Raw genomic sequence first — 143,746 nt, forward strand, 5'->3', positions numbered from 1 at the left:
TACAAATGTGAATTTCTTTTCTTCTCTGAATTCTCCGTAATTCAAACAGGATCAGAAGAGAATCGTTGCTTTTTGTTAAGTTTACGGACATGACTTATGAATTACATCTATATGAGCCTTTACACCAAGGTCCTGTTTTACCAAAATAGTGCCGTACAGCTTGTCACATTGTTGCTTCGCCAGTCAAAAGGGAAATGTCAACACAAGAGTCACATTTGTACACGTCATCACACGTCTTCATTAAATGCATTTCCTATACTTCAGACCAAAAACGTGAAATCAGTCAGTAGGGTAGCAAAACAGTTAAAATCTTTTTCCTTTATAAGCATCAGCAGTTAAGACATCTTAACACAAATCAATGCTGAAAGGTTGATATCTCAAATGCCTTGTAAGACACACAGAAATTCAGTTTTCACATATTTTTCTGTATGAAACAGTGCTGACATTCACGCTGTCCATGTGTTGTGTTGAGTTCAGGCTTGTGTTGATTTTTTAGCTTAGCAGAAGCTCCTGTGGTTCACGAGGACTTGGATCTATGACACGCTGTCAGAATCAAAGCAACAGCTTACTGGCTTAACTCACAGCTGTAGCAATGTCCAGCTGCTCCTTCCTGCTCTTTCACTTGTTGAATGTTGCCTCTCCAGGACACCATCCTCACCTGGGACCGAAAAGTCTTACTGAGGAAAAAGTAAACAACAGGGTCCAGACAGATATTGAAAACTGCCACCATCGTGGTCATCTCCATTATATAGTTCAAGACTGAAACAACAGAGCGATTGCTTGTCAAAAACGTTGAGGGAAGCCGAACTAGGTGATAGGGCACAAAACAAACACAGAAGATGCTGACCAGCACCAACATGTTCCTGCGAGACTTCACCAGCTTCTCAGAGCCAGAGGAGGCCAGCTGCCTCTGCTGTGCCTGCAACACCCTGCGGGAGGTGCTGTAGTAGAAGAAGACCATGAATATGAAGACCACGAGGAAGATGATGGTGGATAAAGTGTGGATGATTGTGAAGAACAGGCTAATTGATGCACTAATGAATGGATCACAGCAGCTGGGGATAGAGTTCAGAGGCTTCTGGGTGATGAAAAACAAGATGGTGTAAATAACTGCTGGAGCCAGGAGACAAACCCAGGTGATCATGGAGATGATGTGGGCAGCTCGCACTGACTGCAGAATGTGAGTTCCTGAAGGGTGAACAATCTTCAGATACCTGAAGAGAGAAAAGAGGCAGTATGCAATTTCACTGATCAGTCACAGTGGAAGAGAATCTGCAGAAGACATAACTGAGTTACAAAGATGGTTAAAATGCCTGCAATCGTCCAGGTAAGTAAATCTCCAAAAGTTGATTCTGTTCATCTGGACGTAGCGTTTTGTGGGAGAAACGTTTGTGACTCATCCAAGCGACTTCTTCAGTCTCCAGAGACAAAACGCTACGTCCAGACGAACAGGATCAACTTTTGGAAAGTTACAAAGAGATGTCTATGCTTGGATCAGGGAAACAGGGATTGTACTTACCTGTTAACAGCAATGTGTCCCATGAACAGGATGCTGGCATACATGTTGAGGAGCAGGGCAGAAGCTCCAAAACTACAGTAGAGCTGCTGAACAATAGTAGACTTGCTGGCATAGAAAGTGATTCGCAGTGGCAGGGAGAGGCAAAGCAGGAAGTCAGCAGCTGTCAGGTTCTTCATGTAGACCATCAAGCTGCTCAATGTCTGCTGCTGACGACAAAAGTAAAATTTCATGATGAAGCCATTGAGGGGTAAACCCACCTGAAAGGACAGAGATGAAGAAGGCAGGAGTTTAGTGCATGCACAGCGATCTTTAATAAAATTTCTGACAGAACATAATCTGAAGATTTGAAACATACCAGAAACACCAGACTGTAGACCAGCATAAAGAAAGAGTTGACTGATGTGGCGACAACATCACACGTCTGGCTCAAAGTTGAAGTCATATTTTTTAAGTCACTCATTTTTCCCAAAGCTGAAAAATAAATCTGCCTTCAGAGATCCCTCTTTCATAGTCTCTTAGTGTTAATCAAGGTCCAGTTTTAAATGTTGCCTTTAAGATTCAGTAAAGCTCTCTTTATGCATGCTACTTTCTGGAGGAGTTTACTGAAAGTTTAATTCTATTCAGTGTACAGTTGTCTCAGGTTGCTTTCCCCTACAGTCTTGCAGCTTTGAAGACAAAGTTGAAAGCTTAACATGCAAGTACAGAAACCACTGTTAGATGTCATCTCTCATCTTTAGCCTACATATGCAATCCAACACTGACTCTTAACTGACCCATTACTCTGAACATTATAAGCTGTTTTCTATACCAGCATTTAACTGGATATAATCCTTATCAAGAACTTGTGACATGGGATTGGTGCACAATTTATGAAGAAATATCCACGTGCAGAGAAGAAATTCCTGAATATATTACATTATTGAATATACAACGCTACGTACAATGGTGTGTTCATAATGAATGCTAAAAATGAGTGTAAGGTTGATTTTCAGGTCAGTTAGCATTACTTGGGCCTTTGTCAATGACAAATTTGTTATAGTGTTACAGGTTTCCCATTTGGAACACAGTCAGAAGCCAACGTTGGCATTGAGATGGCAGTACAGAAGAATTATACACTGCTTCTCTTCTCATGAGTCAGGAGCTGGTTAAATCATATTTTTAGTTAAGCATGAAATCACTAAAAGTACAAAAAAACTTGAGGTTGAACAACAAGCAAGACTCACCTTTATTTCTGCAGTTTTCAGTGTGCAGGAATAACTGCTTGAGCTGTTAGGGGTTCTTTTATAGTACTGCTTTAGATCAGGAAACAAGCAGTGATCACACTTCTACACTGCCCGCTAACTTATTTCCTGTTTGCCTTCACTGCAAAATAGTGCAACATATTTAAAACACAGAAAAAAAACACAGTGTCATGCCCTTTGCAGCCAAGAAGAAAAAAAAACATGTAGGCCATGCACTGACTACTGTAACCTGAAGAGTAAGTATCCTTTGCCACTCGATAGATCTGCTCTGGAGCCTCTCCAGTGTTTGACCTCTGAAACATTTTACACTTGGTCCATATCAGGGAGGAGGATGAATGTAAGGCTGTGTTTAACACATGCTTAGGACATTTTGAAGATCTTGTGATGGCTTTTTGGATCACAATTGCACCTGCAGTCTTCCAGGACTTATTTAATGATGTGTTAAGGGGTGGCTGTAGCTCAGGTGGCAGAGCAGGTCAGCCACTAATCAGAAAGTCGGTGGTTCGATCCCAGGCTGCCTCCTGGCTGCATGCCAAATATCCTTGGGCAAGATACTAACCCCATGTTTGCCTACTGGTGGTGGTCAGAGGGCCTGGTGGCGCCAGTGTCCGGCAGCCTCGCCTCTGTCAGTGCACCCCAGGGCAGCTGTGGCTACAATGTAGCTTGATGTAGCTTGCCATCGCCAATGTGTGTGGGTGAATGCCTGAATGTAGTGTGAAGCGCTTTGGGGTCCTTAGGGAGTAGAAAAGCGTATACAAATGCAGGCCATTTACTTCTTGAACATTTTGATTTTAGTTCACTTGAATTATATTCTGATTTTTTTTTTTTGAGTCTCTAAACACTGGGTAGGCTGCAACCTTGTGCATTATCCTCCTATCAGTTAACCCCCAAAGAACAAAATTTGAATGTGGGGTGATTGTGAACTACTCAAGGTTAGGCTGGAGCTGGACAAATGGTGACGCTGGTTGGAGGGAGCTGAACCGCCTTTTCTCATAGAACAATAAAAGCAGTACCAAATGACACTTCCTAGCCCTAGAAAAACTGCCCACAGTGTCACACACCTCTAAATTATTTATTGACCGTGTTTTCAAACTACATCAAATTCTAATAGAAGTTGTGCCTGACAGAGGACTGTATAGACAGATCTCACCATGCATTCACACATCACTTCCAGCAGAACTGGTGGATCTGGACACAGACCAGAGAGGTGAAAATTGGATACCCCAAAGGTGGAGAATGATAAGGCTGAGATCATGTGGGACTTCAAGATGCAGATGGATGACCTGGAGCACTCAGGGCAGAGACCCCCAAATGGGTAGATGGCTCCAGTACATGAAAGGAATGACATCCAAGATCTCTGTCTAGTTTAGTGCAGTCTTAACCCTTTAAGACCTACCATAGAACCAAGTCCGCCAGAGCTTATATTATATTTTTACATGGTGTGGTGCCATTTTTGGGAGCATTTCAAGTTGCTATACATCAATACAGCTGTTATAGCCCAGATTTTAATAATATGTATTCATTAAGTGCATAGTAATTACATAAATTGCAAAAAAGTGCAATAAACTACAAAAAAATTGAAAATCGTTTTTGCTTTTTTAACATATATTTCTAGTTAGAGAAATTTAAGAGGCTTATCCCTCAAAACTGTAAATACAAAAAAGTTGCACAAAATAGTTTCCTACCACAGGAAATTTATTTTGAGTGTCTTCATAGTTCTATTTTTGAAATACACCAATTTTTATATACTGCAGGAAAAACAAAAATAAATATTATACCGCTCCGAAGGTCGGACGGTCCTGATCCCCAAGGACCCCAAGAAGGGACCGGTCTCCTCCAACTACCGACCAATAACCTGCCTCAGTACTACATGGAAGCTCCTGTCAGGCATCATATCGGCTAAGATGAACAGGCACATGGGTCAATACATGAGCGGGGCACAGAAAGGGATTGGCAAGAATACCAGAGACGCAAAACACCAGCTACTGGTAGACAGAACAGTCAGCCGAGACTGCAAGACCAGACTGACCAACCTGTGCACTGCCTGGATTGCTTACAAGAAGGCCTATGACTCAATGCCCCACAGCTGGATACTGGAATGCCTAGAATTGTACAAGATCAATGGGACCCTAAGAGCCTTCATCAGGAACTCAATGGGGATGTGGCGTACAACACTAGAGGCCAACTCCAAGCCCATAGCACAAGTCACCATCAAGTGCGGGATCTACCAAGGAGATGCTCTGTCCCCACTGCTGTTCTGCATAGGCCTGAACCCCCTCAGTGAGATCATTAACAAGACTGGCTACGGATACAGACTACGGAACGGAGCAGTTGTCAGCCACCTCCTGTACATGGATGGGAGAAGTGTAGTTGGATGGTAACAAAGAGAGGGAAGGTAGTCAGAACTGAGGGGATTGAACTACCAGAAGCCAACATTGCAGACATAGAGGACAGTTACAAGTACCTGGGGATCCCGCAGGTGAATGGGAACCATGAAGAGGTCGCTAGAAAAGCTGCAACCACCAAGTACCTGCAGAGGGTCAGGCAAGTCCTGAGGAGTCAGCTGAATGGTAACAACAAGATCCGGGCCATCAACACGTACGCCCTGCCTGTGATCAGGTACCCTGCTGGGGTAATAGGCTGGCCAAAAGAAGGAGATAGAAGCCACTGACATAAAGACAAGAAAGCTCCTTAACATGCATGGAGGGTTTCACCCCAAGTCCAGCACCCTGAGGCTGTACGCTAAGCGGAAGGAAGGGGGCTGGGGACTGGTGAGTGTCAGCACCACAGTCCAGGATGAGACAACGTACATCCAAGAATACATTGGGAAGATGGCCCCAACTGACCGAGTGCTCAGTGAATACCTCAGGCAGCAGAAACCCAAGAAAGAGGAGGGAGACGAGGAACCATCATGGAAGGACAGGCCCCTGCACGGTATGTACCACCGGCAGATAGAGGAGGTGGCTGATATCCAGAAATCCTACCAGTGGCTGGACAAAGCTGGACTGAAAGACAGCACAGAGGCACTAATCATGGCAGCACAAGAACAAGCTCTGAGCACAAGATCCATAGAGGCTGGGGTCTATCACACCAGGCAAGACCCCAGGTGCAGGCTGTGTAAAGATGCCCCAGAGACAATCCAGCACATAACAGCAGGGTGCAAGATGCTAGCAGGCAAGGCATACATGGAACGCCATAACCAAGTGGCCGGCATAGTGTACAGGAACATCTGTGCCGAGTATAACCTGGAAGTCCCGAGGTCAAAATGGGAGATGCCCCCAAGGGTGGTGGAGAATGACCGAGCTAAGATCCTGTGGGACTTCCAGATACAGTCGGACAAAATGGTGGTGGCTAACCAACCGGACATAGTGGTGGTAGACAAACAGAAGAAGACGGCCGTAGTGATCGATGTAGCGGTTCCGAATGACAGCAACATCAGGAAGAAGGAACACGAGAAGCTGGAGAAATACCAAGGGCTCAGAGAAGAGCTCGAGAGGATGTGGAGGGTGAAGGTAACGGTGGTCCCCGTGGTAATCGGAGCACTAGGTGCGGTGACTCCCAAGCTAGGCGAGTGGCTCCAGCAGATCCCGGGAATAACATCGGAGATCTCTGTCCAGAAGAGCGCAGTCCTGGGAACAGCTAAGATACTGCGCAGGACCCTCAAGCTCCCAGGCCTCTGGTAGAGGACCCGAGCTTGAAGGATAAACCGCCCGCAGGGGCGTGCTGGGTGTTGTTATATATATATATATATATATATATATATATATATATATATATATATATTAAAACCAAGTCAACACTGAAAGTACAAACATCACTAATGTCACATAGCTTTGCCGACATGTGGCCAACAGCAATGTTTTAATGTTCTTCATTATTAAACATTCGCACATAAATAAGTGACGTCATATTCAGTACTTACTTTTGACAGTTCACTCTTCAGCCGCTCCCTTCTGCCGTATTTTGCGGCAAAATTATCCACACCCTCCGCCGCGCTATGAATTGTGGGATATATGGGACCACGAAGTGTGCACCGGACCACGCTTGATATTTGGGGAAATTGATGGAGCATTTCGAGTATGCATTTGAAGTACACTTTGAATTGGGACAGCCGTCGTGGCGTGGCGGTGACGTAACCGCACTTAAAATGCGTACTTCAAACGTGCAGACCCTGAATTGGGACACAGCCACTGACAGCAGCAGCAGACCCATCCTTGGCCTCCAAACCCTTTGACATTTTGTGTGTGTTTTCTGAGGAATGTCTCTATTTGTATATAGTGTACAGTTAGATTCATGTGTAAGTAGTCACTGAAGCAGAAGGGAGGAGCTGCCTTGTTATTTTCTGTCTTGTTTTCTCCTGTTTATCCAGTTAGGGAGCTAGGTGTAGCATTTGCATTTTATCCCTTTGTTGTTTCAGCAACATTAAATTTAAAAACTGCACGTTTGAGTTAAAATATATATTTATAATTTTAATAAATGACAAATTAAAAAAGCATGAACATTTTTTTGTATCGAAAAAATATCGAACCGTGACACCAAAGTATCGAACCGAACCGTGAATTTTGTGTATCGTTGCACCCCTAATATATATATATATATATATAATCTATATATATATCATAATAATCTGACAATACTATAATATTGGCCATATTATATTTACATTACCACAGTGAGATGATTTTAGTCTCATGAACAACATTAACTAATTGTTCTTTACTAACTAATCTTGAAATGACTGTTCAGTACAAAAATGAAGCCCAACAATCATGTTTTACAGTCCCGTGGTCTCAGCCTCAGATATTCAACTAATCAAAGTGATGTCATGACAAAAACGAATGACCAACAAAACATTTTTTCTCCTTCATTTCTGTCACACAATGCTGTATGTAACGTTTCTCGCGGTTAGTATCATGGTTGCTAGGCAACCTGAACAGCGCGACGAAGGCTAGACCATCCCATTTCACAAGCCTCTCACTTCCGCACTTCTCGTACTTATAGTACGCACTGTACGTAGTGCGCGTACTTCAAGCATGCAGACCCTGAATTGGGACACAACCAGTGGCTGCCACAGGTCAACTGCTGCTGAGGGATTTTCAAAGCAGTCACAAGATCAGGGGACCAATCAGCAGCCGCCAGCTCTCCAATGAGGAAGGACCTGTGGACTCTTAAAGACACAGACAGAAACAAGAGACCCCTAGGACTCCAGTTTCGGCCAGGGCTGTAACAAACCTAAAAGGGTTGGCATAGTAAAAAAAACAAAACAATTTGCCATGTCTTACAGACATGCTTTGTTGTCTGGCTCAACTGTATAGCAAGAGACAGAGAGAGGCGTTGAAAGCTCCAACTGAACTTATTGTTTCAGAGGAAAACATGAACACGGTGTACAGTCGAGTCTTAATAGCTTACTTACAACTGGGCTCGTCAGGCACTCTTCTTGGCTGCAGTGGTTATTATTATATTTACATGCTTCCAGCTCCCGTTTCTGCTCGATGACAACTCGTACTTTTCTACTCTCCTTTTTCTCCCTCCCTCGCGCTCACAGACACATAACGGATATGGCAGTCCATTCTCCCTGCGGCACAGACTACACTGCCAATGAGTAGGGATGTGTACCGGTCTGACATAAACGGTAGTTGCCTTTTTTCCTGAGATGTGATACACTTTGGATTCTAGCCAATAATTTTACCTTTGCAAGGATAGTAAGCGGGCCAAGGTACGTACGTTCTTTTAGAGAAGAGCTCCAGATTAAAAATGCCCAAGGCGAAGCGGTCAAAAGTCTGGCTGTACTTCACAGCAAAAGATGCAAACTCAGCAGCCTGCAACAAGTGCTTTAAGCTGATACTGTGATACTGTCAAAGGAGGTAACACCTTGAATCTGACGACAAACCTTGAGACATATAGCGTTTTGTTAAAAGCCGAGAAATGCACCGTATTTGATAGCTTGCTGCGAGACCTCACACTGTGCACATCTACTGCGGGTGTGGTGCCTGTTATCGGGCCCGGAGTTTGCAACATCCCCCAAAAACCCAAAGAGTAGAGTCCTGGCCCCTAGCCCTGCCAGTGTAGCAGAAATGATGACGGATGATGATGGCAGCAGCAGCCGTTCTTCTCTGGGCGAGTAGCTTAATGTTGTTCGTGTGTAATTTACGTTGAGTAGGCTAACCACGTTATTACATTAATGCACGTAAGGTGAACTAGCAAACACCGTTGTAGTTACATGCGGCTGTCTTCTTGTTTGATGGCAGATACTCTCTTCACCCTGGCCAAAAAGGCTAAAATGACCAAAGAAAAAGTGGAAAACAGCTAAATATGAGAGGTTTTTGGATTTTTTCCCACTGTTTAAGCATTGCTTCCAGCCAAGAGTGATACCATATATGCCCTATAGCTGCAGAAAAGGCTAACATTGTTATCTTTTTACAAAAAAAAACAGCTAAACGTGAGAGGTTTTTGGACAAAGTTTGTGTTCTTCATTCTTTAAGCACCAGTTTAAGCACCGTTTAAGCACCGGCACCATTTCAAAAGTACTGTTTTAGCACCGGTATCAGATAAAACCTAAACGATACCATCCCTACCCACGAGGCTACATTCTTTAGGGCTATACCTGTAACACTCCGCTTTGCCTTCATATTAAATTATTCTTAAAAATATTTCCTCACGCCATTATGAGACTCGAGATTGAGACACAGGCATTAGAGCCTCTTAATGCGTGTTTTGTTTAGGTTTCCACCACCGTGGAATTACCTAAAATAGAGAGGGCATAGCCTAACATACGAAACAGGAACAGACTTCTGTGTAAGCAACTGTACTCTGAATACTACCTTTTTAAACAGTACCACTAACGGAAAACCGTTACTCATATTTTGGATTTTAAATATGTAACGGTGGTACATGTATTCCATTACTCTCCAACACTGTTTGTAGAAAACAACAGATTTTGTCTTGTTTTAAGCTTATTTGTTTTGCAAGGAACTGAACTCTGATTGAAACCGAACTGCTCCTCTCTCTCTTCAATCCACTGTACAACAACAGTCTCCTGCTTGTCTGTGAAGGTTCTCAGTCATCCAGCTCATCGTAGTCTAAGGACCTTGGAAAGAAAAGAGTCTGGACTTCTTTAAGTTGTTTGAAGACGTTTCACCTCTCATACAAGAAGCTTCTTCAGTTCTAAGGTCAAATGGTGGGGAGTCCCAGATTTGGGGATTATTCCCCCGAGAGGGACAATCGACCCCCTAATGATCCTCTACCTAATCACATTATTGATATATGTAATACACATATATACAGGAGAAGATGGATGAATGGATTAAAGATATTCTTAAATTCATTGCTAGTTACAGTTAAGCAAGATGTTCTAAGAGCAATTGGAGGAGAGTCACAGATTTTAAGCCCTATGCGAGTGTCCCCAAGAGGGTTAGGGACCCCTTAGGGATCTTCTACGTAATCACATGAGCCAAGGTGTGAAAACGGGTTTAGGTCACAATCAGCCAGGGTTTCGGGTGAGCTCATTGTGAAACCTGGCCCCACCCCATCATGTGATTTCCTGAGGCCAGATGGCCCAGGATGTGAGTGGGCGTTAAGGCGTCTGGCAAGGGATCTCAAAACTGGATTATAGATGGCAGACAGCTGGTGTCTTTGCTCAAAGATGGTCGCTCACAGTGGACAAAAATGGCGTCTTTCACTCCTCTTTCTAACCATCTGTCCTCTCTGTCCAAAATGTGAACATTGGCATCCTTAAGATGCAGATGGACTGCTGAGTCTTGTCCTGTGGAGGTGGCTCTTCTATGTTGTGTCATGCGCTTGTGAAGTGGCTGTTTGGTCTCTCCGATGTAGAGGTCTGGGCATTCCTTGCTACACTGTACAGCATACACCACATTGTTAAGTCTGTGTTTAGGAGTTTTGTGTTTGGGATGAACCAGTTTCTGTCTGATTGTGTTGCTGGGTCTGAAGTACACTGGGATGTCTTTTGCTTTCCTTTCCAAAAACTCTTACAGATTCATTCATAACCAAGTTATTTGTTATGGACTTCTCATGGGCCAAGATCAGAAAATTCCTCTTTCTTTAACGTAACAAAAGTAAATAATCTTTACTAAAATCACTGAGATTATATCAGTATATGAAACGTAGAGAACTGTTGAGGGCAGAGTTGAAAGCTGCTTGATGCCTGCTTCTGTGCTCACAGTGTTGTGTCTGTCTCCTGCAGACTGTTAATGTCCAGATGCTCCTTGCTGAGCTCACTCTCTTCAGTTGCTTGTCGGATATTGGTCACAATGGCCACCTTCCTCATCTTTGCCCGGAAAGACTTACAGAGGAAAAAGTAAACAACAGGGTCCAGGCAGACATTGAAAACTGCCACCATGGTGGTCACCTCCATTACATAGTTCAAGACTGAGCCTACAGAGTCATTGCTCCACAGAAGACTATAGGGAAGACGAGCCAGGTGATAGGGGACAAAACAAACACAGAAGATGCTGACCAGCACTAACATGTTCCTGCGAGACTTCACAAGCTTCTCGGAGCCAGAGGAGGCCAGCTGACTCTGCTGTGCCTGCAACACCCTGCGGGAGGTGCTGTAGTAGAAGAAGACCATACATATGGAGACCAACAAGAAGATAATGGGAGACAAAGTGTGGATGATTGTGAAGAACAGCTTGATTGATTCACTAAAGAAGGGATCACAGCAGCTGGGGTTAGAGGTCACAGGGGTCTGGGTGATGAAAAACAGGATGGTGTATGTCACAGTCGGAACCAGGAGAAACACCCAGGTAATGATGGAAATGATGTGGGCAGTTTTTGCTGTCTGCAGGATGTGAGTTCCTGAAGGCTGGATGATCTTTAGATACCTGAAGAGAAAAGAAACGGGGGTTGAGTAGATGAATCAGTCACTATTCATTAATCAGTCACAGTGGTTTCAGATCAGTAGAAATTAATAAAGTCAAAAGTGATGTCAGTGATTTAGTCAGGCTGTCAGAATTTGTAGTAAAAACATTGTCATGAAATGCAGTCTGAATTCAGTAAAAGGTTCCTCTAATCTTCATCATGAAGTTTACCTGTTGGCAGCAATGTAGCCCATGAATGTGATGCTAGCGTACATGTTGAGGAAGATGGTACAAGCTCCAAAACTACAGTAGAGCTGCCGAATGATGACAGAGCTGCTAGCATAGTGGGTGATGCGGAGTGGCAAAGAGAGGCAGAGCAGGAAGTCAGCAGCTGTCAGGTTTTTCAGGTAGATCTTCAAGCTGCTCGATGCCCGCTGCTGTGCTCCACAAAAGTGGAACTTCATGATGAAGCCATTGAGGATTAACCCCACCTAAAGAAACACAGAAAGTATGGAGAGGACAGGACTTCAGCACATATACTGAGAACCTTTGTGCACTGTTAAAAATGTGTTAATCTGATTATTTGAAACTTACCAGGAACACTAGACTGTAGACCAGCATAAAGAAAGGATAGGCTGAAGTGTTAATAGCATCGCAGGTCTGGTTGGAAGATGAAGTCACATTTATTGCGTCAGCCATGTTTCTAGAGTTGAAAAATAAATCCAATTTATTTAGTTCAAGAAGGAGCAGTCATAGAAATCCACTGCTCAGTCTTAATAACCAATTATTCTAACACTTTATCATTAGTATTGTTTTTTAATTCATTCTTCTTTTTTTTCAGATCTAAATCACTATACTCGGTGTCTCAAGACCAGTGTTGGGCAAGGTACTTTGAAAAAGTAATTACTAGGAAAAGTAACCATTGTGTTACTTTAAACTTTTATTGACCCTCTGGGGACCAGGGTTTAATTGGCCGTTTTTGACTACTTTGCCTACTTGCCTTTCTTTTCAGCACGATCTCACATGTCTGATCTTCCTTTTTTTTTCATTTTGACATACTGCATTAACCCTTTAAAGCCAGTCAGAGCGGGCACACTCTATTTTGCATAACTATTTTTAAATCCCGGTAGCACTGCAACCACGTAAGCTAGCGCAATAATTTTTTTTGCATATGAAACCGGAGGAGTTGTACTTACATCTTATGCCATCAGCTTGTCCTAGGTCACAGTTTCCTTCCACATATAGCTTTGCAAAAACTGCATAAAAAGCACTTGCAGCAACAAAAACATAATATTCCAGAAACACGCTTTGCCGATCTCATCAGCTGTTCGTAACACTTCCTATGTCCATCAGCGTGAACTATTGCATGTCCTCCATGTCCTGCCCGAAACCGGAAGTGACGTCATTTTGCGGAAATGTAATTTTTTTACTATCAGGGCCTTGTAAGGCTAAACTGATGCTTTTAAAAGTTATGTTTGACTTTATGACTTTCTGTGTCTTTTCTCGGATGCTTATGACTCATATGCTGGAAATAGTTTATTTTGATGCATATGCTGTTTTGTTTTTTTTTGCAAATTTGCAGTATAATATTTATTTTTGTTTTTCCTGCAGTATATAAAAATCGGTGTATTTCAAAAAGAAAACTATGAAGACACTATTTTGTGCAACTTTTTACAGTTTTGAGGGATAAGCCTCTTAAATTTCTCTAACTAGAAATATATGTTAAAAACAGAAAAACGATTTTAAATTTTTTTGTAGTTTATTGCACTTTTTTGCAATTTATGTAATTACTATGCACTTAATGAATACATATTATTAAAATTTGGGCTATAACAGTTGTATTAATTTATATCAACTTGAAATGCTCCCAAAAATGGCACTGCAGCATGTAAAAATATAATATAAGCTCTGGCGGACTTGGTTCTATGGTAGGTCTTAAAGGGTTAACACAATTGATCTGAATTCAGACAAAAAACATAAATTCAGAATCAAAGTCAATTTTTACTGTAACAACCAAAATCATATTTAAAAAAATCATTTTCATGGCTTGATGTCAGGAGTGTCGTGTGTGGAGGCAAGGAAGAGACGACCCAAACACAGAACTCACGGTGAAAAATGATGCGGATTTATTGGATTGAGAGAACTGACAAAGCAGGAACGGCAGGACTGACTAACTGACTGAGAGACTGGTTGAACATAGGCAAGAACGACAACAATGACGATATCAATACACAGGCTGAATGATGACAATGATTGGAAACAGGTGAGTACAGGGTTGAACATAATCTGACTAATGACATGCAGTGGAACTAGAACATGCACAGAGACAGAAGGGTGACACAGATAAACACTAGCACGTAGAAAATAAACTGAACACGAACAAACTGAAATCACTGAGTCAACGACCCAGGAACCCTGACACTTGACATCCAAATATAAATTGGAAATTCTAAAAACCTACGCACAAGTTTTACAAAGAACAAAGTTTGCAGCTATTTGCCTCAAGATGCAGCCACATGCCTGATACCTGCAGGCCTTACGGTAGGAGGTGTATCACTCATTTTTTTCACCTGGAGACAGCGTTTACATTGCAATCTGCCTTTGGGGGCTTTTTGACAGTAACTGGGAGATTCAGCAGTCGCCTCTTGTTCTGACACACAACACAAAACTATCAACTACACAACACACTAATTACACTCTCTAAACACACTAAATGCCACAAATCTCTCACATCTTAAAACGCTCACACAACCATCCCTCTTAAAACCTCCCCCTCTTCCTAAACATTGTACATTTTTCCACCAATAGGAAAGGTGTTTTTTGTTTTCTAAACTTTCGGGGGGTCATCAGCAGAGACTGCATTCTAGCGCTGTCCTTAGACAGTAAATTTGACGACAGTATTCAGAAAAAACACAGCGTTGTTTTTTATTTTTATCATGACTCTGGTTTTACCTGGCCTATCAACACAATTTAAAAATGGGTACATAGCATCTTATTACTATGCTACCTTAAATTGGTCATATGACTGGTTTACCACAACTACTTTATTCTTGCTCAGCAGTGCTCATGCCCCCTCCCCCTATCATAACTCGCACATTAAAGTATCAACTGTTTAACTTCCTTCTCTAATCTGATCAATGTTTCTACATTTGTTACTTTCCTTACTATCTGGCTTTTCTAAAAGCAAATTGAAAAGCCGAAATTGGGTCACCATATGCCTCAGTACGTAGATTAAAGCTGTCATCTGCAATAGCAACTGGATAAAATCGTTAACAAGGGCCACAGTATGTGTGTCGTGTATAAATACAGAGAAGAAATCCCTGTATGCAGATGGAAAATGACCAAATATATTGCATTACTGAATATACAACACTTTTAAATATAATGTTGTGTTACTCACAGATTGTTCGTAATAAATGCAAAAAATGAGTGTAAGGTTGATTTGCAGGCTAGTTAGCAGCTCTTAGTTAATAAAAAAGTGTTATAGAGCTGTAGGTTGTGCATCTTGAACACTGCCAGAAACCAGCTGTGATGCTGCGATCGCTGTATCGAAGGAACATAGTGTTTCTCTTCTAGCGTGTCAGAGCTGGTAAAGTATATTTTATATATGCATATTTTAAGGTAAACATGAAATCAGTAGAAGAAAAAAGTGGAGGATGAAAAACAAGCAGGACTCACCTATGTTTCTGCAGTTGTCAATGAGTAGGAAAAGCTGCTTGAGCTTTTATGTGCTCTTTTATCGTACTGCTTTAAATCTGGAAACACCGCGATCACACTTCTACCCTGCACTCTCACTTACTTCCTGTTTGTCTTCACTGCAATAAAAGTGCAACAGATTTAGAAACACACAAAAAACATGTCACTGTCTATAGAGAGGGAGAGAGAGAGAGCAAAGGGGAGAGACAAGAAAACTCCTTATCTGCATTTTAAGAATGTATGTGATACCCCATAATGTGTGGTAGCGTTATTATGTGATTTACCTTTTGTGTATTGTATAAGTTTCCAGGTGTATTTTTGTTAAAGGAGGCCTTTAATTTGGCGATTTTGTGTGGAGAGTCAACATGTTGTGTGATCCCAAGTTGCGCCACAAGGGGGCACCTCCACCTTAGTGAGACGGTTTAGTGTGAGCTACTGCTCGTCTTCAGATCTGGCAGAAGCAGGAAAACACACTACCTGTAGTCCACCTGTTTTTTTCAGGTTAGTAAATAATAAGGCAACACATGTGGTCCACATGATTAAGATGCCAAATAAGGGTAAAACCCGACCAACAGTTTGTCTTGGTGGGATCTGTATTTGTCTGTTTTTTCTCTTTGAAACGTTTTATGGTTAAGAGAGCAGAGCTAGCTTAGCTCACCGCAGTAGCCTTTGTCTTTGGCTTCTTCTAAACTGAAGGCAGTCTCTTGTAACAACAGTACACCACAGCTCCTCTATATTAGTGAGTTCACAGAGACAGTTTGATGTTCTAGCACTGTAATTGTCTAAAGTTAGTGTAATAACAACTCTGGTCACTCTGAAATGTTGATGTGGAGATTTCCAATACAAGTTTGTATCTGAACAAGTACGAATGTTTGTTCTATTAAACTATGTGTGGGGAAAAAGAGTGTGATGTGTAACTTTGAGTAACAAACAACAGATATGACTGTTTAGATTTTTTTTTATATTATTTTAGTTTACTCAGATTTTAGTAATGTGACACAAAGAGATTAAGAAGTTTTTGTAACCTATTGTGAACATGTGAATGTGTATAAATAAAGCTTTAGCAGATGCGGGAGAGGAAAACACACTACCTTTCATCCATCTCATCATTTACTCTTTTTTTTCAGGACCATATATAAGCTGTTTGTTGCCCTCTTACTAGGGGAGTGTTACATACACTAAGCAGAAGGAAGGCACCCGGAGACTAGATAGTGTCTGAACCCCTTTCCAGGACGAAACAACAAAGATTCATGAATACATCAGGAAGATAGTTACGACTTATTATTTGCTTAGTAACTATCTCAGACAGCCGAAGCCAGAGAAAAAAGAGGAGCAAGAGGAACCATCATTGAAAACATGAAAACATGGTATTTAGCACAAACAGATAGAAGAAGTGGCTGATATTAATCTAATATTAGAAATCTGGACCAGTGGATGGACAAAGCTGGGCTGAAAGATGGCACAGTGGCACTAATCATAGCAACACAGGAACAAACTCTAAAAACAAGATCAATAGTGTCATGGTCCATGCTGAGTGTCAAGGGTGTTGCTGTATGTTTCCATTCTGGCCCATGAGTGCAGGTTCTGCCTGTCTGGGCTAAGTTCCTGTTTCTGGGTGTATATTTGCAAACACTAAATGACTAGATGAAAGACCCATGGCCTCACGATACAGATTCCACAGTCAGGTAATTTTGGGGATACAGATGGTGGGCTCCACAATACTGTCTGTAATCTTTTTATTTTTACCAGTCATCATATTATTTACTTGGATTATATTCTGATTTTTTTTTTATTTTAGTCTCTGAAGGATAAATGGGTCCAATGCAATGTGCTACAAGATAGAAGAGTAAAGATAGTAAAGATAGAAAAATGTGAATTTCACTTTTCATCTGTCTTTTGGTCACTGGACGTGTTGCTTTGGCCCTGGCAGAGGCGGACACATTGTTCACCATCTCCTTCCTTATCATTCCTGATTGCCTTATTAGGTCCTTGTCTAATCTCGTCTAACTCGAACCTGCATAAAGTCTCACAGTCTTGTTCTCTAAAACCTAAAGAATTATGTATTATTATGGTACCTGGGATAGTGTCCAGTTCTGATCTGACCCTGATAAGGAGGGATGGATGGATAGATAATTCATAAATTAATTGCTAGTTACAGTTAAGGGACTACTCAGTGAACTGAACTCTGGGTCTTTGGCTACAGTGTTGGAAAGATGAGTGGGGCTGTTCCAATTGTCCTAACTTTGCCGAGAGCTTTTTTTATAGAATAACAAACAGTTTTAACAGAACAAACTTTTCTTTTAAATGACTGCAACATCATTTTCTTTCTATCTTATGAAAATTTATGCTTAAACTTATTTATTGTTCCAGTAACCCATCTGAACAGTTCACTACACACATGGATGGTGGTATTTTAATAAAGCTCTGTCTTTAATATCAAATGGTTTCCTACTGTAGCTCCACGGTCTCCTCTCAGATATGGACAGCCTTAACAGAAACAGAAAGCAGCCAGCTGCCCATCTCAATAAATGGTTCTACAAATTCTGTGTATATAAGTCATGTCCAAATTCATGGGCTGCATCCTCCTGAGGACCCAGCCTTTACAGTCTACGTGGGCCGGGTCCTCAAAACGTCGGGTAGGCTGAAAGTAAACCCCTGTGAAATTGGACGGTGTAGCCTTTGGATTTGTGTCACTGCTGTCTCGGGGGAGTTGAATAAACTCGGCCGTGTGCTCTTTGCGGTGAACTGAAAATGATGTGCCGGGAGTTTCCTGTTCTCTGCTCCTCAAGCTCTTGGATAGCTATCGAGCTGGTGGATAACAGACATCTCTGAAAACGTCAGAGCACTTTTGCAAATATGTGATATCTTGATAAACCGAGCAGATATTTAATGTTTACACAGCTACATCCCCACCTGCAAATATGTTAAAAGTTTATTTTTTGACCCAGAAAGAATTGACCCAGTTTCCATTGTTGGAAACTGGAATTGGAACCGAGCTATGAATTCTGGGATAGGTTGGGCAACTAATGACAGACCCGACCCATCCTTCAAATTCAGGGAAAATTTGAATTTGGACAGCCTTCGTTGCGTCGCTTTGACGTAATCGGCCTACAAATCCATCCTCAGGAGGATGCAGCCCATGGATTTGGACATCCTCACAGCCACAACTCATTAGACTAGGAACCCATTTTACATCGTGGGCCACATAAAGCCCATATTGATTTGAAGTGGGATGAACCAGTGAAACAATGAAAAATGAACATCCATCCATTTACTTCCGCTAATACTTTTCAGGGTCACAGGGGGCACTGGAGCCTATCCCAGCTGTCATAGGGCGAGAGGCGGGGTACACCCTGGACAGGTCGCCAGTCTGTCGCAGGGCTAACACACAGCAACAGACAACCATTCACACTCATATTCACTCCTGTGGTAATTTAGATTAATAAATCAACCTATCCCCACAAGCCGCATGTCTTTGGATGGTGGGTGGAAGCCGGAGTACCCAGAGGGAACCCACGCAAACATGGGGAGAACATGCGAACTGTCACGATTAGTGGAGCGGACTCAGGCGCAGACCACAAGCTTCTTCAAATCAAAAGTGAATTCATTTACAGTGTTCCCCACGGTGAAATATATATACACACACAACGGTGTCTGGGGAAAAGGGGTTCCAGGGTCCGGGAGTGAAAGGGGCAGGAGTCCAGGGAGGGGAGATTTCCATACAGCCCTCGCAACCACACACAGCTCCTCTTCTTTCCTCTATCACTCTTGCTCACGCTCAGTCACCGTGCACAGGGAAAACAGGTCCAGGGGAAATCTATACACAGACAGAGAAACAGTTAGCCTCCTGGTTCAGACGTAATCACGAACAAACTTTGCAGAGTGCAGGACGACTGACGCTAATGGCTCAACGATCCAGCGACGAGTAGAGCAGACTCGCCATCTTAAGTAGGACTCCAATTCTCATAATCAGCGGCAGGTGTGCTGATCATCTCCAGGTGCGTGGGCCAGGAGCAGGAGCCCACACTGAGCTCCGCCCCGGCAGGAGAAAGAGAGAGTGGAAGAGGACGAGAGAGAAAGGGAGAGCAGAGGTGAGAGAGGAGAATAAACAAAACAAAGCGCCTGACTGCTGTCAGCTGGCGAGGTGCGGGGACCATGACACGAACTCCACACAGAAAGACCCCGGCCTGATGGAGGACCTTCTTGCTGTGCGGCAACAGTGCTAACCACCGTGCCGTGAAATATGAATATGAATATGTCAAATTTACATTCATGTATTCATTGATTGGCCTGCATTTTTTTTAAAGAATATCTTTGTCAATTTACAAGAAATGTCTTATTTTATTTTTTATACTAGATATTGAAAAACATTTCTTGGTTATTTAATTTTTTATGTAGTATTGTACTTCATTATCATGGTGTAGTATGAATGACCTTTAGTAGGAAAAGCTGTAATACATGGTAAATGGCCTGTATTTATATAGCGCTTTACTAGTCCCTAAGGACCCCAAAGCGCTTTACATATCCAGTCATCCACCCATTCACGCACACATTCACACACTGGTGATGGCAAGCTACATTGTAGCCACAGCCACCCTGGGGCACACTGACAGAGGCGAGGCTGCCGGACACTGGCGCCACCGGGCCCTCTGACCACCACCAGTAGGCAACGGGTGAAGTGTCTTGCCCAAGGACACAACGACCGAGACTGTCCAAGCCGGGGCTCGAACCGGCAACCTTCCGATTACAAGGCGAACTCCCAACTCTTGAGCCACGATCGCCACAATACATATAAAAATACAATTAAAAATCAAAATTTTGTGCCTTCCAGTGGACCAGATTTATGTTTCACACCGCTGCAATTGAGGGATAAGACGACTTTTTAGTGTAACAGAGAATCTGAAAATGAAAACCTACATGTTATCCTGCAATGCCAACTTTAATACTAATAAACTTGAAAAAAAAAATATCTTTATCAATAGGCAAACTGAAAAACACAAACAAACCGGAACAAAAGCAAAGCCATGAACTGAAACCTGAAATTATTGTGTTAGAAAAAAACAAAGACATCAGGAAACAACATATGGCAGTTCCAGAAATGATGCTCAGTAGTGACGTCAGCTATGTCACACAGTTTTTCCTCATCTTTCTGGGTGAGTGGCTTCATTGTCCTGGAAACACATGAGTTCCTCTCTGTTAGTTGTACAGTAAATAATTGTCTCAAATTAAATATAAATAAAAGAAAATTGAGTCATCAAGTCCTGGAGCAGAGCACAAAGCGAACATATCAAATGTTAAAATTCAGTAATTGTCCTTTTGAACAATATATTTTCATTTTGAACTAATGACAGTGAACATAATATTTCTGTTTTTAATGCCTGTGTGTGACAGTAATGAGACACGTTGTTGAAGTTTGTAAAATAATAGAGTCACAGTTATAGTTAAAATAATGAAAACATGACTTCAGCTGCACCACAGTTACTTAAGCATAGAAACCAGTTGGTGATCCCCTGGCAACATCATGTTGCCATGGATAAAAACATGGCAACATGAAACTTGCTGGTTGTTCTTTGGCTAATGCTGGTTAAAGTCACTTGTACTGAAGGTGTTTCACCAAAATCCTCCTTGTTTTTTCTTTGGTCACTTTTGTAGATGTTAACTTTTCTAAATCACTCATTATTTAGTCCGTGAGGTGTCACCACAAAGTTTAGACTATGATGCAAAATGGAAACTGTCAAGGTCTGATGATCTTCACCGGTCGACTTGCGTTGGTGTGGTGTTCTCACTTCCTCTCCCTCTCATTTCCCTCTGTATGTGTTGTTTATGTTTATCAAGGTCATGCGCTCTTGGGAGCGTTCCCGTGCTGGAGACGTCAAACCTGCCACTAATCTTCTTGCCTTGACTATTTAACAGAGGGCCTCAGTCAGCCCTGGAGTATTAAGTATTAAGTGGAACTTGGAACTGAGAGGAGAGAGGAGGAGAGTTATGAGAGCTGAATCATCACTGAGAAAAGGGTTTGGAAGTCACTGTGTTTTTGCACATCACTACCATGGACCATGCTAGAGCACTATATATTGTACACAGACAGTGTTGGGGAGTAACAGAGTGCATGTACCAGCATTACATATTTAAAACAAAATTTTAGTAACTGTAGTCCATTACAGTTACCGTTTAAAAAGGTGATATTCAGAATAAAGTTACTTTGTTGAAATAAATGAATTACATAGCGGTCTGTTCCTGTTTTATATGTTAGGCTATGCCCTTTCATATGGGCAGAAATCTGTGCCATCAGAAACTGAATTTGAATAAGTTCAATTTGAATTTGAATTGCTCGGATTGAATCTGAATTGTAACTTAAATAAATGCTTTTAAAAACAGAATATGAATTAGCCTAATTTGAAATTCAATTTATTGGTTTGAAAATGATCATCACTAAACTGAAATTGAATTTTATAGTTTGAAAATGAATTCATTTGCTTTGAAACCATATTTTACCCTTTAAAAATTTAGCTCTTGAATAATTTCAGTTTCACTTCTCACCATTCAGTTTCAGTTCTACAATTCAGTTTCAGTTCCAAAATTCTGTTTTTTTGGGACTTACATCCGGTTCCGGTTCAAAAGTAATCAAGCGCAGATTAATAGAACTACGTTTTACTAGCGGACCGAAAGTGTTACTGACGGGAATCTACAGCGTCTTGAGCTGAATTAAGACTTCAGAAGTCATTCGTCATGTCGAATGACCAGCGGATAAACTCTCAGGTTGTTAATAAATGTATTACATGTAAAAGAACAAGCGTCATGTTGACAAATGATAGCCGTACAGTAACTTTTATGCTTATTGTAGTTGTTAGCTAAAAATGCTAATTTAGCGTAGTTTGCCCTGGATTCAGCTTTGACAAACAAATATGATCGACTGTTTCTTGTAGAATTCCAAAGTTGTCATCTTGTACCCTCTCAGAGCCCTGAACAGACCCCTACAGTAGGGAAACATAGAATAGAATAGAATAGAATAGAATAGAATAGCCTTTATTGTCATTGTACAGAGTACAACGAAATTGGAGTGCCACTCCCTTGGTGCAAGATAAATAATAAATATAAATGTAAAATATAAAAAGTACAATAAAATAATCGCAAGTACTCAAACAATAGTAAGTACGATATATACAGGATAGCAGCATTAATATAATGACAGTATGAATAGCAGCATAATATAATGGCAGTGACGGTATGGTATAGCTAAGCAGGTTCAATTGTTTTTGTGCTTATTTACTACGGTGATAGCTCTGGGAAAGAAGCTATCCCTGAATCTGTTTGTCCTGGTTTTATGTGACCTGTACCGTCGGCCTGACGGTAATAGTTCAAACAGTTGGTTGCTGGGGTGAGAGTGGTCCTTGATGATATTGCCAGCTCTGCTGAGGTACCGAGAGTATGCAATGACCTCCAGGCTGGGCAGAGAGCAGCCAGTGATCTTCTGGGCTGTGTTGATGACCCTCTGCAGTACTTTCCTGTCCGCAGCTGAGCACCCTGCATACCATGATGTTATGCCGTACGTTAGGATGCTCTCTATGGTGGCTCTGTAAAATGTCACCAGCAGCCTCTCCTCCAGGTTGTTCCTCTTGAGCACTCTCAGAAAGTGGAGACGCTGCTGGGCCTTTTAAACCACCGCCGTGGTATTTGCAGTCCAGGAGAGGTCATCAGAGATCTGCACGCCCAGAAACCTCATGGAGTGTACCCTCTCCACACAGTTCCCGTGGATGTAGAGTGGGGCCGGGTCTGCTCTGCCCTTCCTGAAGTCCAAGATAAGTTCTTTAGTTTTCGTAGTGTTCAGGTGGAGGTTGCTAACTGAACACCACTCAGTCAGTCTGTTGACCTCATCTCTGTAGTCCGACTCATCCCCCCTTGAGATGAGTCCAACCACTGTGGTGTCATCCGCGAACTTTATGATGGTGTTTGAGAGATGGGTAGGGGAGCAGTCGGATGTGTAGAGCGTAAACAGGAGGGGACTCAAAACACATCCTTGTGGAGACCCGGTGCTGAGTGTGATGGTGCTGGACCGGTGGGGGCCGAGTCTGACAGACTGTGGTCTATTTGTCAGGAAGTCCTTGATCCAGAGGCAGATGGGGGTGGAGAGTCCCAGGTGAGACAGTTTCTGGACCAGGATCTCCGGGATGATATGATTGAATGCTGAGCTAAAGTCCAGGAAGAGCATTCTCACATAGCATTCTTGTTCCTCTCACACGCTCCTGCACACCAAATCTGGAACTACTGTCCATCATGTGTCGTCCTTTTTATCTACCTCGGGAATTTACATCGGTCATTGTAAGTGCCGTTTATATTCCACCACAAGCGGACACGGTCACCGCCTTATGCGAGCTGCATGAGGCACTCACACAGCACCAGACACAACACCGGGACGCTGCGCTTATTGTGACGGGGGACTTTAATAGCGCCAACCTCAAACGCGCAGCGCCGAACTTTTATCAACACATCACCTGCCCCACCAGGGGTGAAAGGACACTGGACCACTGCTACACTACGGTCAAGGACGGCTACAAGGCACAATCCCGCCCCCCGTTTGGCAAATCTGATCACGCCGCCATCTTCCTCATGCCAAAATACAAACAAAGGCTGAAACAGGAAGTTCCGGTTCAGAGGAAGGTCGTGCGCTGGACGGATCAATCGGTGGCCGCGTTACAGGACGCACTCGATGACGCAGACTGGGGCATGTTCAGAAACAGCTCCGACGATGACGTCAACGTGTTTACGGAAGCGGTTGTGGGATTCATCGGGAAACTAGCGGATGATACCGTGGAGACAAAGACTATCACAACGTTTCCCAACCAGAAGCCGTGGGTGGATAAAACCATCCGCGACGCTCTGAGATCCCGCACCGCTGCCTACAACACGGGACTCATGACGGGGGACATGGACCCGTACAAAGCCGCGTCATATAACGTGCGGAGGGCGGTGAAAGAGGCGAAGCAGCGCTACGGGAGGAAACTAGAGTCACAACTCCAACAGAGTGACTCTAGGAGCCTGTGGCGGGGACTAAGGACAATAACGGACTATAAAGCACCAACAACCGGTATGACGAACGCGGCCGTGACTCTGGCAGACGAGCTGAACACTTTCTATGCTCGCTTCGAGGCTGCAGCTAAGGTCTCCAACAATGCTAGTGTTAGCGGCGCTAACGGCTGCAGACAGGAAGATACTGCCAGCACCGGAAACGTGCTCGTCATCTCCGAGCATGAAGTAAGGAGAGCCTTCAAGAGAGTGAACACCAGGAAAGCAGCAGGACCAGACGGCATCCCAGGTCGTATCCTAAGAGACTGCGCATACCAGCTAGCTCCTGTGTTCACTGAGATATTCAACATCTCTTTATCTCAGTCGGTGATCCCCACATGCTTCAAAGAGTCCATCATTGTTCCTGTCCCGAAGAAACCCCACCCTGCTTCTCTCAATGACTATCGCCCTGTAGCCCTCACCTCAGTAGTGATGAAGTGCTTTGAACGCCTGGTCAGAGACTTCATCATTTCTTCACTACCAGACACACTGGACCCACTACAGTTCGCTTACCGTCCAAATCGTTCCACAGACGATGCCATCTCTCATCTCATCCACACATCACTCACTCACTTGGACACTAGAAGGGGGAATTATGTTAAAATGCTCTTCATAGACTACAGCTCTGCATTTAACACCATAATTCCCTCCACACTCACCACCAAGCTGGAGCATCTGGGACTCAGCTCATCTATGTGTCAGTGGATCTCCAACTTCCTAACTGGCAGACCACAGGCAGTAAGGATGGGCGGACATGTCTCAGCCTCCACCACTCTCAGCACTGGTGCCCCCCAGGGGTGTGTTCTGAGCCCCCTGCTGTACTCTTTGTACACATATGACTGTGTGGCCACTACCAGCTCCACCACCATCATCAAGTTTGCTGACGACACCGTCGTGGTGGGCCTGATCTCTGATAACAACGAGACGGCCTACCTGAAGGAGATTAGGAATCTGGAGAACTGGTGCCAGAGGAACAACCTCCTTCTAAACGTCAGTAAGACAAAGGAGCTGATAGTGGACTTCAGCACTAAGCAGGAGAGGAACTACCAGACCCCCGTCATCAACGAGTGCCCAGTGGAGAGAGTGGACAGCTTCAAATACCTCGGAGTTCACATCACGCAGGACCTGTCATGGTCCTGTCACATCAACACCGTGGTGAAAAAGGCCCGTCAGCGTCTCTACCACCTCAGACGCTTGAGAGACTTCCAACTGCCCTCCAAGGTGCTCAGGAACTTTTACTCGTGCACCATAGAGAGCATCCTGGCGGGAAACATCTTAACCTGGTTCGGGAACAGCACCATGCAGGACAGACGAGCTCTACAGAGGGTTGTGCCACATTTTTCTGGGGTCGTTGTCAGCAAAGTGATCTTCAATCCTCCTCCTATAGGCAGCCTTAGCTTTCCTGATGCCTCTACTCAGGTCTGCCCTGGCCGCCCTATACGCAGCCCTGTCCCCTGACTTGAAGGCAGTGTTGCGGCTTTTTAGGAGGGATTGCACTTCGCTATTCATCCAGGGTTTTTGATTTGGAAAAACCCTGACCCTTTTGTTGATGGTGACATTGTCAACACAGTTCCTGATGTATGAGAGTACAGTGTCCATGTACTCCTTGAGGTTGTGGCTGGAGAATAAATCCCATACAGTTGTTGAGAAGCAGTCCTGCAGTTGAGAGAGGGCTCCTTCAGGCCAGGTTTTTATTGTCTTTGTCTGGGGCTTTGTTTTTCTCAGCAGGGGGGTCTAGGTGGGGGTGAGGGACATGCAGAGGTGGTCAGATCCAGCCAGGTGGGGGAGGGGTGTCGCTCTGAAAGCATGCCTGATGTTTGAATAGACATGGTCCAAAGTGTGTTCTCCTCTCATAGCAAAGTACACAAACTGGACAAATTTAGGAAGCACAGTCTTTAGGCACGCTTTGTTAAAGTCGCCGGCGACAATAAAAACCCCATCAGGGTGGGCAAGCTGTTGTTTGTTTATGGTGTTGAGCAAGAGGCTGAGAGCCGTGCCAACGTTAGCATCCGGCGGTATATAAACAGCTATCACAATAACTACTGTAAACTCCCTCGGGATGTAAAAAGGTCTGCACGAGACTGCCAGAACCTCCAAATCAGGAGAACAGTGTGTGTGAATGATCCTGCTGTTACAGCACCACTCGTTATGCACGTAAACACATAGCCCCCCTCCGAAACATGCAAAACAGTGTCCAAACCTTTGTATTTTAGCTTTATTTATGTCTTACACAGCATCCCATACATGTTTATAATTGACCCCATATGTATACTTTTGAGCCTGCATGCTGTGCAATCATTCCACCTTGTAAAAAGAACAGATTACCATGAATCCACCTCCATGATGAATGTGTGCAACTTTCTCATCATCACTTAACAATTCATTTTGTACACCTGTGTATTTTTATTATTTACTTTAAATGTACAGTACTTCGTGACAGCTTTGTTTTTTTTTAAGTGCTGTATAAATAAAGATGATGATGTTTTAAGTGTTTAAGAAAAATAAAGACTTCTGATGACGAGAATGGTGACTCATGTGGGTTAGACAGACTGCTGAGCTGCTTCAAAACATGCTGAAACCGCATAATTTGCATTGTGCACATGTGGGTGACTATGTGGGTTATTAAACACGACAGGCATGCAGTAAAACAGGTTTTATCAGAAAGAGGAAACTGGACAACCACCGAGGTGTTAGTTTCATAAAAAAGTTTTGAAAAACTGCATCACTGAAGCAACTTAAAGGAAGCTAATTACAAAAAATCCAAACAATTACATTTTTAAGTTATCCGAGTGACTTATATATCATGTTTAACCTGAGTAGCGAAAGAGCGGGGGTCTGAAAAGACGGGAGTCCGCTGCTCTCGCCGGCTGGAGTGACCATTGAATCCCCCGGTTGAGCGGGTGGGTAACAGACGTCTCCAAAAACATCGGCGCACTTTTGCACATATGCAATGTCTCGATAAACAAAGCAGATATTTGAAGTTTACACAGCTACTTTCTCACCTGAGAAATGTTAAAAGTTTATTTTGTGACCCAGAAAGATTAATAAGAGTAATTTTAAAACTTAGTAGCGGCTGCCATTGTTGGGAACTGAAATTGGCTGGGCCGCACTATGAATTCTGGGATATGGTGGGCCACAAAGGACACACCCGACCCATCCTTCAAATTTGGGGAAATGGAGGACTCATTTGTCGTCTGCATTTGAAGGAATCGCCGAATTGGGACAGCCTTCGTCGCCTGGCTGTGACAGCCTCCAAAGGATACAGCCGACGTTTTGGGACACAGTTATACACATCAGAAATGGACCTTCTAAGTAAAACAGGAAATACAGACACAGAGATCCAGACTGGACACTGAACTTAACAGACAGACCCACGAGCAGACACTATGACATCATGGACAGACAGAGGGAACACAGCGAAGACCTGAAAAACTGTTGACAAGATTCAGAAAAGAAACCAAAACGAGTTCACTGGTGTTAAGATGCTGCTTTATTTGACACAGTACTCGTTTTTTCATTAAGCCTCATTCTGATGCAGGTTTTCTTACAGATTTAAGCTTCATACATACATCAAATTCACAGGAATTTGGCAACCTGAGACATAGAAAGTGAATGACATTCTGCAACTTTAAATGACTACAACAAAAATACACTCTGGCAAAATGAAGCGAACGACATTTTTCTGGGCCCAGGTAAGAGATTGAAGCAACTACCAATGAGAACATGGGGAACCACTGATTGATATACAACCTGGTAATAAATACATTAAAGCGTTACCCAGGCAACCATAGCCTGCAATGTCCACAAGTGACCAACAACCATTTTCAGAGCCATGTGCGATGAGGGGAATCACTTCCAGTGTGTGCATGGCTTTAACCCTCACTTCATAACTGTCATCATACCATCACACTCTCCCCAAAGGGAGTCATCTCTGTCCTCTGTAAATGTTCATCAGATGCCAAGTGTTATATCCATGTGAACCCAGACTGGTTCAATTTGTTTATGCTAAATCAGCCACTGTGCTAATAGCTGAAAGCAACACAAACACTGATTCTGTCTTTATGTTTGTGTTAAGCACTGTATTGATTCATGTGCTTAGCAGAGAGTCATATAACTGACAAGGATTAGGGATCCATGACACTGGTTTCACTGGTGTAATCTGACTCTCAAACCAAATGCAAATCTCTCTATTTTATAAAATGTTGAGCTTTTCCTTACAACTCACTGGGTTACTTCATTGCTGGAACACTGTCCAGTGGCTCTTTGGTACTCTCACTCTCCTCAGTTGCTTGTTGGTTGTTGGTTGTCCTGGACACCTTTCTAACCTTTGCCCGGAAAGACTTACAGAGGAAAAAGTAAACAACAGGGTCCAGGCAGACATTGAAAACTGCCACCATGGTGGTCACCTCCATTACATAGTTCAAGACTGAGCCTACAGAGTCATTGCTCCACAGAAGACTATAGGGAAGACGAGCCAGGTGATAGGGGACAAAGCAAACACAGAAGATGCTGACCAGCACCAACATGTTCCTGCGAGGCTTGACAAGCTTCTCGGAGCCAGAGGAGGCCAGCTGCCTCTGCTGTGCCCGCAACACCCTGCGGGAGGTGCTGTAATAGAAGAAAACCAGGGATATGAAGACCACGAGGAAGATGATGGGAGACAAAGTGTGGATGATTGTGAAGAACAACTTGATTGATTCACTAAAGAAGGGATCACAGCAGCTGGGGTTAGAGGTCACAGGGGTCTGGGTGATGAAAAACAGGATGGTGTATGTCACAGTCGGAACCAGGAGGAAAACCCAGGTAATGATGGAAATGATGTGGGCAGTTTTTGCTGTCTGCAGGATGTGAGTTCCTGAAGGTCGGACGATCTTTAGATACCTGAAGAGAAAAGAAACGGGGGTTGAGTAGATGAATCAGTCACTATTTATTAATTATTAGTTTGAAATCAGCAGAAATCATTAATAAAGTAAAAATTCTTGTCAGCACTTTAGTCAAGCTGTCAGGTGTAAATAGCATTACCATGAAATGCAGTTTGAGTAAAAGGTAAAAGGTTCCTCTAATCTTCATCATGAAGTTTACCTGTTGGCAGCGATGTAGCCCATGAATATGATGCTGGCGTACATGTTGATGAAAATGGTACAAGCTCCAAAACTACAGTAGAGCTGCCGAATGATGACAGAGCTGCTGGCATAGTGGGTGATGCGGAGTGGCAGAAAGAGGCAGAGCAGGAAGTCAGCAGCTGTCAGGTTTTTCAGGTAGATCTTCAAGCTGCTCGATGCCCGCTGCTGTGCTCCACAAAAGTGAAACTTCATGATGAAGCCATTGAGGATTAACCCCACCTAAAGAAACACAGAAAGGATGGAGAGGACAGGACTTCAGTACATACACTGAGAACCTTTAACACATTTTTAACAGTGATCTGATGATTTGAAACTTACCAGGAACACTAGACTGTAGACCAGCATAAAGAAAGGATAGGCTGAAGTGTTAACAGCATCGCAGGTCTGGTTGGAAGATGAAGTCACATTTATTGTGTCAGCCATGTTTCTGGAGCTGAAAAATAAATCCAATTTATTGAGTTCAAGAAGGAGCAGTCATAGAAATCCACTGCTCAGTCTTAACCGACCTATTATTCTAACACTTTATTATTAGTATTGTGTTTTAATCCATTTCTTTAACCTTGGATTACCCCAGAAATTAAAGCTGTCCTCAAGCAGAAGAGGAGGGCCTTCAAATCCAAAGACAAAGAGGAGTTGAAAAGGGTGCAGAGAGAGTTGAGGGGACTGATAAGGAATGGGAAGGACAGCTACAGGCAGAAGATGGAGAATCAGCTTCAGCAAAACAACGTTGGTGAAGTCTGGAGAGGCCTCAGAACCATCTCAGGCCACAAACAGCAGAACTCTCTGCCTGGGAGGGATGTGAGGTGGGCAAATGAACTGAATCATTTCTTCAACAGATTTGATTCAACCATGAGACAGTCTACAACATCGGCTGCAGACTCACCCACCCCAACTGCTGCTGTTCCACCTCTGACACCTCAGACACTTCACACCTCCTCTATTCACCCTGCTCACTCCTCCCCACCCCCAACAACAGCATCCAATACACACTCAACACAAGGCTCCAGCCTGTCTCTCTCAACCACCCAGGTTAGGAGGGAACTGAGGAGGATTAATGGCAAGAAGGCAGCGGGCCCAGATGGCATCAGCTCGAGGGTCGTCAGGTCCTGCGCGGACCAACTGTGTGGGGTGATGGAGCACCTCTTCAACCTGAGCCTGAGGTTGGGAAGAGTCCCACAGCTCTGGAAAACCTCCTGTGTTGTACCAGTGCCAAAGACTTCACGCCCCAAGGACCTCAACAGCTACAGGCCGGTGGCTCTGACATCCCACCTGATGAAGACCCTGGAGCGGTTGGTCCTGGCTCAGCTTCGGCGCCTAACAAGCTCATCACTGGACCCACTTCAGTTTGCCTACCAGCCTGGCATTGGAGCGGATGATGCCGTCATTCACCTCCTACATCGTTCCCTCGCTCACCTGGAGACCGCTGGAAGCACTGTGAGAATCATGTTCTTTGATTTCTCCAGTGCCTTCAACACCATTCTTCCCTGGAGAACTCTGGAGTGGACCATCACCTCACTACCTGGATTTTGGACTACCTCACCGACCGACCACAGTATGTGAGGACTCAGGGCTGTGTGTCGGACAGGGTCGTCTGCAGTACGGGGGCCCCACAGGGAACGGTTCTGGCTCCGTTCCTCTTCACCATCTACACTGCAGACTTCTCCCACAATTCCACCCAGTGCTTCCTGCAGAAGTTCTCTGATGACTCTGCAATAGTCGGCCTCATCACTGATGGGGACGACAAGGAGTACAGAGGACTGACTCAAGACTTTGTGGACTGGTGCCAGCTGAACTACCTCCAGATCAACGCCAGTAAAACCAAGGAACTGGTGGTAGACTTCCGCAGGCACAAGCATTCTCCACTGCAACCACTGAACATCCAGGGTATGGACATTGAGGCTGTGGACAGCTACAGGTACCTTGGTGTTCATCTGAACAACAGACTGGACTGGACTCATAACTCAGACGCCCTCTACAGGAAAGGGCAGAGCAGGCTGTACCTGCTGCGGAGACTCAGGTCGTTTGGGGTGGAGGGCCCACTCCTGAAGACCTTCTATGACTCTGTGGTGGCTTCTGCTATCTTTTATGGTGTGGTCTGCTGGGGCGGCAGCATCTCTGCTGGGGACAGGAAGAGACTGAACAGGGTGATCCGAAGGGCCAGTTCTGTTCTAGGATGCCCTCTGGACCCAGTGGAGGTGGTGAGTGACAGGAGAATGGCGGCTAAGCTGTCATCCCTGCTGGACAACGTCTCCCACCCCATGCAGCAGACTGTGACAGCACTGAGCAGCTTCCTTCAGTGGGAGACTGCGGCACCCACGGTGTGGGACGGAGAGATTTCGCAGGTCTTTCCTCCCCACTGCTGTCAGACTCCACAACAAAGACTTTAACTGAACAAACACACACATCCACACATGTGCAATAACACTAAGTGCAATAATCTTTTCTGGCATCGTTGTATTTTTACTCAGTTGTATATAGCATTCGTATTCTATTTTTATCTTATTGTATATTTTTATTCTATTTTATTCTACTGTATATAGTATATTATTTTATTCTATTCTGTACAGCTGTGTACTGTATTTATTCTTATTGTATTCTAATTTTTGCGTCATAACTTTTGCACTGTCCACTTCCTGCTGTGACAAAACAAATTTCCCACGTGTGGGACTAATAAAGGTTATCTTATCTTATCTTATCTTAATATCATTATGCTTATTTCCTTTCTAAATCACATCACTTACTGTGTTAATGACATGTTCCATCTTGTGTAGTGATATTGCATAGGAACTGTATTTCGTCTAAACATCTCAAAACTGTCTTACTACGTAGTCATTGTTTAACTGGGCCCCAGTCACAATGGCAAATCATTCAGAATATGATCAGAATAACTTTAACTTGCAATTAACCAGGTATCTACTTAAGCAGTGCCTTCTTTAATCCGATCAAGGTTCATGCTTTTGTTACTTTGAGGCTTTATTATTGTATTTCCCCATTATTGGGCTTTTTGAATAGCAACTTGAAAAGCTGATCAGCTGATCCAAAGTTGGATGCCCATACATCTCAGTACACAGATGAAAGCTGTCAGCTAAACTAACATTTAACCAGGTAAAATCCTTAACGTAACTTGCTTGTAACATCAGATTGTTGCACAGTATGTTGGTGATATATAAATGCATACATAAGCAGATGACACTGTCAAATATTTTCTCGTGTTTCGCTCCTCTGGTATTCCTGCCAATGTCTTTTGGTGCACCACTCATGCACTGAGCCATGTGCCTGGTTAACTTAGCCACTACGACATCAGGAGAATCCATGTGTTACAGAGGCAGGTTGTTCTTCAGTAGTTAAATGGGACTGCTCCCTTCTGGAAGTGACTCATTGACTATCAACTGGGTTGATTGTGTGTGTGTGTGTGTGTGTGTGTGTGTGCTGCTAGTCACTAATGGAGTGGAGTCAGTTTCTTCAGCCAGTGGACGTGAATCATGGGCCTGTTGATGTCCAACTTTCAGCTCATACTGATGACCCTTTCTGAGCATTGCCGTCATGGTTGCGTCCTTCTCCCTTATGCTCTTCCACTATTGCTCTGTCTCCAGCTTTAGTGGCACTGTTCTCATTTTGTTCCCCTGCCACTCAGAGTACACCTCAGATGGCTCCGTGGAGTAGTGCTGGTTTATTCTTCTGCCTTTAATATCTCTAGTATACTTCTTCAAGTGGTTGGCCAAGGTTGTCAGTCATCTTTGCTCTTTCCAAGGCTGAGTATATAATAATAATAAATCCCCTCTTGCCCCTGCGGGTGGTCTATCCTTCAAGCTTGGGTCCTCTGGTAGACAGATCCTTTCTTATTTAATGGTTTTTATTTATTTTCATGACTATTTACATTGAAGATTTTCACTGAAAGCATCAAAACTATGAATGAACACATGTGAAATTAACAACAACCTGTGGTATAAGTCTGAACATCCATTCATTCACTTCCGCTTATCCTTTTCAGGGTCGCGGGGGGCGCTGGAGCCTATCCCAGCTGTCATAGGATGAGAGGCGGGTACACCCTGGACAGGTCGCCAGTCTGTCACAGGGCCAACACACAGAGACAGACAACCATTTACACTCACATTCACACCTATGGGCAATTTGGATTAATCAATTAACCTATCCCCACTAACTGCATGTCTTTGGACTGTGGGAGGAAGCCGGAGTACCTGGAGAGAACCCAGGCAAACACGGGGAGAACATGCAAACTGACAAGTTTGACAAGCCTGACAAGGAATGTGAAGTGAAGACCACGGCAGGTGTCTACAACATGAATCTCACCGAGAGAAGGTCAAGGGTTTGCAGGAGGGCTGGGTATCGTCACTGATTTCTGTAATCGATTTGTTTTTAATTTGTTTCAATTTAAATTAGGGAAATTTTGCCTCAAACAGTAAGAAATATTATAATTCTGATCATTTATCAGTACTAACACTCGTGAGACTTCATCACAGGTGTAAACATCACAGCAGATGCCTTTTTGTCAGTGTAAGTGAGGCTAAAACACAGAAAAACATGAAGGAAATTTTCCTGGCCTGGTTTTTTATAGCAAATACCTTAAAAATATTCTGGAGTAGAACAAAAACTGAGGGAAGCATTAATCAGCATATGAACAGTAAGTGATGCTGCTGAACTGAAGCAGAGAAAAGTTACAGAGGTTTGATTAGAGACACAGCTAAGGGTTTTAAAAAGTTTACATTTCTTAGATATAGATACTGGTCGTGAACTGAGCGAACACTGAGAGAGAGAGAGAGCTGTGCAGCAAGTGTGATTTTTATGGTAAGAGGGAAAGTAAGAGGGAACTGTTTATGCTGTGAATGTAAATGTCTATAAAATGTGATGAGTAGTTTTGATCTCCTTCTTCTGCTGTTTCAATGAATTTTGGTTGGAGAGTGACAAAATGTGCAGAATCAGAACCTGTAAGATGTTGGCTTTCAGCCCCAGCAGCAGGTCTGTATGCGTGCCGTCGGTGAGCTTTGTGTTTACGTCTTCATTTGGAATCTGTTTACCTGCTGTCATTTGCTGTTTTAGCTGTTTGATGGTTGTTCAAATGAAAGCTTTAACCTGAGATTCTGGTGTTTCTGGCAAAATACATTTATATTTTGATATTCAAGCTAAAAGCGATAATTGAAACGCGCACTGTCAACAAAGCAAAGGGTGTCTGCTTTCAAGAATCTAAAATATAAAACGTGTTTTGAGTTGATTCGCACTTTTTTGTTTACTACATAACTCCATTAAAAACAATTTCCAGGACGAAAGATGAAAAAACATTAAATGAGAAGGTGTCCAAACATTTGAATGGTAGTGAACAGATTGTTCATAACGAAGCCATAAAAGAGTGTGAGGCTGATTATCAGTGCATTTGGCACCAGTACACTCTAAGTCTTTGTCTATAACAACAACAATAACCAATTTGTAATGACATCAATAGATCTGCACCCTGAACACTGGCAGGAGCCAACTGTGGTGCTGCTACAAATCATCGTTCAACTTAAGCATGAAATTAGAACTTAAGCACAAAAGTTTTGAGCGTAAACAAGACTCACCTGTGGAAAAGCTGCTTGATTCGCTGAGTCCTCTGAGTTTAATGATATTGTTGCAAATCAGGAAACTCACAAAGACCGCACTACTACCCTCATACTTATTTCCTCTTTGTATTTTATGCTAAACTGGGCTACAAATTTCCAACGCAGGAACAGATATGCTTTCTCATCATTTATGATGCACAGGTTGCCTGCATATTGTATTCTTCAAATGTCAGGACTTTTTTCTCAGATGGTCATATCACACTGTCACTTTCTGATAAGACTTCACAGGCTTTCCACCTTTATAATTCAGTTTGATTTGAGTTTTTTTCCCCTCAAAGTCTGACTTTGCTCTTAAGCAACCACAACATGCGTCATTTGCTTATCTGTACTGCACATTATTTCCGTACACTGAGGGGGAATTTTGTTTTGAAGGCACTTTTTAGTGCCCGTTGACGTTATCTCAGATCTCTTTCTAATGTCGACTTGCTCATCAAAACAATCAACACCAGCTTCACCATCCAGCTGTAGGTTGGTTTTCTTCTTCTACTACAGCACCTCCTGCAGGAGGTGAGGCCTTTTGAGTCAAATGATATCAGTGAGAGAAAGAGCTTTAATCGATCCCAAGCATTCAGGAAAATGAATATGATATCAGAGATCAACATGAGGCTGAACTCAACACAAACATGATCTTAAATAGACAGCATTTGTGCATATTTTGTTACTGTAGCTCTAACTACTGCAGAACTGGCAGATTCCTCCTGCTGTAGTTTCACTGGCAAGCATCATTTCTGCTCATGATATTTTACTCAGAAGCAAATCTAGGTTACATGTGCATCTTGCAGCTGCGTCTCTTGCTGGATAGATGTTTTTTGGATGGCTGAATGCTTCTACTGTTCTCGTGGTCAAACCTGGGGTTGAAATTCTCCCATGTGTGCTGCCCACAACAAGTTTCTCCTCCCCATCAACTCCATGCTAGCTGCCAGCTATTAGCACAATTACTGATCTGTAGGCATGAATAAACTCAACCAGTCTGTGGCCCAAGTCTTACAACAAAGTAAGAAGTGTTAAATGTGTGAAATCTGAATTCAAGCGAGTGTCAAAACCTGTTTTAATTTCAATATTTTCTCATAGCAAGAAGAACTTATTTTCAAGATTTTAGTTTTTTACCTTTTGGCACCATTTTTTATTTTCATAATAGAAGTGAAAACACAGCTAATGGCTGCGTGTTTTTGCTCATTTACATTTACAAACTCTTTTGCTGTGTTACCCATTTCACTGCATAACTACAGATGCTATGAATTACTAGAAATACTAAATCTAGAAAGTTGTTAACCCAAATGTAGAAAAAGGAGGCAGATGAAAACTCAAGGGACCATTTAGTGCTGAAGTCCAAAGATAAGCAAGATACAAAAGCAAGAATAAACTAAGGTGTGAGAGGTTTGCACAGCATAGGAGACAACGACAGGAGAAAGGAAGGCCCTGTGCAGGGGCTAACCACTTCAGGGGGTCTACCACGAGGCTGAGCGAGGCCTGAAGACACTTTAGAGCATCAGCCTGGACATGGAGAAGGACACATGAGCATCTCTGGAGGTCAAATGAGCAGCCAGCAGTGGAGCGGCTGCACCGGAGACTGGCCGATATCGCAGTTTCTCTGGGGACTGAAAAGGTGGCCAGCAAAAGAAATGTTGTGGAAAATATTTGATTTTCTTTTTATGTTACTTTAAACTTTCTTTCACTTGCTCAGTTAAATTGAGCTGATTTAGTACCTTTTCCAATAGCTTTCATGCATTCTGTGATTTGTTTCAGCCAACCATGATTGCACTCAGTTTGGCCTCTCTCTGGTGAGAGGATCAGGGTTCCTTCTGTGCAGGCTGTCAGTCATCAGACTGAAAAAACAGACGGCCTGTTTCGTGGGGTGTAAGGATTACATTAAAAAAAATATTCAAGATTCAAGAAGTTTATTGTCATATACACCGCACTTTGCAGGTTCCCTTCACACAACTAAATACCAACTAACTAAAATATACATGTATATGCATCATCAGTTTTAAGCCACATGTATGTTTGAAGTCAGGCATAAAGTCTGGTGGTGTTTTAATAAAGCTCCATCTTTAATATCTCAGAGTCAGTTTGCTGCTGTAGCTCCACAGTCACCTCTCAGAGATGCAGTGACAAGAAGCCATCAGCAGGTGGCAGCTTAACATCACGGTTCTATTCATTTTGAATATACTTCTTCAACCCAGTAAAGTTTGAAACTAACAGTTAAATTCTCCCTTTGCCCTAAAAATAGATCCTATAAATAAAATCTCACCTCTAACCCTGATAACGTTTGTTGCCAGGAAAGCACCGCTTAATTTTTCATGTTAAGAGGTCGAAGATGTAAACTAAAGAAAACACACAGCAATGAATTTACAAAAAAAAAACAGTAAAACTTTATTGATACAAAAATTAAAAACAACATGCAACAAAATTCATGTAAAACCAGGACTGCAAAACATGACAAAGAGTTTAAGTTAGAAATTATGCTCAGTGGTGACGTCAGCCATGACATCATCATACGACTGGTCCTCGTCTTCCTCGGTGGGTGGAGGCATCGTTATGGAAACATGTGAGCTCCTGCCTGTTAGGCGCAAAGTAAGAAATGACAACAGTGATGAAACAAACTGTAAATATAAAGAAGTCATTTTTCTTTTGAATAATACATTCTTAATTTGAACTTAATTTGACATCGACTGTAGATGTTAACTTATTCTTGTCTGACGATAGATTTGAGCTTCTATTTGTCGCCATCTTAAATAATTTGGGGCCAACAGAAAGTGGGATGGAAACTGTTAAGACAGCAAAACTGGACCGCCAAACTGTATTAGACTTTATTTGAATTGCAGATTGTAGTGACTAAAACTAACATGTGGCTAAAACAACTTCCAAACCTAAGCCGGGACATGTGAATATCAAGACGTTACTGCAGTGCTGCCTGAGGGCCTGAAGATCATGGCTTTTAAATTTAAGCTTTCATTTATTCCCTTATGTATATTGATTTTGAGTCATTAGCCCATTGGTCCCATTAATCCAGTCACTGACCCCCTCTGGAATAATGTGTATTCTGTGACCCAATGAGTGGTTGCTAAACGTAGAAAAATATTTAGTATACACATCCAGAAATGCATATACTATTATATATTGTACATATATTTATTAGTTTCAGATTTAGACATTCTTGTATTTTTCTTGTTTACGTTATTGTATTTGCACAACTCTGTTGCTTGTGAAGCTCGCACACAAGAATTTCACTCACATGTACTGTACCAATGTACCTGCACATGTGATGTGACAATAAAAGTGATTTGTCTGATTTGATAAAGTTGCTGGCAGTCCATAACATGAAGCTGGTTGTAAAAAGCTATACATTGAGGACCTCCTTGTATTTAATTTGGTCACTAGCACATTGCAAACGTTGCCTATAATTTGAAAGGAAGACACTAACTTTTCTGCAAATAAATGCCAAATACTTGCCAAGCTGTGGTAAAAGTGTCACAGAAACCAGATGATGTGTAACTTTTACTTTTAAGGCAAAGTCTGCATCTTCCATGCATCTGGGCAACCACTGCAATCTACAAGTGTCCAAAGCAAGAAGGTTTTTGATGCAGCACCCTTTATGTGACTGATCTCGCAACCACTCAGCAACTGGTTTGAGAATAAACACACAGAGACTGGAGGTTACCAAGGGTTGCTTCTGAAACACAAAGCCTCTATGAGATCATCTAATATATCGATCATGTCCCTAAATAACCCGATTAGTAGTGAAAATTGAACCACAATGAGATGTCTTAGTCTTTTGTTATCCTTATTCAAATACAAATTTTTTTGATATGAAAAACAGAATAAATACAGGTGCACTTATGCGCTAATAATGAATTTCTGTTTTTGATGCTGTTCTACACATCATCCCAGATTTCTCAGAACTGGTAGATTAAGAGCCCTGAAAACATGTCTCTGTAGATGTTGGCCAGTTCGTCTGCCAATTTCCTGCTTTTCTTATCGACATTTGTGTGAACTGTAATTAAATGTGGCTCTAGCATTTTGATTTCCTCCATCAAAGCGGCAATAACTTTGGTTATTCTCTGATTTTTACATAGTAACTCTGGCTTATGACAAAAATATTCATGTTCAGTAACCAGTGTTTTTCTATTCTGGTAAAGATTATAGATCCAACACTACGAGATGGACGGGTGATATTTGAACATAATGATGAGTGTTACCTGCAGACATGCGATATATAGAAGCCATGAGGAATGTGGAAATTACATATGGGAAGTACACCAAGATGTAGCGCAGTATTCCCAGAGAAGACAGGTTTTTGTGAGGATCTGAGGTGGGGGCATTGGGATCTTCAGGATCTAGAAACAAACAACAAAGATCTTGTTGTGATATTTTGATACCACGGTAGCATTTACAGGATATTGTTTTATTGTGATATTATACAGAAAAGAGTTACTCAATAAGGCCCATTTAATAGTTGTTTTTCTCTTTCTCTCTGACCCAAGAATTAATGTGTAAGACTCACAGGCTGGTACCCCAAGGTCGAAAACACCACAGAGACGAGACCACTTCCTTACTCCCATCCTCCCTTCTTTATCTCTTAGAAAAAGGCTCGTTAAAGGCCAGGTGGTTTGTTTCAGAATTCACTAATGAAAGAACTCTGTATTTTATGTCTAGGAGTGTATTTTGCTGGGATGATCATAAATTGTAGCTGAACTGATAAACTACACACAGGATACTTCTTTGCTCACAAGGCAGGAAGACGTTTCCTTATTTGGTCTGTACCGGTTTGAACTGAGAACTTGCTGACACACGAACCTTTTTTTCTCTATATAAACTGCTGTGTATCAAATAAACCTTTGAGTCGATTTGGGAAGACAACCTGAAGCAGCCTGTGTTTCCTTGTTCTCCCAAGCTGCTCCCGACGTCGTAACTAACCCAGCTGAATGGCATACCTGAGTGTTACTTTGAATAATTAGGAATCTTATAAGGAAAGGACAAAACTCTGCTTATCGCTCGTGCCTTGGAGGGAAAACCGGGATGGACATTTTTTTCCTTCAATTTGGCGTCAGAAGTGGGATTGACTGACAGAAGGTAAATATGCGTCTTTCATATTTATATAAAGACCGTATTATACCTCTCTCAGTGATCGATCCATAAAAAAAAACGGGATATGCTGACGAAGTTTCACTTAGTGATCCAGAGAGATACACTGACGACTTCCTCAGTCCCCGAATAAAGTAAATTAACCCTTGTGTGGTGTTGGTGGACACAGGAAGTTGCCTGTTGTCTTGAAACGTACGTTAAAAAGTGAGAAGTTGCTCACTCAGAAAAAGTGACACAGGAAGTTGCCTGTTGTCTTGAATATTTCTCGTTAAGTGAGAAGTTGCTCACCAAAAAGTGACACAGGAAGTTGCCTGTTGTCTTGAAACGCACGTTAAAAAGTGAGAAGTTGCTCACTCAGAGAAAGCTAGTAAATAATTAAATTTAATTTTGTTAAAAAAAAAAAAAAAAAAAAAAAAACGAAAGAAAACTGAAAACGGGTCTCACAGACCCGATTACCATACAAGGGTTAAAAGCAGTAAATTAAAAGCAGAAAGACACAGGAAGTTGCCTGTTGTTTTACGAGAAGTTGCTCGTTAAGCGAGAAGTTGCTCGCTAAGTGAGAGTTGCTCACCCAAACAAAAATTGCTAGCAATAAATTTAAAGTAACCTCAGCTGTGCCGCAGCGAAAATACTAACATAAATCCTTCAAGCGTGTAAACCCCTCTGGAAATCACTGAACATGAGTCAGAATTATTCAAAGACCACAGACAGGTCCGATAAAAAATCTAAAGTACCTGTAAAACCAAAAATTAATAAAATACAAAATAAAGTCTCAAATAACGGCTCAGTATAACTCCCATTTCCGGTTACGTGTAACCTACGTCCGCGAATCGGTGAAGACGTCCATGATCACGTATCCAGAACATGCGGAAGTGCTTATGTGACTGACTTTGTTTACAACTTACGGACTGTAAGTTCAATGCATTCTAATTTATTTCTGGAGCCTTATCCCGAACGATTATCGCCAGAAACCAGGTCAGTAGAAATGTTGAATATCATTTGTGATAAGAAAAGTAGTCTGCTTAAAAAGTCCTGTAGAAAATATATGACAGAATGCCGCGACGTGATGCATCAAATGTTACCGCTATGGAAAAAGGGACCGGAACCAGGTGTAGATGCTTTAACATCAAATAAAACTAGTGCAGGCTCTAGCAAAGAACATAAACCTACCGCAGGAAAAGCTAGTCTTGCATGTTCAGCCGTTCAGCCTACAGCCCCACACCTCATTACGATGAGACCGAATTAATAGTCGCTGTAGCAGCTGCACGCAAACAATGTCAGCATTCTGATCCAACCAGCTCAAAAGAAAGTGACGAAAAATCTGAATCACATGCAACGGATCTTAGCCATCTCTTTAAACAGGATCAGGAAAAACAATATATACGCCGCAAGGAAGAATTAGCAGAACATAGAAAAAGAGAAAAACTTTTGAAAGAAGAATGTGAGGAACTTATGAAAAACAATTTAGACGACTATGAAGAAAAACTTTTGCATCAGGCAGTGTCCACAATAGACACCCACATGAAACGCCACGATATCGTAGCTAGAGGTTTAGAGGTAGCTAAAGAAATACCTGTTACCCGAACTTTAATAAAGACTTATCTAAAAGGAAAAAAGGAAAAACAAAGCCAGGATGACAAAGGTCCTTACGCCAACACTCGCGGTAGTAAACAAACAGACCCAAAATCTAGTGACGTCAATGACACTTACCCCTTTATGATAATAGGAGATCAGTGTTGTATTCAGCCCCCTAAAATCTCAGAATTAGTGACAACTATTAAAGAGCTTCCCGATCCTCTTAAAAATCCTACAGCCTTTGTCTCTGCACTACAGAGAAGTACCAGATATCACCATTTGGGTGGTCCGGATTACAGGTACATATTGTGTCAATGCATTCCTGGAGTAACCGAGTCACAACTCATAAGAGAGATAGGTGAATTAGATCCAAAGCATGATAAAGCATCCACAACTGCAGAGTTTTTGTGGGTAAATAATGACAAAATCACCGATTTCTTTAAGAATCTAAAGGAATTCCTGCTAACAATGTCCAGAGACAAAATTAACTTAAATGCAGTAACTATGTGTAAACAGAAGCCTGATGAATCTATCCTAGTATTCATAGAACGCTTTATGCACTGTTGGACAAGCTAGAGGTGCAAATTTAGCTCAGTTTTCCAGCAGCCGCAGACACCCAGAGCAAAAATGAATTTGTGTATTTCATTTAACATAAAGGGTGAAATGTTTGCTGACACTGATAACAGCTTATGTTTTCTCTGCCCTATGTACCGACATGATGGAGAAGGAACATCCTCTGTGTCAGCTGGACCCTCAGCAGAGAATGAACTCAACATCCTTTTTGTCCGGTACTCTATGTCACACACTGTGCCAAAAAAACGTGTACAGACGCCACTACCAGGTAATCCCATGACTGGGAGCCACACTTTTGTTTCTCTAAGGTCAAACAGTGATTTTGTTACATAACTCAGACATAGGTTACGAAATATGTCGTCACATAGATCTAACCTACCCTATCGACTGTACTATTTCTGCACTTACGTTGCCAGCTGAATACCAGAATATGACATTGTGGTCTAAAAGTGAGAATGATATAGGATTTATTGACTGTACACTTTATCACGTACACCTATTAAAACACAACAAGCCAGTATATGTCAAGCAACATCCCATTTCTGCCGAAAAAGCCGCAGCCCTAGATGTCATGATAGGAGATTTATTGACTACAGGAGTAATAAAGCCCACACTCCTGTCAATCCTGTGCCAAAGCCTAACAAACCTGGCGTATGGCGTTTCATACAAGACTTAAGGCAAATCAATGCAGTCAACATTCCTCTGCCACCTCTCGTTTCAGATGTTCACAGCATATTGACATGCATTGCATACACACTTTACCGTGGTGGATTTATGCTCCGCTCCTTTTTCTCAGTACCTGTGCATGAAGACACACAGCCGTTATTTGCATTCACACATAGAAATAAGCAGTACACTTGGACTCGTCTGCCTCAAGGCATGATAGACAGCTCTGCTGCTTTCTCAATGGTGCTTCACTCCTCCAGGGCTACACCCTGATCCACATGTGGATGACCTCCTCCTCTGTGCTGAAAGTGAAAAACTATGTCAAACTGCTACACACATGCTTCTCCAGCACCTCCAAAAGACTGGCCACAAAGCATCAGCAAAGAAAATGCAGTATTGTCAGACTTCTGTTCAATATTTGGGATTCACACTGTCTCACGGAAAACGTTCCATGACTGCAGACAGGGTCAAAGCTGTGACCTCCGTCCCTCGTCCCACTACACAGAAGGAAATGTTGTCCTTCCTGGGCATGGTGAACTATTGCAGACAGTGGATACCAGACTGTTCTTTTCATGACCACATTCTGTTGTAAAAAAGAGAAGCCTCCTCGAATACTGTGATCCACAGAAATGACTGTCTCTTTCAATGCATTAAAGGGAGTGCTGATCTCCGCCACTCAAAGGTGCTGTCCGTGGTTGTTCAGGAATGCCGGCCTGCCTGAGGGCAGTAGCAGCTTGCTCTATCATGATAAGGGACTGCGAGAAGCTCACACTCTCACATGACACTATTCTACACACCAATCACCAGGTCACGACCATTCTAGCAAACATAACTACACAACATATGCAAATCTCACTATAAAAGCGAGCAGCACACCCAATTCGCCAGCACATTTATTGATCCTATGCTGTGTTCTTCTGACCGACAGGATGGCTCAGACAGGCTTGATGATCATGACTGCATGACACGTATACAGGAATCCACAGCACCACGTCCAGATTTAGAGCAAACACCTATCCCAGACTCAGCCACGGTTTATGTGGACGGGTCCTGTTCAAGGCCGAGTGACAACTCATTTCTTTGTGGCTATTCAGTGGTAACAGTGCCTGACATCATACTAGAGGCTCACTCATTACCATTTCACTCAGCACAAAAAGCAGAGCTCATGGCTTTAATACGCGCCTGTGAGCTACATTTGGATAAGCATGTGACAATTTACGCAGACAGCCGCTATGCATTTGGCGTTGTGCATGACTTTGGCACATTGTGGAGACAAAGAGGATTTAGATCTGCTGATGGAAAATAAATTGCTAAATTCTGATTTTGTTCAAAGACTTTTTCAGGCTATACAGCTGCCATCGGCCATTGCAGTTGTGAAAACGAAAGGACACAGTACAGCTGACACAGACGAAGCAACAGGTAATGCCTTAGCAGACGTGACAGCCAAGGCTGCAGCTGCATCACAGCTCCCACCTCCGCAGGAAGTATTATCTGTGCCCCTACAGCTGCCACTTGTTACACTCCCAGACTATTTAGACACGAATGTTGATTTAAAATTCATACAAGAGCAAGCCTATGCATAGAATAATGACTGTACCTTAGATGACAGAGATGGCTTATACAAAATCTTAAGGGTTTGATTGCCCTCCCATATTCCCTGATGCCAGTCCTTGCCCGACATTTTCACTGTGTGAGTCATGTCGGACAAAGAGGGGTAATAGGGGCAATAAAATCAAGATTTGTAATTGAGAAAACATCACATGCAGTAAAAAGCATATTAGCAACCTGTCTAACATGTGCGCGAACTAATGTAGGAAAATCAAAAGCAAAACATCAGCATTTACCACAACCAGATTTTCCATTTCATACATTACAAATTGATTTTACACATATGCCAGCGCAAGGAAGCATCAAGTACTTACTGGTAATAGTGGATCAATTTAGTAAATGAGTAGAAGCTTATCCAACCTCAGAAGAAACTGCAGAAGTAGTCTGTCAAAAGTTGAGCAATGAAATAATACCCAGATTCGGAATACCTCACCAGATTAACAGTGATAGAGGATCTTCATTCACATTAGAAGTAATTCAAAAGTGTGCTAAAACTTTAATGACCTGGGTCAAATTACTTCCTCAAGTACTCTGTGAGATTAGAATGACTCCATCTGCAGTAACCAAATTATCTCCATTTGAAATAAGATTATTTCCAACACCATGGTCAGCTTCCAGAGGGGCACCGCTAGTAGAAGGTGATGTATATTGCATTGTCCACTGATGTTCACAACCTGGTAGAAAAACTGAATAATAACTATCAGAAAGTTTGTCTCTCTCAGCCTTTCCCCTCCACAGTTCCACCAGTGGAGACAAGGAGATGCATGTTGGAGAAGCCACTAAAACCAAGGACACTCTGGGAGGCCGCGCGTGTTCCAGCCCCAGACTGTACTGGCAGTGACGAAGAACCAGCATCCTCACAGACGGACAACCTCAGTGGATTCATGCCAGCAGGGTTAAGACCAGCCCAATCGGACCATCTCAGGCGTCGGATCAAGCAGATGACATCTCCGGCGGGCCAACGCCCGGAACCAGAGCAAATAAACACACGGGTAGACGACATCTCCGGCAAGCCAGCGCCAGGATCCAATGTACATACACACACACAATCACTGATTAACACACAACGCCTGAAAGAACAACGACAAGGTACTCAAACATCCAGCAGGAACAGAAAGCCAAAAGTACCACATGATGTCTAACCTGATAAAGCCAGACTCATTACATCCTGATCATGGAGAAAATGAAATGCCCATTGTCATCACACGACGCTTATTCTGTGTCTCTCGAACCTGGGACCAGGCCAGGAGACGACTGAAGAACTGTTTTTCTTATATATTTAGGTTATTTATCATATCTATCGCATTAACCTTAGGATTTTTCTTTGCTATTTTGTATTGTAGACTGCAACCATGTTCATATTTCTGCAGGTCACATTTTGCTGACTATACCTCATGCTCTATTTTGCAAGACACCTACTTAATGCACTCATTACGTTCCCTAAAATCAGTAAATAGCAACATAGACGCCACTAATAAACCATTTTATGCACCCTCTAGAGCAGGAGCTAACGCCTGGTATGAAAATGCCAGAACAGCCGCTCGTGATTTAGGAAACAGTAACTGTTATGTCTGTTCAAAGGCTAATCCAGAACAGGTTATAGTAGGATACCCCATATCCGGTTTCCCCCTGACTGAGGGACTAGAGAAAATCGGTGGAGATAATGCTCTCCTTAAAGACACTTTACAGTTGACTCTGAGCCCTCTCGACTGCTTACTTAGACACACACACACACCAACTAACCCTGAGACTCCATTAGGCGAATTATTGAAGTTATCTAATGACACCGCAGGGACCTGCGCCCCAATGAAACGCCCCAAGAATAGGTTAAAGCCCTCACTGCCCTTAGGACAGATCCCTCTCCATTTTAATACTAGTATGATATGTCTGCGCAGACTAAAGTTAACTGGCCCAGACACACACATAGATCATACAAAGGATAACTATACATTTTTCTCTGACTCCCCAGGTGCACGCTGTAATGAGACATGGCTAGCTTTCTCTGTGGCTGAAGTTGTATCATATCTGGAGGAACACACACACAGTTCAAGTTCGAGCAGAGACTCGATCATTGTTCCCCCAGACGGTGTCTTAAATGATACTGACTGGGGGGAGTTAGTTAAATCACACATGGTCACGCGCCTAACTAGAGCAATCCCACATGCTTATTGGATGTGCAATAATACTCTTAGATTAGCTCTACCTGTTAATTGGACCGGTACCTGTGGTCTAGTAACCGTTGATGTATGCTGTACTTTCATTCCCAATAATACCGCTCCTAACGGTTCATTCACACAAGCTATGAATAGACTTGAAGCATTGAAGATAGAACTAATTGCCAATGCAGGTCACGGTCAGTGGCTAGATAAGTGGCTACAGGACACGTTTGGAAAATGGAAGGAACTAATTGTAGCCTTTGTAACCGTTGCAGCATGTTTTCGATGATTATTGTCTGTTGTGTGATACCATGTATACGCTCTCGGAATTTTTGATATTAAGCTTGCTCGAAGGACTAGTTACATTTATGATTTGTTTTATGTTTATGATTTGTCTTTATATTATGTTATTACATTCTGTCTTTATGCTATGTTATCATTTCATGATAAAAGGAGAGAACTGTTGTGATATTTTGATACCACGGTAGCATTTACAGGATATTGTTTTATTGTGATATTATACAGAAAAGAGTTACTCAATAAGGCCCATTTAATAGTTGTTTTTCTCTTTCTCTCTGACCCAAGAATTAATGTGTAGGACTCACAGGCTGGTACCCCAAGGTCGAAAACACCACAGAGACGAGACCACTTCCTTACTCCCATCCTCCCTTCTTTATCTCTTAGAAAAAGGCTCGTTAAAGGCCAGGTGGTTTGTTTCAGAATTCACTAATGAAAGAACTCTGTATTTTATGTCTAGGAGTGTATTTTGCTGGGATGATCATAAATTGTAGCTGAACTGATAAACTACACACAGGATACTTCTTTGCTCACAAGGCAGGAAGACGTTTCCTTATTTGGTCTGTACCGGTTTGAACTGAGAACTTGCTGACACACGAACCTTTTTTTCTCTATATAAACTGCTGTGTATCAAATAAACCTTTGAGTCGATTTGGGAAGACAACCTGAAGCAGTCTGTGTTTCCTTGTTCTCCCAAGCTGCTCCCGACGTCGTAACTAACCCAGCTGAATGGCATACCTGAGTGTTACTTTGAATAATTAGGAATCTTATAAGGAAAGGACAAAACTCTGCTTATCGCTCGTGCCTTGGAGGGAAAACCGGGATGGACATTTTTTTCCTTCAGATCTTGCTGGAAAAAAGCTCTTTTTATCTTCTCTCTAAACCACAGATGAACAGTGTCTAATACACATCAAAGAAAAAAGACCAAAGTCACCAGTCATGTCATTCCTTGGATTTTCAGTCCTTACCTATGATGAACAGCCAGCTGAATGGAGACACTCCCACACTCATGTTACACTTGTACATGCCCTCATGAGACTTTGTGACGTTATAGATGATCATGTGACTTCTAGGCGCAGTCCCAATAATAGATTCATTTTTATAGAAAGTTGCTGGGATGTCGGATTGACTGTTCTTTGATTCACAGAGCAGAGTAACGTTAGCTCCCTTCATCACGGGGAGGACGGGACTCTGCAGGATTACTGGAGTATATTCTCGTTCTGAGAGATAAAAACAAAATGTTTGAATACACGAGTAATGCCATGTAGCAGAACATGCTATTCAGCTTTATTTATCTAGCACTGTCTGATGAGAGGCAGATAAAATCAGTGTAAATAAAGAAAGTAAACCTTCCTTAGTTGCTAAGGTTTCAAGTATCAGGACATAAAATATTCTGATTCCTTAAAGTTCTTAAAATTAAGTAAGTAAAACCTCAGAGGAACTGCATGACATGACATATAAAACAAATTAAGCCAGAATAGAGAAACAGTGGGTGAGGAAGTATTCTGGGCAGGTGCTACTAGTCAAATGCACTTGATTATTTGATCATCAGCAAGTGTGAGTACTTCTACAAGATGCAGTTCAATTCGGTTTCATTTTTATTGCAGCAATTTACAACAGTAGTCACTGTCATTGTGGGTCATCTGAACATCCTGATCATAATAAATTACAACAGTGCAGATTCTGAGTAATAAATGACTGAACTAGTTTTTTGCATGAACGTTTCTTGCAGATATGCAGCACTTTCCCTATACATTTGTTTAATATGTACATGGAAGGACATATCCTGGTCAAAAATGACTCCTCGCAGTGTTACTGGAGGCCAAGGTAATCCCACTCAGAGTAAGCATTTTGGTTAGATACAATGTTTCTAACATTTTTAGTGCAATGACAATAATCTTAGTTTCATCTGAATCACAGCTCACCCAGGTCCTTAAGAAATTCCTGCAGTTTAGCTAATCAGTGTGTGTCATCATGGATAGATAAAGCTGGGTATTATCTGCACCAAAGTGATGATAGGAAAAATATATTTGGGAAAAATATAATTGATTCCACCACTAAACCCTGTGGAACTTCATAATTAACCTTTGTGTGTGAGGAGAGATATCAATCTACATGAAAACAGAGTTTATTAGATAGATATGGCATGATTTAGACCACTGCAGTGCAGTACCTTTAATTTCTATTGCATGTTCTTCTCTGTGTATTAAAATATTGTGGTCACCTGAGGAAACCTGGGGTTGTTTTTGTTGTCTTGATTCAGTGACAAATACTAAGACGTCTTTTTATTATAGAGCAGCAAACTCTTCTTCCAGTCTAAATGAAGATCTAGAATAGTGAGCTGCCTTTTTCTCTACAGCTTGCAGGTTATCTGCTTTAAGGCACACTTTTGTGAGTTATACCAGGCACTCATGCACTTCTGATTTGAGGCCTGCTTTTTCAATGAAAGCTGTTTAATGCAACACTAACAAGATAATCAGTCTTGTGGGAGTCTAGGTAGCTGTTTTACATTGTGTTGGCGTATGTCATTGGAGAAGATAACAGTGGAGAATTTACATCCTTAAACTTAGTTACAGGATTTTAAGAACGACATCTTCTGTGATCAAATGTATCAATGACTTATGCAAAGTCCAGGAGTGAACCCGACTGCAATCCTGTGGGCTCTTAAGATAGCTTAAGAGAGCTGTGCACATTAATAAACTGAAACAATGCTGTAAAGAAGAGTTGGCCAGCCTATTCTCATGAAGTTGGAAACTATTATTTTCTACAAGCAGCAGCATTGTGAGGTGTATTTAGGTTTTCACAGCCTGCTTTTCCAATTAGTTTTTGTCCTGATATGGTGCATTAACTTATGTGTTAATTACTTTTTCTTATTTCCTGGTATGTTAGACCTTAGAAATTAAACATGGTGGACTTTGTCTCCATCATTACTTTATCCGCTTTAGAAGTGTGCAGCACTACAGCTTTGTGATTAATCATGGATTCTGTTAATTAAAAGAAAACAAAACTAGCATTAGTGAAATAGAAATGCATGTTTTTTTCTGTTTAGCTCGACTATGTTTGTTCATAGTAAAGCATCTATCCACTGAGCTCAGCTGTGAAGCTGTACAGCTCCACTGTTTGTGTGTGTAAAACAGAAAGTGTTCATTTAACCATTTTTGTTATAACAACATTGACACGTGTTTTACAAGCATGACTATTACGTGTTTAGTTTTCTCTCATTCGTATACATTTTGAGGGCTTCTGTTTCAAATTAGATTTTTAAACCCGCTCCTACCATAAACTGTGATGTTGACTGAGTTGCTCCGCTGGTGTGTAGGAGACTCGCACCAGTAAACAGCACTGTCGAGCCCCTTGATTTTGTGGAGGATGCAACCATAGGAAGTAGCTTTTCCCCAGACTTCACATCCGGACACTTGTTTGTCAAAGGTGCTGAATCTCTTGACTGTCCATCCTTGAATGCCGCAGCTCAGATTCAAGTCCTTATACTCAAACATCTGAGCGGAGTTGGGAGACGGTGTGAGAGTGGGAAGGTCAGAATGATCTGGGGACAGAACAAGACTCAGTGTGTTAAAATATGTTGGGCTGTATTCAATGTTTTCACATTTCCTGTTGTTATGAGACATCTTCTGTTTTGCTTATTGTGTGGATGCCTTAATAGGCATCCACACTATTGAGTTCCTGTTTCTCTTTATTCTTTATTATTCCGGGTGTTTCCGTACACTTTTCGCCGTGGATCTACTTCCACAATTTTTGTGCTATTTTCACCGTTCAAACTCTAAACTGTTCTGCTCTTTCTGCTTATGCCGGCTATGACTTTTGGTGTTTATTACTATTATACTTTTTAAAATATTACACTTTTTTCCTTTAATTTGTCCCATTGAAATGAATGGGAAACTTCCACAATTCTGCTAAAACTTTCTTGTCTTTGAAACTTAACTACTGCCTCATACTTTCACCTAGAAACTCCATTCAAACTTTAAAACGTTCTCAAATGATTGGGCTATTCCTGTATGATTCAGCTTTTTCAGATCTTCTACTGTTTTCATCTTATCTCTCTTTAAGTCTTCAGTTGCAAAATTGTGATTTTTCAGAAAATACATGCGTTGCTATGGTTGCTATGCAATTAACTCAGAGGGGACAGTGAAACTGTTTGAATTTTCTCTTCATGTCCAAACAACTTCTTGCTACTCGCTCAATTTCCACTCAAGCCCCACAGATTATACACCAAAACGTAGGTATTTTTGCTGGCTTTCAGAAACTGTCCCTATCATTGTTGTGGGACTCATAGTTATTTTGCAAATCTCCTCAGAGTAACACAAAGTCAGAAAACTCTCCATATAAACTCAATGGAGAGTTTGTTCAAAATCACCGCTGGATTTCTCTAATGAGAGGCATTTTCAAATTGTCATATCTCCTTAACGAAGCGAAGTTAAGACATGAGGCTTGTCCCGGTATATCTTCAGACACTCCTGATGCTCACAATTCAAGAATTATTTTCTCACCTATTACCGTTCTGAGATGAGTTGGACTTGTTTGAGGGTAGGAAATTTGTCCCTCGCTCAGATTTCATCAGATTTCAAATTCTGGAAATGAGTCACTTTTTTCTCTCATCATATCTTTTTGATGGATTTCCACAGAGCCCTGAAAATTTCCATGACTGTTCACCAAAGCCTGCTGTTTCTTACGGTGAAAGAATGATTTTGATGCTCCATATAGATTTAGAGTTACCAAAGGTTGTTTGAGAGCAAGTCAAGGCAGTTTTTGCTTCGCCTCTACTCAGTTACAGTGTATTACAAGTCATATATCTTTAATAATTTATATTTTATCTCTGAATTATGAAGACCTGAAGATTCCCCCATCTCTTCTGAACAAAACAATGTCTGAATGACCGTTCTAGCCTCTACGGTTAGGAAATTATGGCCATTTGTTCGAGGGGAATCCTGAATGTCAGAAATACACTGAAGAAAACTCACACCTCTCTCTGTGTCTGCGTGTGTAAGGGCTGACTACAGCAGGTGCAGCTAATTTAACTGACCTACATATACCAAGCCCAGACTCTCAACAGCTCCTGTTCCCTTTACTGTCTGTGTATGTGTGTCTGTGTATCAATATTTCTCCTATGTTTAGGTATTACTCCTCAATCATAGTATTTCTGCTAAAGCAAAGTACTTCTACTACATCTTAGTACTTCTGCTAAATCATAGTATTTTTTGAAAAATCATAGTATATTTGCCAAATCATGGTATTTGTGCAAAATCATGGTTTTGGGGCCAAATCATAATATTTCTGTTATGTTATAGTATATGTGCTGAATATATTATATGTGCCAAATCACAGTATTTATACCAAATTATAGTATTTATGCCAAATTACAGTATTTCTGCTAAAAAGCAGAAATAGTCCTTTTTAGCAGGAATTTCTGCCAAAAGATAGTATTTATGTTAAAACATAGTATTTCTGCTAAATCAGAGTATTCCTGCCAAATCATAGTATTTGTACTGAAACATAGTACTTCTGCCCAATCACATTATTTGTACTAAATGATAGTACTTGTGCCAAATCATAGTATTTGTGCCAAAGCATCGTATTTGTATGGAGTCATAGTATTTCTTCTAAATCATAGTATTTCAATCAAATCTCAGTAGTTGTTGTTAAAACGCAGTATTATTGCAAAATCATAGTATTTGTACCCATTCATAGTATTTCTGCTAAATCATAGCATTTGTGCCAAATCATGGTATTTGTGCAAAAACATAGTATGTCTGCAAAACCATAGTATATCCCTTATGTTATAGTATTACTACTAAGGCATAGTATTTCTGCCAAATCATAGTATTTGTACTAAATCATAGTACTTGTGCCAAATCATAGTATTTGTTGCACATCATAGTATTGGAACCAAAACATAGTATTTGTCCCAAAGCATCGTATTTGTATGGAGTAATAGTATTTCTTCAAAATCATAGTATTTCAATCAAATCTCAGTAGTTGTGTTAAAATGCAGTATTATTGCCAAATCATAGTATTTGTACCCAATCATAGTATTTTTGCCATGTCATTGTATTTGTGCCAAATCATGGTATTTTTGCCAAATTGTGGTATTTGTGCCCAATTAATAATTCTGTTATGTTATAGTATTACTACTAAGTTGTAGAATATCTGTTATGTTATAGTGTATCTGCGGAATATAGTATTTGTGCCAAATCGTAGTATTTATACCAAATCACAGTATTTGTGCTAAAACATAGTATTTCTGCCATATTGTGGCATTTGTGCAAGAACATTGAACTGTTATGTTATAGTATTACTACTAAGTCATAGTATTTCTGCGTTGTTATAGTATTTGTACTAAAACGTAGTATCTCTGCCAAGTCATAGAATTACTGCAATTTCATAGTTTTTTTTAGGAAATCTGTTATGTTATAGTATTACTACTAAGTCATAGTATTTCTGCCAAATCATAGTATTTGTGCCAAAGCATCGTATTTGTATGGAGTCATAGTATTTCAATCAAATCTCAGTAGTTGTTGTTAAAACGCAGTATTATTGCCAAATCATAGTATTTGTACCCAATCTTAGTATTTCTGCTAAATCATAGCATTTGTTCCAAATCATGGTATTTGTGCAGAAAACTTGGTTTGTCTGCAAAACCATAGTATATCTCTTATGTTATAGTATTACTACTAAGGCATAGTATTTCTGCCAAATCATAGTATTTGTACTAAATCATAGTACTTGTGCCAAATCATAGTATTTGTTGCACATCATAGTATTGGAACCCAAACATAGTATTTGTCCCAAAGCATCGTATTTGTATGGAGTAATAGTATTTCTTCAAAATCATAATATTTCAATCAAATCTCAGTAGTTGTGTTAAAATGCAGTATTATTGCCAAATCATAGTATTTGTACCCAATCATAGTATTTTTGCCAAATTGTGGTATTTGTGCCCAATTAATAATTCTGTTATGTTATAGTATTACTACTAAGTCGTAGAATATCTGTTATGTTATAGTGTATCTGCGGAATATAGTATGTGTGCCAAATCGTAGTATTTATACCAAATCACAGTATTTATGCTAAAACATAGTATTTCTGCCATATTGTGGTATTTGTGCAAGAACATTGAACTGTTATGTTATAGTATTACTACTAAGTCATAGTATTTCTGCCAAATCATAGTATTTGTGTGAATTTGTATACTGTAATATCACTGTAGTATGTAGTGGCTAAGTAGGGGGTGTTTACAGTGTAAATAGGTCATCTCTTGTGTTGGAGTGCCCTCTTGTGGCGCCTTTTGGGTAGTGCCTTAGTAAACGTGAACCCTGTAAGAAGTGGTATCAGACTGATTTGTAGTGGAGGAATTTGTTGCCAGTGTTCTTAATCATAGAAACCACACCATATCACCTCTCCACATCCTCCTACTGTATGCCATGCCTCCCTGTACCATCCATCTGACCGCCAATAAACTCCACCTGTGGTAATCTAATCCCTGGATGTCAGCCTCTCCTTCTGACCGAGGATAGTTACTATTGCAGCACCACCCAGCATTAAACTGACGTACGCTATTCTGTACAATAGTATTTGTGCTAAAAAGTAGTATTTCTGCCAAATCATAGTATTACTGCTATTTCATACTATTTAAGCGAAATTACAGTGTTTCTGCAAAAACATGTTTGAGGGGTGGAAATCTGTCCTCCTCTCATTTTTCAAACTCCGAAAATTAAGCCATTTCTTCTCTCGTCATGTCTCCGCGACGGAGATACAAAGAGCTATGTAAATCGTAGTCAAAGTACACCAAAGTCCGCTGATTCACCCAGTGCAAGAATTATGCTTCTATCCCACCTAGTTTTTGAGTACAAATTTATACACTATCACAGACCGGTAATTCATATTGATAATTTATTACAATTCTGCAAAGTTTTATGATTTTAGCAGCTTTTCTAATATGGACCTCACATTCTTGTTAACAGTCTATGGCAGAAATACATACAAGTACACAGCCTGATGAAGCAGACAGAAGCAGTACCTCTGATTGGTTCAGCATTTTCACCTCTTATCAGCACAAATCTCAGCCTCTTCTGCTGTTTTCATTAGAATTGTAAGCTTTTCCACCTTTTTTCAGTTACGTGAGAACCAGTTTGGCTCAATGAGTAGCTGAAAAATGTCAGCCTCTTCTGCTGTTTTAGCAGGATTTCAGAGTTCAGCTTTTTCACTTGTTTTAAGCACAAATTTCAGTTTCTTTACCTCATTTCACAACAAAGTTCTTCCTCTTCACCTCTTTTCTGCTAATTTGAGCTTCTGCTCCACAGTGCACATTGTCCCTCTCATCATATCTTTGCTTGTGACCAGAACTCATTTGGCTCAGAGGGTAGGGCATCTGCCGTGAGACCCGGTGGCAGAGGTTTGAATCCTACCTGTGACAGTTGCTACACATGTTCCCTGCTTGCATGCGCTCTGCTTTCTTGTGTGTCACTGCTCTCCAGTGTGTCATTACACATACAGCCATCTTCAGCAAGTACTTCTGCTTCTACACCTCTTTTCAGCTCATCTTTTTGCTTCTTTGCCTCTTTTCAGCAGAAATTCTTCTGATTCACCTCTTTTCTGCCAAATGTTTAGCTTTTTCACCTCTTATCAGCACAATTCTAAGCAGCTTCTGCTAATTTCACCACAATTGTCACTCTCTCCACCTCTTCTTTGTGTGAATGAGTTTGGTGCAGTGAGGTGAATTGCCGCCTTTAGACCAGAAGGGCCAGGTTCGAATCCTGCTCAGGGCAATGTTTTGTTTTTTTTTTTCAAACTTTTTCAGCTTTTTTCAGCAGACATCTTCAGCGTTAAGGCATCCACACAGCATTTTCGCAGGAAATGCAAATTTTTCTAGTTCACTTTGTTTCTATGATACACGTGTCAAAACTTTTTTACACTAAAAAATTGCAACAAAATTCAATTAATGTATTTATTATGTTGCTGAGCCCCAATCAGAATTCCATTCATGCAAGGCATTACAACTAATATTAATATAATATGTATTTTAAAATCATATATATTTAATAATAATAATGGATTGGATTTATATAGCGCTTTTCTAGGCACCCAAAGCGCTTTACAATACCACTATTCATTCACTCTCACATTCATACACTGGTGGAGGCAGCTACAGTTGTAGCCACAGCTGCCCTGGGGCAGACTGACAGAAGCGAGGCTGCCATATCGCGCCATCGGCCCCTCTGGCCAACACCAGTAGGCAAGTAGGATAAAGTGTCTTGCTCAAGGACACAACGACCAGGACAGAGAGCCCAGGGATCGAACCGGCAACCTTCCGGTTACAGATGCGATTCCCAACCCCCTGAGCCACGGTCGCCCAACCGTTACAAACCCCAGTTCGACTGGGCACACATTATTACATATAAAGCAACGTGTTGGATGATGTATTGCAGTGCTACGAATCTCACTGAGACTGGTAACACAATTAGTTTTACAATAAGATTTTCTAATTAACACAAATCCTAATAAATACATGATGTCAGGTAACCAAATCCAAGAGTAAAGAAGAGATTTTTAGGATGTTCCTTCAGCATACTCACAGCCGTCCTGTTCATACTTGAACTGAATGAATCCTGATGAATGCCAGTTAATCTGTTTAGATTGTGAGATCACCATCGGTGTATGTGGGCAAAACACAAGTTACTTTGGCTTTATGACTTTTGTGGACTTTGGCTGCATGTCCACTCTTACCCTGAATCCTCCCTTAGTTAAGCTGCATTTAGGTGTAGGCTGCTGGGGGATTCCCAGGATGCACTGAATGTTTCTTCTTCAGTCATCTTTACCCTCACTATGTCTTTATACAGCTGTCTGCATCCATTCATTCACTTATCTGGGTCATGTCACAGGCAGCAGCTTAAGCAGACAGCTGTTATTTAGTGAAATGACTTTGTTCCTTACCTTGTATCAGCAGCCAGCTGGATGGTGATTCCCCATGACCACTTATGTGACATTTGTAGGAACCTTGATCAGCTTTAGATGCTTGGTAGATGGCCGTGTGGTTTGCAGTTTCACTTTTGATGGGGTGATCATCTTTAAAGAAATTAGCAGGGAGGTTGGAGGGATTCTTTGTTCTACAGTGCAGAGTGATGTTCTCTCCCTCCACCACAGGGGCAGCAGGACTCAGCAGGATCACTGGGTTCTCTAAACCTCCAGAAAAATGAAATATGTTGTTGTGTGATATCAGGTGAGGAGACAGCCTACAGGGAAGAGGTGACTGCCCTAGAACAATTATGCTAACAAAATCAGCTATCTCTGAATCTCTGCAGGAAAGAAATTAGGTCACTGTGGTTTACAGAGAAGGACTGGAGGTGTTGCGTCCACATACACAACTGATATTCAACAGGCCGAGTGGGATCATTTTTGGTATTGCTAAAATGTAATTTATCTGCTTTTAAAAATGATTTTATTTCAGCGTCCCAGTTTAGGGAACCTAACACTGCACAGGTTAGCTACCAGCCTCATAGAGGTCAATCAGCCATCCATTTCTAAAACAGATCATGAACAGCCCCATACAGCAAGAAATGTGCAGCATTATAGATCATTTTTTCCACATGCAGAGAGCTTACTGACATAACATGGAACATTAGCTCTGGTTGGCTGTGGCACAGAAAGTAGAGCAGGTCGCTGCTGATCAGAAACACATCAAAGAGCTACAGCTCACAGACTTTAATGTTAGACTGCAAAAGTGTGGCTTGTTTGGAGCCGCAGCCCTGAGCCAGACCACCAACCAAAAGGCTGGTGGTTCAATCCCTGACTGCACCAGTCTCAATGCCAAATATCAAGTTAGTCAATAGTGCTTGTGTTAATGGGAGAATAATAATTATAATAATGGATTGCATTTATATAACGCTTTTCGGGACCCCTCAAAGCGCTTTACAATTCCACTATTCATTCTCTCACATTCAAACACTGGTGGAGGCAGCTACAGTTGTCCTGGGGCAGACTGACAGAAGCGAGGCTGCCATACCGCACCATCGGCCCCTCTGGCCATCACCAGTAGGCGGCAGGTGAAGTGTCTTGCCCAAGGACACAACGACCAGACTGTCCGAGCCGGGGCTCGAACCGGCAACCTTAAGATTACAAGAGGAACTCCCAACTCTTGAGCCACGATCGGCCCGAATGAATGAAGCAAGTTGTGTATAAAAATGAGTCCACTTAACTGAACTAAACCTTTTTGGTTTATATTGATGTGCTTCCCTTTATCACAACTAGTTCCCTGTAAAACACTAACGTGTAAAGTTGCAAATGTTGCAAAAGTCTATTGGAGAGAGAAGAGCTGATTCACACATGAATGAGTCACATTAAATTTCATAGAAACAGGAAGCAGGAGTTATGTAGCTTCTCCTTCAGGCATGCTGAAATGCAGTTTAATGAATCTTACCATTGACAGTGATGCTGATGGCGTTGCTGCTGTGACCGTGTGTGGACTGGCACCAGTAAACCCCGGAGTCTGAATGTGTGACTCTCTTAATTTCACAGGTAGAGGAAGTTTGAATACCCCAGCCTGATGTGCAGTCAGACACTTTCAACCTGAGAAACATCGTTTGTGTTAACCTGAATCTCAACTTCATTTTTAGACGACTTATGAATAAACTAATTATCTAATTCAGTACTATACTGGATACATTTTACAGTCCAAAGTTGTAAATTATGCAAGAAATTCTCAAACCAGGCATTTTGCCAGATGCCTGCTGACGCTCACTGTCACTCATAAAGTACTTTGGTGCTCTGAATCACCAGTCAAATATCAGTTTGTCAGCAGGTTGTTATGAGACCGCTGGAATTTGCTCTTTGTTTTGCTGATTGCTTTTCTTTAACATCTCCTTTTATTTGCTTTCAGTCTGCAGTTAGGTTAATTCACTGAAAATGACTTTATCAGGTTCAGACACTGAAAACATCTTGGTAGAAATGATTTTCTTCCTGCACAACAGCAACTGAAAGGATGAATTAGCTGAGTGAAACATAAAGAGTGCTCTTCCTTTAACATGCCAGTTTTGTGATTTTAGTAATTTGAGCAGTAAACTGACCCTTTTTTCGCTGGGGATCTCCACACTGTCCATTCACCGGAGGCGATCCGCTCACAGCTCAGACTGATGTGCTCGTACTCGAAAAACTGGGACCAGTTGGGAGTGACCTTCAAAGAGGCTGAGAGAGACAGAGACACAATTGACAGAGCACAGCATAAGTGTTTAAAAGGAAGGTGACCCTGCCGTGGTCCCCAAAGTTATACCCAGAAACAAATTTACAAGTTACTAAACTGAAAGCTTTGACTCTGGGGTGAACAAAGGCCAAAATAACAAACAAAACGAGCTGGGATCTGGTAAAAAAATCAGTGAGAAATGTACCATCATACCTGGAGAGAAAAACACATCATCAGCAACATCTCTACATAATCCACTCAGATCCACAAACAGTCGGTGAGTGTAGTAAATGTGTGGTTTTTAAGGCACTTTACATTGTTACCATCCTACGTGTGAACAGTAGTTGAACAGTCGACCCCGTGCTGAGAAAGCTTCCTCCACTACAAACACATGCAAACTTTGGCCTAAAGAAAACGCGCCTTTCTCTGTTGAACCTGCACCAATGAGAGCCGTGCCTCCTAAGTCGACTGACTTCCTGTTTCCTTCCCTTGCAATGGCCTAAATAAGATAAGCATGTGGTTCTTTTGGGCTTTCTGAACATTTGCTGAATAAAAATGCTCAAATTCTGATTTTTCAGCTCAGTGCTGTTTCTGAGGGGTTATTATTTAAGACCAGATGTTAGCCAAAGTGAATAAATGCACTCACTGAATTAATCAAAAACCCAGAGAGTTACCAACTTAGTGAAACAGTGTAACAACTGAGCTTTGCAATTGCTGTCGTTACCATAATGAGTCTGAGAGATCTGATGATGGTGTGCTTCACTTCACACACACAGAAGAAATGTAATGAATAAAACTCATGTGTTATGATGTCCCACAGCAGTAATAAACAGTAAAGTAAAGCAGTTATTTGTTCTTGTGCTCTGATCGGACATTTATCTGCTGTGTGACATGTTGTCTTACAGATCTCTGGTTACCAAGGGGCAAACATGCGTCTGCGTTGAGCTAAGGCTACGATAAGAATGCTTGATTTGGTAAAAGATACTGTAACAGCTAGGGGAGCTAAGGGACCTTCATCAGTGAGGCAACTGACTTATTTAGTTTTCTTGGGTGATGATGGTTGTTTTTAAATGATTGACTGTTATTTCCAATGTGTAAATATGAATCATAAAGTAGCAGAAAATGCAATGAAAACATTGGGCTTTAGCATTTTGCTTTAGGAGCTGTGTTGGTGTCATTAGGAAGAAAAGCCTGATTCTGCAGGCAGGAGACAGTTGGTGAGGTTCAGTTTGAAGATCTTTAGATTAGAGAAGAAAATGTTTACAAATGAATGAAATGAAATGTTTACATCTCAGTGCTTTCAGTCAATGACTCTAAAAGTTCACTTTGTCTAAAACACTGATAAAAATGCAAATGACATTCTATAACACACACGCAGACACACACACACACACATGCAGACACACACACGCAGACACACACACGCAGACACACAGACACACACACACACAGACACACACACGCAGACACACACACACACAGACACACACACGCAGACACACAGACACACACACGCAGACACACACACACACAGACACACACACGCAGACACACAGACACACACACACGCAGACACACACACACAGACATAAACAGGCTTGAATCTTACCACGACTCTGGGCTGACGTCCGGCAGGTGCTCAACACTGATATGAAAGTCAAAGTCAAACCACACAGTGTGTAAGTGTTCCTAAAAACTCTCAGTCATATGACACAAACATGAAATCACTAAGTTTCATTTGCAACTCTTAACTTTAAGACATCTGATAACTTTAAACTTTCATAAAACAGCCATTCAGTCTGTCACAGAACTGTGTGCAGCAAAAACAACGTTATACGTTATAACGAGTTATACATCAACAAAGAACTCAAACACACCTCTGTGCATTTTAATCTACAGTACTTTTGCAGTATTGTGTGACAAGAAGTTTTGGTTGTTAATTTTTGTTCTGTACTTACAGAGGAGAAGCAGAATTGCCTTCATAGCGTCTGCACGCTGCAGTTTCACTGACCGTTTTGTAGCAAAAGTGGCGACAACATCCTGTTAAAGAAACCACACGGTGGTGAGGGGGAGGAGGATGTGAGTTCAAGCCAAAAAGAACATAAAAAATACTTTTTCAAGGCATTTAAGAAGAAATCCTTTGTCTGGTGTAGCACATTATGTTAATGTGTTTGTAAACAGGGGGAGAAATGAAACAGGATTCAGATCCTCTTGTTCTGACACCAAACTTTGAAAAAAACAAAAGATAAATGCAAGCAGGAACTGAGACATGAAACAGCCAGCTGTACATTAGAAGCCATCGAATGCTTTTATAAAAGGAATAAAGTGGGGATTTATATAATATGGATATAATAATCTGCCAGTTGTAGCTGATAGGTTTCAGCACATCTTTCTTACCTACCTGGTAAAAGTTTGCTCCTTCCTGGAACATAGGGCGAGAGCTCGTTACTCCAAGTCGCAAAGTCTATTTGAAGCTGCTCTGTGAATCCACCCATCTTCTAAACAGCTTAGTATCAAGCATCATGAAGACAACACTGAACTGCCAAAAGCTGCTGTTCCTGTAATGTCCACTTAAGAAGTGAGACATGAGTCATACTCATAGTTTCCCTGGTTAAAATGTCAGAACGTGGTGGGTATTCTTGTAGGCTTGATGCCTGCACTCTGGGTGTTTCCCAGTGGATCAGAGGGTTGCTTCCTGTGACGTCAGATATTTGAATGAGCCAGGAACAGAGTGAAGAGTTCATTCATATCAGAAGGATTCAGTGTAGAGCTGCCAATCATCCTCCTAGTTGGCTCAGGTGGTTCAGAAATCTGATTAGGATCTCTACCAGGCACCTCCTGGGTAAGGTATTCTGGGCATGTCCTACCAAGAGGAGGCCATGGGCTAAAGAGACCTCTTGGCTGGATGGATGGATGGATTTCTCCCTTCATAACAAATGCTCTCCCTCAGTGAAGATGTCTTGGCAGTTATGTCCATTCCACATACTTTCTCACTTGGTTTACGGCAAATAAAACCTAAAGGTAAAATGAATACAGAAAACACAGACAGAAAGAAGTTACATTAAACAGTTAAATAAATCCAAACTTTCTCTGTGCCTACAAGTCTGGACTGACTTTCTTTCTTGTGGCCGTCTGGACAAAATGCTACTGGTGTCATTACTGTTCAGTAATACTTTTCTCACGCATCTGCTTCCTGAAAATAGCCACAGGTTTGCACCATTGCTGCAAAACCGTGACAAGTATTTACCACAGTATGTAAAGAATATGGTATCTTAACTTATTGATTCCTCTCTTTTTTTTAAGTTTGTTGTTAAGTCAATCAACCTGGTCATTACCACCTGTGCTTGATGCATTGACTGAGACAGCAATATCAGCTCAACCATCAAGGGCATCCCCAGAAGCTCTTAACAAGACCAAACGAAGCATTTTATGTAATGACATTCACCTTATTTGCTACTTTACAGTTAAGTTGATACATATTAAAAAGTTTAATGTTTAATCTTAGAAAATCACTTTAGCTTATTTTTCGCGGCAAACAATATTAAGTATGCTAATGCTATTAAAACTAATATTGGTGCCTCTGTTCAAGATGCAGAACCACTTCCACTTTATAAGGGTTTTATTTCCACTGGTGTTTGTCTGACTAACTGTGGTTATGACTGAGGATGTACTGTTCGAGGTCACAAGCAGAAACAGGAAACACACACTTTCTGTGTTATAAGACTGAAGTCTCACTTGAATTCACTTGAAATTGATATCTATGAGCAATGCATCAAGTATAGAAACACATAGGATTTATCAGCATCTGCCACTTTTACATAAATGTTTCTGGGATGTTTCTGTACATATTAAAGGCGGAGACCCGTTTGTTGTAGTCGTGTGATATCGGTTCGATACCAGTATCACACAAGATCCCCAAGAATGTTTGACAGAAATATTGGACTTAAAATGTGTGAGTGATTGATTTTCTCACCTCTTCTGCAGACTACACAGGCTCGTTGGTTCCTGTGGTAATGTGTTAAGTGTGGTGTGAACTGTTTACAAAACTAAAAGGTTCCTGAGGTCTTGGTATGAATGCCTGGTCTATGTGATATTGCCATGTTTGCTTTTTTAAACCAGACATACTGTAGTGAATTACTTCTGTGTGGGCTTTGTCTAAAGCACACTTTGTGTGTGAATGGGTGGATGACTGGATGTGTAAAGTGCTTTGGGGTCCTTAGGGACCAGTAAAGCGCTATATAAATACAGGCCATTTACCATTTGTTGTATCATCATTACAAACACTAATGCAAAACACTAGAAACTTGAAGATACGCTCAGGATGAAAAATACTCAAGCCTTGGTGAGAGAAAGCAGTGGATCCTGTGGTTAACACCATACTTAACTTTGCTCTAACAGTGATGTTTTTAAGCCCTGTTAGATGTGGTCACATGAGGTCACGAGAAGGTCAGAGCTGCGTGTGTTGCAATTTTGATGACTTATTAGTAGGGGAGGGTTTTTAGCTTGAATAACATGATATCAAGTCATTAAATACTAAATTGATTCTTAAATATAAATGTATTTTCTCAGAAAGGCAAAAATCTCAGGTTAAAGCTTACAAAACTATTTCAACAACCACCAAACAGCTAAAACAGCAAATGTAGGAAGGTAAACAGATTCTACACAAAGCGTGGATCCTTCACCCGACATACATACATACTAGGGGTGCAACGATACACAAAATTCACGGTTCGGTTCGATACTTTGGTGTCACGGTTCGATATTTTTTCGATACAAAAAAAAATGTTCATGCCTTTTTAATTTGTCATTTATTAAAATTATAAATATATATGTTACGGCCCTAGCAGGGCCTCCTCCTGAAGGTGCCTGTGTGGGCGTGTCCCACCACCTCTTCTGCCTGAGGTGCCACCTTTCCCTGTTACACAGCTGACTCCCATCAGTAATTAAAAGTATTTAAGCCCAGGGAAAGGTGAGCTCTGGGCCAGAGTGCCATTTGTGTGGGTACAGCTAGTGAGCTGAGTGTTCTTGCGGTGTTTCCAGCTGGTGAGCTGTGTTTTGTGGTTTTCAGCTAGTGAGCTGCGGTTTCCTTTTGACTTTTTGCATTACTGACCAACGCCTGAGTTTTGTTTGTGTCACTTTTATGGTGATAGCGGCTTGTCCGTCTCTTTTAGTTGAATTACTTCAATAAAACTGTCTTATTTAACTGTTTCGCCTCCTTGACTCCTTTTTCTGACCCGGTCACTTTTGTTACTTCCCCCTCACCGCCTAGACCCCCCCCCCCCCCAGGGGAACGTAACATATATTTTAACTCAAAAGTACAGTTTTTAAATTTAATGTTGCTGAAACAACAAAGTAATAAAATAATAAATCTATCTGATGGAGAAATCACTCATCTTTGGAAAAGAGAGTTTATTACAGAGAAATGGCTCTTTCCAAAATAAAAGCTATACTATACGCTTCTTCTGGGCTATATTCTCAGCAGCATATTAAACATATCAGGAGAATCATGTGCTAACAGCTGTCTAAATGACTCGGGTAAAGTTTGTAGCATGCGTGCTTGTTGTTTTTGTCTGCTTCCACTTGTCTTTGCACTAGGATGATGTCGGTGTAAATGTGCAGTCATATTCGTTGTGTTCCCACTAGTGCTGTCAGCGTTAATCTGAAATGATGTTAACGCCACAACATGGCAAATCTCCGTTAACGAGCTACCGCGGATCGCCCCGTGCGTGGGGCTGGACGGCCAACTCGTTAACAAGCTAACTGCGCCAACGCACTAGTTCCCACCCATGTAATAGAGATTGAAAATGTGACGTCACTCAGGGGTAAAACCGCAAAGAATTCTGGGAACTCGTGGCAAGAGGTACTTGCGCACGCAGGCTTTCAATTGAACTCAGTTACACAGCGATAAAAAGAAACACAAAAAATGTCAAGAAGCTGTTGTATTATTAACTGCAATAGCCGGTCGCATGACAGCCACGGGAAGCCGACGGGTAAAGAGATCGGTTGTTATCGGATTACGTCGTTGAAGAGAAATTGTTCGAGCCATGTTTCCGAAGTAACAAAGAGGCGACTGGATTGCAGCCATTCAAAGACAAAATATAACGTCCCAGAACACTCCAGCTCACAGGTTAGTCTGCTCCAAGCATTTCCACAAAGGTCAGTCTGCTGTTGTAGTTAATGCGTCATTTTTCTTAACATAATTGGTGATATAGGTTACAAGCAAGTCTGGCGCTGAACAGAAATTGTCGCTCCTTTGTTTATTGTGCATAAATAGTAAATTGTCCTGACACAGTATTGCGTTTCGCTTCTGTTATTACCATGGTACATTGACAAAAACATATACTTTTATTCACAAGGTAAAACAGGTGTTTTGTATCACTAATTGCCCAGTACGATTACAGCATACAATATTATTGTCACTGCTACATTTCTGTGATGAACCAGAAATTATTTCCACTACTAATTAATTACCGTTGAGCTCAAAGCTTATATTAATAAACGATTAACGAGTGTGTATTTATGACGATGTCCTATTAATAAACGGTCTCCTTGCAGCATGGCAAATTGAACCTCCCCCACCCTCATTCAGATCTGGCGTTTGGAACTATTTTGGTTTTCATGTGATGTATGACCCTGAAGGTAAGCGCGTCATGGACAAAAGTAAAACAGCATGTCGGATGTGCCACGCAATGCTCAATAGAGATTGACAGACCACGTGACTTTCGCGCATTGCATGCCGGGAACTCGTGGCAAAACAATCCAAATACCTGCATCAAATGAAAGCATTTGCAGCACCGCAAAACGTTCATTCTCCGGTTCCAATAAATTCTTCCTTTTTCTTTGCCCCCCAAAAAGGTATGTACAAAACGAAGGAGAACAATGCCGGTCCGTACAAAGACAGACTTGATGAAAAGACAAAGAAAAGATACGAGGAAAAAAATCAAACCAGTGAAAGTGTTAGACCCTTACAAGCACACAGAGGGACAAAATACGTCAGCGTGCTGCCCAACTTTCACCACGCTCATATTTATAATTATACGGTTCTTGGAGTGAGTGCATACACTCATGAAGTCTAGTAACTTCAGGTCACTGCAACAAGCCCCAGTTTGGGTACAGGACCTTGAAATGCACCGTGTAGAAAGTAAAGACCATCGTACGAACAAAGGTAAGTTTACCAGTCTCACAAATCGTCTTCATAAATACACATTCGGCTTAACTTCTGTCTTGCTACCTTGCCCTGCGCTCAGTGAATCTGCGTTCGACTACTCCGCCTAGGCTGCACTGTCGAGCGCAGATCCACTGAGCGCTCAACACAGACAGCATCGTCAGAAGGAAAGTTGATAAAATAAGTTAAAAATTTTGTATTGTTCGATACATATGCGTACCGAACCGAAAGCACTGTATCGAACGGTTCAATATCGATACGAGTATTGTTGCACCCCTAATACATACATACACACACACATACATACATACAAACATACATACACACACACATACATACATACATACATACATACATACATACATACATACATACATACGTGGACACACCATCAGTGCCAAAAGCCAACATAACACAGACTCTGATGCTGCAGGTTTTGTCTCTCTCCAACCAAAATTCACCAAACCAGCAGCAAAAGAAGATCAAAACTACACGTCACATGTAAGAAACATCGTAATTCCCTCTTACTTTTGCTGCTTTGCTTCCACCACAATAAAATCACACTTCCTGCACAGCTCTCTCTCTCTTTGTATTTCAAGAACAGTTTCACATCTCGAATCTCTGTTTTCTGCATTATTCGATTGCAGCCTACTGTGGGTTTCTCAAAAAGTGACCTCTGACAAGAAAGTCTCATTTCTCCAGTTCAATACTGAAGAGATTTAAACTTTTTAAATTGCAAAACTCTTAGCTGTGTCTCTAATAAAACCTCTATAACTTTGCTCTGCTTCACTTCAACAGCATCAGGTAATGTTCACATGTTAATTCATGGCTTTTGTCAGTTTTTTGATCTACTGCAGAATATTTTTAAGGTTATCTGCAATAAAAAGTCAGGCCAGGAAAATCTCCTTAATGTTCTTCTGTGTTTCATCCTGAGTTACTTTGACACAAAGACATCTGCTGTGATGCTTACACCTCTGATGTAGTCAGATTTTTTATTCAATTTTTATAGCTCCACATAAAAACAACAGTTGCCTCAAGGTTTAATATTGTAAGTTTATATTGATGATAAGTATTTATTAAGCTCTGAATTAAAGCTTCACATGTAAATCACAATGATGCAGAACAGCTGATTGTTCTGTAAATAGTTTGAAATGTTTGTTTAAAAAACTGCTTTGGCTGCATTAAAAAAACTGCAAAAAACTTTGTTTGCCAAACTGAGTTACTTTTTTGAAGTAACTATATAATTAATTGCTCAACATTGGTCTTTATTTACTGTATTTTGCAGACAGAGAGTTACAGACTCTCTCCCAGACCACAGACTCAGACTCATAATTCAAGTCAGAGCTTTAAACGTTGTGTTTTCAAAATTGGAGTTCAAGTTATTTTTACTTCCAATAGTGTTGACATGCTACACAGGTCATGAACAAGATTTTTATTAAATTTTCATTGTAAGTGGGCTAAAGCAGTTAATTAAAAGTAGTCTAACATAAATGTAAATGTTGTAATTTGATTATTTTAATAAACATGTAACTTGGATGGATTAGATGCTGGCGTGACCACAGTGAACACGTCTGCTGTTGCTCACAGTGGTCCAAGGGACGCTCAGGGAGTTTGTGTGTTTGCTCAGACACATGAAAAATTAGAGGGAACATTGATGACCAGTGTTATCAGCCAAACCCAAACACACTGCAGCAAGAAGCTCCATCAGTGTCACACTAACTCGAGTCAAAAAGAAGCAGCACAAGTTTAAAAGAATAAAAAGTCACTGATGGATATAAAGGACATTTTATCTGTTCAGTCTCTTCATATGTCTCATGTTCACATGTTCCATATCTTAACTGTGTGTAGCAACAACAGATAACACACATGTGTGGGCCTCATCTGAGCTCTGACACATGTAGCTCAGTGACAGCACTGTCTCTCTCTGCCTCTCTGTCTACATGGCTGTGAACAAAAATATAAACACTGAGGCTTCAAAATGCAGCATCTACAACACTGTCACTCTGCCTCCACCATGGAGACAGTCTCCATGGTGATGAGTACAATTGGCAGCTGAAACTGTTGTGAACTTCTCCATGAGTCATATTTCCTGTTTCAGAGCTGCTGATTGGCTCTTTGGGCCCTTTACCTTCAGGAGGTCATGGACGAAGCACTGAAGTCGTTTATCACGTAAAAAATATTTTTAGTTTATAATAATTTGATAAATAATAAAATATTAATAAAAACTGGAGGCTTTTTTATAACTTAGATTTTAAGCTATTTATGCCTTTTTTGCTGCTCTTTTTTAAACTTATTCCCTTTAAACTGTATTTATTCTTTTTAAAATATATTGGTTATTGCACTGTAGAGGCTGGTGAGGAACAGTATTTCGTTTCAGGCTGTGTAACACGAAATGACAATAACCAATAAAGTCTTGAGAGCTGCCATCATTGTTCCAGCAGGAGGCAGTAAAACACCAAACTGCACCTGTTGTGCTGAAAAGGTGTGAGCATGTGCAGTAACCCAGTAAGTTACCTGAATATCTCTCACACACACACACACACACACACACACACACACACACACACACACACACACACACACACACACAGTACTGATACTAATGACTCGCTCTCAGATCTATTTGGGTTTAATGTCAGGGTATATTTGTGGATGAAAGTTTTGTAGAACACATGATGTGGACAGTCTGGTAATCCCAGAATATTTTAATGTAAGAAAACTCCAGACAGCTCTGGAGAAAGTTTCAGAGTAAAAGCCCTGGAGTGTTTTACATGTTATTCTGTTGGATTAAATCTGACGGAGCTGATTCATAAACACTTCACTGCCAGGTATCAGGTGACCTGCAGAGACTGATCCTACAAACACTCAGAAACAGAGTAAACCAAACTGCACCACAGTGATCAGATGAAACCTTCCTGACATGAACACAGCTCCTCAGTAAAAACTGTGAAGCAGCAGAGAGACTACACCCAGCACCATACACCACCTCTCTGACACAGTACACCCTCGGGCAGGTGGTGTCCCCATAAACAGTCTGAGAAGCTCTGATTATTTACTATGTTCAAACAAACTGAGTGTCCACAAACGTCTGAGCTAACAGTGAGAGCTGCTGGCACAGGTTGGAGGTGTTCTTCCCCCTGCTGGACACACAGAGCTACAACATGAGGATCAGAGGAGGCTGGTGCTGCTTCACCTTTAGACACAAGAAGGAGGTCAAAAAATGTAGAAACAGAGATTGTTTTTAAACCTGTAAAGGGGGAAATCCTGACGAACCAATCCACAGCCAGAAAAGAAGACTAACTCTGTGCTGCTCCAATCAGGAATCAGCTCTGTTACTGTGTGAGTGTGTAAAGTCACAGAGTAGCTGGTTTCAAATGTATCTATAAAGTTTATTCACATTTTATTTAGGCTTCAAAAAACAGTCCAAGTTTATTTCTTTGGACTTTGTTCACTTAATGGATGTTTCCCTGCATTTCTATTTTCACACAGTTTATTTCTTACAGCAGGAAAACTGAACAGAATGTATGTAAGAGGTCAGAGTGAGGATGACGTACTTAATACAGGAAACACATGTTTGTCTGTTTTGATGATGAAGGACTTCTTCAGCTCTGTAAACAGCTACACTTGAGAGGACAGAGGTGATTTCATGGATCAATAACAATGTGTTTATCAGCTTTCATCATCGCAGTGCAGACATGACGTCAGATCTATCAGAGTGAAGGCCGTCTCTCTGATGACGTCACAGAGCAGAGTCGTTCTGTCCAATAAAGGATCTCAGATCAGCTGCTGCCATCTTGTGGCCACAGTTGGTTACTGTCTCTGAAAGTTGTCTCATGTTTCCTGTTGTCCTGCTAACAAAGGCTGGAGCTCATCATGCTGAGAGGGCAGCAGCATTTTGTGGCTCTTCACACATGTTCATTATATTCTGATGATCCTGGATGGAGACAAACTACAGATAAGTGTGTTCAGCCCAACTAGTTTATCTCATTACAGCAGTTTGATGTTTCCCTTTGAATCCCCCTGAAGATCCTGACAGTGAAGCACGTACATAATACTCCAGCCTTTCAACTCTGAGCTTATTTAGTTCTATCAATACACTGAAATCTCATTTGTGTCATGAAGAAAGTCTTTAATCAAACAGAATTCAAAGATCAGAAACATTTCATATATGGAGTTAAACATGAATCATTGTTTCAACAACATATTTATTGTTGTCATAAACAGACAAGAAGACAACAACAAACTGCTCCTCCCATTCAACACATGTCAGTCCATATCCCAGCAAACTAAATCATCTCCATTTACACATCAAATAGAAACATGAATCACTTGTAATGATTAGAAACTTGATAGAATTTCAAATCTAGTTTGGGGAGTCATTCAGTGAGAAACAATGAAATGATTTTCCATGTGAAAAGGTGGACAGCAGAAACAGAAAGAAACAGTGAAACTAAAAGAGAAACAAAGAGCTTTGGAACAACGAGGCAGCAGGAGGACAGCTGCAGTTTAACAGCTTCAACTCACTGACAGGAAACAACATTAGAAACATCATCATCCTCAACTCATCTGCTGCACTGACACTGACACCTTCAACGGACACACCTTTGCTTTAACAGCAGTTTCAATATATGGAAACATCCTGTGAGTGAAAGTGTGTGTGAAGGTGTGTATGTGTGTGTTAGTATCAGGATCAGAGAACGACAGCTTTCCTCTGTTCCAGTCCAGATTCACTCTGATCCTCTGGAGCTTCTTCTGGACTGAGAGAACAGTGAAAGGAGCTGATGATGAGAGTGCTGAGTATTTACCTTTATTGAACCCTATTATCCATAATCCAGACAGTATGGTTCCCTTCCTCTGCACAGACTCTGCTAACACACCCAGTCCCCACCATGTACTGTCTCCAACATCAACATCCCAGCTGTGAGTCCCTGAGTTAAAGCCCTCAGAGCCCAGGACAGAGTAGTAATTATCAAACCTCTCTGGATTATCAGGAAGCTGCTGCTTCTCTCCTCCTTCTCGCACACTGGTCAGATCTTCAGACAGGATGAGGTTTGGTTGAACAGTGTTTGGGTCCAGAATGAGAGGAGTGTAGGAGACCATGTCCTTCATGTTGTTCCAGATGTTGAAGGTCAGGTTGCCCAGGTGTTTGGCCTGGTCTATCAGAGCTGCTGAGGGCAGCTGTGGATCATCCAGCAGGGGGCAGCGCTGGACTCTTTCCACTGCATCCTTGTAGTTGTGCAGGAATGAGACGTCTTCAGCTCTCAGCTCCTCCTCTGTGGCTCTGACTGTGTCTGAAAGAGCTGCTATCTCTCTGCTCAGAGCCTCCATCTTCTCCTTCATCATCCCACTCTTCTGCTCCTCTTCCTCCCTCAGTGCAGCCAGCCTGGCCTCCTCTTCCTCTGCTAGAAACTGATGAAGCTTCTTAAACTGCTCCTTAATCTGCCTCTCTGTGTGTCGGGCCTGGACCTTAATGTGTTCTGCTGTTTGATCAAACTTCACTTGAACTTCTTCACAAACCTTTAACTTCTTCTTTAAGGGCTCCAGAGTTTCCTGAAGTTCCTTCTTGTGTTGTTGTGCAGCTTCATCGATGGGTCTGAATCTGTGATTGGTGTGTTTTTCTGAGGCACAGCAGACGACACACACTGGCTGCTGATGGTCCAGACAGAAGAGTTTGAGTTTCTCAGAGTGCAGACTGCAGAGAGCCTCTGAAGCTCTCTGATCTCTCTCCTGTAAGAACGACTCACACAGGTTCTTTAAAGCCAGACTTAAAGGTGGTTCCCTTGAAGATCTTCTCTTACAAACTGGACACTCGTGTGTTGGTCTCTCTCTCCACCATCTCTTCAGACAGTCTTTACAGAAGCTGTGGCTACATGACAGAAGAACAGGATCTCTGAAGACCTCCTGACAGACCGGACAGCAGAGATCCTCCTCTGATCTGGAAGCCATTGAGTCTGTGAGTGAAGCTGAAAACAGCAGACAGGAAGTACAGTCAGTCCTGGCTCCCCTCCCTCCTCTACCACCTTCACTGAAACTTCCTTTGAGTCGTGTTTTTGCTCAAACTCACATTCAGTGTGTGGAGCGTCAGCAGCTTGAAGCAGCAGTGTTGGAGTTTTCCACTTTTCTCTCCTGTAGCTGGACTCACTCAGAGGAAGCTGCTAGTTTGGTCTGAGCTCAGTCTGATCGTCTGTGCGTCTCTCTTTACTGAGGACGAAGAACTTCCTGTTTCCTGGTTTGTCACATTTGAGTGACGTGAGGGGAGGAGTCAAATGTTGCTGTTTGACTTTTAACTAAGGTGTGTTTCAATCCTGCCTGCAGCTCAAAAGCTGTAAAACAGGTTTTGTGTCTTTTCACCTCCACAGGTCACAACATGAAACCTGTTGTGAAGTTTATAAAATAAAGTGTCACTCGGTGGTGCAGCTGTTTGTCATCTTCTATTTTAGACTTTGTTCTGGTTCTTGTTCAGGTTCCCAGCAGTGGGAGTGTAATGCAGTCACACACACACAGGTGGTGTTAAGGTGGATTCACTTAGTTACAGACAGTGGTGTTATTTCCTGTAACTAAGAGTGTGTTTCACTCCAAAGTTCAGACATTAACCTGCCAGAAGTTGTAAAAGTTACTGATAAAGAGCTTTTATCTCATTTCACATGCAGGTCAGAGCATGAAAGCTGTGATGCAGCAGTTTGAGAAAAATTGTTGCTGATATCAAATATTTGTTGCAGTTTTACAAAATATATAAAAGAGCAGAAAGAAAAGAAATAAGTGTAAAGAGTGCAGCAAAATGCATGTTTTAGTGTGAGTGAAAGCCAAAAACTGCGCTTCCTCCACTTCCGTAACATTAATTCATTAATGTTGAATTCTCTCACAGCTGCTCTATTCCCATGCTGTTGCAGTATATTAATAACTAACCTCGTATTCTGGATGAATAATCTCAGTTGTTCTCCTGACTGAAGTTTGGCCCGTGTATAGCATCCTGCTATGCAATTGCATTTGTCCCTGACCACTTGAATCCCTCACGTTAACTTTAATCGAGTGGAAAAAAAGTTGGCGTTCATCCTCCAGCTTCACTGTGCTAATGTTATGCTAACATAGCTGTGACGCTAGCAATCACGTAGCACAAAATTATATACCAGGTAGTCCAACTTCAGTAACCCTGCAAACGCCACTGCTGTTTAGTTTTCTGTCTTTATGTTGGAAGTGGTAGCAGAGCTGTACGTTTGAATTACTTTCAAAAATCTCTCAATCAGAACATGGTATGAAATGTTTAGGTGGAAACTAGCGAGCTAACTTCCTGTTAACTTCTAACTCCGTTAAATGTAATAACTTCTGTTTTCATGGATGACTGGATGTTAAACTTAATTGTTACACTTGGTAAAGCAGCGATGCTGATCATTTTATTAAAGGAATTTAGACCATTTTTTAGTATTGTTTGACTTTGGGAGCTGAAATGGACGGAGTTTTGGACCCAGATGTTTTCCCAGATGTTGCTAGCTCCGATAACAGTCAGCTGACAATGAACTGAGCTCACAGCTCCGATGTTCCAACTGTTTTTTACGTTAACCGGTTAGAATTGTGTGTTCCACATGTTGCATCCGCAGATTCTCATTTTCACGTGACGGTTGTCTCTTTCTGCCTGGTCTTGTGCAGTGTTGGTCAAGTTACTTGAAAAAAGTAATCAGTAACTAATTACTGATTATGTCCCCAAAAAAGTAATCAGATTACAGTAACGCGTTACAAGTAGGTGTAAAGTCTTACAGAGGAAAAGTAAACCAGAGGGTCCAGACAGACGTGCATCTGTGCACTGTGAATAAACTGCTGCTGTGTGAGTGTAAACTGATGGAAGAGCAGCAGGTGCTCTGCTGCCTCAGCTTTCGCTGCTGTGCTATGAGTTACTAACTTTCTAAGAAAGCACAGTTAGAGGGCAGCAGCTCTCACCATCTCTGATTATAAAACAGGCATGTTCATCAGGTTCAGGCTCAGCAGCACTTTCAGATTGGCATCTATGAGAATGACAATATGAGCGGGTGTTTAACCCACTCCACATTACTTTTCTTATTCAATGTTTTTCATTTCAGTGTTGTCTAAGGGCTATGGTTGTGTATGTATGATTTTAACACTAAATGTTTTGAACAGCAGTTTACATTTTGCCACATGAGAGAAAAAATGCGAAAAATATGACATTTTCTTTGAACTGTTACTCTAAGCTTTCTTTGAGCTGCTTAGTTAAATTTAGAGGATTTAACATCCTTTATACTCACTTGCATACCTTTTCTTATTTTATTTAATTTTATTTTATTTTAGTTTTTTCACCACTTATCCAACCAGGCTCGCAGTTTGGCTTTTCTTTTGCAAAAGAAGAGAGGCAGGGATCACTCTGAGATCACTCTGGGATCCCAGAGTGATCCCAGAGTGATTACTGTTCAGGGTATTAGAGTGTTCTCATTTGCCATGAGATATATTTTTTTAAACAACTTGTTAAAAACTGTCAACAGTTTGTAACAGTCACAATGGTGTGGTGTCTCTTTAATGTAACATAAGTCGAGGGTTTATGATGTCACTAGTGTGCACCACTGCCCTCTCTGTGATTTATGGGAGCAACGTGCTTGCATGCGAATACATGGAGAGAGACGGACTTTATATGTTTTACCCCTCCAGAAACCCTTTGCAATGCTACGGGTTGTATGAACACTGTCTGTCATGCTTGATAAGCAGCAGCCATTCAACTATGGCGTTTTTTTTGTGCCACTATTCTGAACGCACGTAAACAAAAAATTGAGCGCACATAAAAAAACGTTTGTGTTGCATTTTGAGGAGAAATTTATTTTGAGTGAAGAAAAGCTGAATTTTAGTGAACAAACTTCATTGCTGCGTGCAAAAAATGTATTTCAGTATTTGCTATTATCCACACACACACAAAAGCCCCTCTCGCTCAGTTTTTGTATTTGTGATGGCTCGCAATGTGTTGCGCGCGCTCTCGACATTTCTGCCCGTGCACGCTCAACTCTTTCTGTACGCCGTTATATTTGTGCCACAAAACCAGCCAATCACAGACTTGGATGAAAAAAATCTGATTTGCTGTTCTGGTCTCCAATCAGCTCGAAATGACGAAATGCAATATCCCAAAATGCATTTCGTCCAAAACTCAAACGAGGCAGTGGCGGAGGACCACAGAGTGGCGGAGTTTGAAATATTACTCTTTCTGGGTCACAAAATAAACTTTTAAGATATTTTCATGAGAGATTGGTGCTGTGTAAACTTCAAATATCTGCTCGATTTATCAGACATCACATATTTCCATAAGTGCTCTAACGTTTTCGGAGATGCCTGTTAAGGGGGGGGGGGCACGGTATGAAAAGAAAAAAAAAGAATGCTTGGACACTGCTAGCATAATGGACAGATTTTTGATGGGGCTCCCACACAAACGCAAACCGATGAAACGTCGCCAAATAAGTTTCCAAACCGACTTCCTTCCAAGTCAAAGACTAGAAAATATGATGAAGCATATCCTCCCTGGCTTCACCTGCACAAGTGCCAAGATACCTCTGTGAAGGTTCTCAGTCATCCAGGTCATCGTAGTCTAAGGAGCTTGGAAAGAATAGCGTCAGTTCTAGGGTCAAATGGTGTAGAGTCCCAGATTTAAACCATGTGGCAGTGTCCCCCCCATAGAGGGACAAAGGACCCCTGGTGATCCTCTACCTAATCACATGAGCCGAGGTGTGAAAACGGGTGTGGGTCACAATCAGCCAGGGTTTCAGGTGAGCTCACCCTATTATGTGATTTCCTGAGGTCAGATGGCCCATGGTGTGAGTGGGCATTAAGGCGTCTGGGAAGGTGTTTGGGGGGGGGGGGTTTAAGTGGTGGGGGGGCACAAACATTTTTCTTGTAAAACAAAGGGGGTCCTAGCAAAAGAAGTTTGGGAGCCACTGAACTACGATGACCTAAGACTATGTTAAGCAAAAGGATGGAGGCCGAAGACTGGTGAGTGTCTGAACCACTATTCTCTCAGAGAGCATGATCACCTTACATGATATCCTGGGTCGCCCATGCCCTGGCATTTGTATTGTACTTTATAAAGCTCCAATTGTGATACCAGTTACGTCTTGGAACTTCTTGTTGGTACACTGAGCTACTAGTTATTTCAAGGTTAGTCCAGATGTTGGGTGTCAAAAAATCCATAAGGTCCACATCCTATTCATGGAACCGCCTCCACTGGGGTTACTTGGATTGTAGCATTTAAACAGCGACCTGTTCTCATCCCTTGTCCATGAATGCCTACTTGTTTTTTTTTTCTGGTTTTGTTATTTTTATGATAACACGATATACAAAATACACACTGTATATATGTACTGAGGTCTGGGGCCTGGAGGGACCAGTTAGAGACCACTCACTGGACACCAGTGCTTGGACAGGTAGACTCCTTCAGTGAGCCAAAGACAACGTTTGGCTTGCAGATCTGTAAACCCAAATCCAGAACCATGGGTTGTGTGTTTTGTTTAAATCAATGCAAATGATAGAATGAAGAAAAGTTAATAAACACATTAGATCGATCACATTTAAACTCATAAAAAGGGTTTTGGGGACAGTTTTATATTGATGAAAGGACATATTGTAGTGGACTCAATAATTCCTCCATTTTGTTCTGTCCTAAATGTTGACTTCCCCAGTTTATGAGAAAAAAATATCACATAAGCTGACCCACAATGTCACAGTACCATGAATAAAACTGCTTCCTCCCTCAGTTTCAAATGAAAACTTTTGTGAAAGAGACCCAGCAGGAAGTGTGCAGTTTGGTAGAGCAGTCTGTCTATGAAACATCGGCCTAGTGTTAAAAATGAAACATCACTGAGCTGCACTCGTGGTACTTTGATGTAATGTTTAGGTTTATTAGTTGTTTTTCTCATAACCAGAAGTCCTCGTTATGTCCTGCAGACGTTCTCTGATGACTCTGCAATAGTCAGCCTCATCACTGATGGGGACGACAAGGAGTACAGAGGACTGACTCAAGACTTTGTGGACTGGTGCCAGCTGAACTACCTCCAGATCAACGCCAGTAAAACCAAGGAGCTGGTGGTAGACTTCCGCAGGCACAAACATCCTCCACTGCAACCACTGAACATCCAAGGTATGGACATTGAGGCTGTAGACAGCTACAGGTACCTTGGTGTTCATCTGAACAACAAACTGGACTGGACTCATAACTCAGACGCCCTCGACAGGAAAGGGCAGAGCAGGCTGTACCTGCTGCGGAGACTCAGGTCGTTTGGAGTGGAGGGCCCACTCCTGAAGACCTTCTATGACTCTGTGGTGGCCTCAGCCATCTTCTATGGTGTGGTCTGCTGGGGCAGCATCTCTGCTGTTATTCTATTTTATTCTGTTGTATATAGTATTTTATTTTATTCTATTGTATTTTATTGCATTCCAGTGTTTTCTAATTTCTGCTACATAACTTTGCACTTTTGCTGTAACAAAACAAATTTTCCACCTGTGGGACTAATAAAGGTCATCTTATCTTATCTCTCATCTTATCTTAACCAGGCAGCTACTGACATATATGACTTGATTCTTTTTTATTTATTTATTTTACATCTTTAATTATTTATTCTATTTATTGTCCAATTCTTCACTTAAACTCATCCAACCACGTTCTCCTAACACAAAACATCAAGCCATTTCTCTTCTTCTTTTCTCTTTTACTCAGTAGAGTGTTGACTCGAGTCAGACCAGTGTTCCAGTCCAGGTTTTCTCTATGTTTCTATAGGTGGTGCAGACTGTTTCGTAAATAAGAAACAAAGAAGGACTCATCCAGGCTGGAGAAACTGATCAGGAAGGCTAGCTCTGTGGTCAGCATGAAGCTGGACACTCTGGTGACAGTGGCAGAGAAAAGGACACTAAAAAACTGCTGGACATTATGAACAATGCTGGGCATCCTCTGCACACGGCCATTAACAACCAGAAGAGTCTGTTCAGTGACAGGTTGCTTCTCCCCAAGACAAGAACTAACAGACTTAAAAACTCCTTTGTCCCACACGCCATCAGACTGTTTAACTCCTCTCTGGAGGGGAGAGGGAGGGGAGACAGGGGGACAAAGGAGGGGGGAACAACTAAGCTGTAGTGCCTCTTCACTTCACTGTGCAATACTTTTGCTAATAGTCAATGGTGCAATAGACCTCAATACTTGAAATGTGCAATTCACTTGTATTTTTATTTTTATTCCTATTTATTCTATTTATCCCCTTCGTATATTTTATTTATATATGTCTCTGCATTTATATATGTGTGTATATATATATATATATAATATTCTGTAACTCTGTAACTTCTGTCGGTGCTGTGCTTTTGGAAACCGAATGTCAGGAGTTTTCCTGTAATGCAACTCAGGTCAGAATAAATGACACTCAGACAGGTTTGTAGGTTTAACGGGTGAGAGCTCAAACGGAGACTCACACTCCGCAGCAGTTGCCACCCTTTATTTATACTCAAGCATGTTTGCGTCACAGTCACATGCAGGAAGAGATAACATATAACGATCATAGACACATGAGTGGAAGAGATAACATACAAAGGTAGAGACTTCATCACAGATACATGAGTGGAAAAGATAACATACAACAGTAGAGACTTTATGCTGAGCTTTGCACAGTGTAACTTCTCTAGTACAAAGAGCAAACACATCTAGAGAAACTTAAATGAAATGTACTTTTATACATAAACATAATAAAATCTTTCAACACCGAATTTCCCAGAGGAACCCACCCGAGGGATTAATAAAGTTTTATCTTATCTTATCTTATCTTATCTTATCTTATCTTATCTTATCTTATAAGGAGGGAAGATGAGCGGAGATCTCAGAAGGTTGCAGGAAGTACATGTTAAGGTTCAAAATTGAGGAAGGAGAGTACAAACCACCATTGGTCCAGAGGATCTTGGTCAAACAATGATTTTAATGAATACACACGTGTGGGAAGAATAATCTGTACACAGACAGGAATTAATCTTCAACTTAATCAAAGCATGAACAGATATTTTATAGCATCAGGGTTTGATTTACTGACGCCCCTTCATGCGTCACAGATACATTTTATACATAGATCAGATCAACACCACAATGACTTTTAACCCAGAAGATCATCTTCTATTTTCATGGCTGGTAGTTTCCGTTCTTGTCTTAAAGTGAATTGTTCCTCTTTCTTGCCGAGACATGACTAATCTCTCCTCTAAATAAATCTAACTCATGTGTGTGTGTGTGTTGACCTCACATGCTCTTTGTGTCACCTCTTCACCTACTAACTGTCTGTGTCTCGTCCTCAAATGCTCTTTCTCAATTCACCTGTTGCACTTCTGACCTTTCACCAGACCAGAGGCTCACTGAGACTATATGTATGTCTTCTACTAAATAAATGTTTTAACCAAGAACCTCTACTAAAACCTTAATATAAAATGACCTGATATAAGTGTTTTGTAAGCATGTATTGCAATTCCTTCTATGGCTCCAAGTCACTTGCACAATAGATTGTCCGGACATCGCGCCGAACAAAGCTTCCAACCCCCAATTAATTGACCGAGCTCCAACTCTTTAATAAGCACAGATATGCACTGTGTATAAAATAGTCATAACTGCACCTGAAATACAAGGTCAACATAATAACTGTATGCATAACATCTTAAGGCCTTCTTAAAGCTATCTGTTACATTGTTAAAGCCTCGTCTTAGCCTGCTGCTCAAAATAACTTCCTGCTTCTGCAAACTCTCTGCAAGCCTGTTTCCTGTCAGCCTGTGACTTTTAGCCTTTCTGAAAGACACACACTGTTCAACCCCTGAATGCAATATAAACTCCAGATTATATTATTAATGCAATGGTAATAATGATGATTATTTAACAATAGCAGTAAAATAATTTCCCTGCTCCACATACACCAAGACAACCACTTTGCCATTTTAGCTGAGATGATCCATTTATCTTCAGAACTCATCCTATGACTCCTCAGCTCACATCTGGTTAATGGACATGTTCAATGTTGGAGGAACAAATCAATGAATGGGTGGGTATGTGGATTTTCATAAGCATCGGTCACACACTCACATACTATTGTTTTCAAAAGATAACAAATGCATATGTCTGGTTTTGTGTTAAAGTGTAAGGCCAAAGATATTACAGACCAAATCTAAAAATACTTTTAACCAGCAGTTCGAAAAGCTCTTCACTTAAACAGCAGCCAATCAGAAAAAAGCTGCAAACCACAGGAAGGCTGAGAACTCTGGCCTCCTTCATGACGCTCCGAGGTCTTAGATTTTCAAACCACTTCCTGAGCTCACACTAAATGTCGTTACAGCTCGTATGATGATAAAGAGCATGAGAATTTAGTGGAGTGATACCACAAAGTAGCCTAAATATGATCCACAGAAAAAATCAGTACATGTCAACACTAAAATACACCAGCTCATGTTATTAGATATATGCTGTGTGATTTCTGGTCATTTCTGTGTTGGGCTGCTTCAGCCACTGTATTTATTTTAGCTGATATTTTTCAGATGAGGTTTAATTTTGTTTTGCTTTGTTTATTTATGTGAATAAAAAACCCCGGTTGAGATAATACAGCACAGACGCCCCATGAATCATCATTTAAAAAAACTAAATGTTAGTAAGTGTCACCAGGTTCCTGCAGCTCTGTGATCATCTTTCCTGTTCATAAATAACAACAGATATTAAAACACAAGGTACCAAACAGACACACACTTTGTAACACTACAGACACTTTATTATTAGCTCTGTGATGAGAAATCTTGCTGTAGCAGGAGCAGGAAGTAGCTGCTTATACGTGCACATCATACAAACATATAAATAGACGCTCTAATGTGCTACTGTTGCCCTGTCTATGTAACTGATAAAGTGAAGTTAAAGAGTTTTATACAGATATTAACTGTCCCATGAGGACAAAAAATGGTTTTTGATTTTGTGTTACATCAGCAGGATATGAGAACACCCTAAAGACTGAATAGACAAAAGCTGACACATGAACACTGATGTTGTTTGTGTGGGAGTGGGTTTGTGCTGAGATCAGCCTTCTATTGATCTCTGAGCTCAGTACAAACTCCTGTGGTTCATGAGGACTTGGGATCCATGACACTGGTTTCACTGAACTAAAATGTCAAACTTTTCCTTAAAGCTCATTGATTTAACTTGTTGCTATAACAATGTCCACTTGCTGTCTTGCTCCTGCTCTTGCTATTCTTGGTTGCTTGTTAGATGTTGGTCCCCACTGATGCAATCCTCTGGCTCATCTGATCCCAAAAAGACTTACAGAGGAAAAAGTAAACAATAGGGTCCAGACAGATGTTGAAAACTGACACCATGGTGGCCACCTCCTCCAAGTAGAACAATAGTGGACCCGCAGAGCAACTGGTCCACAGAAAAGTGACAGGAAGACGAACCAGATTATAGGGCACAAAACAAACACAGAAGATGCTGACCAGCACCAACATGTTCCTGCGAGACTTCACCAGCTTCTCAGCATTGGAGAAGGCCAGCTGCCTCTGCTGTGCCTGCAACACCCTGCGGGAGATGCCGTGGTAGAAGAAGACCAGGGATATGAAGACCAAGAGGAAGATGATGGCACAGATGGTGTGGAGGATTTTGAAGAATAGGCTGATTGATGCACTGAAGAGGGGCCAACATCGGCTTGGGGTAAAAGTCAGGGGTTTCTGGGTGATGAAAAAGAGGATGCTATAAGTAACTGATGGAGCCAGAAGACAAACCCAAGTGACCATGGAGATGATGTGTGCAGTTCGCACTGACTGCAGGACATGAGTTCCTGAAGGATGGACGATTTTAAGATACCTGAAGAGAGAAGACAAAGGAGACAGTAGATAACTTCACGAAGCAGTCACAATGGTACCACATTCGCAAAGGTCATTATCAAGTTAAAATGATATGTCTACACTGTTTCCGGGTGTCATGGTGCAGTGAGTGGACGTGTTTGGTGGCTGCTCCTTACAATCAGGAATAGAAAACACTGAAAACTCGTTAACAGACAACTCAACTGAGTAAGGCGAACGTAGTTGGTGAGGAATAAGGCAAAAGGAGGCCAAAATGCCAAGGGGACAGGACAAAGCCGCAAAAACAAATACTAACAATGCAACAGGACAAGCTTGCACGAGCCCCAACAGTATAATTAGCGACTCGGCTGGAGAGCTATTAACCCTCCTGCCTTCTTGGGACCTTTTTGTGCCACTGCTATGTGTTAAATGGCTGCCATTTCCACTGTGTTCAGTGGAATATAACCAAACTTGCCACAGGATAGTTTTTACCTGTCAATGTTAATATTCCAGTGTGAATTCCTTAAATCAGCCTAAAATGGCTGAGCAGCAGAAATCCCCACACCCATCACCCTGGGGACCATTTTCTGCCCATTGACTTCCATTATAAACGCTATTTTTCAACCCCAAATTATCATCATATGATTTTATTTTTTCTTCTTTTCTTGGATGTCAATGAAGACTCAGGGCCTTGAAGTTTTAATTTTTAAATTGCAAAAAAAATGCAAAAAAAATAATGGCAGGTCAAAATGTATGTTGGTGCCAATCTTTGGTCCATCTAAAGGCCTACTTATAATGACAATCACATATTGGTTTTTTGTGGAAATATTTAGTTTCGTTTTTTGGTTTTTGGGGCTTATAACACAGGGCGCTCATGTAATAACACTGGGATTTGAAGGGTTAAAACAACGAAAATATAATTAAAACTTTACATGAATATTTCAGGGAGAAGTAGTTTTACAAGGTTGGCTAATTTAAAGTGGAATAAAATATGGATATATGGTCTTTTTATGGCGTGGCTGAGAATGGTCCCTAGGGTGATGGGTGTGAGTTTTTTAAAGGATGGCAGGAGGGTTAAAAGCTATCGAGTCATCGAAATCAGAAATGAAACAAGATAACGAAAGGCTGAGAGAAGACAACACGCTACAGCAGGAACTGGGCGGCAAACTCGATAAGATAAAGGAGGACATAACAACTCTGTCGGAGAGAGTGGGGGAAGCTGAGGACCGAGTGGGAAATATAAAATGATATGTCTACACCTTGACCAGCAATGCAGGGGTTTTAGCCATTAACACTGTCATGAACTGTAGTGGGAAATATGTAAAGGTTCCTCACCTGTTGGCAGCGATATAACACATGAATATGATGCTGGCATACATGTTCATGTAGAAGGCAGAAGCTCCAAAGCTGCAGTAGACCTTTTGAATGATGAATGACTTGCTACCATAGTGGGCGATGCGCAGTGGCAGAGAGAGGCAGAGCAGGAAGTCAGCAGCTGTCAGGTTCTTCAGGTAGACCATCAAACTGTTTGACTCCTGCTGCTGAGCTTGACCAATGTAAAACTTTAGGATGAAGCCATTGAGGAGTAAACCTACCTGAAGAGACAGAGAGAGGGTGAGGAGATGAGAACCTTGGTACATACAGTGCTTTGAGAAACTTAAAGCAATTTCTAACACAGCACTGAAGATTGGAAACTTACCAGAAACACCAGACTGTAGACCAGTACAAAGAAAGTGTTGAGTGATGGGACAACTGGATCACAGGTCTGGTTGAAAGATGAAGTCCCATTTGTTGAGTCAGCCATGCTTCTTCAGCTGAAAAACAAATCCACTTTATTCTCTCTTTGAATGGCTTTACCATCATAGTCTAATTTTATTGTTAAACAAAACAAAGTCAAACTATCCATCCATCTTTATCCGCTTTATCCGGCCGGGTCGCGGGGGGAGCAGCCTAAGCAGAGAAGCCCAGATCTCCCTCTCCCCAGCCACCTCCTCCAGCTTATCCGGGGGAACACCAAGGCTTTCCCAGGCCAGCCGAGAGATATAATCTCTCCAGGGTGTCCTGGGTCTGCTCCAGGGCCTCCTCCCGGTGGGACATGCCCAGAACACCTCACCCAGGAGGCACCCAGGAGGCATCCTTGTCAGATGCCCGAACCACCTCAGCTGACTCCTTTCGATGTGGAGGAGCAGCTGCTCTACTCTGAGCCCCTCCCGGATGGCCGAACTTCTCACCCTATCTCTAAGGGAGAGGCCAGCCACCCTTCGGAGGAAGCTCATTTCTGCCGCTTGTATCCGCGATCTCGTTCTTTCGGTCACTACCCACAGCTCGTGGCCATAGGTGAGGGTAGGGATGTAGATCGACCGGTAAATTGAGGGCTTCGCTTTTACACTCAGCTCCCTCTTCACCATGACGGATGAGTGCAGCGTTCGCATCACTGCAGCCGCAGCACCAACCCGTCTGTCGATCTCCGGCTCCCTTCTCCCATCACTCGCGAACAAGACCCCGAGATACTTGAACTCCTCCACTTGGGGCAGGAACTCATCCCCGACCCGGAGTGGGCACTCCACCCTTTTCCGGCTAAGAACCATGGCCTCAGATTTGGAGTTTCTGACCTCATTCCCGCTGCTTCACACTCGGCTGCGAAGCGTTCCAGTGCAAGCTGGAGGCCCTCACCCGATGAAGCCAACAGAACCACATCATCCGCAAAAAGCAGAGATGTGATTCTGAGGCCACCTAAGTGAAAGCACTCCGCCACATGGCTGCACCTAGAAATCCTGTCCATAAAGTCAAGTCAAGTCAAGTCAAGTTTATTTATAAAGGACATTTAAAAACAACCAAGGCTGACCAAAGTGCTGTACAATAAAATACAATAAAAACACAAGTACATAAAACACCTCACTGATAAAACAATAAGTTAATACAGTAAGTTAAACCTTGCTAAAAGCCAATGAGAAGAGGTGAGTTTTAAGAGCAGTTTTAAAAATTATGAACAGAACCGGTAGCAAAGGGCAGCCCTGGCGGAGCCCATCACCCACCGGGAACGAGTCCGACTTATGCAAACCAAGCTCTTGCAACGGTTGTATAGGGATCGAATGGCCCATAGCAATGGGCCAGACACCACATTCTCCCGCAACACCTCCCACAGGACACCTCGAAGGACACGGTCGGATGCCTTCTCCAAGTCCACAAAACACATGTAGACTGGTTGGGCAAACTCCCATGACCCTCAAGTATCCTGGAGAGGATAAAGAGCTGGTCCAGTGTTCCGCGACCAGGACGAAAACCGCATTGTTCCTCCTGTATCCGAGGTTCGACTAGCGGACGAACTCTCCTTTCCAGCACCCTGGCATAGACTTTTGGCTGAGAAGTGTGATCCCCCTGTAGTTGGAACACACCCTCCGGTCTCCCTTCTTAAAGATGGGGACCACCACCCCGGTCTGCCAGTCCAGGGGTACTGCCCCTGATCTCCACGCAACATTGTAGAGGCGTGTCAACCAGGACAGCCCTATAACGTCCAGAGCCTTCAGGAACTCGGGGCGGACCTCATCAACACTAGGGGCTCTGCCACCAAGGAGTTGTTTAACTGCCTCAGTGACCTCGCCCTGGAAATTGGCGGGTCTTTCCCCTCATTCCCAGACTCTGCTTCCTCCTCGGAAGACGTGTCAGTGGGATTAAGGAGGTCCTCGAAGTATTCCTTCCACCGCCTGACAATTTTCTCAGTCAACGTCAGCAGCGCTCCGCCAGCACTATACACAGTGCAGGTAGAGCACCGCTTTCCCCTCCTGAGACGTCTGACGGTTTGCCAGAATCTCTTCGATGCAGTCCGAAAGTCTTTTTCCATGGCCTCTCCGAACTCCTCCCACATCCAAGTTTTTGCTTCAGCCACTGCCCGAGCTGCATTCCGCTTGGCCTGTTAATACCTGTCGGCTGCTTCCGGAGTCCCACAGGCTAACCAAGCCCGATAGGACTCCTTCTTCAGCCTGGTGGCTCCTTTCACCTCTGGTGTCCACCATTTGGTTCAGGGATTACCACCACGGCAGGCACCAACCAGGAGTGACATGTTTAGCCGCATGTTCTCCTTAAATTGCTGGCTGTCTGAGTGGTGTCCCAGAAACGATGTGGGCTTCATAGATAATTGGCAAACCTTCTGGAGGAAACCTGGTCTTGTTAGGAGAGACGGCAAGAGAGACGATGGATGCCGTCTCTCTTGTTAGGAGGGACGGCATCCATCCCACTTTGGATGGAGCAGCTCTCATTTCTAGAAATATGGACAAATTTATTAAACCCCCCAAAATATGACTATCCAGAGTTGGGACCAGGAAGCAGAGTTGCAGTCCTACACGCCTCTCTGCAGCTTCTCTCCTCCTGCTACCCCCCCAAAAACCCATCTCCATAGAGACTGTGTCAGCTCCCAAACAGACAAAAAACAAACTAAAAACCAGCAACAAACAACTTAAACATAAACAATTACAAAGAAAGAACAATACAGTATCCACATCTGAACCAAAGAGTAAAACAGTGAAATGTGGATTATTAAATATTAGGTCTCTCTCCTCCAAGTCTCTGTTAGTACATGACTTAATAATTGATCAACAAATTGATTTACTCTGCCTTACAGAAACCTGGTTGCAGCAGGATGATTATGTTAGTTTAAATGAATCAACACCCCCGAGTCATTCTAACTACCAGAAATCTCAAAGTACAGGCCGAGGGGGCGGTGTGGCAGCAATTTTTCACACCAGCCTATTAATTAATGAAAGACCAAGACAGACTTTTAATTCATTTGAAAGCCTGATGCTTAGCCTCGTCCACCCCAGCTGTAAAACTCAGAAACCAGTCTTACTTGTTATCATCTATCGTCCACCTGGGCCTTACACAGAGTTTCTGTCTGATTTCTCAGACTTTATATCTAATTTAGTTCTGAGCTCAGATAAAATAATTATTGTGGGTGATTTTAAAAATGACAGCCTCAACATGGCATTTAATCTGTTATTAGACTCAATTGGCTTCTCTCAAAATGTAAAAGAACCCACCCACCACTTTAATCACACTCTAGATCTTGTTTTAACATATGGCATAGAAACTGAACATTTAACAGTGTTTCCTGAAAACCCTCTCCTGTCTGATCATTTCCTGATAACATTTACTTTTACAATAATTGATTACACAGCGGTGAAGAGTAGACTTTATCAAAGTAGATGTCTTTCTGAAAGTGCTGTAACTAAGTTTAAGAATATAATCCACCCACTGTTATCATCTCCAATGCCCTGTACCAACACAGAGCAGAGCAGCTATCTGAACGCTACCCCAACAGAAGTCGATTATCTTGTTAATAATTTCACCTCCTCACTACGTACGACTCTGGATACTGTAGCTCCTGTGAAAACTAAGGTCTCAAATCAGAAGTACCTGACTCCGTGGTATAATTCTCAAACACGTACCCTAAAGCAGATGACTCGTAATCTGGAGAGGAAATGGCGTGTCACAAATCTAGAGGATCATCATTTAGCCTGGAGAAATAGTTTGCTGCTTTATAAGAAAGCCCTCCACAAAGCCAGAACATCTTACTATTCGTCACTGATTGAAGTAAATAAGAACAACCCCAGGTTTCTCTTCAGCACTGTAGCCAGGCTGACAAAAAGTCAGAGCTCTTTTGAGCCAAGCATCCCTTTAACGTTAACTAGTAATGACTTCATGAACTTCTTCACAAATAAAATTTTTATCATTAGAGAAAAAATTACCAATAATCATCCCACAGATGTAATATTATCTACAGCTACTCTTAGTACCATTGATGTTAAGTTAGACTCTCTTTCTCTAATTGATCTTTCTGAGTTAACTTCAATAATTACTTCCTCCAAACCATCAACCTGTCTTTTAGACCCCATTCCTACAAAACTGCTCAAAGAAGTCCTGCCATTAATTAATTCTTCGATCTTAAATATGATCAACCTATCTCTAATGATCGGCTATGTACCACAGGCCTTCAAGCTGGCTGTAGTTAAACCTTTACTCAAAAAGCCATCTCTAGACCCAGCAGTCTTAGCTAATTATAGGCCAATCTCCAACCTTCCTTTCATATCAAAAATCCTTGAAAGAGTAGTTGTCAAACAGCTAACAGATCATCTGCAGAGGAATGGTTTATTTGAAGAGTTTCAGTCAGGTTTCAGAGCTCAGCACAGCACAGAAACAGCTTTAGTGAAGGTTACAAATGATCTTCTTATGGCCTCTGACAGTGGACTCATCTCTGTGCTTGTCCTGCTAGACCTTAGTGCAGCATTCGATACTGTCGACCATAATATCCTATTAGAGCGATTAGAACATGCTGTAGGTATTACAGGTACTGCACTGCAGTGGTTTGTATCATATCTATCTAATAGACTCCAGTTTGTGCATGTAAATGGAGAGTCCTCTTCACACACTGAGGTTAATTATGGAGTTCCACAGGGTTCAGTGCTAGGACCAATTCTGTTTACATTATACATGCTTCCCTTAGGCAGCATCATTAGAAGACATAGCATACATTTTCACTGCTATGCTGATGACACCCAGCTCTATCTGTCCATGAAGCCAGATGACACACACCAATTAGTTAAACTGCAGGAATGTCTTAAAGACATAAAGACCTGGATGGCCGCTAACTTTCTGCTTCTTAATTCAGATAAAACTGAGGTTATTGTACTCGGCCCTGAAAATCTTAGAAATATGGTATCTAACCAGATTCTTACTCTGGATGGCATTACCTTGGCCTCCAGTAACGCTGTGAGGAACCTTGGAGTCATTTTTGACCAGGACATGTCCTTCAACGCACATATTAAACAAATATGTAAGACTGCCTTCTTCCATTTGCGCAACATCTCTAAAATTAGAAATATCCTGTCTCAGAGTGACGCTGAAAAACTAGTTCATTATTACTTCCAGGCTGGACTACTGTAATTCATTATTATCAGGATGTCCAAAAAACTCACTGAAAAGCCTTCAGCTAATCCAAAATGCTGCAGCAAGAGTACTGACAGGGACTAGAAAGAGAGAGCATATTTCTCCTGTTTTGGCTTCCCTTCATTGGCTTCCTGTTAAATCCAGAATTGAATTCAAAATCCTGCTCCTCACATACAAGGTCTTAAATAATCAGGCCCCATCTTATCTTAATGACCTTGTAGTACCATATCACCCTATTAGAGCGCTTCGCTCTCGCTCTGCAGGCCTACTTGTTGTTCCTAGAGTATTTAAAAGTAGAATGGGAGGGAGAGCCTTCCGTTTTCAGGCCCCTCTTCTGTGGAACCAGCTTCCAGTTTGGATTCGGGAGACAGACACTATCTGTCACGGCTGGCGGAGTGAGCCGTGTGGAGTGGAGGAAAAGGAGGACCCAAACACCGAACAAAACAAGCTCCAGCGAACCGAGAGAATTGTCCAAAACAAAAACACACATGCTGGAGCACAAGAACAAAACACAGTTCAGGAGGCCGGCCCGGAGGCTGACAACTCAGAAGTCCAGGACAGTTCATCTTCTGAGGCCGGCCACATCGGCGACGCAGATCCATAAGCCGACCGAGCGGAAGGCAGCGGTGGCGGAGTGGAGGCAGTTCAGGGGGCCGACCGTGCACACGGCAGCGGCGGCGACGATAACACAAGTCTGGAGGCCGACCGTGCGGACAGCAACGGCGACGATGACACAAGTCTGGAGGCCGACCGCGCGGAAGGCAGCGGCGGCGTCTAGGAGGTCGTCCATATTGACGATGACGCTCCACCAGCGGCCTGGCAGATGACCGCCGATGTCGAGGCGGCAGTTCAGAACCCGAAGGTGGCGTGGCCGTCGCAGCACCAGACGAGACCGAAGCAGCGGCTGGACCAGGCGAAGCTGAAGCGGAGGCTGGACCAGGCGAAGCTGAAGCTGAAGCGGAGGCTGGACCAGGCGAAGCTGAAGCTGAAGCAGAGGCTGAAGCAGAAGCAGAGGCTGGACCAGGCGAAGCTGAAGCTGAAGCAGAGGCTGAAGCAGAAGCAGAGGCTGGACCAGGCGAGGCTGAAGCGGAAGCAGAGGCTGGACCAGGCGAGGCTGAAGCAGAAGCAGAGGCTGGACCAGGCGAGGCTGAAGCAGAGGCTGGACCAGGCGAGGCTGAAGCAGAGGCTGGACCAGGCGAAGCTGAAGCTGAAGCAGAGGCTGGACCAGGCGAAGCTGAAGCTGAAGCAGAGGCTGGACCAGGCGAGGCTGAAGCTGAAGCAGAGGCTGGACCAGGCGAGGCTGAAGCCGAAGCAGAGGCTGGGCCAGGCGAAGCCGAAGCAGAGGCTGGACCAGGCGACGGCGTGGGTGAAGCAGTAGCTGGACCAGGCGACGGCGTGGGTGAAGCAGTAGCTGGACCAGGCGACGGCGTGGGTGAAGACACAGAGGCCGCAGCTGGCGAGGATGGAGACACAGAGGCTGCAGCTGGTGGCGATGATGGGTCTTGAGGCTGGACGGGCTCCTCGGGCCCCCCAGCTGACGAGACAGGAGGCTGGCTAGGTTCTCCTGAACCTCCAGCTGACGAGTCTTGAGGCTGGACGGGCTCCTCGGGCCCCCCAGCTGACGAGACAGGAGGCTGGCTAGGTTCTCCTGAACCTCCAGCTGATGAGTCTTGAGGCTGGACGGGCTCCTCGGGCCCTCCAGCCGGCAAAGCAGGAGGCTGGACGGGCTCCTCGGGCCCCCCAGCGAAAACAGTCTCTGGACCAGTGGGCACCGGGGCCCCTGGAACACACAGTTCAGAACCAGCAGGCGCACGGGCTTCTGGCAGGCACAGTTCAGAACCAGCAGGCGCACGGGCCTCTGGCAGGCACAGAACAGAACCAGCAGGCGCACGGGCCTCTGGCAGGCACAGAACAGAACCAGTAGGCGCACGGGCCTCTGGCAGGCACAGAACAGAACCAGTAGGCACACGGGCCTCTGGCAGGTACGGGTCAGAACCAGCAGGCGCACAGGCCTCTGGCAAACACAAGGCAGACTGCAGCTGCACAGAGCATTGACCCAGCTCAGGCAGCGACAGCCGGATGCAGTCCTCAGATGGCTTCTTAATCTCCAGGGGTCCAGAGTCGGCCGGGGGCTGGGACCCAGCCTCTGGGGAGGCCCTGGAGTGCGTCACAGTCTCTGGGCTGGCCAGCTGTTGCGGACTGACAACTGCGTTATGTGGTGTGTCTCTCTGCTTGACATGAACAGGTGTAAAACAGCGCTTTTCCAGTTGGACGGACTGGACTTGTAGTACAGGCGGAGCTGGTGTAGATGGTGGCTGAATAGGTGGCTGAGCTGATAATAAAGCTGATGAGTCTCTTGCCAACTGAGCTATTGACTGAGCTATGGATTGTAACCAAGTGTCTAATAGGTCTGGCTGTGACTGTAATGGAGGTGGCGATTGAGTGGCTAACAGAGCTAGTGGCTGCTGGGCGGCTAACTGAGCTACCTGCTGGGCAGCTGGCTCAACAACCACAGCCCCGGAATAAACAGTCATTCGAGCTGGCGAAACAGACGGAGTGTCTTTTCCACTCACCACAGCCGGCAGTTCCGAAGTCCTAATCTCCGGCTGTGGGGCGACGCGCCGACGGCGCGATCGTCGCTTCCTCCCGGGCGAAACCTCCGGCGGGCCGGGCAAAACCTCCGGCGGGCCGGGAAAAACCTCCGGCGGGCCGGGAAAAATCTTCACCGCCGGGCTGGGTTGGGAAGCGGTAGCGGCTGGTGGGTGAAGGTGCAGCTCGTGAAGGATGAAGTCCTGTGCGAGCGGGTGAAGAGAGTCCAGCAGCCAGGAGTGAGTAGAGATTAGCTGCTGTAGCCTGGCTTCTACAGCGCGGAGACACTCTTCCCCCTCATGCTCGAGCCATAGGTTAACCAACCTGGAAACAGAGTCAATTAGTTCCTCCCGAAGCTCCTCGGGAGGTGCGGATGCTGCTGGGTCCATGTTTGGTCGGCTCATACTGTCACGGCTGGCGGAGTGAGCCGTGTGGAGTGGAGGAAAAGGAGGACCCAAAATGCAGCAAACTGATGATACGAGTGAAGTTTATTTACACGGTGGCAGTGGCAAAAACAGGCAATGAAGCATGAGTAATGACAAACCTAAACTGGGAGAAACTAAAGAGCAAACCTGAAATCTTACAAAACGGAGAGCGGAGCAGAGAGACGCAGACCAAGGACCAGAATACCAAGAAACACAGACCGACACCCACTATATATACACACACACACACACACACACACACACAAGGTAATCGGGTAATCGCACACAGGAGGGAGGAACAGCTGATCTGAATACACATGATGACTGGAGGACACAAGCTGAACACAATGACAACAGACACAGACTTTCAGAACAAAACAGAAAATCTAGAACCCGAACCGGACACAAGGGGGGAGGACACAGAATAACTAGAACAGAGGGAAATAATCACAAAACACAAAACGCTGGGTCAACGACCCAGGACCATGACACTATCTCTACTTTTAAGATTAGGCTTAAAACTTTCCTTTTTGCTAAAGCATATAGTTAGGGCTGGACCAGGTGACCCTGAATCCTCCCTTAGTTATGCTGCAATAGATGTAGGCTGCCGGGGGATTCCCATGATGCATTGAGTTTTTCCTTTCCAGTCACCTTTCTCACTCACTATGTATTAATAGACCTCTCTGCATTGAATCATATCTGTTATTGACCTCTGTCTCTCTTCCACAGCATGTCTTTATCCTGTCTTCCTTCTCTCACCCCAACCGGTCGCAGCAGATGGCCCCGCCCCTCCCTGAGCCTGGTTCTGCCGGAGGTTTCTTCCTGTTAAAAGGGAGTTTTTCCTTCCCACTGTCGCCAAAGTGCTTGCTCATAGGGGGTCATATGATTGTTGGGTTTTTCTCTGTATCTATGAAGCGCCTTGAGGCGACTTTTGTTGTGATTTGGCGCTATATAAATAAAATTGAATTGAAAAATTGAATTGAACCACCTTGCGGCCGGAGCTCAATGCAGCAGCTTCGGCAATGGAGACACTGAACATGGTCCATTCGGACTCAATGTCCCCCGTCTCCCTCGGAATGCTGTTGAAGCTCTGCCGGAGGTGTGCGTTGAAGATCTCGCGGACTGGGGCCTCTGCTAGACATTCCCAGCACACCCTCACTACGTGTTTAGGTGCACCGGGTCCGTCCAGCGTCCTCCCACGCCACCTGATCCAACTCACCACCAGGTGGTGATCAGTTGACAGCTCAGCCCCTCTCTTTACCCCAGTGTCCAGAACATATGGTCGCAGGTCTGGTGATACGATTACAAAATTGATTATTGACCTGCGGCCTAGGAGAGTCCTGGTGCCACGTGCACTTATGGACACTCTTATGTTCGAACAAGGTGTTCGTTATGGCCAAACTGTGATTTGCAAAGAAGTCCAATAACAAAACACCGCTCGGGTTCAGATCAGGGAGGCCGTTCAATCACGCCCCTCCAGGTCTCGCTGTCGTTACCCACGCGGGAGGATGGGCCCATGTCTCCTCTTCGGGCTGGCCTAAGGCCCGGCCATCAGACGCTCGCCCTCGGGCACCCTCCCCGGGTCTGGCTCTAGGGCGGGGCCCCGGTAACCCTATCCTGGGCAGGGTAAGCTGTTCCATCGATGTTCTCTTCATAAGGGTCTTCTGAATCGCTCTTTGTCTGGTCCCTCACCCAGGACCAATTTGCCATGGGAGACCCTACCACGGGGCAAAAGCCCCCAGACAACATAGCCCCTGGGATCCCTGGGAAATACAAACCCCTCCAACACGATAAGGTAGCGATTCAAGGAGAGAAAGTCAAACTAATTTTAAATATTCTTTTGAACTCTACTGCATCTCTTTTTAAGACAGTAATTTTAATACATGGAGCTTTCTGGGGGAGTTTGCTGACAGTTTGACTAAATTCAGTTCACAACAGTTGTCTCAGGTTGCTTTCTATATGATGCACCCTACAGTCTTGCAGCATTAAAAGCAAAGTTGAGAGCTTAAAATGCAAGTATAGAAATCATTAGTGGTGTCATCTTTCATGTACAGTTTATATTTATGGAAGCAAAAATGAATCACTTCCTCTCACGAGTCTAATCGTAACAATCATTTCAACATGGACCAAGACAATTCTTTACTCTGAGCATTACAAGGTATCATGTATAACAACATATAACTGGTTATAATCCTGTCTGCATATGTCCAGGTCTACAACATGTTCTTCTTAACAAGAGCTTGTAACATGGGATTGCTGCACAGTCTGTGTGATGATATATAAAGCGTGTCTATACAGATGATGCTTTCACATACGGAATCGGAGCAAGGAGGTGTTAAGTAGTCACATATGTTGGACAAAGTTTCATGCTGGCATTTCATTTGTGTTTCACCCAGAAGTGTAAACAAAAGTTGTATCCAAATATTTATGATCAGCAGAAAGCATGCCAACAAGAGGAAAGTGAAACCAGTCGCTTTTTCTCATCTGTGATTTCCTCACGAAATACCAAATATTAGTTTATTAGATCTTAGATTTTGCACATTGGCAGAGGCCACTTGTAATGCTGATGCAGCTGTGTAGAGTATTTCTATTCCGGGTGTCAGTAGTCACTAAAAGTGATCTTTTAAGCTAAGCATGAAATATGTACAAGTACAAACAATTTAAGGATGATCAACCAGCAAGACTCACCTCTGTTTCTGCAGTTTTCAGTGAGCAAGTAAAGCTGCTTGAGTAGTTATGCCCATCTGGTTTAACAGTATTGCTGCACATCAGGAAACATACAGTGATCACACCACTAACAGGCACTCTGACTTATTTCCTGCTTGTCTTCCCTGCTAAAGGGCCAACATGTTTCTAATACAGGCATGCAATTATCTGATCAGTTGTAATATATGCCTTTTTTCTCAGATGACCTCATGATGAGAATGAGGACCCAAGCACACACAAAATGGTGTGAAGGTGTATGTTAAAAAAAAAGCTAGCCTTTATTATTGGCTTTACACAACACTACAAAGTAATGAGACATGAAACTTGAAGGAAACACAGATGGAGATGAAGAACAGAGGTAAACACACATAATAAATATGCACAAAGGGAAAATGAGGAAATGGGAGGGAGACACAGCTGACACAAATCAGACACGAGCAGGAAGAAGCAAAACAATACACTGATGCAGGGCACAGGACTGTCAAAGTAAAATAAGGACAAACATCAAACCAGGGACACTAGACACAACACAAGAAACACAAGAGATGCAGAGAGAACACCTAAACACTGGAAATAGTTAACAAATAACCAGGAAACAAGTTAAAATTGTGAATATTAATAAACACAAACATAACCACGGAGTCACTAGACTCCAGACCATAACAGTTTGATGTTATCTTCTATTTTAACTGCATCAGTCAGCCATCTAAACCATCCACACCAGCCCCATCTTCATCTTGATCCTTATATCTGTCTTTTTTTACTAAAACACACATTTTGCAGGATGTTGCTGGCACAGCAGTGGCAGAGGCCCCTCTGGCTTTTGGGTGAGATTTAAAGTCAGTGTCATAGATGTCAGTCTTCATGAAGATCTATATGATAGTTAAATCAATACATACACACTCCCACATAGACAGCATCAGTGTTACTGTTGCTATTTTGCTACTGTGGCCGATCAGCTCACAGTGTCACCCTGTATATTATCTCTTCCTCGTTCTGTTGCACTGGTGTTAGGTACTAACATGCAAGTTAGTACCTAACACCAGTGCAGTAATTAACCATTTCAGGTTGATTACTGGTGGTTCCTCTCTCTGCTATAATTGAACTGGTCTCCTGTGCTCATTGATTCATTCATTGGTCTTTCCTGGAGTTTGCTGCTCTCACTGGACAAGCAGTCGACCAATTTACTTGTCACCTTGCAGTGGCAATGCAGTAGTCTTCAGGGGTTACCTGAGTTTAATTACTGATTGACTACACCCAGTGAGTTTTGGATAAAGGTGTCTAAGGCTACGTTCACACTGCAGGTCATAATGCTTAATTCCGGTTTTTTGATCGAATCTGAATTTTTTTGTCCGGTTGTTCACACTACAAATAAAATGTGACACCAAACGCACTCTAGTGTGAACTGTTCACGGCCCTCAAAGCAAAAGAAGTCATCACACACAACATGCTTAGACCCAGACCAAACAGTATTGTTTGACTGATGGCCCTTAACCCTTTAAGACCTACCATAGAACCAAGTCCGCCAGAGCTTATATTATATTTTTACATGCTGTGGAGCCATTTTTGGGAGCATTTCAAGTTGCTATACATCAATACAACCATTATAGCCCAAATTTTAATAATATGTCTGTCACGGTTCTGGGTCAGTTTCGATTTTTAGTTCATTTTTGAATGATTGGTTTGGTTTTGGGCGCTATGAGTATTATTATTATAATGATGATGATGATGATTAGAATTCTATGTTTCTGTTTATTCATATTTAAGGATTTGTTCTCGGTTGTATCTCACGTTTAGTTTAGTTCAGGTTCCATGTGTCATTCTCTGTCTGTCTGTCTCTCAGTGTCAGGTGTGCGTCTTGGTGTAGTGTTCTCGTTTCCTGTTTTATTGTGAAGGTCTGCGTCTCATGTGAGTGTGTTCAGTTTTACCTCTGTCTCGTCTTGTTGATTATTCCCAGCTGTGTCCACCACCTGTGTGTAATTCTCCTGTGTTTCTCTGTGTGTATTTAAGTCGTGTCCTCTGTCATTGTAGTTGCTGCTCCGTCTGTGTATCCACCATGTTTCATCCATGTGTTCCCTGCTGTCTACCATCGTCTGCCTCTGCTCGCCGTCCTTCATGTTCGTGTTCTGGTTTCTGCGCTGTAGTTCAGTTGTTTTCCAGTTTAGTTTGTCTTCGTTTGCCACTTTCCCTTTGCCGTTTATTCAATAAACCACCTTCACACCTTCACGACTGCCTGCATTTGGACCCTCCTTCATTTCTTCCACACGGCTCTTCTCACTCGCCGTGACAGTACGGACCAGCCAGATATGGATCCAGCGGCAGTCACCCCACCCACGGAGCTTCGGAATTTCATAACGGACTCAGCTTCAAAATTAATCAACCTGTGGTTAGAGCATGAGGGAGAAACGTTTCTCTACATTCTGGAAGCCAGGCTACAACAGCTTATTTCCGATTATCCCTGGCTATTGGACTCACTGCACCCGCTGGTACAAAACTTCATCCTCCACGAACTCCACCTTCACCCCCCCGCCGCTACCGCTCGCTTCCACGGAGTACGTGCCGTCCGAACAGCCAGACGAGGGATTACCCGGCCCGTCGGAGCCGTCTCCGAAAAGAAAACGACGTTCCCGCCGTCGGTGTAGCACCCCACAGCCGGATGTCGGGACATGAAAGCCACCGGCAGTGGTGAGTGAGAGGGACACTGTTTCTGCGTTGCCAGAAACAAGGACGATTTATTCTGGGGCCATTTTCTGTGTTTCCACTGAAACTGATAGTGGTTTTTCTATGGCCGCTGCTTCAAAGACTGTTTCTTCTGCCCTCAGTTCAGTCCCCACTAGCTCAGCAGCCAACTCACTCATTCATTCAGTCTTCATCCTCACCGCCGCATTACAAGCAGGGAACACGCTTCATACAAACTTTTGCTGGTTCTCTTAAGCTGGACATCTCTGAGACAATTGCTCCCTCTAGGGCCTCCCCAGAGGCTGGGTGTCGCTCACCAGCCAACTCCACCAGTGACAATGTATGCATTAAGTGCATAGTAATTACATAAAGTGCAAAAAAGTGCAATAAACTACAAAACAATTGAAAATCGCTTTTGTTTTTTTAACATATATTTCTAGTTAGAGAAATTTAAGAGGCTTAACCCTCAAAACTGTAAATACAAAAAAGTTGCACAAAATAGTTTCCCACCACAGGAAATTTATTTTGAGTGTCTTCATAGTTTTATTTTTGAAATACACCAATTTTTATATACTGCAGGAAAAACAAAAATAAATATTATAATGCAGATTTGCAGAAAAGCAGCATATGCATCAAAATAAACTATTTCCAGCAGTGCAAGTTATAAATTTACTTTGTTATTTACGAATGGCCTAATAATTATCCTTGTTGCTGTTTTAGAGGAGCGGTGCTTCAAAGGATAGTTGCAGATTTCTGTCAGAATCTACAGATTGTACAGTACAAAAAAAATGTTCACGTTTCTTGAGCTTTGTCTTTCCATCAGTTTTACTGACATCTACACTGAATGGCCAGGAAATGTTCACGATGTCTTCTCCGGCGCTGATAATTGGCATCTGTCTTGTGTCAGTGACGTAAAGGACGGATTTATGACCTGACTGTAACCAACTTTAAGGTATAAAGGTGAATTACACCACAATAACTACTTGTACCCGTAATCAGGCCCTGGCCAGTATCACAAGACACCAAATTCGTTTGGAGCTAAAGTATTGAGCAGCAATAATGACCTGGACACAATGGTAACTTTTGAGTATCCTCTCTTGTAAAATGATAAATGGCCTGTATTTATATAGCGCTTCTTTAGTCCCTAAGGACCCCAAAGCGCTTTACACAACCAGTCATTCACACACTGGTGATGGCAGCTTGTATTGTTACAAGGTATAACAGATATTTGTCCAATTTGTACAGCAAAAGTATAAAATAAAATAAATAGTGTGCACACTTAAACAAAATAAAAGTACTCATTGGGGCCCTTTAAGAATTTAGACTTAAGTCGGCAACTTTAAAGGTCCTTCTGAGTGTAATTGGAATGTATGAGTGTGTGGGTGTGTATCTTCTTTGGGGTGGATCGTCCTCAAAGTGGTTGGCTCGCCATCTATCACAACCAGCCTCCTCAGATGGAAGTTGCCTTTCTTGGACGTCTGGGTCAATAATGAAATTTCCCCTTGTGGGACTAATAAAGGTATATCAAATCAAATAACGGCTGAGTCATTTTCAATAAAGGTTGTTTGGTTCTTGGCCTGCATGACACTGGCTTTTGTAGAGGCTCACTGCTTTCCTCCACAGGTAGGTAGCCACATGGTAGCAGTCATGTCTATAAAACTTTCTCTCCTGGTTTCAAAATAAAGGTGTTGCAATACAAATTGATGCAAAACAGCTTTTATTGTGAAGGAGACCCTGCAGGAAGTAAAACATACTGTGTAAACATAATGTGGTAATCTATGTTAAAGACAAGTCTCAGCAAAGCAATCCCTGAGTCTGTCACACACAGGCCCAGTGTTACTGATAACACATCACTCAGCTGCTTAATTGTTTTTTGGTTTCATCTTTCTATTGGCCAACACTCTCTTGGTACTAATGTAGGATTTTTCTTAACACAAATAAGGGAGAGTCCAATCCAGGTTACCTTATTGATGATTCTAAATTTCCCATAGGTGTAGATGTGAGTTTGAACGGTTGTCCATCTCCCTGTGCTAGCCCTGTGACAGACTGCAGACCTGTCCAGGGTGTAACTCGCCTCTCAGCTTTACCTAACAATAAAAAGTGCCTTGAGGTGACTTTTGTTGTATTGTTATGTTGTTTCGACATCATCATCTTTCTCTTCACCTCAAGCCTAAACTCCTTCACTGGAAGAATGCTCTAACACACAAAACGGTGCATAAACATGAGGATTTTCCTTTTTATCAGTTCCCAGAGTCAGAACCAGACACGGAGAAGCTGCATTCAGCTTTTATGCTCCTTATATCTGGAACAAACTCCCAGAAAGCCTCAGATCAGCTGAAACACTCAGTTTATTTAAATCCAGGTTGAAGACTCACCTATTCTCAGCTGCATTTGAATAAAGCACCAAATCCACACTTTTAAGCTTAAATTTCAAAACTTACATTAACTACTGATTTTATCTACTGTTCTGATTTTATCTGTTTTGATTTTATATTTTATATACTGTTTTGTTTGTTTGTTTGTTAAGTGGGTTTAGAGCTCTGGGTAGCTCCCCAACTGGGTCTAGACTGGGTCTAGAGAGTATTTTAAATTCAGGGAATTTAAAATAGAAAGTAGCTCGTCCACAGAAGGACTGGTAGCTCCCCTTACGATAAGGGTTCAGATCGTGCGAACAGGTGTGAAATGTGTGTGTTTAGTTAGTTTGTTTGTTTGCTTGTTTTAATCAATTTTAAATCATGCTTTTTATTTGTTTTTGTTTCTAATGTCTCTGTAAAGCACTTTGAATCACCTTGTTGTAGAATTGTGCTATACAAATAAATTTGCCTTGCCTTGCCTTGATATTCCTACATAAATAGCACAGCTGTTGAACGAGTCTCCAGCTTAAGTTCTTGGGGAACCACATCTCTGAGAATCTGTCAATTAACACCTCCAGCCTGATCAAGAAGGCCCATAAGCAATGTTCCCTCTAAGCTGGGCACGTGTGCAATTGCGCACTGCTGTTGTCACTCTACCTCCACCATGGAGACAGTCTCCATGGTGGAGGTAGAGTGATGATGGAGACATCACCATGGAGACTGTCTCCATGGTGATGAGTACAATTGGCAGCTGAAACTGTTGTGAACTTCTCCATGAGTCATATTTCCTGTTTCAGAGCTGCTGATTGGCTCTTTGGGCCCTTTACCTTCAGGAGGTCATGGACGAAGCACCGAAGTCGTTCACAGAGAGAAGTGTGAACTGATCAAGCAAAGAAACTGAAACATTTCAAATGGAAGAAACTGAACTGTTTCCTAATTCCTGTGACTCTGACCTTTGACCTGTGTGTTTATTATATTTATTATTTTTTAAATCTTAACATCTCTGTTGTGAAACAGACTGAGCACAAAGAAAACAGAATGTTTCTGAGAAAAAGAAGAAGGAAAAAGCCACAGAGCTGCAGACTGATGCACTTTTACCACAGAGCATGAAAGAAACATGGATGACCAGCAATGTTCCCTCTAAGCTGCGCACGTGCGCAATTGCGCACTGCTGGCACGGTCTCTGCGCACAGAAAAAAATCTAACCTGAATTGAAATTAAAATTAAAACGTTAACAATTCTGTTTTGCAGTGTTAGTCAGTGAGTGACTGGCTGCTCCTGTATGGGATCAGAACGATGCCACCTTATTCCACAGTCCAGCCAATGAAGCGATTCACATTCGTATATATGCAGCTAATCAACGTCGTTGACCGGATATGACAGCGTCCTTATGTGCCGACACCGGTGTTTGAGCTAGCAAAGCGGCGTGGCTGATGTGGAGTGAAGCCACGATAATGACAACGTGTCCAACCATTGGAGATGTGAGCAGGACAGACGAACAAAAGACAGAAAAAGTGTGGACTTTATAGCAGTTTTGATTTTGTGTTGATCGGCCACGTAAAACCAGAGTTATGATTAAAAATATCTGCAATGTTTGGTTTTCTTCCTGAATACTGTCATTGTTTATATTTACTGCGAGAAGAAACGGTAAAAACTGCGTTTTATAAGGAAAGTGCTCGAAAGCCTGTGAGCAAAAACAAAACCAAAAAACCCAAAACCCCAGCCTTTCCTATTGGTGGAAAAATGTACCATGTCGACCAATCAAAAATTGATATGGCAACGTGGCATCTAGTTGTTAAGAAACGGGGGGAAGTTTTAGGAGTGACGGCGGTGCTTTGAGATGTGAGAGATTTGAGACATTTAGCGCAAATCTTGTGTAGTTAGTGTGTAGTTAGTGTGTAGTGTAGTAAATAGTTTTGTTGTGTGTGTCAGAACAATGAGGCGACTACTGAATGTTACAGGTGTTACAGCAGTGATACATCTGCTGCTGTCAGGCCTGCAGGTATCAGGCTGTTGTTCTCCTTCATCTCATAGTGGACAGAAATTATTTTCTGGAGTGGCACAAATAATTTGTGTGGCATCAAATTTGATGCAGAACAGCTGATTGTTCTGTAAATAGTTTGAAATATTTATTTAAAAAAACGCCTTGGCTGCATTTAAAAAAAAATAGCTGCAAAACACTTTAAAAGTTGTGTTTTCAAAATTGGAGTTCAAGTTATTTTTACTTCCAATAGTGTTAACATACTACACAGGTCATGAACAAGATTTTATTAAATTTTCATTGTAAGTGGGCTAAAGCAGTTAATTAAAAGTAGTCTAACATAAATGTAAATGCTGTCATTTGATTATTTTAATAAACATGTAACTTGGATGGATTCAATGCTGGCGTGACCACAGTGCACACGTCTGCTGTGGCTCACAGTGGTCCAAGGGACGCTCAGGGAGTTTGTGTGTTCGCTCAGACACATGAAAAATTTGAGGGAACATTGACGACCAGTGTTATCAGCCAAATCCAAACACACTGCAGCAAGAAGCTCCATCAGTGTCACACTAACTCAAGTCAAAAAGAAGCAGCACAAGTTTAAAAGAATAAAAAGTCACTGATGGATATAAAGGACATTTGATCTGTTCAGTCTCTTCATATGTCTCATGTTCACATGTTCCATATCTTAACTGTGTGTAGCAACAGCAGATAACACACATGTGTGGGCCTCATCTGAGCTCTTCATATGTAGCTCAGTGACAGCACTGTCTCTCTCTGCCTCTCTGTCTACATGGCTGTGAACAAAAATAGAAACACTGAGGCTTCAAAATGCAGCATCTACAACACTGTCACTCTGCCTCCACCATGGAGACAGTCTCCATGGTGATGAGTACAACTGGCAGCTGAAACTGTTGTGAACTTCTCCATGAGTCATATTTCCTGTTTCAGAGCTGCTGATTGGCTCTTTGGGCCCTTTACCTTCAGGAGGTCATGGACGAAGCACTGAAGTCGTTTATCACGTAAAATATATTTTTAGTTCATAATAATTTGATAAATAATAAAATATTAATAAAAACTGGAGGGTTTTTTTATAACTTAGATTTTAAGCTATTTATGCCTTTTTTGCTGCTCTTTTTTAAACTTATTCCCTTTAAACTGTATTTATTCTTTTTAAAATATATTGGTTATTGCACTGTAGAGGCTGGTGAGGAACAGTATTTCGTTTCAGGCTGTGTAACACGAAATGACAATAACCAATAAAGTCTTGAGAGCTGCCATCATTGTTCCAGCAGGAGGCAGTAAAACACCAAACTGCACCTGTTGGGCTGAAAAGGTGTGAGCATGTGCAGTAACCCAGTAAGGTACCTGAATATCTCTCTCTCAGACACACACACACACACACACACACACACACACACACACACACACACACACACACACACACACACACACAGTACTGATACTAATGACTCGCTCTCAGATCTGTTTGGGTTTAATGTCAGGGTATATTTGTGGATGAAAGTTTTGGTAGGACACATGATGTGGACAGTCTGGTAATCCCAGAATATTTTAATGTAAGAAAACTCCAGACAGCTCTGGAGAAAGTTTCAGAGTAAAAGCCCTGGAGTGTTTTACATGTTATTCTGTTGGATTAAATCTGACGGAGCTGATTCATAAACACTTCACTGCCAGGTATCAGGTGACCTGCAGAGACTGATCCTACCAACACTCAGAAACAGAGTAAACCAAACTGCACCACAGTGATCAGATGAAACCTTCCTGACATGAACACAGCTCCTCAGTAAAAACTGTGAACCAGCAGAGAGACTACACCCAGCACCATACACCACCTCTCTGACACAGTACACCCTCGGGCAGGTGGTGTCCCCATAAACAGTCTGAGAAGCTCTGATTATTTACTTTTTTTTTCTTTTTTTTTTTTTTGGCCTGTCCCGTTTGGCTCTTTTGCCATCAGAATTGTTGTCTAAAGGCAAAGAAAGATGCCCAACGGATTTACTTTACCAAACTGACCATCCCAGCCTTGCCGTAATGGTCCATTTGATTCACCTTTTATTGTTTATTTTATTTTCACTTACTGAATACGGGACAGACTTGACTGGGGGAAAGAAGGGGAGAAAGAAAGAGGGAAAGAGAAACAGCTGAGAAGAGGGACGGGGGAGAAGGGCAAAAGACAAAAACCAACAGAACGGGCAGAGAAAAAAAATGCATATATCAATCACCTGGGTCACCTGCTGAGAAAGAAAAAAGAAAGCAAGCAGAAGAGAACAAGAGTAATAGAATAAACAACATCACAATGATATATGGGAATATGACAGTAAATACTAAATATTAAACATTATTGTGCAGCACATAAGATCAACAGAACACAGTGTGCTTTGAGGTAGGAGCCAAAAAGGGTGTAGTTTGTGGGTGTGATCACCCGTGTGTACACCTGTGAGCATGGACGCGCTTGTTTTTTGTTTTTTAAAAGGTTCCTTCATGTAATAATCTGCTAGAGGGTGTGGGGGGGCCACAGCCCCGTCCTCCAGGGCATGAAGCAGGTATGGAGGAGATCAAAACTCCAGACATCCAGAGGCCCCCAGAACACAAGAGACCAAGGAAGACCAACAGAGGGGCAGCTGCGCCACTGTCCCGGAAAGATCTGAGGAGAGTCCCAGATGAGGGCTCACTCAGCAGCCGCGGAGCAGAAGCCAGGGGGAGTTGCAGTGACGCGCCCGTGAGCTCCGCCGGCAGCCAGCCGCGCCTGAGTGACCGAGCCCCAGGCCGAGAGGCCGGGGGCACCCCACCTCCGAAGTGGCCCGAGCGAGCCCCAGGCTCCAGGCCCCGATAAGTGGCCGCCAAGGAGTGAGCCGGCGTGTACCTGGACGCCCATCCCCGGACACAAAGAACCACCAACGCACCGATGTCTGAGGGGGTCCGCCACTGGCAGGGGAAGTGGTGGTAGGGGGAGATAGGCCTCCAAACCTTGGAGGGCCTGAGATGTCCCCAGAGAGGTGGCGCCTGACACCCAACCTGACATATAGACACAGACATACAGGCACACACAGATACAAACATCCATTCCCACCCTCATGCTCTCATATGCACTTACTCCACACTCAACCAACGTGGAGACAGACATAAAGAGACGTTGTACACACGATCACACTCCCCAAGCGTACTCTACAAACCGGGTCTAGGTGCCCCCGCCCCTGGAGGGGGGAACTGCACCCAGACCCAGGTGGTGTTTCCCTTTTCCCTGCGGTGGGGGGAGGCAGACCGCCCCGACTCCGCAGCAGCAGGAAGGCTCCACACTCCAGACCGCAGTCGGACGGCCAACTCCTCCTCCTAGCCCCCCCGCTCCAGCAGGTCGCAGAGAATGGGGGTGAGAGAAGACTCCAAACCTCCCTCCAACCGCTCATTGTAGTGTTGATGCATGTGTGTTCTAAGGTGCATTTAAAACCCAGGAGGGCTTGGAGCTACCTGCCAGAGAGCAGCAGGTAAGCGCATGGTCCCTCCTGCTAGCCCTCAATGTCTACGTGTATTTAAAATTGAGAGGTGGGCAACGATGCCAGGGGTGGGGTGTACACCCTGATGGTACTTTGGACTCCGTGTATCGTGCCCACCCCCAAGATCCTATATGTATGTGTAATGAGAGTGTGAGTAATGTGAATGTCTAAGTTGTGGGATAAAATTGAGGCAGAGGCAGCCAGAAGGGGACAGAGGGGGGGGGGGGGGGGGGGGGGGGTAGCCTCCTCTGCACCCTGGTGACATACCCCTACTCCAAGGCCCTGCATGTGTGGGTGGTTGTGGTGGAGCGGGAAGAGGGAGGCAGCTGGAGATGGGGAGGGAAGGAAGGGAGGGGCAAGTGACCCCTCCCTGGGGCCAGCTCCCCCGCTGACCCCAGTAGGCACCCCCATACTCCGCGACCCGCCAGGGAAAAGGGGCCCAGGCCCATCCAGACCGGGGCCCAGTGCAGCAGCGCCGCCCGGCCCCACAGAGCCCGGGACAGTCCACCCAACCCCACCACAGAGAAAACTGCACCCACCCCACCATCCACTCATCTTCCAGACTACATAAGACAATAAACACCCAGGCTGAGATCTTCCTCCACCTCTCCTGTATCTCCCCCTCCTGCAGAGGGAGCTCCTGAGGAGAGGAAAGCTCCTGCAAGATGTGACAATCTCCCCCACCAGTTGAAGAGCCCCCCAGGTGGCTCGATGCACCGGCGGCACCCTGCTCCAGGGCTGGGCCCCCATGCACCCACCCGCCCACAACCCCGGCAACACACCAACCAGGACCCAAGCCCCCGAGGCCCGGTCCGGGTCCCAGCCCAGAGACGGAGCGCCCCCAGAACCTCACGCCCGTCCCGGACCCACCCAGGGGCAGCCAGGCTACCAGGTCAGTAACCCACGTCCGTCAGCACAGACCCTCCCCTAGCCCCGCTGCACGCAGCTGCGAGGAAACAGTCACCTGAGAGCCAACAGAGCCCCTAACCGGACATGACCGCTACCCCGGGTTGAGCCCCCCAAGGAAGATGCCTCCGGGGAACTCCCCGACGCCCTAAGCCTGTCCCTACCCCCACACCAATCACAACAGTGAAGGCGGGACCAAACTATGACCCCCCACCCCCACTAGATGATGGAGCTGATCAAAGGAGCCCAGAGCAATTGATCTGATGTGGTGGCACTCGTTGATGACCCCCGTCATCAACGAGTGCCCAGTGGAGAGAGTGGACAGCTTCAAATACCTCGGAGTTCACATCACGCAGGACCTGTCATGGTCCTGTCACATCAACACCGTGGTGAAAAAGGCCCGACAGCGTCTCTACCACCTCAGACGCTTGAGAGACTTCCAACTGCCCTCCAAGGTGCTCAGGAACTTTTACTCGTGCACCATAGAGAGCATCCTGGCGGGAAACATCTTAACCTGGTTCGGGAACAGCACCATGCAGGACAGACGAGCTCTACAGAGGGTTGTGCGGTCAGCTGAGCGCACCATCCGCTCCGAGCTCCCTGACCTGCACTCAATCTACAGCTCCCTGAAGACCAACACAGAGAGACTGAGGAGGAGCTTCTTCCCGCAGGCGATACGGTCTCTCAATCACACCACCACACAGTACTGACCCACACATACAGTTCCTACACACACTGGACTTTCTGGACTTTGTTTTTGCACAACACTGGTCACTATATTCTTCATTTCCGGTTAATACTTGTACAGCTGCTGTTATTGTGTATATATTTATTTATATTTAGATTTCTTCATACATTCTTATATAGTTCTATATTGTGTATTGTGTATTTTGTTGTACAGTTATTTTATTTTCAACTTTAATTTATATATTTTATCTTATTCTTCCCAGTTAAATTTACCCTTCATTCTAATTTGTGTTGTACAGTTATTTCATTTTTAACCTTAATTTATATTTTATTCCTTCCTAGTTAAATTTACCCTTTTTAATTTTTCATATTTATTTCCTATCTTATTCATAACCTTTCCTTTTTTGTTTTCTTTAGGTCACGAGCAGTTGTCCAAGCATTTCACTACATATCGTACTGTGTATGACTGTGTACGTGACAAATAAAATTTGAATTTGAATTTTGAATTTGGCAGAGGCTGTATCAAGACTAATGTAATCTAATAGATAATTTCTATATTGGTTAGAATTAAGATTATTTTTATTTTTCCAGTTCATGAGGACTGTTTTCTTGGCTATGCATAGGGCAGTGAAAACCATATGGGCTATATTCTTTTCTGAAGTGACATTATCTAAGTTGCCCAACAAACACACTAAGGGGGAAGTTGGAATGTTACATTTCAGACACTTCGATAAGTCTTCACATATCTCGCGCCAAAACTTCTGAACTGGTGGACAGAACCAAAGAGTGTGGATATAATTGTCCGGTGAATTGGTTTGGCAGTGTGAGCAGTTGTTGGTAGACGTAAAGCCCATCTTGAACATCCGATGACCTGTATAGTGCACTCTATGTAATATTTTGTATTGAATTAATTGAAGACTGGGATTTCTAATTAGATGAAAGGTTTATAAGCAAATCTGAGACCAGAAGTTTAGGTCTAAGTTAACTGATAAATCCGCTTCCCATTTTGCAATAGGAAGTGATATTGATTCATCTGTTTTAGAAAGCATTCTGTATATTTTGGATAGTAATTTGGGGGGTTTAAGAGTAAGAAATTGAACCACACTTGGTGGTGTTTGTAGTTCAACTTGACCCGGTTTAAATTTCTTTTTTACTATGGATTTAATTTGTTGATATTCTAAAAATCTTTTCTTGTTGATCCCATATTGTGTAACTAGTCCGTCAAATGAAATAAATTCTGTTCCTTCTAGTATATGTTCTAAATATTTGATTCCTTTATCACTCCAATCTGAAAAGTTTATCATATTATTGTTTTGTAATATATCAGGGTTGTTCCAGATAGGTGTACGTTTGCATGGGATTAATGAAGACGCCGTCAATTTTAGAAACTCCCACCATGCTGTCAGAGAAGAGCTGATGTTGATGCTTTTAAAGCATTCATGTCGTTGGATGTTTGAGCTGATAAATGGTAGGTCTGAGATCTCTAGATTATTGCAGAGTGCTTGTTCTACATCTAGCCAAGGTTCATCTAAGAGGGTGTGTTTTAGCCATCCTGAGATAAACTGAAGCCTGTTGGCTAAGAAGTAGTGCTGAAAGTTAGGCAGTTCTAGTCCTCCTTTATCCTTGGTCTTTTGTAGTGTTTTTAAGCTTATACGTGGGGGTTTATTTTTCCAAAGGAATTTGGACATACATGAATCTAGAGATCTGAACCAATCTTGTGGCGGTTTAGTTGGGATCATTGAGAATAAATAATTTATTTTTGGTAAGACCATAATTTTTATAGCGGCAACCCTTCCCATGAGTGATATGGGTAGACATTTCCATCTAGCCAGATCATCTTCTACCTTCTTTAAAAGTGGGATATGGTTTAATTTAGTTAGATCTGCAAGCTTGGGAGAAACATTAATACCTAAATATTTTATATTTCCCGATTGCAGTGGTGTAGAAGAGGAATTATGGAAGGAGCAATTAATCGGTAGGACTGTAGATTTTGACCAGTTAATTGAGTAATCTGATATTCTTGCAAAAGAGTTTATCAATTCAATCACCCCAGAGATATTGGTTTGTGAATTTTGGAGAAAGAGTAACACATCATCCGCATAAAGGCTGATTTTATGTTCCACGTTCTTGCATTTTATGCCCTTAATTACTGAATTCTGTCTAATTGCTGCTGCTAGTGGTTCAATAAAAATTGCAAATAGTGAAGGGGAGAGTGGGCATCCCTGCCTGGTGCCCCTCAAGAAACAGAAGCTGGAGGATGTCTGGTCATTTGTTCTAACACAAGCTGTTGGGGAATTATATAATATTTTTAACCAGTTTATGAAAGAGGATCCAAAACCAAATTTGTGTAAAGTTGCAAATAGAAATTTCCAGTTAACTCTGTCAAATGCTTTTTCTGCGTCTAAAGAGAATATTGTAGTTTCTAGGTTTTTACTGTATGAGTAGTCTATCAAATTAAGTAATCTACGTGTATTTGTTGATGAGTGCCTACCTTTTATGAAACCAGTTTGGTCAGGATGAATTAAGAGGGGGGTTATTTTCTCCAGTCTCTTTGAGAGAGCTTTGCAGATTATTTTAAGGTCTACATTTATAAGGGATATTGGACGATAGCTTGAGGGATATACAGGGTCTTTGCCTGGTTTTAGCAGGAGATTAATGTTTGCAGAATTCATATTTGATGGAAGTCTGCCCTTTTCTTTGATTTCCAACAACGTTCTGTAGAAAACTGGTGCTAGAATCGACCAGAATTCTTTGTAGAATTCTGCAGGAAAGCCATCTGGACCTGGAGCCTTATTATTGGGCATACTTATCAGGGCTTCCTGGAGTTCACCTGGTGTCAGTGGTGAATCCAGTGCCATTGCTTGAGTGTCCAATAATTTTGGAAGAGTTATGTTGTCCAAAAACTGATCAATTTATTTTTTAGATGGGTTTATTTGTGGTGAATACAACGTTTTATAGAAATCCCTGAAAATGTTGTTTATTTGTCTCGGTTCATATAATGTGTTCCCAGATGAATCTTGAACAGCACATATAGTTGTTTTTTCTTTATTTATTTTTAGCTGGTTTGCTAGAAATTGACCGGATTTATTACCATGTTCATAATTTTGTAGGCGTAGTCTTTGTACTAAGAATTTTGTTTTTTTTTATCAATTATCTCATTTAATTCTAGTTTTGTTTTGCGTATTTTGTTCAATGTTTCCTGATCTTGGTGGGACGCGTAGGCTTCTTCTAGTGATTTGATGTTTTTTTCTAATTCCTGAATATTTTTGTTTTCTTCTTTCTTTTTATGTGATGAGAAAGAAATTATTTTACCTCTCATCACAGCTTTCCCTGCTTCCCATAGAACAGAAGCTGATGTTTCGGGAGTGTCATTATAGTCCAAATATGAAGTCCACTCTTTTTTAAAATATTTAATAAAGTCTTCATCTTTAAGTAGTGATATATTAAATCTCCAGTTTTTTCTTGGCGTAGTATTATTCTTGTGCATTAGTGTTAAAGATACAGGACCATGATCGCTGACAGCTATAGGGTGAATCTCAGTGCCTGAAATGTTGTTCAGCAGTGAGCTGCTGACCAAAAAATAATCCAGACGAGAGTAGGAGTGATGGACATGTGAGAAAAAAGTATATTCCTTACTGGTGGGGTGAAGGGAGCGCCATGCATCGCAAAGACCAAAGTCGCTCATATACTGTTTGATTATATTTGTGGACTGCCAATTACGCTGAGTTCCCGCTGTATTGAGCCTATCCATGTCTTCATTTAGTCCAAGGTTGAGGTCGCCTCCAAGAACAAGTGTGACATCTAAGTGTTCAGAGAGTGCACTGAAAAAACCGTGAAAGAATGAGGGATCATCAACATTTGGACCATATACACTTGCAATACATAGCTTTTTATCAAGTATAGATAGTTTAATGAATAAGAATCTGCCCTCTGGATCTATAACTGTATCGAGTACTGTGAAATTAATATTTTTATGTATTAAAATTGCTGCTCCCCTTTGTCTAGAATTATAACAAGCTGAGAACACATTGGGAAACTCAGGTGTTTTAAGTTCATTCGAACCTCTAAGAGGTCTGTGGGTCTCTTGTAATAGGACAACATCCGCCTGTAGTTTTTTGAGTTGGTTAAATATTTTTAACCTCTTTTCTCTGGAGCCAGCTCCATTTATATTCCATGTAATGAACCTCAGTGTACCCATAGATGTTTGTGTATAACTAGGGATGTATGCTGTGTGCATCGCTTAGACAGGTGGAGAGAATATGTCACTTGTTCATAAATAAAGAGAAGGAGAGAGAGAAAAAATGTGTGGCGAGATGCTCCCTGAGTCTGACTTTGTGTATGCATAGTTATTAATATGAGTAGGCTTGGCTTAAGTGTGTGTGTATCTTATATGACTGTGTGAGCTGTCTGACTGATGTAAATGTGCTGCCGTTGAGCGCATGGTGCGTATGTGTCGAAATAAAGGATGTTTGTGGATGAGTCAGGGGTGAGCAGCATACAACCAAGAGGGGGAAAAGAGAGGAAAAAAAAACGAGAAGAAAAAAACAAAAAAACAAAAACAAAACGTAAACATTCCAATTAAATCACTGACGGAGAGTGACGGTGTTAATTCTGCTATGAAATCACACTTTAAGATGCGATTTGATACTGGTAAGTTAAACAGATGTTAATGCAAGTTAGTGTGAGTGGATAGGGAAAGGGTGCAGCTGATTCTTATCTGGTGTGAGGTTAATACAGCCACGGAGTGATGTTGGGGTCGCGGTGGAGCTGTCCGTCCACGTACAGCCGGTCCACAGCGATGACAGCGCGGGAGCCCTTCTGGATGAAGCCGCGTCGGATTGGGAAGAGGACCCTGCGTCGTTCCAAGATCTCTTTGGGGAACTGGTCGTTCACGCTGAAGTCCGTTCTTTTTAATTCCCTGCCGCGGCTTTTCACATGTTGCTTTTGTTTGAAGTGGCCGAATTTGGCCACGATAGGACGTGGTCTCCCGGCCGTAGCCCGAATGGGGCCGAGGCGATGTACCCGATCGAAGACGATGTTCTTCACAGTGTCCTCCGGCAGCTTCAGGTGGGTTTTGATGAAGCTTTTTACCGTGGTCTCCGCGTCCTCTCCAGCGGCTTCTGGAATACCAGAAAATACCAGATTATCACGCATGCTACGAGCTTGTAGATCGATAACTGTTTCTTTTATTTTTTTTATTTTCTCTATTGAGCTGGGTAACATTATCTGTGAGACATTTCACCGACTCCCTTAGCGTGGCATTTTCAGCAGCAAGCGTTTCCACCTGCTGCTGGCTGAACTCCAGGGATTCTCGCAAGCATTTAAATTCTCGGTGAAGAATCTCCACCAAGGACAGCCTTGCGTCGAAACTGGACAATCGCTTGTCGATTGACTCCAATATGTCGGCAATGTCTTTGCCGGCTGGCGATGTTGAGCCGGGGGAATCTGCCGGGCGTTGTCTTTTCGACGACGGCGTCTCAGGTTTGGCCGGGGAAGCTGCACACTGGGTCTTCTTCATCACGAGATCCTGAAAGCACTGATCAATATAATCTTGGAGAGTCTCTAAACTCTCCTCGTTGTTCTCCAGGGTGTTGGAGATTATTTAGACAAATAGTGTTAGTTATAAGACAATTGATAAGTGAATTTGGTAATGCTGAAGCTTAAATGAATTTGTTCAAATCTAAACTACCATTTGCTTTAATTTTCCGCCAAAATCTCCGGCGTCTGACGTCAGTTACAACATGAGTCGCTTACCTTGTCTGCTCTGATTATTTACTATGTTCAAACAAACTGAGTGTCCACAAACGTCTGAGCTCACAGTGAGAGCTGCTGGCACAGTTTGGAGGTGTTCTGCCCCCTGCTGGACACACAGAGCTACAACATGAGGATCAGAGGAGGCTGGTGCTGCTTCACCTTTAGACACAAGAAGGAGGTCAAAAAATGTAAAGACAGAGATTGTTTTTAAACCTGTAAAGGAGGTAATCCTGACGAACCAATCCACAGCCAGAGAAGAAGACTAACTCTGTGCTGCTCCAATCAGGAATCAGCTCTGTTACTGTGTGAGTGTGTAAAGTCACAGAGTAGCTGGTTTCAAATGTATCAATAAAGTTTATTTACATTTTATTTAGGCTTCAAAAAACAGTCCAATTTTATTTCTTTGGACTTTGTTCACTTAGCGCCACCTGGAGGACAGTCAGCTCCCTGCAGCAGCTCTGGAGGACTGTTAACTGATGAAGAGCTCGGACTGCACAGCCTGCTTCATCACCGACTTCTTTAAATAAACATGACCACGATCAGTCGCAGCACCTCAGACAAACACTTGTTACACAGCAGCTGCCTTCACACCGACTGAGCTCCATCACAGCTTCAGAGCTCAGCTTACTAAAGTCCAAAGTTTATTTCCTCTCAGGTTTCTTACTTTCAGTAAAGTTTCACTGTTAGAGCCCTGACCAGCATCCTGCAGCATCTGGAGCAGCTGTGCGGTGCTGTCATGGCAATAAGGATCCAAATCTGTGGGGATGTTTCCAGCAGGGGTTATAACCTGCAGTCAGCAAGGTGTGCCTAATAAAGTGGCAGTGTTTATGTCACAGTGCAGCACCATCAGAAAACGGTGGTTTACATCTCTGTTACAGGAAACCTGAAGAGTTAAAACACAAGAGAAGAAAATCTAAACATTACACAAAGAACATAAAAGAAGTAAACTTCATAAAAACTTCACAAATGATGCTTTAAATGAAAAATAAATCCCTGTAAATAATTCAACAGGTCACATGTTAGAACCACCTTAACTAAACTCTGTAGCCGCTCACTGTGGTTTGTCCCAGCAGCTCTTAGGAAACAAACTGCTAACTTCAGTGTCAGCACACACTGTTAGTAAACTATGCAACACTGAATTCAGGTTTCAGTTGTGTTAAGTTGTGAAGTTGTGATGAAAGTCTTCTTACTGACACAGGTAGGATGGTCAGGCGTCCTCTGTTCCTTCACCGTTCATGAACTGTCACTTATAAAATGCTGCCAAACACCAACTACACTCAATAACTAAACGTGTGCAGGTTAAAGTGATGGACGCCCAGATCTGCACTCCAAATACAAACAGACTAAAGGTGTTTCCTCCAGAAACAAAGACAATATTTACAAAGGTCTCACAGGTAAATTGTGAGCGATCACAGCAGCATCTCATCCTGACTAACAGCTTTTAGATGCAGGGAGAGCGTCGTGGTTCAGAGGTGGTTCAGCAGATGATGAAGGCCTTTCTGTTGCATTGTGTAGTGCTGTGGAGGCCATGATGGTCGACTGGGTCTGCTTCTACTGAACTCACAAACACTTCTGAGGTATTTACACCTGAAGCCTCATTGAATGTGAGTCAGAAACAAACGGCTCAGCTGTGATTAATGGATGTTTCCCTGCATTTCTATTTTCACACAGTTTATTTCTTACAGCAGGAAAACTGAACAGAATGTATGTAAGAGGTCAGAGTGAGGATGACGTCACTTAATACAGGAAATACATGTTTGTCTGTTTTGATGATGAAGGACTTCTTCAGCTCTGTAAACAGCTACACTTGAGAGGACAGAGGTGATTTCATGGATCAATAACAATGTGTTTATCAGCTTTCATCATCGCAGTGCAGACATGACGTCAGATCTATCAGAGTGAAGGCCGTCTCTCTGATGACGTCACAGAGCAGAGTCCTTCTGTCCAATAAAGGATCTCAGATCAGCTGCTGCCATCTTGTGGCCACAGTTGGTTACTGTCATGATATGAGTGAACAGTTGTTGTTTAAGGTGCAGTTCATGTGGAAGCCACCGGAGGGTGGTGTGGAGATAATAAAAAAGTGATGGCTAAAACCTAAGACGGTGTCATGTCTGCTCCCTGAAGTAATATCGTAACATGGTGTCAGAAGTGAACTGATAAGGCTATAGAAGAGTATCGCACACATGGAAGGGCTTAAGCCGCCAGCTGGACTTGATTTGCTGCAAGGGAACCTCTCGGAAAATTGGAGACGATTTCGGCAACGGTTCGAGCTGTATCTCGCGGCTACAGGAGGGGCTAGCAAGCCACCCAAGGTACAGTCTTCACTATTTCTTCACGTTGCTGGAGAGGAAGCGGTTGAAGTGTATAATACCTTCACGTTTGCGGAAAATGGTGATGAGCACAAGCTGACGAAAATAATGGAGAAATTTGAGGAATACTGTAACCCAAAGAAGAACATAACCTATGAAAGGTACAAGTTTTTCACGTGTGTGCAAGGGGATATGCCAATTAGCCAGTACATCACGGAGCTAAAGCTAAGGGCCAAGTCATGTGAATTTGGACAACTGCAAGAATCCCTCATCAGAGATCGCGTAGTGTGTGGAATTACATCAGATGCAATGAGAGAAAGGCTGTTAAGAGAAGATGATATTACTCTCGAAAAAGTAGTTCAGCTTTGCATTGCAGCTGAGACCACAAAAGCTCAAATCAAGCAAATGCATGAGGAGGATCGCAATGCTCAAGTCTCTGCACATGGAAGTAAAGACGTAGATGCAGTGAGACATAAGCAGACATGCAAAAAAGACAGACAAAGTAAGATGAAACCGAACGACAAAGACCAAGCAAGCACGTTTAATTGCAAACGATGTGGAACTAAGCATGCATCACGCCAATGCCCTGCTTATGGCAAACAGTGCAAGAACTGCAGGAAAATGAATCACTTTGCCAGAATGTGTAGATCGAGAAAAGTGCACACTGTCGCCGATGAAGCTACGGATCAGCAGGCAAGTCTGTTCATTGGAGCTGTAAATGCAAAAACACAGACACGAACAGATGAATGGACTGTAGAAATAAAAGTTGGCCACAAACCTGTGAAATTCAAACTTGATACTGGTGCACAAGCCAATGTGGTTCCCTACAGTCTACTACGAAGAATAGGAAATAAGCAAATGCTTAGACCCACAAATGTCAGGTTGTCAACATACACCAGAGACAAAATAGCAGTTAAAGGAAAGTGCACTTGGGCAGTGAAATACAAAAAGAAAAGTTTTGCTTTGGAGTTCTGTCACGGACCCGGCTCTGGAGGACTCGGGGGTCCGTGACCAGTTTTGACTGTTGTTATTGTTGTTAGTATTATTATTTGGTGATGTGTGTTTTCTCCACAATGCTGTGTTAGTCTGTGTCCCACTCGTATGTATAGGCAGGGTGTGGGTGTATACGTGTGTATATCTGTGGGTGTGGCTGGAGGATGGAGCACAGCCACCTGCAGGCCTGATGGGTGTGGCCCTGCGAAGGACTGGCCACACCTGAAGTTCCTGCCACACCTGTTGGTGATCAGGGCTCGTCGGGGGAGCTACTTAGGAGAGTGTTGGAGCTCCCACCGGCGCGGGATCATTGAGTTATCGTACCAAGTTAGTGTGTCAGCATATGTCTGTGTTGTTCGTATATGCCCGCCGAGGGTTAGTGTTGACGGCTGCCTCTATGGTTTCCCTGCAGGAGGAAGAGTGGTCCAAAAAGGCAGCACGCACGGGGTGTGCGGAAACACAACAGCGGGGAGCACGAGCATGAGCACAGACGTCGGAGGGAAGCACGCACACGGGGTTCAAGGGAGCAACGGGGAGTTATTGTGTTTACAGCTTTTCACTGTGAATAAAGAGCACTGTTTGCATCGCAGAGTCTGCGTTTTGGGTCCTCCTTTCCCCACATCCCCACGGTCTGCCAGCCAGACCGTGACAGAATGATCCCGCCATACACCATGGACCCAGCAAACTCAGGAGTTGCCACGGAGGAGAGATCGCTCGCGCAGCTATGGGATTACTGCCGGAGCGTAATCCAGGCTGTAGACCCACACAAGAGACATATACAGGTAGTGTTCTTTGACAATTATCTCTCATCAACTACCTTCACCATGAACTTTTTGGACATTAACAACCTTAAGCTATTGGTCACTATTTTACGAGAGAGCTCTAGTTTTGATTTATTCGGCTTGGGCGGTCCGAGCAAGGAAGGTTCGGCTGCTCACCTAGAAACTCTAGCCGCTTGGTTTTTCGCGCATCGGCGGAGGACTTTCCCGTCGATGCTTGCGGCACAATTGTTTGATCCTCCTTTACTGAAGGGATGTCGCACTCGCCATCATCACCCCATTACACCTCAACCCACTCCTGCGGTTTCAGTCCAGTCAGCTGGCGACGGACCGACAGCACTCATTACCGCAGTGAGTAAACCAGACTCATTTGTTTCTATTAATCCTGTCATTGAAAATCAAAACACAGATGAACAGCAGAGGACTGTTTCCTTACACCCGGCCCCGCCTTCACGGAGGAGAAGGCGTCCTCGCAAGCAGCGTTCAGCCACCTCTACACTCACTCCTGTGCTGGTCGAAGACTCAGGACCAGCGGCTCTGGACGCCACAGTGAGTAAAATGGACTCTGCCGGTGTCGTAAATTCCCTTCCTGTGAACATGGACATAGAGACTATAGCCACTACGGCGATTAACAATGGAGAAACTGTTAGAGGTGTAACTGAACTCCCAGTGGGGAATTTTGGACCACCGACGGACGAATGTGGCCTGAGTGCTAATGCTGGGGCAGAATTTTGCATAGACAGCCCTGAGGTAGTTAGCTCAGAGTCGGTGGGGTCAGAAACTGTTTGCTTTACCTCCAAAGACTCAGAAGATGTTCACTCTGAGACTGTAGGCTGGGAGCTAGGGTGTTCAGAGCATACAGACCCAGATGACTTTTTGGCTCAGTCTGGCCTTATGGAGACAGAGGTTCTCCCCAGGGCTTCCCCAGAGGCCGAACTGGAGGCCTCAGTTGCCTCTGGACCCCTGGAATTTGTTGAGCCAGCTGTAACATTCTCATCCTCTCCACCCCTCATAATAGCCATATCACCCTCAACTCAGTCCGCTGCCCAGCTAGTAACGGAGTCTGCTGCCCAGCTGGTGACTGAGTCTTCAGTCCGGTCAGCCTCTCACCTTCATCCTCAGTTGGAGGTCGATATGCCTGCTGGACCACCTCTGCCATCATTTCACTCGTCTGTCCCTGCATCGCTGTCCAGTCCACCGGGAGTAGCTGCTGCACCATCATCACCTCTGCCCTCTGCAGCTACTTCTCCACCAGAGTCCCATCAGACTGCAGCGACCGCAGCACTCTCGGCTTCGCCATCTGCATCACCTACTCTACCTTCACCTTCCCCACCTGCAGACACCGCATCACCATCTTCACCTCCAGATCGACCGTCAGTAGCTGTAGCGCATCCGGAGGTGCTCAGGGTGCTCGGAGAGCGGGAGGAGCCCACACCGCCAGCTGTGGAGCCCTGCGAGCCGGGGCCGGAGCTCAGCGGGCGGGAGGAGCTCAGCGAGCCGGAGGAGCCCAGCGAGCCGGAGGAGCTCAGCGAGCAGGAGCAGCTCAGCGAGCAGGAGCAGCTCAGCGAACCACCAGCAGAGGAGCTCGGCGAGCGGAAGGAACAACCGGCGCTGCCAGCCGAGGAGGAGCTCGGCGAGCCGGGGGAGCTCTCGCTGCCAGCCGAGGTGGAGCTCTCGCTGCCAGCAGCCGAGGAGGAGCTCTCGCTGCCAGCAGCCGAGGAGGGACCCGCTCAGCTGGAGCCGGAGGTCAGCGAACCGGAGGGACCTCCACGTCTGGCGCGGCCTCCACGTCATCCACGCCATCCACGTCCTCTGCATCCACGTCAGTGACCAGCGCGTCATGAACCGTGTGCCACACCTCGCTGTTGCTCACCGGAGGAGCAGCGCCGCGCCACCGGACCCGTGGCAGGCCGCCTGGGGAGCAGCGCCGCCGCCGTCGGACCCGGGGCAGGCCGCCGGAGGAGCAGCAGCGCCGCTACCGCCACTGGATCCCGGGCAGGCCGCCTGGGGAGCAGCGCCGCCGCCATCGGACCCGGGGCAGGCCGCCGGAGGAGCAGCAGCGCCGCTACCGCCACTGGATCCCGGGCAGGCCGCCTGGGGAGCAGCGCCGCCGCTACTGGGCCCGGGGCTCGCCACCGGAGGGGCAGCAGTGCCGCCGCCACTGGAGCAGTGGCAGGCCCCCAAAACCGTTTTTCTGCTGTTGCCGGACCCGTGGCCGTCCGCCGGACCTGCAATGTCACCACCATTGGACTCGAGGTAGGCCCCCTGAACTCTTTTGTTATGTTGATGGGCCGCCTGAGACTGTTTTGTGGCGTTTTTTCTTTTTGTTGCTCCGCTGCGGGATGCGCGGTCGGACTCTGGGACTGTGACCTTGGGGGGGTTGTTTTCTTTGGGGGTTTTTGCTTGTTTTGGTTCTGCCCTCCGTCCTGGACCTCCCGCCGCCCGCCCTGGGTTGGTTGTACTGTTTTTGGTTTGTGTTTTTGGGTCGTCGGGAGCCGACCCTTAGAGGGGGGGTACTGTCACGGACCCGGCTCTGGAGGACTCGGGGGTCCGTGACCAGTTTTGACTGTTGTTATTGTTGTTAGTATTATTATTATTTGGTGATGTGTGTTTTCTCCACAATGCTGTGTTAGTCTGTGTCCCACTCGTATGTATAGGCAGGGTGTGGGTGTATACGTGTGTATATCTGTGGGTGTGGCTGGAGGATGGAGCACAGCCACCTGCAGGCCTGATGGGTGTGGCCCTGCGAAGGACTGGCCACACCTGAAGTTCCTGCCACACCTGTTGGTGATCAGGGCTCGTCGGGGGAGCTACTTAGGAGAGTGTTGGAGCTCCCACCGGCGCGGGATCATTGAGTTATCGTACCAAGTTAGTGTGTCAGCATATGTCTGTGTTGTTCGTATATGCCCGCCGAGGGTTAGTGTTGACGGCTGCCTCTATGGTTTCCCTGCAGGAGGAAGAGTGGTCCAAAAAGGCAGCACGCACGGGGTGTGCGGAAACACAACAGCGGGGAGCACGAGCACAGACGTCGGAGGGAAGCACGCACACGGGGTTCAAGGGAGCAACGGGGAGTTATTGTGTTTACAGCTTTTCACTGTGAATAAAGAGCACTGTTTGCATCGCAGAGTCTGCGTTTTGGGTCCTCCTTTCCCCACATCCCCACGGTCTGCCAGCCAGACCGTGACAAGTTCATTGTCGTAAAATCAGAAACCAAGCCAATTCTGGGAATTCAAACATGTGAAGAAATGGGACTCATCAAGAGAGTGATGGCACTGAATAAAAGTGATGAAATGGACATCTTCAAAGAATTTGCTGATGTGTTTGAGGGGATAGGTTGCCTTGAGGGAGAACACACCATTCAAATTAATGATAGTGTGGCACCAAAAGTTCATCCACCGAGAAAAATCCCTGTCACTTTGAGAGAAAAACTCAAAGTAGAACTGGACAGAATGGAAAAAATGGAGGTGATTACAAAAATTGAAGAGCCTACCCAGTGGGTAAATCCAATCGTCATTGTGGAAAAGGCTACTGGATGACTGAGAGTCTGCCTAGATCCACGTGATCTCAATACAGCAGTCATGAGAGAGCACTACCAGTTGCCAACAGTTGAAGAGATAACGAGCCGACTGGCAAAGGCCAAATACTTCACTGTGCTGGACGCAAGCTCGGGATTTTGGCAACTTAAATTGGATGAAGCCAGCTCTCGTCTCTGTACATTCAACACACCTTTTGGTCGTTACAGATTCCTTCGCCTGCCTTTTGGAATTAATTCAGCTCCAGAAGTATTCCACAGGATGGTGAGGCAGCTGTTTGAGGGGATTGATGGCGTCGAGACATACATAGATGACCTTTTGATCTGGGGAGAGACTAATTAAAGTACAGCATGACGACAGACTGAGGCAAGTGCTGGAGAGAGCAAGAGCAAAAAAATTTAAGCTGAACAAGGACAAATGCAAGGTAGGCCTGGAGGAAATTAAATACCTTGGCCACATCTTCTCGGCAGATGGTTTGAAACCAGATCAGAGCAAGATAGAGGCAGTAAAGAAAATGCCTACACCAGAGTGCAAAAAAGATGTGGAGCGATTTCTGGGTATGGTGACATACCTAGCAAAGTTCATTCCAAACATGTCACAACACACAGAGCCATTACGCGGCCTTACCAGAGATGATGTTGCATGGCAGTGGGAAGGTGAGCATCAGCACGCATTCAACAAATTGAAAACAATTCTTGCTGAAGCTCCTGTGCTCAGATACTATGATGTACAGCTTCCAGTAACACTATCTGTCGATGCTTCTAAAAGTGGACTCGGTGCTGTCTTACTACAAGAGGGCAAGCCAGTTGCTTATGCATCACGCTCATTAACAGAGACTGAACAGCGTTATGTACAAATAGAAAAGGAGATGTTGGCAATTGTGTTTGGTGCAGAGCGTTTCCATCAGCATGTGTATGGAAGAGAAGTGATCACAGATCACAAACCACTAGAAGTGATAATGAAAAAGCCGTTGAGCAGTGCTCCAGCAAGAATACAGAGACTCCTAATGAGACTGCAAAAATATCAGGTACAAGTACAGTACAAGCCAGGAAGTGAAATGTACATCGCAGACACATTATCCAGAGCATATTTGCCAGTGACCAGCTCATCTGATAATGAGATAGAAGACCAGGTGCACATGGTAATTTCCAACTTACCTGTGACAAGTGCAAAACTAGAGGAATTCAGAAAGGAAACAAGGAATGATATGACACTGACTAAACTTACAGAGACAGTTCTGGATGGATGGCCAGAAACAAGAAACCAAGCTGCAACAGAAATCCAAGTGTATTGGAATTACAGGGAACAAATTTCAGTAGTGGATGGAGTTCTGTTCAAAGGAGAGCAGCTTATTGTTCCTGCAGCACTGAGAGCAGAAATGCTAAAGCGCATTCACGAGGGTCACTTGGGTATTGAAAGCTGCCGACGCAGAGCGAGAGAAGTACTCTTTTGGCCTGGAATGTCACAGAGTATCACAGAGATGGTGAACTGCTGTGATGTGTGCAGTACTCACCAGAAACGACAGAACAAAGAACCACTACATCCACATAGTGTTCCTGAAAGACCCTGGCAGAAGATAGGTGTGGACCTATTTACTTTTGACCAGCAGAAATATCTCCTCTTAGTGGATTACTATTCCAAGTTCATTGAGGTTGAGTGGCTGAAGTCAGACACAAGAAGTGCAACAGTTATCACTCATCTTAAGTCACAGTTTGCCAGACATGGGATTCCTGAAACGGTGATTTCAGACAACGGACCACAGTTCAGCTCCCGTGAATTCCAAGACTTTGCAAAAGAGTGGGAGTTTTGTCACAACACTACGAGCCCCCACCATGCACAGTCAAACGGAATGGCGGAGAGAGGAGTACAAACAGTGAAACTCTTGTTAAAAAAGGCAAAAGCCGAGGGGAATGACCCGTATCTATCATTAATAAATCTGAGGAGTACACCGTTGGAGGACATTGGAGCAGGGCTGTGCAGAGAGGTTTAAAGGGGCGGGTGCTCAAAGTTAAAAAGGGGCACATTGAACCAGGCTGAATAACAACAACACACATTCATCAAGAATCTAGTATGGGCAACAAGGCAAAGCAAACATAGCCGATGCTTTACCTGATGGGTGCAATGTTGCTATTGAGGGGTTGCTGTGGATAGTGTGGATAATGATCCCCCCCCCCCCCCCCCCCCCTTGATTAGCAGTGTAATTATTTTGACATGCAATATGTAAACTGTAGCCTATATGATCAGTTGTTTATAAATCCCCATACACTTGTTTAAATGGTTCAAACATTTAGAGTTCTTGAAAGGTGTGCTTATACAGAGCTACACACTGTTGAATGACCAAAACAATAAACTTCTAATAACCAGTCTAAAGTAAAATTATATTAACTCATTCACTGCCAGCCATTGGCAGTGAATGAGTTAAACCCATTGACTCATTCACTGCCATTGACGGCTATAGACGTCAATGGCAGTGAATGAGTTAAAAACACAAGGGCTGCAATAAATTTTAAGAGTGACATGTTTTTTTTAGATTTAAAACAAATTGTACTGTCGATGTTTAATTTTGTTTCAGAGTTCGAGGGGATCAAGGGGTGGAAAATGTTGGAATAGCAAGATGCATGTTCACCATCCGGGGCTGTGGAAGAGGAAGCTTTCTGTCAGGCAAGAGTGTTCACAATAGGGCTGGGCGATATATCGAGTTTTTTTAAAATATCGATATATTTTCATACGAGATATAAGATGTGACAATATCGTTTATATCGATATAGTCTATGTTACGTTATAATTATACTTGTGGAGCCGCAGGTTTGCCTCTCTTTCGTCCACTTTTGTCTCTACGCAACGTTACTCGGCCTCGCCTCTCCTTCACTGAACACAACTCCCCCTCCCCCATAGCTTCACCTGCAGGCAATGACAAGATGAAAGCGGAAAATCTCCGTTAGCGAGTTACCGTGCGTGGGGCTGGACGGCGTCAACGTGTTAGCGAGCTAACCGCGCTAGCGAGCTAACCGCGCTAAAGACATGCAGCCCGGAGGGGCTGCACGGCCTAAAATCCTTTCATTTTCTCAAAAATCGACAGTGCGCCTTATGTATGAATTCTGGTTGTGCTTACTGACCGCGAACCGATTTTATGTGGTACACAGCGCTCAGCAATCTGTCAAAAAATGTTTTAATATGACTTTGCTAAGCTACGGAGCTGCACCGCTTGATGGATTGTCGGAGGATAACGGCTACCGAGGAGGAGCCTCGCGGAGTGATACGTACTGTGCTTCAACATAATATTACCGTACTGTGTGTGTATAAGGACCACAAATGGCACCTGTTCAGAGACGTGGTGCAGCTGTGAAATCTGTCTCTTTGTTATTATGCTCAGCGTCTATTAGTTTACATTTTGACTGCACAATTGTGAGCTTTTTGTTATGCACAAAAACAACATTGTTTTCTTTTATTTATGGACCATGATTATTTAATAAATGCTGATAATTTATTTTTGAGTAATTTCTTCATGTACATCTACGCTGTATGTAAATAAAAGTGCCCGTGTGACATCTGGGACACAGTGTGACTAAGAACTCTCTTTTTGTTCTTAACTTATGGCTTTAAAAAACAAAAATCGAGATATATATCTTATATCGCCATCCAGCTAAAAAATATCGAGATATGAATTTTGGGTCATATCGCCCAGCCCTAGTTCACAACCAAAGGTATGTGTAGTATTTGTATAAATGTCCCATGGAAATAAGAAAAGTGTTCTTATATATTTTTCAATTCAGTGAATTTCTGGGTAAAATTCTGAAAACGTTGCCATATTTTGATGTTGAACAGAATAAAGCGCTTGTGGCGAGATGTGTGGATGGCTGTTTCAAGCGTGCACTATGAAACCCTTCACAACCTCGAGGATCAAGGCCTTCTGGATCCAACTGATGGTGTCCACATGTTTTGTGCCCAACATACATTTCTTCCACGTCTGCAGAGGGATCTGGATGTCTTTAGACAGGGTTGGGATAACCACCCTCTAAGGACAGAGAGGAATCTGTCCCCACAACAACTGTGGACACTGGGACTCCACCAGAATCCAGTTGATACTCCAGACACAGTGGAGGTACTAAAACAAATCTAAATTATACAATCCCTCTTTAATCAAGTTTCAAAAAGTGCACTTAGAGATGTTGAAAAAAAAAACCACTGTGTGCTGTCACTGCAGACTATCAGCTTTAAGTTGAGGGTATTTGCATCCAAATCAGTTAAAAGTTGTAGGAGTTACAACAGTCTGCATGTGTACACCCCATTTGTTAAGTTACCAAAAGTAATGAGACAGAACATTAATCATAACTGAAACTGGATCGCAGAGACTTCAGCAGATGTTGGGCTTCATACCTGCTGATGCTCTGTCAGGCCTCTACTGCAACTGTCTTCACTTCCAGCTATTATTGAGGCATTTGCCCTTCAATTTTGTCTTCAGCAATGAAACACTGCTCCGTCAGATTCAGGTCAAGTGATTGACGTGGCCACTGCATAACATTCCACTTCTTTTAACTATTTGTTTTTTTTCTGCAGAATGCTTTAAGTGATTGTCCATCTGGACCATCAAGTGCTGCCTCATGAGTTTCGAAGCATTTGGCTGAATATGAGCAGATATATTGCCCAAAACACTTCAAAATTTATCCTGCTGTTTTTGTCAGGAGTTGCTTCACTAAATACAAGAATATCACATCCCTGGCCATGGAACATCAGAGAAGCCAATTGTTCCATTACTTTTGGTCCCTTAAGTGGAAGGCACATATGAAAACAGTTCAAATACCTCTACAGTTATAGTCAATCGTGTTAGTTTCATTTCAAATCCATTGCGTGGCATATAGAGCCAAAAGTAGAATTCCCATGTTCCAATATTTACGGAGCTGTTTGTCTTGAATTTCCCAACACTTTTGAATTGTCATTTGAAATATCTTTTTTTTTTTTTTAAATCATCACAGGAAATCGAGGATGCCTACTTGGATGTCAACTCTATTGGTGAGCTGGATGGGAGCAATCCTGGAGTAATTCTTCCATCTGTTGAATGTCCTCTATCTGAGGAGGACATGGCAAGACTAAGAGACACTGTCAATGTAACAAGGCCCTCTCAGTCACATGGCCGAGACATTTATTTGGATGTACTTAACTTTGTACTAACTCACCGTTCCTAGGCAGCAACATTTTTATTTTGAATTTTCAACCCAGAGAAGGTTCATGAATAGCTCAGACTTTTATTTGATGTGATATACATGTAAAATGAACCTGCCAGGAAATTTTTATGTGAACGCTCAAAACATCACATTACAAACTATTTTTTTGTCTCTGGCACATTTTTCAACAGTAAAACTGTATGTTTTTGTGTGCTTCATGCCACTCATTAAAGAACTCTGGCTGTCAATCTCCAACTTTGAAATGTGCTTCCTGAACATTAAATGGAAGGAGCAGCATTTTGAGTTACACCTCAAAACTATTGATAGACAATGCTATGCTTTACACATTGTTAAATTCCTGGCCAAGATGAAAAGCCTCCAGCAGAACCATTCTGAATTGACTATAGGACTTCATATGTTTCACAGGCAGGACAATGGTCTTAGCACAGGATGACACAACAGGATAGCAGATGCTGTGATTTCCAAAGTCAGCTTCACAATTGTGATTAAATTTTACCACCACAGCAAAGTCCTTCTTTTCTGAGGGGAGGAGAGGAACATGGCCTTGACCGGTGATCCATTGCAGAAACCTGGCAGGTGTGATAGATCTTGGGCCATCTTCGTCAGCTACATGTTCTTGACCTTCTGTTAGGATAAGAGTGAATTTTAAGACGTTTTGAAGAACCCTGACTGTTTGGACAAAAAAAATATCTAAATATTTGAATTCGATACAAGTGTAACTTTTTTCACAAAAACCTTAGAATATAATTTTGGAATGTGACAACTATAAACTAGACAAAAATAACCATTTACCTTCTGACTCATAAAGCAAGTCCTGAATGAAGTTAACCAGGTCCAGCTCAACCTGATGCTTGGAGGTTCCCTTCTCACTCAGCTGAGGGTGAATGGACGCCATGACAAACTCGGCACTAACCTATGATGATATTAGAAAGCAAAGCAACCCAATGGCTTGATTACTTCAGGGATGCAGTATTGGGCCCTAGAACTTTTCCACAGTTTGTCACATTATAGCCACAAACATGAATATATTTTATTGGAATTCAACATAAAAGACCAATAAAAAGTGGTAAACAATTGAGAATTGTAACAAAATTCATCCATGATTCCAAACATTTTTTTACAAATAAATAACTGAAAAGTGTGGTGTGTGTAATTATTCAGCCCCCTCAGTCAATACTTTTTAGAAACACCTTTTGCTTCAATTACAGCTCCCAGTCTTTTAGGGTATTTTTCTACCAGCTTTGCACATCTACAGACTGACATTCTTGCTCATTCTTCTTTGCCAAACTGCTCCAGCTCAGTCAGATTAGATAGACAGCGTTTGTGAACAGCAGTTTTCAGATCTTGCCACAGATTCTGGATTGGATTTAGATCTGGACGTTGACTGGGCCGTTCTAACACATAGATATGTTTTGTTTTTCTATTGTTGCCCTGGCTTTACTGTATGTTTAGCAATCATCAGGAAATGTCTATGGGCAACTGACTACACTGAGACCAAAGGGGGCTGAATAATTACACACACCACACTTTTCAGTTATTTATTTGTAATAAATATTTGGCATCATGTATGATTTTTGTTCCACTTCTCTAATGTACACCACTTTGTGTAGGTGTTTCATTTAGAGTTCAAATAAAATAGATTCATATTTGTGTCTGTAATGTAACAAAATGTGTAAATGTATGTAATACATACATGCAAAAATGAAAATACGTTTGTACTCACTTTCACATCTCCCCCTAGGACGAAGAGAGGCTGGCAGATTTCTGGGTATTGCTTAATCAGCAGGTGGAGGCCATACAGCTGCAAACCCTCCTTGAGTTGTTCCAACATTGGCTGCAATCTAAGCACAGCATGGAGTGTAATGGCTCTGTGGGTACAAAAAAAAGAGATTAAACAACATCTTCAGATGCTATTTTTCTTACATTCATATAGAAAAACGAAAACATGTCACAGCATACCGGACAATCGGTTCCTTGTTTTGAACCGAGATGGCTCCAGTGAATCCACAGTTTAAAATCTCATCAGTAAGGCCCTGAAGTGACTGCTCAGTTGAAGATTCCACCTAAAAGTAATTTAACAGATGAAATTATATAGCTGCAATGTGTACTAAGGCAATATTTTTACTAGTTATACAGCACCTGGTCAATCAGTAACCGCAACTGTGAATCTGCCACTGTATTTTTATCCAGCTGTGTTGGGTTGATCTGCCCATTGCAGAGGTAACTGTAAGCCCACTGGCTGAAAAATGTAGGGGCAGGACCTCCTTGTGTCAAACTGACGGCCAGAATCTCACCAACAGTCCTACTTATACAAACAGCATGAGTGTATTGCTTATAGTATAAAACATGACAGTTTTCCCTTTCTTTAAAATAAACATGCCTGAAGAGTCCACTGTCAAAGTCAGTAAGGGAATAGCGTGGACTTTTTTGGTGTGGTGGTCCTTCAAAGAAACGAGTCTCGATTCCGGCGACCATTTCTATTGAGAGAAGAAAGTTATGAATTATCCGATGTAAAACATTCATTTAGAGCTGGGTGAAATAAGATTTTTTTCATATCACAGTATTTTTTTCCATTTGAGGCAATACTGATATACACACACACACACACACACAACCATCCAGGTTGTTCCCCGCCTCTCGCCCTGTGACCGCTGGAGATAGGCACCAGCACTCCCCACGACCCCACGACCCCATTTTCTTGGGATAAGCGGCCAAGAAAATGGATGGATGGATGGATGGATGATTCAAAAAAGAAATCATAGTATACAGAAAGGTGTACTTGAGACAATAATATTGACACCTTTTATCAACACCAAACCAGTAAGCTCATAACACAGTCACATCACAGCCATGCTATGGTTAAAAAAAAAAAGACTATTTGGTTGTTTTGGTTTTCGACCTTGGTTTTCTCATTTTTGGTTTCGGCCAAGAACTTTCATATCAGTCCATCCCAAATTATAAACATGATTGATGTATAGTTTAGTAAGGGAGAAATATAGTCATATTTAAAACACAACTGGAGCAGAGTTCACTTAGAAGATAAAATATATATTACAGAAGTATAAAATTTAGGGATTGGTCATTTCTTCAACATAAATAATACGAATGGAAAAGTAATTGATCTCTTTAAGTTCACCTGTGAGAAATTCTTTTCGAAGGGCACCAGTGTCGATTCCTGCTTCCCCAAAGAAGGACACCTTCAACATGGCAGTGGGTGAATTTTTTTTTTGACGTTGCCACTGCAGAAGGCCTCTCTCCAGAATGTTTGTTCTTGAAATAAGGATGCTGAACTGCTTCTCCAAATCAACTTTTTGACAAATCGCATCTAACACATCGTCGACACTAAAAAAATCCATAAATGAAAGAATAAACACTCTTTATTCAGTGCAGAGTATTAATAGTCATCTGTGTGTGTGATGTTTTTTACCTTTTCATATGGTGCTCTTCTACTATGTTCTCCTCAAATTCATCCACGTCTATTACATTTTTGCTTCTAATAAAAATAAAGAAAAAGTTGGTGTGTCAATGGGAAATTCTCAAGATGTTATATCCTATATGTAATTTTAAAAGCCTTGCTTTTTCAACTACCTTTCTCCACATGTGCTTGCATGGATTTCAAGGAAATAAGGTGCAAATTTCAAGTTACAGATAGGACACTGAAGTTTCTAAAACAGAAATGAGAGTTAAAATATTGAATAGAGTTCCATTGTAGTTATGTTAATGGTCTATACTCATTTCTATTAAGATATTACTTCTTCATTCAATTCCTCTGTGTCGGTGTACTCTTCAGAAGGCTGCACGGACACTATTTGGACCTCGGTTTGACATGCCTATCATAATTAATAGACATATAACATTGCTGATTAAGATAAAAAAAAAGTGGGACAATTTTTTTATTGCCATTTCAATGCAATGAAATTTCATTAAAATAAATGCATATATTGTTCTAAGATGTACTGTATGTACCTCTGTGTCCTCAGCTGAAGACCCAGACTCTGTGCACTCCTGCACATGAAGAGCCAAAATATGCAATGGCAGACTTACTTTGCATGTTTGGCATTGTGCTTTGGGCATATTTTTAAATTCAACTGCATCAGGAGGTAACGGAGTAAGGTCAAATTCTTGCTGTAAAGGTACTATATACAGCAAGTTTTTCCCATTTCCTGTCATGCTGCGTATTAGGGTCCCTGTGTAACCTTCAGAATCAGGAGGGACCAGTGTCAGTTTCCTTTTACCCTGACCGCCTGAAAAAAGTAGAGCCCAGATCTAGTTCACATAGGTGCAAATTATGGGACTATCATGTAATAAACATTTGTTACCCCTACCTGTAGCCTTGTAGAGCAACCATCCTCCAGTCAGACCCTGCATTTTAGGATATTCACTTTGAAGAAGTCCAAATAACTGCAGAAGAAGATCAATATTGTGATGCCTGCAGACTTGATGATCTTTACAGAGACATATAAGTCTGAAAATCTATATATTTATTCCTTTAACCTCTTCATGGTTCATGTCCCTGGACATTGTGAGATGTCTTTTACCCAGTCCTGCCTGTGCAAGCTGAAATTCCTCAGAGGAGGTAGGTGTTGTTTCTGCATTACAGTTCAGCAAGTATACATAGAAACTGAAAGGCTTCCATGCTTTAAAAGGTGGTGTCACAGGGATCCTTGGATTATGCATCTTTCGTTTTCCAAGAAAACTTTTTTTTCCAAAGAAACCAGGGAAAGATCTGAACGGAATTAGAAAAATACATGAAAATGACAGCACAGTTATAACACACCAAAAAGGTTAAAAACTTTTTAAATAATTTATTTTCATATTTAATTTAAAACCTTGCCATCTCTTGATCTACAGAGGGAGGTCCCCGTTCCTGCCTTACTCCCTGTGCTGCCTGGTGCTGTCCCTGAGAAAGATTCTGAGTGAGCACAGTAATAAGATTCTGTGCAGTGGCTTCCACTGTAGAATTGTAGTTCACATTCTAAAAAACACATATATAAAAAGGCCTTCTGAAAAAGATCTCTTACTTATTGCTTTAGAACATGATACTATTATTGCTTTTTATCTATAACTCATGCATATGTATATTGTAGGAAAACCGTGAAAATTTGACACGTTTTTCCCTCATGATAATTTGTAGCATCGCAAAGGCGTACATTATCGAGTAATAACAAATCAAATGATTGATTTGATTAGATTTAAGCATCAAGACCGAGAATGACCAGCACACTGTTTGAAGAAACAAGGATTCCTCCTGAGGAGCAGGCTAAAGTGGCTGGGGAGAGGGTAGTCTGGGTCTATTTACTGAAGTGGAGCCCGGAACCAGATAATGGATGGATGAGAGTCTTGCAACATTGCCATAGCGCAGGTGATGAAGACTGCATCCCAAGCCCGATTAGTTATGGAGTCTTTTAAAATGTTTTCCATATTTTTGGGGAAGGATCAAATTGTTAATATTACTTTATCTTTCGAAGTAAGTTTCAGCCGAAAATGATAGCGAGGCGTTTCTGTTGAGCTAGCATTTCAGCAAAAATCGTTATAAAATAAAAAAACAGAATAGCCGAAAAATTAACCGTAACAATAGTCACTTCTTAAATTCGTAGTATTCACAGACTGCAGTGTAATTGTTCCAAACTTAAACACTCACCTGATTGTTCGCGCCAGCAGTGTTGTTGGAAGACGACGCCATCGTTCACTGAGGGACAAGTTAACAGGCAGCCTCCACCCGATACAATGCGCGCTACTTTGAGAGCATGGGAAATGACCACTTCTCACGTAGTGGCTGGGAAAACGTCTCATAATTGATGTTACGGCGTAATTTGTACACATTACTGCTTGAAAGAGCTTTAGTAACTGAGTTTTAGCAGTTATGCATGACATGTTTTCTAAACATTATCAAATAATACAGTGCAGGAGGTGTTTGATAAATTATGTTCATTCCCAGGTTTCCTGAAGGCAACATGAAAAATGGACCATCTTGAGCCTGCAGCGGTCTGCTGTCACTCATGATTCCCCGCCCCTTTCTGTGTAGCCACGCCGCCCACCAGGCCAAAACAGGGCCAAAAGTCTGTAACTGAAAAATAGAGATCTGAAAGTGAAAAAAAAAATTGAAGCTGAAAGAAAAATCCGAACCTGAAGAATTTTTTTTGTACATTAATTTAAAAGATCTGAATCTGAAAAAATGTAATCTGAGACTGAATAGATTTTTTAAAAATAATAATAATGAAAAAAAGATTACTGAAAATTTTTAAATAAAGTTTACTCAGAGAAATTATAGATAAAAGAACCAACCATTAAATCCAACTCTTTCTTTTTCAAAGTTCACTCTAAAAATGTGACTTTTGCTTTCAGTTTACATATTTTCGATTTCAAATTTTTCTTTCAACTACACAAACATTATGGCCCTGATTTAACTCCATAGTTTTGTCGCATCAGTCTGTGTCTCTGAGTTAACTTGTGTTTCTCCTACAGCTCCGGACCGGAAAAAATGTGCGTGCTTTTTGTGAGCTCGTTCCCGGCTCGTAACCAGCGCGTTCTGCCGTCAAGGGCGATCATTGGTTAAATGTGATCATGTGACTGATGCAAGCCAGATCCTTTTATTTAGCAAAACTGTGATTAATAGTTAAATATTATTGTTGAGGGGCACAGACAAGACTCCGCACGCACACACACATAAAAAAAAAAAAAAATTTTTTTAAAAGTTGCCTCAACAAAAGGGCACCTTGGGCACCCATCAGGAAAGGGGCGGGTGCTCAAGACCCTCTAGCCCCCCCCCCCCCCCCCCCCCTCTGCACGTGCCTGCATTGTAGCGTCACCAGCCCAGCTACTAATGGGTCGACGCATAAGAACAAGACTTCCAACAACATCACAAAGATTGAAACCCCACATGGTCACTAAGACAGTGCAGCAGTTGTTAGAAACAAGACCACAGAAACAGAGAGAATACTTTAACCAAGGAACCAAAGCACTTAAGCAACTGCAGGTTGGTGACACTGTCAGAATGTGGCAACAGGGAGTATGGAATCCAGCTCAGGTGACAGGTTTATCTGAACATCCAAGATCTTATGTTGTTCAGATGCCTGATGGACAGACATATAGAAGGAACAGAAAGTTTCTAAGGCAGTCAAGGGACAATCAAAACGTGACACAGCAAAATGAGTGTGATAAAACACAGGGACAAAGTGAGATGGACATGCAAAGTAAAAATGTCACTCCCACAGAGTTTCTAAGTTCCCCACCCAAAACTGTGAGTGGACGTATTGTTTCCAAGCCCAGAAGGCTTATTGAGGAATAAAATGAACATTATGTTTTGAGCACATGCTCAAAACATGGGAAGAAAAAAAATGGGAAGAAAAAATATTTTGACTAGAGAGAAATGTGAGAAATGTGAGCCAAGAAGCATTTATTTTTTTTCTCCCTTTCTTTTTTTGAGTGGTGTTGTGAGTTACTTTGTTGTTTGCCCCTGTTGTTGAAAAAAAAAAAAACGGGGGGGATGTCATGATATGAGTGAACAGTTGTTGTTTAAGGTGCAGTTCATGTGGAGATAATAAAAAGGGTGGTGTGGAGATAATAAAAAAGTGATGGCTAAAACCTAAGACGGTGTCATGTCTGCTCCCTGAAGTAATATCGTAACAGTTACTGTCTCTGAAAGTTGTCTCATGTTTCCTGTTGTCCTGGGCCCTATTTCAGGAAGCCGGTTTAGTGCAAACTCTGAGTAAGTATACCCTGAGTTAACGAAAACTCTGGGTTTTCGGTTTCACAAAGCGAGTTTAGATTAATTCTGAGTGAGTTACTATGACGACACACTCCGTGAAGCTAACCTGCCCCCTAGCAGGTTTACTTCAACTAACCCTGACGTTCTCCGCCTCTTTGTCGGAAACCTGACTGTAGGAAGTGTCAGACATGGCGTGCTCCTTCCTTGAAGAGCCAGTAGATGTTGAAGCCCAAATTCTCCACAGAGCTCTCCGCCGGGAGAGAGTGATTAGAGCGCGTTCGGACATTTTATCATTTCCTGATGATTTCCTGTGTGAACGTTACAGTTTTTCAGCACAATCTATAATTTATTTGAATAACATCCTCAGGCCTAATATTGCTCATGTGACACATCGCGGACATTCTCTCAGTTCTGTACATATTATTTGTATTGCACTTCGGTTTTTTGCAAACGGGAGCTTTCTGTATAATATTGATGACGCTGAGCACGTTTCCAAGGCTACCGTCTGTCGGGCAGTCAGGAATGTTACAGTTGCACTGAAACGTCTCCTGTACTCGTTTGTGGTGTTCCCCGGTCATAGACCCACAAGATTTATCAAAGAGGGATGCCATAAAATTGCAGGTAGCAGGATGACCAAAACTTAATTCATGATGTGGTGATACTTGAACTACTACTTAAATTTTACATTTATTTTCACGGTTCCCAGGCGTGATTGGCTGTATAGATGGCACTCGCATTCCAATCATTGCTCCTTCAGTAAATGAAGGAGACTGTGAACAGGAAGTCTTTCCACAGCATTAATGTACGGGTACATAGTTCCCTGTAGCATTTCAAACTAACAAATTATTTCATTATAGTAATGGATGCCAATTTGTGTTCTCTGCACTGTGAAGATCATATGTGATGCTGCCAACATTATCACAAATGTGGAAGCCAACTGCTCAGCCTCTGTGAGTGGTGGTGGTGGAGGACCCCCACCTGTTTTTCGGGCCTCCGCTTTTTTTCTGTTGGCTATAACGGGTCACATTTGAGCATACAGAGTAAGCAAATATGTACTTGTAATGTGCTCAGATACTTTCAATTAGTGCTTACAGAAAGAAAATTAATGTAGCCTCTAACTGCAATTGATTTACATGGGACAAACAGACCAAGCACTATGGCTCATAATACAATTACACCTTACCTGTTTGGACTATATTTTTATATTTCATTTTTACTTGCTGCCAGGAACGTTTGGGGCCTGTTGGGTTGCACCTGCGCTCAAATCACATCACAAAATAAAATGTATGAAATACAAAATAAAATAAAATATAATGACATAACGTGTTAAATGGGTGGAAATCCCTAGATCAATGTTTGAATTAACACTCACGCATTGACTCTGTTGGCTATGTTTTGCCATGCATGCTCCCTTTCTTTTGCAGCTGAGGCTGTGTTACTTTTTTTCGGCTTGTTATCGGCATATACTGCCATCAGAATTTTGGCCTCAAGCGCTGTAAAATACATTGACCGCGCCTTCTTTCCCTCCGTCTCCATGGTGACTCGCTTAATCTGTGCTCCACTAATCAGGGCTTTATGTATCCTCGTGCGCGCTTAACTTGGGGTTAAAGCAACTCCGCGTTGGCTGAACTACTTGTTATCAGCCTTTCTGAAACCGAATATTCCGAGTTGGACAGTTCGGGGTTACTCAACCCTGAGTATCGTTTTTCACTCTGAGTTTTCTAAACCGGCTTCCTGAAATAGGGCCCTGTTAACAAAGGCTGGAGCTCATCATGCTGAGAGGGCAGCAGCATTTTGTGGCTCTTCACACATGTTCATTATATTCTGATGATCCTGGATGGAGACAAACTACAGATAAGTGTGTTCAGCCCAACTAGTTTATCTCATTACAGCAGTTTGATGTTTCCCTTTGAATCCCCCTGAAGATCCTGACAGTGAAGCACGTACATAATACTCCAGCCTTTCAACTCTGAGCTTATTTAGTTCTATTAATACACTGAAATCTCATTTGTGTCATGAAGAAAGTCTTTAATCAAACAGAATTCAAAGATCAGAAACATTTCATATATGGAGTTAAACATGAATCATTGTTTCAACAACATATTTATTGTTGTCATAAACAGACAAGAAGACAACAACAAACTGCTCCTCCCATTCAACACATGTCAGTCCATATCCCAGCAAACTAAATCATCTCCATTTACACATCAAATAGAAACATGAATCACTTGTAATGATTAGAAACTTGATAGAATTTCAAATCTAGTTTGGGGAGTCATTCAGTGAGAAACAGTGAAATGATTTTCCATGTGAAAAGGTGGACAGCAGAAACAGAAAGAAACAGTGAAACTAAAAGAGAAACAAAGAGCTTTGGAACAACGAGGCAGCAGGAGGACAGCTGCAGTTTAACAGCTTCAACTCACTGACAGGAAACAACATTAGAAACATCATCATCCTCAACTCATCTGCTGCACTGACACTGACACCTTCAACGGACACACCTTCACTTTATCATAAAATACAATGCCAATGAATGGAAACATCCTGTGAGTGAAAGTGTGTGTGAAGGTGTGTATGTGTGTGTTAGTATCAGGATCAGAGAACGACAGCTTTCCTCTGTTCCAGTCCAGGTTCACTCTGATCCTCTGGAACTTCTTCTCTACTGAGAGAGCAGTGAGAGGAGCTGATGGTGAGAGTGCTGAGTATTTATCAAAAAAGAACTCTATTATCCATAATCCAGACTTTATGTCTCCCTTCCTCTGCACAGACTCTGCTAACACACCCAGTCTCCACCCTGCACTGTCTCCAACTTCAACATCCCAGCTGTGAGTCCCTGAGTTAAAGCCCTCAGAGCCCAGGACAGAGCTGTATGAATCAATCCTCTCTGGATTATCAGGAAGCTGCTGCCTCTCTCCTTCAGTCACACTGGTCAGATCTTCAGACAGGATGAGTTCTGGACCAGCAGTGTTTGGGTCCAGAATGAGAGGAGTGTAGGAGACCACGTCCTTCATGTTGTTCCAGATGTTGAAGGTCAGGTTGCCCAGGTGTTTGGCCTGGTCTATCAGAGCTCCTGAGGGCAGCTGTGGATCATCCAGCAGGGGGCAGCGCTGGACTCTTTCCACTGCAGCCTTGTAGTTGTGCAGGAATGAGACGTCTTCAGCTCTCAGCTCCTCCTCTGTGGCTCTGACTGTGTCTGAAAGAGCTGCTATCTCTCTGCTCAGAGCCTCCATCTTCTCCTTCATCATCCCACTCTTCTGCTCCTCTTCCTCCCTCAGTGCAGCCAGCCTGGCCTCCTCTTCCTCTGCTAGAAACTGGTGAAGCTTCTTAAACTGCTCCTTAATCTGCCTCTCTGTGTGTCGGGCCTGGACCTTAATGTGTTCTGCTGTTTGATCAAACTTCACTTGAACTTCTTCACAAACCTTTAACTTCTTCTTTAAGGGCTCCAGAGTTTCCTGAAGTTCCTTCTTGTGTTGTTGTGCAGCTTCATCGATGGGTCTGAATCTGTGATTGGTGTGTTTTTCTGAGTCTCTGCAGACGACACACACTGGCTGCTGATGGTCCAGACAGAAGAGTTTGAGTTTCTCAGAGTGCAGACTGCAGAGAGCCTCTGAAGCTCTCTGATCTCTCTCCTGTAGGAACGACTCACACAGGTTCTTTAAAGCTCGGTTTAAAGGTGGTTCATAAACTGATAATTCCTTACAAACTTGACACTCGTGTGTTGGTCTCTCTCTCCACCATCTCTTCAGACAGTCTTTACAGAAGCTGTGGCTACATGACAGAAGAACAGGATCTCTGAAGACCTCCTGACAGACCGGACAGCAGAGATCCTCCTCTGATCTGGAAGCCATTGAGTCTATGAGTGAAGCTGAAAACAGCAGACAGGAAGTACAGTCAGTCCTGGCTCCCGTCCCTCCTCTACCACCTTCACTGAAACTTCCTTTGAGTCGTGTTTTTGCTCAAACTCACATTCAGTGTGTGGAGCGTCAGCAGCTTGAAGCAGCAGTGTTGGAGTTTTCCACTTTTCTCTCCTGTAGCTGGACTCACTCAGAGGAAGCTGCTAGTTTGGTCTGAGCTCAGTCTGCTCGTCTGTGCGTCTCTCTTTACTGAGGACGAAGAACTTCCTGTTTCCTGGTTTGTCACATTTGAGTGACGTGAGGGGAGGAGAAAATGTTGCTGTTTGACTTTTAACTAAGGTGTGTTTCAATCCTGCCTGCAGCTCAAAAGCTGTAAAACAAGTTTTGTGTCTTTTCACCTTCACAGGTCACAACATAGAATAGAATAGCCTTTATTGTCATTGTACAGAGTACAACAAAATTCGAGTGCCACTCCCTTGGTGCAAGATTCAATAATAAATATAAATGTAAAATATAAAAAGTACAATAAAATAATCGCAAGTACTCAAACAATAGTAAGCACGATATATACAGGATAGCAGCATTACTATAATGACAGTATGAATAGCAGCATAATATAATGGCAGTGACGGTATGGTATAGCTAAGCAGGTTCAATTGTTTTTGTGCTTATTTACTACGGTGATAGCACTGGGAAAGAAGCTATCCCTGAATCTGTTTGTCCTGGTTTTATGTGACCTGTACTGTTGGCCTGACGGTAATAGTTCAAACAGTTGGTTGCTGGGGTGAGAGTGGTCCTTGATGATATTGCCAGCTCTGCTGAGGTACTGAGAGTTTGCAGTGACCTCCAGGCTGGGCAGAGAGCAGCCAGTGATCTTCTGGGCTGTGTTGATGACCCTCTGCAGTACTTTCCTGTCCGCAGCTGAGCACCCTGCATACCATGATGTTATGCCGTACGTTAGGATGCTCTCTATGGTGGCTCTGTAAAATGTCACCAGCAGCCTCTCCTCCAGGTTGTTCCTCCTGAGCACTCTCAGAAAGTGGAGACGCTGCTGGGCATTTTTAACCATCGCCGTGGTATTTGCAGTCCAGGAGAGTTCATCAGATATCTGCACGCCCAGAAACCTCATGGAGTGTACCCTCTCCACACAGTTCCCGTGGATGTAGAGTGGGGCCGGGTCTGCTCTGCCCTTCCTGAAGTCCAAGATAAGTTCTTTAGTTTTCGTGGTGTTCAGTTGGAGGTTGTTAACTGAACACCACTCAGTCAGTCTGTTGACCTCATCTCTGTAGTCCGACTCATCCCCCCTTGAGATGAGTCCAACCACTGTGGTGTCATCCGCGAACTTTATGATGGTGTTTGAGAGATGGGTAGGGGAGCATTCGGATGTGTAGAGCGTAAACAGGAGGGGACTCAAAACACATCCTTGTGGAGACCCGGTGCTGAGTGTGATGGTGCTGGACCGGTGGGGGCCGAGTCTGACAGACTGTGGTCTATTTGTCAGGAAGTCCTTGATCCAGAGGCAGATGGGGGTGGAGAGTCCCAGGTGAGACAGTTTCTGGACCAGGATCTCCGGGATGATATGATTGAATGCTGAGCTAAAGTCCAGGAAGAGCATTCTCACATAGCTTCCTCGGTGCTCCAGGTGACTCAGCGCAGTGTGGAGTGCTATGGTGATAGCGTCCTCGGTGGAACGATTTGTCCTGTAGGCAAATTGGTGGGGGTCCAGAGTGGGAGGCAGACCGGCCCTGATGTGCTGACAGACCAGTCTCTCAAAGCACTTCATCACTACAGGCGTAAGTGCAACAGGCCTGTAGTCATTTGGGCTGGCCACAGCTGTCTTCTTGGCGATGGGGATGATGGTGGAGGTTTTGAGGCAGGGCGGGACGGTGTTTGATGACAAGGAAAGGTTGAAGATTTTAGTGAAGACTCCGGTCAGTTCGTCAGCACATGCTCTGAGAACCTTTCCATGTATTCCATTGACCTGTCACCTTCCTGGGATTCACTGACCTTAGAACACACCTCACTTGGTGCTCCCTAAGTGTTAGTGTGCCAGTGCTGGGGGCGGGTGGAAGCGGTGTGACAGCTGAGGGCCTGGTCGTCTCAAAGCGGGCGAAGAAACGGTTTAGATCCTCAGCCAGTGAGGCATCAGTCCTAGATGTTGCCTGGTTATTGCTTCTGTAGTTGGTAATGTGATTGATCCCCTGCCACATTTTTCTGGGGTCGTTGTCAGCAAAGTGATCTTCAATCCTCCTCCTATAGGCAGCCTTAGCTTTCCTGATGCCTCTACTCAGGTCTGCCCTGGCCGCCCTATACGCAGCCCTGTCCCCTGACTTGAAGGCAGACATGAAACCTGTTGTGAAGTTTATAAAATAAAGTGTCACTCGGTGGTGCAGCTGTTTGTCAGCTTCTATTTTAGACTTTGTTCTGGTTTTTGTTCAGGTTCCCAGCAGTGGGAGTGTAATGCAGTCACACACGCACAGGTGGTGTTAAGGTGGATTCACTTATGCTGGGCAGACACTGTGTGATTTTTTCAGTCACGCGATTCAGCTCCTGCTCAAACTGCACGATTGACTCGCAGGGGTTAGAAGTTGGTAGATCACGATGCAGGGTCTCACACTATACGGCCCGATGCTCTGATGCGACCTGAGTGCTCACACTGTGCGTCCATAAAATGAAGGTTATAACAGAAATTCTGTCGCTCGCTCTCTCTGTCTTTCACTCACACAGACACACCAACACCATCAACTTTGCTAAATTGCTAATGAAAAACATTGATCAGGCAGCTGTGATTGAGCAGCAGGGTAGATCCAACTATTTTCACTGTTGTTGTGGTCGTGATAATTTTGTGAGGCCACATCGAAAAGGCTCGGATGAGCTTTCCAAAGTTCTTCGCTTGTGTCCAGATCACACGCTGCACTGCCGTGCTGCTCCATCTTTTTCGCTGACATTTGTGTTTGCGCGTGCGAAGTGTGACAAACTGCGCTGACACTAGTGATTAGGGATGGGTACCGGTTCTGACATAAACGGTAGTAACCAGACCGAAAAGCAGCGCACATTTCGGTGCTTTATTTCGGTGCTTTTTTTTCCTGAGCTGTGATACACTTCTAGCCAATCATTTTACGTTTCCGAGGATAGTAGGCGGGTCCAGGTACGTACGTTCTTTTAGAGCAGAGCTACAGATTAAAAATGCCCAAGGCGAAGCGGTCAAAAGTCTGGCTGTACTTCACAGCAAAAGATGCAAACTCAGCAGCAACAAGTGCTTTAAGCTGATACTGTGATACTGTCAAAGGAGGCAACACCTCGAATCTGATGAAACACCTGGCGACGCATAGCGTTTTTTTTTAAAAGCCCAGAAATGCGCCGTATGATAGCTTGCTGCGAGACCTCACACCGAGCACATCTACTGTGCGTGGGTTGCCTGTTATCGGACCCGGAGTTAGCAATATCCCCCAAAACCCCCGAAGAGGAGAGTCCTGGCCCCTAGCCCTGCCAGTGTAGCAGAAATGATGATGCAGCAGCAGCCGTTCTTCTCTGCGTGAGTAGCTTAATGTTGTTCGTGTGTAATTTACGTTGAGTAGGCTAACCACGTTATTACATTAATGCATGTAAGGTGAACTAGCAAACATCATCATAGCTACATGCGGCTGTCTTCTTGTTTGATGGCAGATACTCCCTTCACCCTGGCCAAAAAGGCTAAAATGACCAAAGAAAAAGTGGAAAACAGTTAAACATGAGAGGTTTTGGATAAAGTTTGTGTTTTTTCCATTGTTTAAGCACTGCTTCCAGCCAAGAGTGATACCATATATGCCCTCTAGCTGCAGAAAAGACTAACATTGTTATCTTTTTACAAAAAACCAGCTGAACATGAGAGGTTTTTGGACCAATTTTGTGTTCTCCATTCTTTAAGCACGGGTTTGAGCACCGTTTGAGCACCGGCACCGTTTCAAAAGTACCGGTTTGGCACCGGTATCGGATAAAACCTAAACGATACCCATCCCTACTAGTGATGGTAAATTTGATTCTTTTTACTGAATCGAGTTTTAATGAGTCACTCACCAAAGTGAATCGGGTGTTTTGAGTCATTTGATTCACTGAGTCAGTTGACCAGAGAGTGCAAAAACTTACATTTTCACTCAAACTTAATTTGTTTCTCTTTTCATGTAAATCCTACTGCTAAGATGAATGATTCTAAAAGAAAACCCAACTATTTCATAGAGCAAAAAAGAGCAAAAACATTTCTAAAATTAAGCAATTTCCTATCAAAATTGCTTAATAAACATTTATTTTGTTTATTTTTATTTTATTAGTATTTTCCTTAAATGTGTTAAATATATATTTTCTCATCTAAATGTCCACTGAGCTGTGAGCCAGGGGGCGGTAATGCGCCTTAACATTGGTTGCCAACCAAGAAGAAGAAGAAGCTGTGAGCCAGGAGGGAGGGGGTAAGTGAGTCCTGAGTGATTCGCTTAAGCTTACGATTCAGCACAGGAGGGAGGGGGTGAGTAGCTCAAATGTGTTGTTAGCATGTTTCTTGATGTGAGCTTCTACTCAGGGTTTTTTCTTCCAGTTCAGAGCAGAAATGCTTTTGTTAAGAAACTGGCTGTTAAGCTAGATATATTTCTACTAAGCGAATTAGTTTGCTAACAGAAACAGGCATGAGTCAGTGAGTCAGTTGGGCTTGTGAATCATGATTCACGAGTCAGTAAAGTGATTCTCGAGTATTGAACGATTCGTTCACGAATCGAACATCACTAGGTGACACACTCACGACGGTCGTGAGGATTTTTGAAATCCTCACGACCAAGCGATTGATGATCGGGAGCTGGTCGTGAGGTGTCAATCGCTTCTCGTTACCCCACGTATACTACACGATGCACGACGCACGATGAAGGCCAAAATCGGGCCGATCGCCAAAACGGTCGCATGACTCAAAAATCGGCTCAAAATGGGCCAAAAATCGCACAGTGTAAGCCCAGCATTAGTTACAGACAGTGGTGTTATTTCCTGTAACTAAGGGTGTGTTTCACTCCAAAGTTCAGACATTAACCTGCCAGAAGTTGTAAAAGTTACTGATAAAGAGCTTTTCTCTCATTTCACATGCACGTCAGAGCATGAAAGCTGTGATGCAGCAGTTTGAGGAAAATTGCTGCTGATATAAAATATTTTTTGTGGTTTTACAAAATATATAAAAGAGCAGAAAGAAAAGAAATAAGTGTAAAGAGTGCAGCAAAATGCATGTTTTAGTGTGAGTTGGTTCATCTGATCTGGTTGTGTAAAAGTCACTGCATGACACTGAGTGTTACTTTTGTGTTACTGACACTCATCTCTGACTCAGAGAAACAATTTCTCCCCTTTGATGTTCACACAGTGGTGAGTTACATGTGTGTGGAATTTTTACTGTTTTATAGAATAAAATTTTCTCTTACTTTCTTTTTTCTGTTATTTAGTAAAAAATTTGTCAAAGAAATAATGAATTCTCCACACGTGTTTGAAGGCTGCATGCAAATATCTGTGGACAGGAAACACACAGTAACAGGGTCCAAAGACAAACATTTGTTTATCAGCATCTGTATATATGAGCACACAGAGAGCTCAGCTGGACACACACTTTAGTCCTCCATCAAACACAACACACCTGCACACTGTTTCCACCAGCTGCAGCACAGTCCAGTCTTTACAGTCAGGGAGGGCTTTTAATTTGAAAGGCACCACACAGGAAGTTTCAGAGGAACAGAAGAAGAACCAAAGGATGGTCTGTGATGTTAAGGTTAGGGTGATCAGCATCAGCTGAAAATATGAAACATATCAAACATGTGAGGAAGAAGCAGCAGCAGCTCACACGTTTACCACAACCACACACAGTCCTCTGAGAGCAGCGTGGCCTCCATCTTTGAAACACACAAACTCAAACGCACAAACTCACTGATTGATTATTGATTGATTGATTTTCAGAGATAAGTAATTAAAGTTTATTTATTAAGCTCTTTTCACAGCGGTCACAAAGAGCTTCACACAAAAGGCTCAAATAAACATGAACATTAGGTGAAAATAAAGATTCAGTAAGACAGTAAAATAAACAGGTAGTTTTAAAATAAATAAATAATAATTGAATAAAATGTTTGTCATTAGAAAGTCTGTAAAACAGAAACATTTGAACTGCTTTTTAAAGAATCCACAGAGTCGACTAAACGTAGTTGTGGAGGCAGACTGATCCACAGCCTTGGTGCCACAGACTGAAAGGCTCTGTCACACTTAGTCTTTAGTCGTGTACAGGGAACAACTAACACATCATGAGTCTGAACGGAGACAACGAGCAGCAGTTTATTTTGTAAGAAGTTGAGAAAAATAATCTAGGACCTTGTCAAGGAAGAAACGCTTTTATGAGTTTTATGTTGCATTAAAGTATATGTTCATATTTTACTCTTAATAGGAAAGGAACAAAATGTACTACTCACTCTCTTGCACAGTTACAACACCCACAGCTCTGTTTCTAGAAACAGGAAGTTCACCCTGTGACATTTACACGAACTTAGACACACACACACACACACACACACACACGTATGCAGAATTAAAGGAAACTACTATGCTTGTCCCACCCTGCTTCTGCTATAAAAATAAACGATTACTGCAGCTGGGTGTGATTACTCTCTGAGTTTC

At 42.9% G+C, this 143,746-nt stretch overlaps 9 protein-coding genes and 1 pseudogene across 11 annotated transcripts; 2 read left to right on the plus strand and 8 right to left on the minus strand.

Moving 5' to 3' along the window:
• Nucleotides 1-565: 565 nt before the first annotated feature.
• On the minus strand, nucleotides 566-1,979 carry LOC146634982 (P2Y purinoceptor 14-like). Its single transcript, XM_085350001.1, has 3 exons — nucleotides 1,875-1,979; nucleotides 1,520-1,776; nucleotides 566-1,214 (listed from the first exon to the last, which is right to left on the minus strand). The coding sequence occupies exons 1-3, from the start codon at nucleotides 1,977-1,979 to the stop codon at nucleotides 566-568; spliced, it is 1,011 nt and encodes a 336-aa protein (XP_085206127.1).
• An 8,954-nt stretch (nucleotides 1,980-10,933) lies between these two features.
• Nucleotides 10,934-12,275, minus strand: LOC146634983 (P2Y purinoceptor 14-like). The gene is made up of 3 exons (XM_085350002.1): nucleotides 12,171-12,275; nucleotides 11,808-12,067; nucleotides 10,934-11,600 (listed from the first exon to the last, which is right to left on the minus strand). The coding sequence occupies exons 1-3, from the start codon at nucleotides 12,273-12,275 to the stop codon at nucleotides 10,934-10,936; spliced, it is 1,032 nt and encodes a 343-aa protein (XP_085206128.1).
• A 16,289-nt stretch (nucleotides 12,276-28,564) lies between these two features.
• On the minus strand, nucleotides 28,565-29,881 carry LOC146634984 (P2Y purinoceptor 14-like). Its single transcript, XM_085350003.1, has 3 exons — nucleotides 29,777-29,881; nucleotides 29,418-29,677; nucleotides 28,565-29,216 (listed from the first exon to the last, which is right to left on the minus strand). Exons 1-3 carry the CDS (start codon nucleotides 29,879-29,881, stop codon nucleotides 28,565-28,567), a joined length of 1,017 nt encoding a protein of 338 aa, XP_085206129.1.
• A 7,645-nt stretch (nucleotides 29,882-37,526) lies between these two features.
• Nucleotides 37,527-61,203, minus strand: LOC146634985 (Fc receptor-like protein 5). 3 transcript variants are annotated; one of them, XM_085344315.1, is made up of 9 exons: nucleotides 61,179-61,203; nucleotides 60,830-60,865; nucleotides 59,108-59,225; nucleotides 58,462-58,610; nucleotides 56,979-57,221; nucleotides 50,311-50,577; nucleotides 48,002-48,253; nucleotides 39,273-39,401; nucleotides 37,527-37,633 (listed from the first exon to the last, which is right to left on the minus strand). In XM_085344315.1, exons 1-9 carry the CDS (start codon nucleotides 61,201-61,203, stop codon nucleotides 37,527-37,529), a joined length of 1,326 nt encoding a protein of 441 aa, XP_085200441.1. The 3 variants fall into 3 exon arrangements, with proteins under 3 accessions (XP_085200441.1, XP_085200433.1, XP_085200425.1); XM_085344307.1 differs by having other exon boundaries at nucleotides 56,979-57,227; XM_085344299.1 differs by having other exon boundaries at nucleotides 39,273-39,410; nucleotides 56,979-57,227.
• A 9,739-nt stretch (nucleotides 61,204-70,942) lies between these two features.
• LOC146634986 (nuclear factor 7, ovary-like) lies at nucleotides 70,943-72,343 on the minus strand. The gene has a single exon (XM_085350491.1). The coding sequence runs from the start codon at nucleotides 72,329-72,331 to the stop codon at nucleotides 70,943-70,945; it is 1,389 nt and encodes a 462-aa protein (XP_085206617.1). The 5' UTR covers nucleotides 72,332-72,343.
• Nucleotides 72,344-81,622: 9,279 nt separating this feature from the next.
• LOC146634987 (P2Y purinoceptor 14-like) lies at nucleotides 81,623-83,999 on the minus strand. The gene is made up of 3 exons (XM_085350492.1): nucleotides 83,895-83,999; nucleotides 83,531-83,790; nucleotides 81,623-82,217 (listed from the first exon to the last, which is right to left on the minus strand). The coding sequence occupies exons 1-3, from the start codon at nucleotides 83,997-83,999 to the stop codon at nucleotides 81,623-81,625; spliced, it is 960 nt and encodes a 319-aa protein (XP_085206618.1).
• Nucleotides 84,000-116,682: 32,683 nt separating this feature from the next.
• On the plus strand, nucleotides 116,683-118,652 carry LOC146634988 (uncharacterized; annotated as a pseudogene).
• A 2,331-nt stretch (nucleotides 118,653-120,983) lies between these two features.
• Nucleotides 120,984-125,524, plus strand: LOC146634989 (uncharacterized). The gene is made up of 4 exons (XM_085350004.1): nucleotides 120,984-120,997; nucleotides 122,914-123,022; nucleotides 124,165-124,443; nucleotides 125,315-125,524. The coding sequence occupies exons 1-4, from the start codon at nucleotides 120,984-120,986 to the stop codon at nucleotides 125,522-125,524; spliced, it is 612 nt and encodes a 203-aa protein (XP_085206130.1).
• A 295-nt stretch (nucleotides 125,525-125,819) lies between these two features.
• LOC146634990 (uncharacterized) lies at nucleotides 125,820-130,411 on the minus strand. The gene is made up of 13 exons (XM_085350493.1): nucleotides 130,354-130,411; nucleotides 130,019-130,250; nucleotides 129,850-129,925; nucleotides 129,491-129,768; nucleotides 129,277-129,354; nucleotides 129,113-129,189; nucleotides 128,952-129,017; nucleotides 128,661-128,866; nucleotides 127,664-128,001; nucleotides 127,484-127,587; nucleotides 127,248-127,392; nucleotides 126,317-126,437; nucleotides 125,820-126,148 (listed from the first exon to the last, which is right to left on the minus strand). Exons 1-13 carry the CDS (start codon nucleotides 130,359-130,361, stop codon nucleotides 125,844-125,846), a joined length of 2,034 nt encoding a protein of 677 aa, XP_085206619.1. The 5' UTR covers nucleotides 130,362-130,411; the 3' UTR covers nucleotides 125,820-125,843.
• A 5,277-nt stretch (nucleotides 130,412-135,688) lies between these two features.
• Nucleotides 135,689-137,083, minus strand: LOC146634991 (nuclear factor 7, ovary-like). Its single transcript, XM_085350494.1, has one exon. The coding sequence runs from the start codon at nucleotides 137,078-137,080 to the stop codon at nucleotides 135,689-135,691; it is 1,392 nt and encodes a 463-aa protein (XP_085206620.1). The 5' UTR covers nucleotides 137,081-137,083.
• Between the last annotated feature and the right edge of the window lie 6,663 nt (nucleotides 137,084-143,746).

This window comes from Diplotaxodon limnothrissa, linkage group LG3 (assembly GCF_057381915.1).
Source record: "Diplotaxodon limnothrissa isolate DT_005_m linkage group LG3, D_limnothrissa_male_GT1.1, whole genome shotgun sequence".
In the NCBI taxonomy this organism is placed as follows: Eukaryota; Metazoa; Chordata; class Actinopteri; order Cichliformes; family Cichlidae; genus Diplotaxodon; species Diplotaxodon limnothrissa.

Bases quoted from the DNA above. Each gene is read 5' to 3' on its own strand.
- LOC146634982 (XM_085350001.1), bottom strand. From the start codon at position 1,979: ATGAGTGACTTAAAAAATATGACTTCAACTTTGAGCCAGACGTGTGAT. The intron at 1,777-1,874 runs GTATGTTTCAAA...CTGTCCTTTCAG, and splicing joins TCTACAGTCTGGTGTTTCTG to GTGGGTTTACCCCTCAATGG. The intron at 1,215-1,519 runs GTAAGTACAATC...TTCTCTCTTCAG, and splicing joins GGACACATTGCTGTTAACAG to GTATCTGAAGATTGTTCACC.
- LOC146634983 (XM_085350002.1), bottom strand. From the start codon at position 12,275: ATGGCTGACGCAATAAATGTGACTTCATCTTCCAACCAGACCTGCGAT. The intron at 12,068-12,170 runs GTAAGTTTCAAA...GTGTTTCTTTAG, and splicing joins TCTACAGTCTAGTGTTCCTG to GTGGGGTTAATCCTCAATGG. The intron at 11,601-11,807 runs GTAAACTTCATG...TTTTCTCTTCAG, and splicing joins GGCTACATTGCTGCCAACAG to GTATCTAAAGATCATCCAGC.
- LOC146634984 (XM_085350003.1), bottom strand. From the start codon at position 29,881: ATGGCTGACACAATAAATGTGACTTCATCTTCCAACCAGACCTGCGAT. The intron at 29,678-29,776 runs GTAAGTTTCAAA...GTGTTTCTTTAG, and splicing joins TCTACAGTCTAGTGTTCCTG to GTGGGGTTAATCCTCAATGG. The intron at 29,217-29,417 runs GTAAACTTCATG...TTTTCTCTTCAG, and splicing joins GGCTACATCGCTGCCAACAG to GTATCTAAAGATCGTCCGAC.
- LOC146634985 (XM_085344299.1), bottom strand. From the start codon at position 61,203: ATGAAGGCAATTCTGCTTCTCCTCT. The intron at 60,866-61,178 runs GTAAGTACAGAA...CTTTCATATCAG, and splicing joins GGCAATTCTGCTTCTCCTCT to TGTTGAGCACCTGCCGGACG. The intron at 37,634-39,272 runs GTAACACTCATC...TGCGCCTAACAG, and splicing joins TATATATCGCATGTCTGCAG to GCAGGAGCTCACATGTTTCC.
- LOC146634986 (XM_085350491.1), bottom strand. From the start codon at position 72,331: ATGGCTTCCAGATCAGAGGAGGATCTCTGCTGTCCGGTCTGTCAGGAG.
- LOC146634987 (XM_085350492.1), bottom strand. From the start codon at position 83,999: ATGGCTGACTCAACAAATGGGACTTCATCTTTCAACCAGACCTGTGAT. The intron at 83,791-83,894 runs GTAAGTTTCCAA...CTGTCTCTTCAG, and splicing joins TCTACAGTCTGGTGTTTCTG to GTAGGTTTACTCCTCAATGG. The intron at 82,218-83,530 runs GTGAGGAACCTT...TTCTCTCTTCAG, and splicing joins TGTTATATCGCTGCCAACAG to GTATCTTAAAATCGTCCATC.
- LOC146634989 (XM_085350004.1), top strand. The intron at 123,023-124,164 runs GCTGGGCGATAT...TTGATGTTGAAC, and splicing joins GCAAGAGTGTTCACAATAGG to AGAATAAAGCGCTTGTGGCG. The intron at 124,444-125,314 runs GTACTAAAACAA...AAATCATCACAG, and splicing joins ATACTCCAGACACAGTGGAG to GAAATCGAGGATGCCTACTT.
- LOC146634990 (XM_085350493.1), bottom strand. The intron at 129,926-130,018 runs GTTAAAGGAATA...CTTCTTCTGCAG, and splicing joins GGGACATGAACCATGAAGAG to TTATTTGGACTTCTTCAAAG. The intron at 129,190-129,276 runs GTAATATCTTAA...TTTCTGTTTTAG, and splicing joins CAGAGGAATTGAATGAAGAA to AAACTTCAGTGTCCTATCTG.
- LOC146634991 (XM_085350494.1), bottom strand. From the start codon at position 137,080: ATGGCTTCCAGATCAGAGGAGGATCTCTGCTGTCCGGTCTGTCAGGAG.